The sequence below is a fragment of the Triturus cristatus genome, chromosome 1_1 (genome assembly GCF_964204655.1).
Source record: "Triturus cristatus chromosome 1_1, aTriCri1.1, whole genome shotgun sequence".
Taxonomy (NCBI): Eukaryota; Metazoa; Chordata; class Amphibia; order Caudata; family Salamandridae; genus Triturus; species Triturus cristatus.
In genome coordinates this window covers 469217112-469361290 of record NC_140579.1, presented here as the reverse complement: position 1 = coordinate 469361290, position 144179 = coordinate 469217112, and positions in this window count along the sequence as shown.

The following is a 144179-nucleotide window of genomic DNA, read 5'->3' as shown; positions in this document are numbered from 1 at the left end:
ACATTCAGCATAGCTAATCCTCTTGGCCCTTCTTGTTCTATAGTCCTGAGGTGATTCAGTGTTCCCCCCATATGACAGGTGACTGTACCCACAGATGTGTGTTGAGTGGAGCTGTGGTGAGAGTGTCCAAATGATCTGGACATTGATGTGTGTGAATGTTCCTTGTCATGTGGGTGAGTGTCTATGTGGCGTGTTGCACCACAGCTGCATGGAGGAGGCAACAGCTCTACCCATCTGATGTGAGAAGTGATCCGTGCTGTGTGCCTGACTTGCTGGGCTAGCCCCACGCCTCTGACACCCCCCCAGGCAAGTGGCACATGTGCAGAGTGAGGTTTGTATCGGCTGTTGCCACTGGCAGGTGAATGATCTGTGCCTGTGTGTGTCTGTGTAGTCTGCTGATGTTGGGTCAGTGGCCTGGGGCATGTGACTGCTTGGAGGTGCTGGCCATCAGCTTTGTGTTGCTTGTGATTTACAGTGTGTGCCATGATCAGGGAGTGTGTCGCACCCCTCATGCCATCTGTGCACTTCCAATGCCATGTAGTGCATTGGGCCTTACACAGAGGCCAATGTCCCTATGACAAAGGTGCTATTATTTTGCAGCATACTATGCCCTGTTCAACAAATCAAAGATGTTCTAATGTGTGTCTCTGTGACATGGAGCAGGTGTAGTGATCTATTCTCACTTTGGCATCCTCACAGGTAACCGCCTACGAGAAGGGGAAGATATGGAAGTGGGCCGTCAGGGCCGTGATCTCTGTGGAGGGTCGCAGTCGGCGCCTGGCACAGGTGAGGAAACGCTGGCAGGACATCCGGTGCTGGACCAGGAGGATCACCCGGGTCCCGCTGGGGGACTCACCAGAAGGCAAGAACTGCGGGCTCCGGCGCCTGACCCACCAAATGAAGCGTGTCCTGGCGGTGGTCTTCCCTGACATGGATAGGCGGTTACAGGCAAAGCAGCAGCAGCAAGGGGGTAGGTACATGTGTGTTTGTTGTGTGTCACCAGCTTTGGGAAGTGCTCAGTCGCATGGATACACTGCCAGGGTTAATATGTGCATTGCATTTTCTGTTCCCCAAAGTCATCCACTGCTGTTCTTCCTCCTTTCCCCTCCTTGACATGTGTTCCCTGGTCTGTGTGTAATCACTATTGCACATGGTCATCTAGGCTGGCAGTTAATCCAAGTGCACATTGCTGTCTGCATCATGTGGGGGTGGGGTCGGAGACATGTGTTGTTACCTTGCCTGTGCCCTGTCCTGTTCAGTCATTTGGGGGTCCATATCAGTTGGCACTGATGCTGAGTCTCAACATAGGAGTGTGAGTGTTCAAATGAACAGACTTGCAGCATGCATGACCGATGTTGTGGCCTCAGACATGATGTGCATGAGTGGGAGACATGCATAGTGCCGGGACGGTAGCTCATGTTACAGTCAGATAATTCCAGGACCATGGAGCAGTGTGCCCACTACAGTACCCTAAGACACCCTTGCCTCGGTATAATGTGTGTCATGCAACACTGTGCCCATTCTCAATGTGTTCAGCATAGCTTTGCCTCTGTGGCATTGTTCCCTGGCCTCATTTGTATTTATCTAAAGTGTGCTACATGTGCCCATTGTACAGGCTGACCCCATTTTGCTTCTGCATCCTCACACTGGCCAGTGCCTGTGTGTCTATGTACAATAATCTGTTGAGGTTTTTTGTCACAAATATGTGTTGGCAGCCTCACGAGGTTATGTGGAGTACATTTAGGATTTCCTGATGCACTTTTTATTAAACCCAGATTGAGAGGTGTCACTTCTTGAACTGTTTCAATCACATTGTCTCAGGTATGGGGTGTTTTTGCATGCAAAGACTACATGTCCAAACCTTATGTCTCCTTGCCAGGTCTGACCAGTGTGTGATGATTGTCTGGACAGGCACAGAACGTGCAGTGACCCAGGCATGTTGTGCAGGGTGTCATGTTTGTGTTTTGCAGCATGTGTCACAAGTTAAAAAACATGTTTCCTGCTCATCCATTATTGGCACGGGTGTGTGCTCCAGATGCTATGTGGTTTGGTCTGTGTGTGCTGACATCTGTGTGGACATTCTTCATTCACATCAGGGTGTCTCCTCAGTGCAGGTGCAATTTCAGGGCCATTTGCTAATGCATTGTCCTGTGTCTGGACATGTGTGCCACTCCACATGACAGGTAGTGTGTCAGATGTGTTGCCAACTGTGTCATCATGGTACGGATGGCCATGTGACAGGTGGCATGTTTTAAGTTGTTATTCAAGAAGTCATGTGCCCTGGCACTCACTACACTTGTCAACATGTCCCAATAGTTTATATGCTTCAGTTTGATTTTTGTGAAGGACAATGATGTGCCTGCATGACAGATGTCTCCCAAGGGAGTGCACAAGTACCATTTTTACACTTTTGTGGAACACGCTGGCACAATTAGAACATGGGGACATTTCAGTCCAAAATTTTTCGGAGAATTATACATATCCATGTTCCCACAGTGTGTTAGCATTTGGGTTAATACTTGGTTGTTGCTGATGCCAACTTACCGGTGTCAAGTAATCCTGACCACCGTGTTGCCATGTATATGTACTTCCTGATACCACATTTCTTCTTAACATTGGCTTCTTGGCATTAGGCGGCCAGCTCATACAATGACTGTGTAAATGTAGTTTTGTGTGCACCTCCTTGTGTGACTTCTGATATTCATGCACATGTGTGTTCTGTTCCACAGGTGAGACATTCACACATTCCAAATATGTCAATTTGTGTAAAGTTTTGTGCTTCCCAATGGATCAGATAGTATTACTTGTGCTTTTCTACAGTACTCACAGGTCTATGAGTGTGGGGACCCCTTCAGCATTGGCGTCTGTTATTTGCAATTGGGTGCACCAATACTATTTCGTTCACAGTGACCAGGAGGTGGCATGCCGTCATGGTCTGCCTGTGCTCCACTGTTCACAGACATTAGCTTCTCTGTATAATTGGATATCCAGTTATTTGCTGTGGTGTCCTGATTTTCATTATTTCAGGGGGCATGTTGGGTGAACCAACTGGGGAGTGCAGGGCTTACATATGTGCTGGGTATTCTAGATGTTCCTCATGATGCTTTTCATGATATGCACTGTGACCTATTTAGTTTGGACTCATGTGTCAGATGTACACAGGTGACTGATTATTTCCTGTCTCTTCACCTTGCCCACAGCATCATCGGGGGACATCGAGGGAGACACCTGCACGGACATGGAGGAGGGATCCAGCACCAGTGCCACCACTCCTGGCGAGTCGGCAGCATCAAGTGGCACGGAGGGCGAGGGGAGTGCGGCGGAGGACCTGGGTAGTACCACCACCGACTACGACGCGGACGGGTCCGAGGCTGAACTCCCTGAGGGGGCGGAGGCTGCTCCAACAGCTGGCAGCAGCACTACAACTGTCACCGCCCCCTCCATTCCCATCACCGCCCTCCCAGTTGCTCGGGTCCCTTCTGTCCGTGTTGGGCAACAACGTGTCTCCTTCGTGCCAGGCACCGCACCCCTTGCCCCTGTCTCCCCTGCTGCCCTCACTGCCAAGTCTGTGGACATTCAGCGGCAGTTGCAGGTTGGGCAGACATCGATCCTGACTGTCCTCCATGGCCACACCAGACTGCTGACACAGATGGTGTCGTACATGGAGGGCATGTCATCAGCGATGTCTGACCAACGGATGTTGCTGAGGTCCATGGACTCGTCACTGACGGCAGCAGTGAGTCTCCTGCAGCGCTTCGTTCTCCCACCTACCCCTGCGCCATCCACACTTCCCACTCCCATTCCTGTCCCAAGCACACACACACCTTCCCAGGCAGGCACCACACCAGACACAGGCAGCACACCAACAGGGAAGGGCAAGTGCACACCTCCTGTCACGCACACTCGGGGTGAAGAAGGCACACCCACTGGGTCTAGGGCACACAGGCAGACACGCAGCCACAGTGGGAGTCCGCATGCCTCACTCCCCAGTCCCTCCAATGTCACTCCCCTCGGCTCCCCTGCCCCACAGTCTGAGAAGGAGACCTACTTGGCTGTGCTGGGCCTCAGCCCCACTGTTTCACCTGCGCGTAAACGGGCAAGGCACTCCATGGGTAGGGGAGTTGAGTCCCCCCCCTGTCCACCACCTCCCCCAGTAGCGCTGCAAACCATCCCTCTGACCCCCCCCTCCTTGGGGCCTGTGGTTCCTTCAGGTGCAGGGGAGACGCTGCAAGAGCTTGCGGACGTGTGCAGCGCAATACTGACCTCCACCTTTGGCGCTGCCCCACCCCCTGTGGTGGAGTCGTCCGTCCCTGCACCCCCAACACATGCCCTACCCCCTCCTGTCCCTGCGGTGCCTGGTCCTTCCCCACATGATGCCCCCACCCCAGTCGATCATCTAATGTGCAGGCAAGCTAGGGGAGACGCGTGGCAATGTGTCCCCCCCAGGACTTCGTGTCTGGACTGGCCTATGGCCTTTGTAAATAGTGTCCTTTTCTACTTTTTGTTTTCATGCTGAATAAAGCATTTTGTTTTTACTTTGCACACGATTGCTTTTCAGGTATTGATGTTGGTGCTGATGCTCCATGAGTTGGGGTGGTGATCATGTGTTGGGTATCTGGGAAATGTAGTAGTCTGCTGCTGATGGGGTGGACCCTGGTATCTGCGTGGCATCACACGGTTCTGCAATGATTCTTTGGTCGTGTATACTCTTTGTGTTTTGAGACATTGTCCCAAGGAGTGTTCCTTCCTCTGTGGCACCTGACATCTTCCCTGCAGGGAGTTGCACCATTGTTGTGCTGACCTGTGTCTACATTCCCTTGGTGGCTGATGGATCCCTTCAACTATGTCCATGCCTGCTCAGCAATGTGTCCGGCTGCATCGTCTGTGCCATCCTTGGTAGTCACTGTACTTGTGTATGGAGTATGTTGCCATGCCTCCATGGGGAAATGGTCCCTTTTCCGCACTATGCATGTGTGTACTCCCAGCCTAGCACACATATGGTACTTGTTCTGCAGGGTATTTGGTCACCTGACTGACAATTGTGGGCATTGTATCTGTGGGAAGTCCACCCTATTCTTTCCATGGGAGACAACAACTTGGTGGCTGTACCAGCACCTGTACATTCCTATCAGTCCTGGAATGTGCGTGACAGTGTGTGTTCCCTTTGGCTCTCTTAGTTTAGTGGGTTTCACATAACTATACAGTCTTGTGATATGATATCAGTGTGTGTATTGTGCTGCATCCGCCAGGGGTGGGTATGCATGTGTCATTTGTCATCGCACCCACATGTGGTGTGTCATGCAGTGGGGGAATGACATCCATCCTCATGGGAGTGGGACACTGCTGTCAGTGATGTGTTGATATGGCACTCTCAACATAGTCGCACATTGGGGATGCGTTCATGGACCCATGGAGTTGTGGTCATCTGAGGATGATGCACCCACCCCTCATATGTCTGGGCACTACTGGGAGGTCTCTGCACCCACCCCTCATATGTCTGGGCACTGCTGGGAGTGATTGGCACCCACCCCTCATATGTCTGGGCACTGCTGGGAGTGATTTGTACCCACCCCTCATATGTCTGGCCACTGCTGGGAGTCCTCTGCACCCACCCCTCATATGTCTGAGCACTACTGGGAGGCCTCTGCACCCACCCCTCATATGTCTGGGCACTGCTGGGAGGCCTCTGCACCCACCCCTCATATGTCTGGGCACTGCTGGGAGTGATATGCACCCACCCCTCATATGTCTGGGCACTGCTGGGAGTGATATGCACCCACCCCTCATATGTTTGGGCACTGCTGGGAGTGATATGCACCCACCCGTCATATGTCTGGGCACTGCTGGGAGTTATATGCACCAACCCCTCATATGTCTGGGCACTACTGGGAGGCCTCTGCACCCACCCCTCATATGTCTGGGCACTGCTGGAAGGCATCTGCACCCACCCCGCATATGTCTGGGCACTGCTGGGAGTGATATGCACCCACCCCTCATATGTCTGGGCATTACAGGGAGGCCTCTGCACCCACCTCTCAGATGTCTGGGCACTGCTGGGAGTGATATGCACCCACCCCTCATATGTCTGGGCACTGCTGGGAGGCCTCTGCACCCACCCCTCATATGTCTGGGCACTGCTGGGAGTGATATGCACCCATCCCTCATATGTCTGGGCACTGCTGGGAGTGATATGCACCCACCCCTCATATGTCTGGGCATTAATGGGAGGCCTCTGCACCCACCCCTCATATGTCTGGGCACTGCTGGGAGTGATATGCACCCACCCCTCATATGTTAGGGCACTGCTGGGAGGCCTCTGCACCCACCCCTCATATGTCTGGGCACTGCTGGGAGTGATTGGCACCCACCCCTCATATGTCTGGGCACTGCTGGGAGTGATATGCACCCACCCCTCATATGTCTGGGCACTGCTGGGAGTGATATGCACCCACCCCTCATATGTCTGGGCACTGCTGGGAGTGATATGCACCCACCCCTCATATGTCTGGCCACTGCTGGGAGTCCTCTGCACCCACCCCTCATATGTCTGGGCACTGCTGGGAGGCCTCTGCACCCACCCCTCATATGTCTGGGCACTGCTGGGAGTCCTGGGCACCCACCCCCATGTCTCTGTCCACTGCTGGGAGTCCTCTGCAGCCACCCACCCACCATCCCACCTGCCCCCTTGGTGCAGTACACTGCTGTCCTGTGCATACACACACACCAATATACTGCTTATATGCTGCACCAGGCCCTATGCCAACATTCGTGGCGTGTGTACGCCTTGTATCCATTCTGTACTGGTGCCGTAGGGGTACGGGTGGGACGGACCCTAACCCCGCATTCATAGGGTGTACGGGCCGTACCCACGCTCTGAGGGCGTGGGTACGGCGCATACCCCTCCATCACCACTCCAATGGTGGTACGGTCCGTACCCACGCTCTGAGGGTGTGGGTATGGCGCATACCCCTCCATCACCACTCCAATGGTGGTACGAGCCGTACCCACGCTGTGGGGGCGTGGGTACGGCCCATACCACCATTGTTGTGGTGATGGAGGTGTATGCTCCGTACCCACGCTGTGTGATGGCGTGGTTACGGCCCATACCACCATTGGAGTGGTGATGGAGGTGTACGCGCCGGACCCACGCTCTGAGGGCGTGGGTACGGCACATACCCCTCCATCACCACTCCAATGGTGGTACGGGCCGTACCCACGCCCCTACAGCGTGGGTACGGTCTGTACCACCATTGTCGTGGTGACGGGTACGCGTCCACGTCCACTTCGTGACGGTACGTAGGGAGTGGTGGACACGCCCCCCCCCGAAGTGACCAGAGCCAGGAGGTCATGTATGTACAGGACATATTTACAATTTAACTTGGGTGGGGGTTATGTTTCCTGCCCCTGCCCCCCCCTTTGCCCCTGGATGTTGTTCTGACCTTCTGCGGCATCTGCGTGGGTTTCTGTGCACCAGGTCATAGGCTAGGAGGCCGGGATGACACGTAGGACGGGGTCCATGGCTGTCCGTCGCGTACCGGTGCTCGTTTTTCGCTTCGTCCTCAATTTCCCGGCAGTTTTTGGCTGCCGTAAAAAATGGTCCGTGCGGAGTGACGTAGGCATGAATCGTACTTGCTGGTCCGTAAAACGCTGCCTAACTCCGTCCGAACGTCACGTACGCGATGTCCCGGATCGGAATTGTGGGTATTTTTTCGCCGCACGTTCTTTCGTACGAATCGTATGGAAATGGTATTTCTGTACGATTCGTACTTGCTGGTTTGTAAGGAGAATTTCCCGGATACGAGTCGTACGGTGAAAACGCTCCGTACGACCATTCGTACCCAGGTTTTACAGGATCGGAATCGGCACCAAAGTGTCCGTATGCGACTATGGGTTGTCTTTGGCGACTGGCTTGTAGCATTCCGTTTGGAGGAGGAAGTCCTTGAGTTGCCTTTTGAATTTTATGTAGGAGGGGTTAGTCCTGATTTGGACTGGAAGGGAGTTCCATATTTTCGGCGCATTGCCTGCAAAAGATCGAGATGCGTTTTTTTGTCTTCGAGATTTCGGGTGGATAAGGAGTAGAGTGTTTGTGCTCCTCAGGATTCTTGACTGCCTGGCCTTCTGGAGTTTAGCAGCCAGGTAGGCGGGTTTCCCTGTGTGAAACACTTAGTGCGTGAGGCAAGCGGTTCTGAAGCTGGCACATATTTCGACAGGGAGCAATTTTAGCTCTTTGAGTGAAGGCGAGATGTGATCATATTTCTTTACTCCAGTGACCATTCTGGCTGCTGCATTCAGAGTTGATCTGAGTGGAGCTAGATGGGATTTTGCTGCTCCTGTGAGGGTTGCAATTCCATAGTCCAGTCTTTACACTACCAGGGATTTTGTAGCTTGTTTGAGGTCACTAAGAGGGATGAAGGGATTTATTTTGTTGAATAGTTTAAGGTTGAGGAAGGCGCTTTTTGCGGTGTTTTGATGTGTTTGTTCAGGTCTAGTTTGGGGTCCAGAGTGATTCCCAACGATTTTGCGGAATCAGCTAGAGTGAGGTTATGATTGAGAGCCTTGATGGCTTTGATCCATTCTGTGATTTGGGTGTTCTCATCTTTGTTAGAGACGAGGAGGATTTCCGTCTTGTCCTGATTTAGTTTTAAGGGGTTGCGTGAGAGCCAGTGCTGGACTTCTCATAGAGTGGCGTTCAGTCTCTGGATGTCTTCGATGGAGGAGGTGTCCAGGTAAATTTGGGTTTCGTCTGCATAGAGGTGGAAGGGAATGTTGTTTTTTTTAGTATGGAGGTGAGGAGCTCCATATATATTTTGAAAAGTTGTGGGGAGAGTACTGATCCTTTGGGGACAACCCTACATAAAGGGAGTGGGTCAGACGAGAAGTTCTTGATTTTTATATTTTGGTTGCGGTTCTGTAGGAAAGAGGTGAACCACTGTAGGACTACCTCTTCTGCTCCCGCCCTTTCCTGAAGTGCTTTGATGAGTAGTTTGTTGTCAACCGTGTCGAAGGCTGCCGATAGATCCAAGAGTATGAGTAGGCAGCTTTGGCCTTTGACCAGAGATTTGTGCATATCGTCTATTACATTTAATATCGCTGACTCTGTACTGTATCCTTTTCTGAACCCCGATTGATGAGGATCAAGAAGGTTGGTGCTGTCTAGGTGTTGAGTGAGTTGGATGAGAACACATTTTTCCAGAATTTTCGCTAGGAGAGGGAGGTTAGAGACGGGTCTGAAGTTGTTCAGATCGTTTGTGTCCGAGCCAGGTTTTTTCAGTAGAGGAGTGACTTGGCCGATTTTAAGACAGTCAGGCATGACTCCAGTGCTCAAGGAGCTGTTTATAATCTTAGTCCAGTGAGGGGCTGGGCATAGTTTGAGCTTTTTGGCCAGTTGGGCCGGTAAGGGATCCATGACGTGTGCTGAGGGTTTGGTGTTAGAGATCATTTTGATGACCTCTGCTTCGGAGATGGGGTTGAAGGATTTCCATGAGTTGGGGGGTGTTTAGGTGTGAAATCATCTGACTCAGTGGGTGATTTACTGTCGTGGAGGCTTTTCTGTACGACCAAGGAGAGTTCTATCTTGGAGATTTTGTCATTGAAGAAAATGGCAAAGTTGTCACACAGGTCTATAACTTGTGTCATAGGGGGCTTGGAGGTTTGTTGCTTGATGAGGCTGAATAGTTCCTTGGGTCTGTTCTTAGCTTTGTCAAGGGCGTTGCAAAAGAGGGACATTTTTTCATTTTTTATGTGTTTGTTGTATCTCCCTCTTACTGCTTTGAGTCTAGCTTGTAGGATTGTGGATAAGTTGTTTTGCCACAGTCTTTCTGCCGCTCTTAGTTCTCTTCTTTCTGAGTTTAAGTCTGAATTGAACCATGATCTGGAAGGAATGTTCCTGAATCTTTTTAGTTTCAGGGGGGCTACTTGGTCCATAATGGAGGTCATGTGGAGTTGTACTGAGAAGTGAGTTCAGTTGCTGATAGTTCATCCGTGTGTAAAGGGAGGAGGGAGCTTACCCTTTCCTCCAGTCCTGGGTTTGTCTTGGATTCTTTGGTTTAGGTGGAACAAAATGATATGGTGATCTGACCAGTCCACAGGCAAGGTGTGGTCGATGGAGACTGTGTCTGCATGAGCGATAATGGCGTCGAGGATAGAACCTTTGTTGTGGGCTTCCTCGGTGCGGTGTTGGGTGAGATTGAGGTTGTTTAGAAGATCATTGAGGGTTTTGATTAGCGCAATGTTTTCATCTTTCCAGTTTAAGTTGAGGTCGCCTAGAAGTATGTTGTTTGGGCCATGGAGTGAAGAATGAGTTAATAGGTCGGAGAGGTGCTCTCCGAAGGAGGAGGTGTTTCTTGGCGGATGGTAGAGGAGTTGACAGAGTAGTGAGTTGTTGTCACTCATCTTAATGGTTGTAGTAAGACATTTGAAAGAGTTATATTTGAGGGCGTCAGTTTCCATTACAGAGATACTGTTCTTGTGTATGATTGCTATGCCCCCTCCTCTCTGTTTTTTTCTGTCTTTGTGTAAGATAGCGAAGCCCGGGGGCACAAGCATGTCCATAATTGGGGGAGAGAACTTGTTTAGCCAAGTTTCGGTGATGAAAGTGATGTCAATGTCATCTGTGAGGATGGTTTCTGCCAATTCGGTTGCATATTTGGATGCCGACCTGCAGTTAATGAGCATGCAGTTGGTCTTGGATCTCTCGTTATTGAGATTCTTCATTAAGGGAGCCCTGGGGATATTAGTGAGGAGGGCTGGGGGTCTTAAGGGTCTAGTGGGGGGTCAGTCTCTTCCCATACCAGTGATCACCTGAATCTTGGATCTGGGGGTGACAGTAGTGGTTGTGTCAAATGTGGAGGCAAGATCTATCGCTTCTTTAGTGGACAAGGAGGATCTGGTTCTTATGGGTCTTTGAGCCTGGTTTGGGAGGGGGGTTGTGTTCCAGCTGAGACGTTGGGTCTCATGAGGCCTTAAACAAGATGGAGAATGAAGTTTGGCAGTAGGAGGCAGGCTTGTAAGACAGAGGTCTTGTGGGGGTGGTGGGTTATGGGAGAGGGAGGTGGGTGTTGGTTGGAATGGGCTTGGGAAGCCTCGTCTATGTCGGGGCTCTGATTTGATAGGGGGTGTGAAAGAGTTGAATAATCTCTGGGAGGGGTGAATGGAGTGTCGGATGGTATCTGGAGGGGAGAGGTTGTCTGGCATGGCGGGGGTCATGTGAATTTCCTGTGCAATCGCATGGGGGAGGTCTATAAGGGAATAAGAGGATGGACCGTCGGGAGCTATGAGAAAGTGGAGGGGCATCGCGGAGTGAGGAGAAGAGGGAGTCGAAGGCTTCTAGGTTGTCGTTATTGGCTTGGATCAAGACTGTGCTGTTGGTGTATAAGGTTACAGACGTGTTGCCGTTAACTTTGGGGCGATTAGGGAGTGTGATCGTTAGTTTGCAGCTGTTGGTGGTGTTGGTTATTTTAGATATGTGCAGATGTGTCTTGAGGATGTTTTTCCAATTAGCAGGTCTCATGGTGTAGAAAATGAGGTCAATTTTTATCTGGCCTTTGGAAGAGCAATAGTATGTGTCCGCAATTAGGGTTTCTGGATGTTGTCTGAGAAGCCGGTGTTAAAGGCTTCGTTTTGCTTTAGGGGTGAGGTTAGGGGGAAAATGATGGAGGAGTTCAGGCTGTGTGGCTTTTGTCCTTTGGATAGGGAGGGGCGGGATGGGGTGGTGGTTGCCATACTGTCTCTAATTGGTTGGACAGAGGGGATGCGCTTGTGAGGGGATTAATGTGCGATTCAGCACAGAAATCTGGGGAGAAATGATCTAAACTACCGAGGCAAAACCCGGGTTGGGTGCCTTGAGGACTGTAAGATGATTTTAGTGAATAGTGTGTCTGGCCTCAGTGGTTGGCTAGGGTGTTAGCTATTAGCCCACGTGATTTTAGTGAATATTGTGTCTGACCTCAAGTGGTTGGCTAGGGTGTTAGCTATTAGCCCGTTTGTAGGAGAGATAGGTGTGGTGAGTAGACCAGGGGCTTTTCAGGAACTGTGGCCAAAGCGTCGCCAGGAATAGACAGGCTCCTTTCTGGTGTGGGGAAGACCCGTGAAGTGACCCTGTTCAATGAGCAGTCCTTACTAGCCCAGGTCGATTGATTACAAAAAAAAAGTCTTCTCCAACAGAACCCTGTGGGAAGATAGTTATCCTACACTAGCTATCAGCAGGTATTTTCCAGGTGGGTTAGGAAAAATAACCTCTCTTTCACCTTTTCGGCAGGCAGAAAAATAATGAATAAGTGATTAGTCTTACTTCTCTGCTCACAGTAAGTAATGGCCGGACCAGGGCATTTTATGATGAGTTTGTGAATTAGGGGCGAATGGCCGCCATCTTGGAGACAGGCCAGTTGTGCTTGTGAGGTGGTGTATTCTGTGCCTCCAGACCCTAATATTCGTGTAACTGGGTAGCCGATTCATTGACCGGGACAGCGGTCCAGAAATATGCGGCTGGTGAAGGAGGTTGGGGGAGATAAAGGGACTTGAACTGTCGGTGGGCGTCTGATTAGCTTTTACATTGATGCCATCTTAGGGTCAGGCAAAAGAAAGCGAGTTCCGAGCCTCCCGTCGTTGTAACTGCACGGCCAGATGGGGTTCCTCTTTGCACCTTACCGGTCCTGACGAGCGAACCCTTCAACACTCGATTCTTTGTGTTCTCGCCGCAGCCCGATTCCTCAGGGACTTTTTTTCGATCCGTCTCAAAGGCGTCAGGGAGCATCTGATTCTTCCGTTGTCAGCTGTAGGCATTTGACCATCCGGAGTCCTGCTTGATTGCTGTCCGGAGTTTTTTTTTTTTAAATAATACAGTTACGTCTTCCTTCGGGTCCAAGCGTGGCTGTTTGGGATCATCTTCTGAGGAGTCCGCCGTGGCTGCTTGATCCTCTTCGATGCAGGGGCAGCTTGCTTTCGATTCTTGGCGGAGTATCCACAGTGCGATTCTGGGACACCTGCTTGGGGGTATTTCACCGGTCAGTCATCCTTGCATTTTAGTTGGTCGTCGGTGTAAAGGAGGTCGTAGGCAGGGGGGGCAGCAGGGATTTTCACATTTTTAGTGATCCCTGGATCCCGAAGCTCTTTCTCCAACCCCTGCCCCTGCTGCCCTCTTTAAAACATTTATTTTTTTAATTTTGAACTGATTGGAGTGAGAATAGTAATTTTACCCCTCCGTAATCCAAAACTATCCTTACTGTTGCACTGACTGGAGTGGGAATAGTTAATGTTATCCCTCGACTATCAAAAACCTTTGCTACTGTTGCACTCACTAGAAGGGGAATAGTAATTTTTACCCCTCAGCTATCCAACACTTTTCCTACTGTTGCACTGACTGGATTGGGAAATAAAATATAAGTTTAAAGATGTTTTAATTTATAATAGAATGTTATTTAAATAAAAAACATTTATTGGTATATGAATGTATATATAACTACAGAGGGTGTGTCATCATGTGAACGTGGGGGTGACAGCTTCAACCAATGGGAGTTCTTTACAGTATTTAAAGGTGTCGGTGGAGTAGTGCCGGGATTTCAATGGCATCTGAGGAAGGCGATTACTCACCGAAATGCATCATGCCTGTTGCCCTATTAAAGACTTCCAAGATATTCCCCGTTGTGGCCTCCAACTTCTCTTCAAATCGGAGGGGTTTTGGTTGGATTTTTACATGCTTCCCCGTCGCGTGTTATGGAGTCCCCGTTCCACTAAAGAGGCCGGAGCATTGCTGGGTCAGCTGTTGCAGCGTTTGTTTTTCACCAAGGTATTGGTAGCTTCGGCCTGCCTCGGACTGCAGATTAAGGAAAGGGCTGCTGCCTGGAGCAGCTCGTCACTGTACGAGGAGCTGAGAATCACTGTATCTAGACTCACAGCCCACCCGTCATCTGCATGAGGGGCTGGGACATCAAAGGGGTCTTGAGGAAGTCTGAGGACTACAATTTTAATCCAGGGCCATCCATCTGGACATGTCACACCCTCCCTGGTTAACAGATGTCAATTTGGGCTGGACATATTTTTAGCTTCCCCCGCAACAACCCTCCCGTTATGATGAACTCTGGGAACTGTAGTCTATTACAGCAACTACAGAGGGTGTGTCATCATGTGATCGTGGGGGTGAAAGCTTCAACCAATGGGAGTTCTTTACAGCATTTAAAGGTGTGGGTGGAGAAGTGCTGGGATTTCAATGGCATCTGAGGAAGGCTATTACTCGCCGAAATGCATCATGCCTGTTGCCCTATTAAAGACTTCCAAGATATTCCCCGGTGTGGCCTCCAACTTCTCTTCAAATCGGAGGGGTTTTGTTTGGATATATATATATATATATATACATTCACTGAAAAAACAATAGGTTTCAGGAACGTTATAGTTAGTTGGACATTTCACTCGTACAAAACCATAGAAATTCCGGCGTTATAGTTAGTTCAGCTAACTATAACGTGCGCCCCGCAATGCACTGCTGATGACGTCACATATTACATCATTCATGACATGGTCAGTGACATCACTGATGGCATCACTGATGACATCTCAAATGACATCACTGATGGCATCACTGATGACATCATCCAGTGACTGTGTGTTTCTGTAAAGTTTAATTTTGTTTTTTATATATGCCAAGCTGTATTGAGGAATGAGTGGGTGTATAAGTGTCTGTATGGAGGATTTAGTAGGTACGTGACTGACTGTATAAGTGAGTGATTAAATGTGTCTTACTAAATGCATGGGTTAGTGACTAAACTGTGTGAAAGTCTGTATCAGTCTGTCTGTTGTTGTGTAAGCTGCAGCATGGGTTGGTGAGTAGCTGCATGAGTGTCTATATGGGTTATTGATTGCTTGCCTGAGTATTTGTATGGCTGCCTGAGTGTGTGTGGTTGGGTGGGAGGTGTGTGACTCTGCATAGATGTGTGAGCGGCTGATTCACTGGGTGTATGGGTTCAAGAGTGCATGTGGAAACAGCTGTATGGGTGGGTGAGTGTGTGTATGGGTGTGTTGGTGAGTGAATGGATGTCTTAGTGGCACATGTGCAAGTAACTACATATGTAAAAAGCAGTATATGTGAGTGATGGTGTATATAAATAAATATATGTGAGAGTCAGTAATTGTGAGAGTGGCTGCATGGATGAGTGTGTATTTGTATCAGTGATTCTATAAGAGAGTAATTATGTGTTAGTATCTGTATGAATAAGTGAGGTTGTGTCTGTATAACTGTATAGGTGAGTAAATGGAAGTATGATTGATTCTTTGGATGACTGACTAAATGTGTGAGTAACTCTGGATATTTGGCAGTGTGTGAGTGTCTGTAGAGGTGTATGAGTGCATATGATAGTGTTGTATTGATGAGTGACTGCATGTATGAGTGACTGTATGGGTGCATGAGTGGATGAGTGTGTAGACCTAGGAATCAGTCAGTGTGTATTTAGTAACTGGTATTGATTTGTCTATTTTTTCGAAAATAGTAGTCTGTATTTTAGAGTGGGTGTATCAAAGGTTATATTCAGGTGTGAGGAGGTGCATCAGATTTTCACGTGGATGATGTCATCAGTGATGTCATTTGAGATGTAATCAGTGATGTCATCAGTGATGTCACTGAACATGTCATGAATGATGTAATATGTGACGTCATCAGCAGTGCATTGTGGGGGCGCGAGTTATAGTTAGCTGAACTAACTATAACGCCGGAATTTCTATGGTTTTGTAAGAGTGAAATGTCCAACTAACTATAACGTTCCTGAAACCTAAGGTTTTTTCAGTCAATTTCTATTGTTTTTTAAATGCTAATTTCTAACTATAACGTGCCTGAAACCTATGGTTTTTTCAGTGAATTTCTCTGTTTTTTTAAATACTAATTTCTAACTATAACGTGCATGAAACCTATAGTTTTTCCAGTGAATTTCAAAGGGTTTTAAATGAAAATGTACCTCAATCATATGTTTTTTTATTTGTTTTATATATATATATATATATATATATATATATATATATATATATATATATATATTCACTGAAAAAACCCATAGGTTTCAGGGGTGTTATAGTTAGCTGGACTTTTCACTTGTACAAAACCATTGAAATTCCCCTGTTATAGTTAGTTCAGCTAACTATAACTCGCGCGCCCGCAATGCACTGCTGATGACGTCACATATCACATCACTCATGACATGGTCAGTGACATCACTCATGACATCACTGATGACATCTCAAATGACATCACTGTTGACATCATCCAGTGAATGTGTGTTTTTCTGAAAATTAAATATGTTTTATATATGTATATCTCAAGGTCGATGGAAGAATAAATAGGTATATAAGTGTCTAAATGGATGATTTGTTTTTGAAAAATTGATTGTGTAACTGACTGATTAAGTGTATCATAGTGAATACATGGCTTAGTGAGTAATGTTTAAATATGTAAATATCTGTATCAGTCTCTCACTTTGTGTATAAGTGGCTGCATGGGTTGGTGAGTAGCTACATGGGTGTCTATATAGGTTATTAGTTGTTTTTTTGAGTATCAGTCTGAGTGTCTGCATGGTTTGGTGGGGGGTATTACGTAGTGCATAGGTGCATGAATGAGTGACTCACTCTTTGTATGTGTTGAAGACAGCATGTGTGCAGGAAAGTATGGGTGGATGAGTGTGTGTATGGGTGTGTTAATGAGTGAATGACTGTCTCAATAGTGTCTTTATGAGTAACTACATATGTTTTAAACTAGTATATGTGACTATTGGTGTATATAAGTGAGTATATGTAAGAGTGAGAGATTGAAAGAGTTCCTGTATGAATAAGTATGTGTTTCTATAAGTGATTGTTTAAAAGACTAAGTATGTGTACGTTTCCCTAGAAGTAAGTGTGGTGGTGTGTGTATAACTGTATTTGCAAGTAAATGTATGTTTGATTCTTTATTAGCATGAGTGACTATGTGTGTGAGTAACTCTATGGATGAGTGGCATTGTGTAACAGGATGTATAGGTGTATTTATTTTATTTGATGAGTGAGTACATGTATGAGTGACTGTATAGGACTGTTGGTGAATGAGTGGATGTGTATGTGGATCTTAGAATTACTGAAGAGGTTGTTGTAACTGGTATTGGTATGTCCATTGTTTTGAAAAGTTTAGTCTCTATTTTTGAATGTGTGTATCAAAGGTTATATTAGGGTGAGAGGAGGTCTGCCACTCTATCACAAGGATGATGTCATCAGTGATGTTATCAGTGATGTCATTTGAGATGTCATCAGTGATGTCATGAGTGATGTCACTGACCATGTCATGAGTGATGTAATATGTGACGTCATCAGCAGTGCATTGCGGGCGCGCGAGTTATAGTTAGCTGAACTAACTATAACGGGGGAATTTCAATGGTTTTGTACAAGTGAAAAGTCCAGCTAACTATAACACCCCTGAAACCTATGGTTTTTTCAGTGAATTTCTGAGGTTTTTTAAATGCTAATTCCTAACTATAACGTGCCTGAAACCTATGGTTTTTTCTGTGAATTTCAAAGGTTTTTTAAATGCTAATTTCTAACTATGCCTACAGAGATAGGACATGTGAAGAAAGAAGAAAAAATGCACAGAAAGAAAAAAACAGAAGTGCAGAAAGAAGCAACAGAAGTCCTCAAAGACGAAGAAAAGTGCAGGAAGAAGGATAACGTGCAGAAAGAACAAAAAGAAGAGCAGAAAGAAGCCTTGTTGCAAAATCATCCTGTACCCTCAACTTTTTCAGACGGATACTGGTGGTAACTGAGTCTGACTAACCAGTCCTAGAGCCAGTGCTATGTTAAAAGACACTTAGAATACAGTGAAAACACCTACATACACTAGGGAACATTATGCGTTGGGGTCCCCCTGTGATTAGCATGACCTCCTCTAAGCCCCTAGTATATAGTAGGGCAGGGGGATTAAAACTACCTCGTAAAACATGCCACAGGGAGTTTTTGCACACGTTAACTCAGGCCCCGTCCCCTCCCTTCACCACTGTGTAAACACGCCCTGTGTCCGTTTTTAGTTGGAAGATTAAGTTCATTTCAATCCTGAGGGTCCCTAGGGTCCAACTAGCCCACTAGGTACCTCCAGTAAGTGCCACAGAGCTGCTTTGCAGAGAGGTGTAAAAAGTGGCACGGCCTGGACCACCTCTCTGCAATGCAGCTCAGTGGCGCTTACTGGAAGCACTTGGTGGGCTAGTTAGCCCCCAGGGGCCCTCAGTATTGAAGGAAAATTATATCCCCAATTTAAAACGTGCCTTAGTGCGTGTTTGCATACGTCACCTCAGGCCCCGTCCCCTCCCTTCACCACTGTGTAAACGCGCCCTGTGGCTGTTCTAAGTTGAGAGATTAAGTCCCCTTGAATCCTAAGGGTCCCTAGGGTCAAACTAGACCACTAGGTACCTCCAGTAAGCGCCACAGAGCTGCGTTGCAGAGAAGTGTAAAAAGGGGCTTGGCCTCAGAACACCTGTCTGCAGCGCAGCTCGCTGGCGCATACTGGAGATGCCTGTTGGGCTAGTTGGCCCTCAGGGACCCTCAGTATTGAAGAGGAATTAATTCCCCAACTTACAACTCGCCAGGGGGCGCGTTTGCAGAGTGCTGCAAGGAGGGGGCGTGGCCTCCGGCACAATGCCAGTCTTTTATTTATTTTAATTTTTTAAGAAGGGGGGCTGTGTGGTTCCCCTTCCTATTCTAATTTATTGGCCCTGATGACCACATCCCCCAGGGCCTGTCTCCTAATTATATTTTTTTGACCCCAATCCCCAGGGCCGGCCACTGTTTTTTATTATTTTTAAAAAATATATATTTATAGACACACCTAGGACATGTTGGACAAACCGTATGTACCTATCACCATGACGATTTGCGTGATATTCATTAAAAGGCGACTATGCATACAATGAATCCACGTGGAATGTATTTACACCACTAGTGAAGCTCTGACATGTCTGATGCCCTACCGTGCCTAATCCCGGTAGACACCCTTGTCGTTTATTTATACAAACATGGGTAGCTATTGGCGGGCACATTTAATACACATGCACACCAAGCCATTCAAAGGGGATTCGACAAAAATTCGACCAAAACTATGCAAGAAACCCCCCTCACGGTTAATAAAACACACATCCACTGCCGGATGTGTAATACTTTTTATTTTACTCTCTGGAAAGGGGACGAACATCACTTGAGAGTCACAGCGCGCTCCTGGCAGAGCCCAATGCTGTGTTATAACCACCATTGCCTGCTGAGTGCCACACACCTCTGTGTTGTATTCCACTAGCTAGTGCATATGCTATGACACTCTCTAGCCCATGTGCACTGTAACACCACCCCGTGAATATGTCATGCCACACTTGTCTTATCACGGGTTATATTGCCCCATCTAACGTGCCTTCCTCGATGCCTATGTTATAACGCACAGTGCTATGGCATACATATTACAATCTGGGATCCATATCTTTGTCACAGTGCATATGCAACGTTACACTCCCCAGCACATATTTTATATTACAACTTTAGAGACTAGTTAGGTTACACAACACTGCCCTGTGCATATTACACTCCAAGGCGCATATCGCATAGCACGCGCTAGTGCCTGTGCTATCTCGCGCTCTCCAATGAATCTGTCATTGCGCACAATGTATTGCATATTATATTTCACACCCGGTTCATCTTATATCACACTTTTTGGTGCATAGTTTATACCATACACTATATCTAGTTTTCATTTTCAATCGTGCTCTCAGGACTATGTTCTATATACACTGTGTTCACCTACCCTTTTCACGGGCATTACATTTTGCGATAGGGGGTGGAGGGTCAGGGGGTGTTTCTGCCAAGTGAGCCCGGAGTCACAGTCACAAACGTCCTCTTCTTCCTGAATAAAAGTGAGATTATGCTGCATACTTGTTCATATTTTAAGTAGTTCGCACAGACACACGTTTTAAAAACAATAAAGTTCCTAATACCCGCCTTCTCTGAAGTTAGCTTGCTGCCCCATCCCCCTCCTCTCTATCCTCTGTTGTGTGAATCCATGGACTAGCATCCTCCCTCCTGCCATGCATGGTCTGATGTGCTGCCACTGCCCTCAATTTAGTATGATGTACCAGTCCACTTCTCCTGCCCTCCATTGCCAAATTCTATGCCCCATCATTGACCTCCTGCTTAAACTCTGTGCTTAGTTTCTGCCCCTATTCTCCTTCCCCCTGCCCTCCGATGTCTTTGTGCATGCCCCTGCTCCATCCTTTTTGCCCACCATGTTCCATGGACCTGCCACTCCTATCTACTCTGAGTGTTCTGTTGAGCTGCCACTCCCCTCCCACCTGCCTAGCATTGTAGGATGACTGTAACCTGTCCCTGCCACCTCCACCCTGCCTGTCCACATGCCATGCCCCTATCCTCTTCCTCCTGTCCTACATGGTCCATTGTACTGCCACACCCTTCTGCTCTCCCTGGTCTGTTGTGCTGCAACTGCTCCTCCTGCGTGCCCCGTGCGGTCTGTTGTGAGGCCCCTTCCCCTGAACTTTCTTGTCTGTGCACAGGTCCTGACCCTCCCTTCTATCCTCCATCGTCCTTTGTGCATGCCCCTGCACCCTCCTTCTTGCCCATCATAGCCATTGTGCTGCCACTAACCCTCCCACTTGCCATGCATGGTCTTCTGTGCTGCCATGGCCCCTCCCACCTTCCCTGTGTGGTCAGTTAGCTGCCCCTGAACCCCTCCCACCTTCCCTCCATGGTCTGTGTGTATGCCCTCACAGTCTCACTGTTGCTCTTCATGGTGTGTCTTGCTTCTAGTGCCCATCCTGCCTGACCTCCATGACTATCTTGTTGCTCCTGCCCTGCCCCCTTGCCCTCAGCCCTCTGTTTACATGTGCAGACCCCTACTCCCTCCCTCCTGGCTTGTCTGTTCCATTGTAATGCCCCTGATCCGTCCCTCCTGCCCTTTATGGTCTGTTATGCTGCAGCTTTCTCTCCTGTCTGTCCATTATGGTCAGCTAGCTACCATTGCCTCTTGCCCCTCTCTTCTCTGTTGTCCATGTGCATGGTCCTGTCCCCTCTTGCTTTCTATGGATTGTTGTGCTGCACTCCCGTCCCGCATGCCCTGTGTGGTGTATTGTGCTGCTGCAAACCCTGATGCCTGCCCTGCAGGGTCAGTTTGGTGCACCTCTCCATGTCCCTCCTGTCCTCTGTTATCCAAGTCCATGTCCCTACCCCATTTCCTTCCATGATCCAATGTACCATACTTGCGAACATTTTGAACTTGGTAAGAGGGAGATTTTGAAAAAAAACTGGGGTATTGATTTTCCCCTTTGAGTTACATTGAAAAAGATGAGATTGTAGACAGGAGACAGATCAAATAAAGCCCATTTGAGCTTAAAAACATTGGACGTTTCCTGGCTGAATCGGGTCTGTTGACATGTATGATTGTACCACCATTGCCTCTTCCTTCTGCCCACAATGGTCTATTACATTGCCACAGCCTCTCTTGCAAGTCCTGTATTGTTGATTTGTTGCCCCTGCCCCCCTTTCCACTGCCCTCCATAGTCTGTTGTGCTGCCACGGCCCTTCCTGCCTGCTCAGTGTGGTTAAATTGTTGCCTTTGCACCCTCCTACCTGCCTTCAATTTTCAGAGTCCGTGCCGCTGGCCTCTGCCTCTCAACAGTATCCTAATGAACAACTAGATTGCTAACATTCTATATTTATTACAAAAGTGTGGAACGCCTGACGTCATCTTAATGTAATCAAAACTGTAATACCTAGAGCATTTCCTTTAGAAATTACATATATGAGAGGGTCTTATTGGCATCAAAATTATGGTTAGTGCTCTAAAAGACTAAAATAAGGACATATTTTCTGAGTTTTCAAATAGCGACAAAGCACTTTTAACTTATTTGTTACCTTTATGTTTTTTTATCCAGTTGACCACTTGATTAAATGTTGCACTTAGGGGAGAGGATGTGGTGTTACTTCCAGAACTGCAGACTTTGCAACTGGGGAACCAGGTTGGAGTTTCTGCTTCAGCTCGACATTCTGTGATTCTGGTCAAATCACTTAGTTTCCCCATGTCTACAACCAAAATGAATTTGTTCTTGTGTGATGTAACCAATGCTCATGTAAAGCACTCCAATACCTGACAAGTCTGCACTATATAACACTGCAAAAACACAAAATAATAAGTGTTTTGCACACTTCTGTCATTGGGCTATATTTGGGCTACATCTGGGTGATTTTGGGCTACATTTGGGCTCTTTTGTCTCCGGTGGCCATCTTGGGAGATTTATTTGTTATGAAGTTTCCTAATTTCCTTATGTACTGCAGTCTCCTCAGTAGGAAATGCTTTCAGTTTTTTACTTTGATTCCATCATGAAGGTATTCATATATGTCACACATTTGCCATAAATTCTGAATTTTAGCACTCTAGTTGCTCATTAGATCACTGTAGTAAAACTACTGTACACCATGGAAGTCTGCTCCTGGTATTAAAAGTGCATGTTTCAGCCTGCATGTCAGAATGTTTTAATGAAATAGAAGAGGATTTGAGAAGTAACTCAAAATGTGCCCTCATTTTCTTTCTTCAGCATTAATCATAATTTCTATGGCAAAATGAAGCCCCTCATTGTGTTCCTTTTTAAATTAAATGTTTTAAGTGTTACCAGTTTATTCCAATCAAGATGGCTTCAGGTGTGCCATACTTTTGTCATAATGAAGACAGTAAGCGCTCTAGTTGTTTTTAAGAACACTCTGGGACATTCTGTCATTGGGCTATACTTGGGCTACATCTGGGTGATATTTGGGCTACATTTGGGCTCTTTTGTCTCTGGTGGCCATCTTGGGAGACTTATTTGTTTTGAAGTTTCCTTATTTCCTCATGTACTGCAGTCTCCTCAGTAGGAAATACTTTCAGTTTTTTACTTTGATTCCATCAAGAAGGCATGCAGATGTGTCACACATTTGCCATAAATTCAGAATGTTAGCACTCTTTTTGCTCATTAGATCACTGTAGTAAAGCTACTGCTCACCAGGGAAAACTGCTGCTGGTATTGAAAGTGCATGTTTCAGTCTGCATGTCAGAATTTTTTAATGAAATAGAAGAGGATTTGAGAAGTCACTCAAAATGTGCCCTAATTTTTCTTTCTGCAGCACTAATCATACTTTTTATGGAAAAATGAACCCCCTCATTTTGTTCCTTTTTAAATTAAATGTTTTAAGAGTTACCACTTTAATCCAAGCAAGATGGCTTCAGGTGTGCCATACGTTTATCATAAGTAGGACTGTTAGCGCTCTAGTTGTTCTTTGGAACACTCTGGGAAGCTGCAGTAGAACACAAAGGAATCAACTGACAGTCTCTGCCCTTGTTGGATGTACATGTTTTACTGAGAATGTCAGACTTCAATCTCACATGACTGAGAAAGATAATGTGAATTTACAGAAAATAAGCTCTCAGTTTAGCTTATAGATCACCTTCCAAACCTCTGTGGGAAAAGCATGAGAAAATATTTTTCTCTCAATCATGATATCCCAGCAGAAGGCTTTTTCACATGGTGAAATCACCTTAGAACATACCACAATTCCTAAAATGAGTATGGTACCATCAACAAATGATTTATAATGTAACTAATGTCTTAAAACCTTCTATTAACTGCAATGCTTTTTAATGAGGTACTATCATGTATATTGGTCCCAAGATGGCTGCCAACACTTCTTGGATGAAGTGCTGACAGCCAACCAGATCTCAGGATGAGATGTGTGGTTAGGCTCCGCCCACATATATATATGATTTTACTTTTGATTTTCTCAGGAACTACTGAACAGATTGACACCAGACCTGCAAAAGGCACATCCCTGACCTGAGGACTACCTCTCTGCCAAATTTCAAGTAATTCTGTTCAGCCGTTCGGGCTGTACCTTGGACTAAAGGTCCCTATGGAAAATTGCATGGGGAAAACACGTTTTGGGACCCCCCTTTTTTCTCAGCCCCCGCTTGACGAATCCCCCCCCAGACTTTCAGGGTAGGAGCGGAGCGCCCCACCTATTTTGAAAATTTCACGAGGATTCGTCAACCGGCGCCAAAGTTATTCCAAATAGAATGTTGCGGATTTCCTATGGAAACACGGTCCTTACTATAACTATCTACTGGCGACCGCCAGTAGATAATATATATATATATACATATATATATTTAAAAAAAATGTGAATAATTTTTAGCTAGGAAAACTATATTCATTCTTTTTTTTTATTAACTATTATACAGAAGTTGCGCACCCTTCGCGCACCGTACACGATGGCTGCTCGCATTCCGGTAGCCATTTTGAAAAGTCGCGCTGGGGTCGTGACTTTGGAGTAATTTGTAAAGTATGAAATTTCATTAAATTAATTATGAATAAAAGTTTTCCTTTAAGTGTTTGTATACATTTATTAATACAAGTATTTTTAAAGTATTATTTTTAGTATAATTTCTACTAAAAATGATTCGATTATTATTGGATTTGGAGGTTAGGAGGGATGGCCATTTTGCTCGATCTGTTTTGCAAGATTTTTTGGTCTAGTCAGGTGGACACACTCCTCCCGGTGAGGTACGGCTTGAGGATTCTATTCAAAAGGTGAGGAATCAACAGGCAGAAGTATCCATCAGAAGAGCAAGTTACTTACCTTCAGTAACGCTTTTTCTGGTAGATACAGTATCTGCCTGTGGATTCCTCACTGTCCCACCCACCTCCCCGTTGTCCACCTGTTTCTACCAAAACGATGCTTTTGCTGTTTGGCATGAATGTTTTTAATATGTCTTAATCATGCTTATGTTTTAATAGTGACAAATGCTTTATCTGTTGCTATTTCTTTATGCCTTTATTGGTTATGCATATGTATATTTAGTATACTATGTATACATGTGAAAATGTGTCGCTCCACATGTTTACCTTGGTGGCACGGACAAAATGGGTGCAACTGATGTCAGCATGCCGACGAGGTCCTATTATGGCTCCTATGACGTCATACGGTGTCGCGAGCGGAGCCGTGCTATTATGACATCGCCGTCGACGTGGGAGAGCTAGGAAAGAATAGCTAGGAAAGAATTTCCGCGGAATGCTGGTGCAGGGGATATTCACCTAAGTGTTCAGGCTAGTCCTTTGAGAGCAACTGTTTCTGTTGCCACTCCAGAAACCGAAACCAGTGATCCGAGGGCAGAGGCCCTGCAGATGGCACACGAGGTGGGGAGCCCAGTCGTGTGTACCGGCGGGGCAGCGAAGTGACAAGCACCACTACCCACAGAAAAGGTATCGAGGGCACTGAATAACACAGGATCTTCTCTTTGTATCTGGCAGCAACAACAAGGTTAAAATGCCCTAGTTCCAAAATGTAGAATTAGTGCTACAACGGTCTTCAAGAGGACCTGCGATGGATGCCGCTTCTGCCTTCCGTACACTTGAGGCAGCACATGGGTCACGTGGCACGGACATACTGCGGTGGAACGCACACTCGTTGGCCTCTCATGGCATTGCTCCACACTTCGGGAACAACGCTTTCCATTAGCTGTGTTTTCTGATGACGTGTTGCGCCGGCCCCGTCCAACAGCAGAACCCCTTTAGATTCAAACAGACTCTTCCACTCTCTCACAGGAAATGGAACCAAGCCATGCAGACACTTTCACAATATAACAGCCAGGAATGCACTCTACGGTAAAAAAAACACATTCCTTCCTCCTAAATTATCAAATAAACGACTCACTGAAAACCAGGGGCCAGCTTCGATCGGTAAACAGCCATTACAATGACTTTTTTACTTCACGATACCATTACAACGCACGCATTACCAAGCATGCGTTGTAGATCGCGAAGTCATTACTACTCATTTTTTTAGAATGCATGGTCATTTACCACGCATGCCTTTACAACGAATTTTGTTGTAAAGCTATGTATGGTAAATGACCATGAGTTCTAAAAAAATGTAGACGATCCACGTCATTGTAAAGAAACAGAGGCTGTTTCTTTTCCTCACAACTGCGTGCACCGCCCCTCAGAGACAACATGAAGCAGGAACCATGAGGAGGGAGGAACCAACTGGAGTGAGAGGTAAGGGGGATTTGGCATGGGGTGGTGGTTACTTTTCCAGGGTTTAGAGTAGTGCAGTGGTGTTTGTGCAGTGTATGGGGTCATGCTGGTGGTAGTGTTCTAGGGTTTAGGGCAGTGCAGTGGTGTTTGTGTAGTGTGGGGGGTCGTGCTGGGGTAGGTTTAGGGTTTAGGATAGTGCAATAGTATTTTTTCATAGAGTAGGGGGTCATGCTGGGGGTAGTGTTCTAGGGTTTAGGGCAGTGCAGTGGTGTTTGTGTAGTGTAGGGGGTCGTGCTGGGGTAGTGTTTTAGAGTTTAGGGTAGTGCAGTGGTGTTTGGGTAGTGTAGGGGGTCCTGCTGGGATAGTGTTTTAGGGTTTAGGGTAGTGCAGTGGTGTTGGTGTAGTATAGGGGGTCAGGCTGGGGGCAGTGTTTAGGGTAGTGCAGTGGTGTTTGGGTAGTGGAGGGGGTCGTGCTGAGGGTAGATTTGGGACTTAGGGTAGCGCAGTGGTGTTTGGTAGTGTAGGGGGTCATGCTGGGGGTAGGTTTAGTGTTTAGGGGAGTGCAGTGGTGTTTGGGTATAGGGCAGTGTAGTAGTGTTTGGGCAGTGTAGGGGGTCATGCAGGGGGTGGTGTTTCAGGGTTTAGGGCAGTGGTGTTTGGACAGTGTAGGGGGTCGTGCTGGGGGTGGTGTTTCAGGGTTTAGGGCAGTGCAGTCGTGTTCGGGCAGTGTAGGGGTCGTGCTGGTGTGGTGTTTCAGGGTTAAGGGCAGTGCTGTGGTGTTCGGGCAGTGTAGGTTGGTCAAGCTGGGGGTGGTGTTTCAGGGTTTAGGGCAGTGCTGTGGTGTTCGGGCAGTGTAGGTTGGTCAAGCTGGGGGTGGTGTTTCAGGGTTTAGGGCAGTGCAGTGGTGTTTGGACAGTGTAGGGGGTCATGCGGGGTGGTGTTTTGGGCTTTAGGGCAGTGCAGTGGTGTTTGGGAAAAGTAGGGGTTTGTGCTGGGGGTGATTTTTCAGGGTTTAGCGCAGTGCAGTGGTGTTCAGGTAGTGTAGCGGGTCTTGCTGGGGGTAGTGTTTCAGGGTTTAGGGCAGTGCAGTGGTATTCGGGCAGTGTAGGGGGTCGTGCTGGGGGTGGTTTTTCAGGGTTTAGGGCAGTGCAGTGGTGTTCGGGCAGTGTAGGGGGTGGTGCTGTGGCTAATGTTTCAGGGTTTAGGGCAGCACAGTAGTGTTCGGGCAGTGTAGGGGGTCATGCTGGGGTGGTGTTTCAGGGTTTAGGGCTGTGCAGTGGTGTTCGGGCAGTGTAGGGGGTCATGCTAGGTTAATGTTTTAGGGTTTAGGGAAGTGCAGTGGTGTTCGTGCAGTGTAGGGGGTCATGCTGGGGTAGTGTTTTAGGGTTTAGGGTAGTGCGGTGGTGTTTGTGTAGTGGGCAGCGCATGTGCTGCATTGCTAGGCGAGACCTAAAGAGCATTGCACCAAGATGGCTGCCAACACTTCCTGGATTGATGTGTTGGCAGCCAATTAGAGCCAAGCTCGTGCTTGTGTAGTTGGGTCCCGCCCAGATATATAAAGATTTTTTTTCTTTAATATCTCGAAAACCACTGAACGGATTTACACCATTTAAAAAAAAAGGTCACTTTATGAACCAAGCACTTACTTTTTGCCTAATTTGGTGTAATTCTGTTCAGCAGTTTCAGCTGTAACCGTGTTTAAAGTTTCCTTTGGGAAATGTATTTTTTTACCTCTATTTTTTGAATTTCTCAGGAACTACTGAATGGATTTACACCATTTAAAAAAAGGTCTCTTTCTGAACCAAGGGCTACCTTTTTGCCAAATTTGGTGTAATTCCGTTCAGCATTTCGGGCTGTAGTCTAAAGTTTCCTATGGTAAATAACATGGAGAAAACACGTTTTGGGACCCCCCTTTTTTCTCAGCCTCCACTTGGTGAATCACCCCCCGAAACTTTCAGGATAGGAGCTGACCGGAGTGGGCCACAAGTTTTGATAATTTTGCGAAGATTCGTCAACCGGCGCCAAAGTTATTGGGAAAAGAAAAAACACTTTTCCTGTGGACACTAGGTCCTAACTATAACTATCTACTGGCGAAAGTAGATAATATATATATATGTAAAGCAGCCTGGTTCAGCCGCAGGAGTTACGCACAACCAGCAAGCGCGCCAAACTTCCCGTCAGGAACCACAAGATGAAAAAGCTTGTGAAAGCGGAAAGGGAAAGTGGCTGCCACCGAAGACTGTCTAAGGTATGGTTTCCGAGCAGCTTTGAAAATGAGTTGCTTTGGAGCATGATTGTATGCTGACATTGACTATACTTAAATAAATAATATTGAATAAAACGAAATGCACTACCCACTGGAGGGTTTAAAAACACTACTGCTAAACGAACCACATGTACCAGGATGCCGTATAATGATAACTGCGCCCACTAGAGGGACTGCCCACTAGAGGGACAGAAACTACAAAAGGAGGCAATCGATGTGAGGACTTTAGCAGCATCAAATAGTGCGTAGCTTACCTTTGAGAAAGGTCACCTTGGACCGAAACGCGTCAGGACTGCCACAATCATGGTTAAATAAAAGTATTTGTCAGCCAATCGTGAGAGTGCGACTCCGTTTCTCTACGAGTTGGAGAGTTGGGTATGATATATATATATATATATATATATATATATATATATATATCCAGTTTTGCTGCTCGCTTCGCTCCCCAATCCTCGAGATAACAAAGCAGGCACGGACCACAGTTCTGTGCAGATAATTTTATTTTTTGCTAGTCGGCCATGACGCGTTTCGGTCCCTCCTGGACCTTGATCACATGACAACGCTTCTTGGCTTCAGCCGCCATTTTATAGTAATTCAAAGTGCAAGTGCAAGTGCAAAAAACGCAATAGAGAGCAACGAAATCTTTGTTATATCATAAACAGTAAAAAAATACTTAAATGATACTAAAATGTTTGAACAGTAAAATGTGTTAATATACTTTGTTTTTTCGCTAGACCTAGTGTAAATTATTCTAGAATCAGGCTTTGATATAATAAAAGACAAATGCCTAAAATCACTCAATTTAAAAGCATTTAAAACCACATAAATGAATAATCGCATGAAGGTGCATAAAATTCGAATGTGCTTCAATAGCTCTAAGGAATTTTTTCTTAATGCAACAAAGATATATAATACACATTAATTATACTGGCGTGTCCCATACAGTATTGCCGAATTTCAAACATAATTGCATAAATGCATGATGACTTTGTTGTAAGTTCAATACCTTGTACTTTGCACGAGAGCGTAAACTAGGAAATGTTGCTCAACTATTCATTGATGCTAATCAAAATGGTGCAATGTAACACACGTGTTAGCTATAATGACCAAAGAATGAAGAAATATATATGTATATATGGACCTGTAAAAAATTAATTAAAGTGCTAGTGCATGTAGCCTATTTTAGCTGGTTTTTCTTTTGTTGGTATAGGCAAAATCCAAGGTTTGTACAAAATCCTATAAAAACTTTAAAATCTTTATAAAAATCTTTTTTTCCCAAAAGGATTCGTAAAAGCACCGGGCTTCAAGTTGCAGCAAATAATTGGTCCCATTAAATACCTGTCTATATTCTAGTTTGATTTACTAAAAACCAGGAGAATCATATTGCCTGGATCTGGATTGCTTATTGGCTTTGAGCAGAAATGTAATTCAATGGTCATACTTATTTGATCTGCCTTAACCAGTTAGATGTAGGTGTAAAGGTCCTCGGTGGCATTCAGACCTCCTGGTATCATGCTATCAAGATTTAAAATGTAGCGGGTCTCCAGTTTGCGTAATGCACCTTCTCTGTCCCCTCCTCGTCTGTTTTTAGGTACCATATCAATAAGGTAATAGGATAGGTACTTGGTGTCGCTATTGTGAATTTCCTGAAAATGTCTAGCGACAGGGTAAGAGGGGTCCCTATTGGTGATGGCTCTGAGGTGTTGTAAGATTCTTTTATTTGCCGGGAGTTTCGTGCTGCCTACATATTTAAGGTTGCATGTACATTCTAAAACGTATATTACGTGGTCAGATTTGCAGTGTAGAGCTTGCTTTATTTCCACTTCTTTATCGCTAAATGGCATTTTATACGTTTTCCTGCTTGTTCCATGATTGCATGCTTTGCAGTTTTTGCATGTTGTAAATCCCTTTCTCTGAGAGAGCCAATTACCAGAGTCCTGTACTTCAGGGCTACTGGTTACCAGACTATTGCTAACTGATGGAGCCCTTCTGAAGGTTAAGCCCAATCTTTTAGGCAATAGTGATCCTATTACTGGATCGTCAAGTACTATTGCCCAGTTCCGCTGCACTATGTTTCTAATGGTTTTGTGTTGTAGGTTGTATGTGGTAATAAGTCGCAAGTCATAGATTGAGTCGTTTTTGGGTTTCGTATCTAAAAGTGGCTCTCTTTCTAGTTTCAATGTTTTAGCGATTGCTGAATCGAGGATTTTTTCATTATACCCTCTCGCTAAAAATCTTATTTTGCATTCTGATGGAGCCTTTTGCAGATCAAGAGCACAACTACAAATTCGTTTGATTCTTAGCATTTCCCCGTAGGGAATGCTATTAATCAAATGTCGTGGATGGAAACTTGACCAATGTAATAGTGAATTTCCTGCCGTTGGTTTTCTGAAAAGTTTTGTTTCCAGTCTACCATTCATAACAAACAAATCTACATCTAGGAAATTGATCTTGAATTTGTCTATTGTTGCTGTGAAGCTTAAGTTGATCTCATTGGTGTTTAAACTTTGAGCAAAATCATAAGCATCCTCTGAAAGGCCATCCCAAACTAAAAAAATATCATCAATGTATCTATAAAACAATTTTACATGTTTTTCCACCATCAAGCTGTGTGTCACCCCGAGGACCAGCTCCTCCCACCAGCCCATGTGTAAACATGCATAGCTGGGAGAGAAGCTGGCCCCCATCGCAACACCACGCATCTGCTGGTAGAAAGTTTTATCAAATAGAAAAACATTGTTATTCAAACAAAATTGAGTCAAATCACTTAGCATCATACTATGTGCGGAAAGGCTTGGCTTCCCTTTACTGAGGAAATGTTCTAGTGCTCTTAAACCATCCCTGTGTTTTATACTCGTGTATAGGGATACCACGTCCAAAGTCATAAGCAGATAACTGTCTTGCCATTTGAAATTGCTGATTTTTTGCAAGAAATTGCTGGTATCCCTTATATACGTAGGCAATGCCTGTACCAGTTCCTGCAGAAAAAAATCTATGTATTGACTTGCATTTTCCAATAGACTGTTCTGAGCCGAAATAATAGGTCGACCAGGTGGGTTCTTGGCATCCTTATGAATTTTGGGGATGAAATATATATTAGGTATAGTAGGATTTTCTTTATACATAAATTTGTATTCATCCATGGTTAGTGTTCCCGCACTTTTCCAGGCCAATAATTTTGTATAGAAATCATTTTGTATTGCTTTTAGGGCGCCCCAATTGCTGGTTTTATAGCAGGTTCTGTCATTTAGATGTGATAATGCCTCCTTCATATATTGTGTCCTGCCCCATAAGACAATGTTGCCCCCTTTATCCGCACTTCTTACAATCACATTTTTGTTGCTTTGTATTTTTGTCAGTAGTTGTTTGAGCTTCCTGTCTTTGGGATGCCATTTCAATTTGCTTTGCATGATCTTGTAATTTAATTTTTTAATTTCGTTGATTACTTGATCGTTAAAAATATCGATACTGTCTCTTGGCATTATGGGATTGAACTTTGACTTTCGTTTGAAAGGTGTGTTCTTTCTATGCTCCGGTAATGCTGCAAAAGTCGGGGAACTCGTGATTGATGCCTCTAAAGTTGACAATTGGGTATTGTTTGCTGCTGTTCCCATATTGTACTTGTCATTCTGTAGCTCCATAAGGGTTTCAAGGATAGAATCTTCAGACATTTGCGAAGGTTCATTGGGGATGGATTCTGCCGTATTTATTTGGTTTTTCATTTTTTTAGTTTTTCTGATGCTGATCCGCTTTTTCTTTTGAAGGTTTCGTACTGAGTTCATGATGTTTATTCAGTTTCAGTTTCCTTATAAATCTATAAACATCCATTCTTGTGTTGGCATAATTGAAGTTCGATTCGGGGCAAAAGGAGAGTCCCAAAGATAAGATTTGTTCTTCTGGCGGTTGTCAGTAGGTAGTTATAGTTAGGACCTATTATCCATAGGAAATCCTCAACATTCTATTTAGAATAACTTTGGCGCTGGTTGACGAATCTTTGTGAAATTTTCAAAACTCATGGCCCGCTCCGGTCCGCTCCTATCCTGAAAGTCTCGGGGTGATTCGTCAAGCAGGGGCTGAGAAAAAAGGGGGGTCCCAAAACATGTTTTCCCCATGCAATTTTCCATAGGGACCTTTAGTCGCAGCTAGAGCCCGAACTGCTGAATGGAGTTACACCAAATTTGACAGAAAGGTAGACCTTATTTCAGAGTCGTGCCTTTTGCTTAAATGGTGTAAATTCGTTCAGTAGTTCCTGAGAAAATCAAAAGTAAAATCACATATATATCTGGGCGTTGCCTAACCACACATCTCATCGTGAGATCTGATTGGCTGTCAGCACTTCAACCAAGAAGTATTGGCAGCCATCTTGGGACCAATATACATGATAGCACCTCATTAAAAAGCATTGCAGTTAATAGAAGGTTTTAAGACTTTAGTTACATTATAAATCATTTGTTGATGGTACCATACTCATTTTAGGAATTGTGGTATGTTCTAAGGAGATTTTACCATGTGAAAAAGCCTTCTGCTGGGATATCATGAATCATGTTTGAGAGAAAACTATTTTCTCCTGCTTTTCCCACAGAGGTTTGGAAGGTGATCTATAAGCTAAACTGAGAGCATATTTTCTGTAAATTCAAATTCTCTTTCTCAGTCATGTGAGAATGAAGTCTGACATTCTCAGTAAAACATGTACATCCAACAAGGGCAGAGACTGTCAGTTGATTCCTTTGTGTTCTACTGCAGCTTCCCAGAGTGTTCCAAAGAACAACTAGAGCGCTAACAGTCCTACTTATGACAAACGTATGGCACACCTGAAGCCATCTTGATTGGAATAAAGTGGTAACTCTTAAAACATTTAATTTAAAAAGGAACAAAATGAGGGGGTTCATTTTACCATAGAAAGTTTGATTAGTGCTGCAGAAAGAAAAATTAGGGCACATTTTGAGTGACTTCCCAAATCCTCTTCTATTTCATTAAAAAGTTCTGACATGCAGACTGAAACATGCACTTTCAATACTAGCAGTAGACTTCCCTGGTGAGCAGTAGCTTTACTACAGTGATCTAATGAGCAACTAGAGTGCTAACATTCTGAATTTATGGCAAATGTGTGACACATCTGAATGCCTTCTTGATGGAATCAAAGTAAAACATTGAAAGTATTTCCTACTGAGGAGACAGTAGTAAATGAGGAAATTTGGAAACTTCATAACAAATAAGTCTCCCAAGATGGCCACCAGAGGCAAAAGAGCCCAAATGAAGCACAAATATCACCCAGATATAGCCCAAGTATAGCCCAATGACTGAATGTCCCAGAGTGTTCTACAGAACAACTAGAGCGCTAACAGTCTTACTTATGACAAAAGTATAGCACACCTGAAGCCATCTTGATTGGAATAAAGTGGTAACACTTAAAACATTTAATTTGCAAAGGAACAACATGAGGGGGTTCATTTTGCCATAGAAATTATGATTAGTGCTGCATAAAGAAAAATTAGGGCACATTTTGACTTCTCAAATCCTATTCAATTTCATTAAAAAATTCTGACATGCAGACTGAAACATGCACTTTGAATACCAGCAGCAGACTTCCCTGTTGAGCAGTAGCTTTACTACAGTGATCTAATGAGCAACTAGAGTGCTACCATTCAGAATGTATGGCAAATATGTGACACATCTGAATGCCTTCTTGATGGAACCAAAGTAAACAGGCATTGAAAATGCAATAGGTCTCGCCCTCGTTAAGTTAAAGCAATTCTGTTTGTAATTAGGTGGCTTTTTAGCTTTGCTTTTATTAGTATTTTTCAAACTTTCATGTACATAACATGCATATGCATGCATATATGTATATGTATGAATGCATTTATATTTGTATTTATATAGATATGCAGATTATATATATGTTTATATATGTATACATATTTATATATACAAATACATATATAAATGCATATGCATATATATGCATATATATATGTGCATATGTGTGCATGTAGAGAGAGGTAGAGAGGTAGAGAGTAGAGGATGAGTAGTAGAGAGTGAGTAGTAGAGAGTAGTAGAGTGAGTAGTAGAGAGTGAGAAGTAGAGAGTGAGTAGTAGAGAGTAGTAGAGAGTGAGTAGTAGAGTGAGTAGTAGAGAGTGAGCAGCAGAGAGAGAGTAGTACAGAGTAGTAGAGAGTGAGTAGTAGAGTGAGTAGTAGAGTTTAGTAGAGAGAGAGAGTAGTAGAGAGTACTAGAGAGTGAGTAGTAGAGTGAGTAGTAGAGGGAAGTAGAGAGTGAGTAGTAGAGAGAGAGTAGTAGAGAGTGAGCAGCAGAGAGAGAGTAGTAGAGAATAGTAGAGAGTGAGTAGTAGAGTTTAGTAGAGAGAGAGTAGTAGAGATTGAGTAGTAGAGAGTAGTAGAGAGTGAGTAGTAGAGACTGAGCAGTAGAGTGAGTAGTAGAGTGAGTAGTAGAGAGTAGTAGAGAGTGAGTAGTAGAGAGTAGTAGAGAGTGAGAAATAGTGAGTGAGTAGTAGAGAGAGAGTAGTAGGGAGTAGTAGAGAGTGATGAGTAGAGAGTGAGTTGTAGAGAGTAGTGGAGTAGTAGAGAGTAAGTAGTAGAGAGTAGTAGAGAGTGAGTAGTAGAGTGAGTAGTAGGGAGTAGTAGAGAGTGAGTTGTAGAGTGAGTAGTAGAGAGTACTAGAGAACGAGTAGTAGAGAGCAAGTAGTAGAGAGTGTGTAGTAGAGAGTGAGTAGTAGAGAGTAGTAGAAAGTGAGTAGTAGAGAGAGTAGTAGAGAGTGAGTAGTAGAGAGAATAGTAGAGAGTAGTAGAAAGTGAGTAGTAGAGTGAGTAGTAGAGAATAGTAGAGAGCGAGTAATAGAGAGTGAGTAGTGGAGAGTAGTAGAGTGAGTAATAGAGAGTGAGTAGTAGAGAGAGAGTAGTAGAGAGTAGTAGAGAGTGAGTAGTAGAGTAGTAGAGAGTGAGTGGTAGAGAGTAATAGAGAGTAGTAGAGTGAGTAACAGAGAGTAGTAGAGTAGTAGAGAGTGAGTGGTAGAGAGTGAGTGCTAGAGAGAGTAGTAGAGAGTAGTAGAGTAGTAGAGAGTGAGTAGTAGAGAGTGAGTAGTAGAGAATAGTAGAGAGTGAGTAGTAGGGAGTGAGTAGTGGGGAGTGAGTAGTAAAGTAGTAGAGAGCAAGTAGTAGAGAGTGATTAGTAGAGAGTGAATACTAGAGAGTGAGCAGTAGAAAGTAGTAGAGTGAGTAGTAGAGAGGGAGTAGTAGAGAGAGAGTAGTAGAGAGTGAGTAGTAGAGTAATAGAGAGTGAGTGGCAGAGAGTAGTAGAGAGTAGTAGAGTGAGCAGTAGAGAGTGAGTAGTAGAGAGTGAGTAGTTTAATTTAAATGGAACACAATGAGGGGGTTCATTTTGCCATAGAAATTATGATTAGTGCTGAAAAAAGAAACATTAGGGCACATTTTGAGTGACTTCTCAAGTCCTCTTCTAGTTCCTTCAAAAATTCTGACATGCAGACTGAAACATGCAATTTCAATACCAACAGCAGACTTCCCTGGTGAGCAGTAGTTTTACTACAGTGATCTAATAAGCAACTAGAGTGCTAACATTCTGAATTTATGGCAAATGTGTGACACATCTGAATGCCTTCCTGATGGAATCAAAGTAAAAAACCTGAAAGTATTTCCTACTGAGGAGACTGTCATAAATGAGGAAATTAGGAAACTTCATAACAAATAAGTCTCCCAAGATGGCCACCAGAGATAAAAGAGCCCAAATGTAGCACAAATATCACCCAGATGTAGCCCAAGTATATCCCAATGACAGAATGTCTCGGAGTGTTCTAAAGAACAACTAGAGCGCTAACAGTCTTACTTATGACAAAAGTATGGCACACCTGAAGCCATCTTGATTGGAATAAAGTGGTAACACTTAAAACAAATTAATTTGAAAAGGAACAAAATGGAGGGGTTCATTTTGCCATAGAAATTATGATTAGTGCTGCAGAAAGAAAAATTAGGGCACATTTTGACTTCTCAAATCCTCTTCTATTTCATTAAACAATTCTGACATGCAGACTGAAACATGCACTTTGAATACTAGCAGCAGACTTCCCTGGTGAGCAGTAGCTTTACTACAGTGATCTAATGAGCAACTAGAGTGCTACCATTCAGAATTTATGGCAAATGTGTGACACATCTGAATGCTTTCTTGCTGGAACCAAAGCAAACAAGCATTGAAAATGCAATAGGTCTCGTCCTCGTTTACGTTAAAGCAATTCTGTTTGTAATTAGGTGGCTTTTTAGCTTTGCTTGTATTAATGTTTTTCAAACTTTCATGTACATAACATGCATATGTATGCATATTTGTATATGTATATGTATGCATGCATTTATATTTGTATTTATATAGATATACAGATTATATATGTTTATATATGTATGTATATTACCTACTGGCGGTCGCCAGTAGGTAGATATAGTTAGGACCTATGTTCCATGGGAAATCCGCAACATTCTCTTTGGAATAACGTTGGCGCCGATTGACGAATCTTCGCGAAATTTTTAAAACTTTTGGCCAGCTTCGTTCCGCTCCTATCCTGAAAATTTCACGGTGATTCGTCAAGCGGGGGCCGAGAAAGAAGAGGTATCCCAAAACGCGTTTTCCCCATGCATTTTCCCATAGGACCTTTTGACGCAGCTACAGCCCGAACTGCTGAACGGAATTACACCAAATTTGGCAAAGAGGTAGTCCTCAGTTGAGACTCGTGCCTTATACTTAAATGCTGTAAATCCGTTCAGTAGTTCCAGAGAAAATTAGAGGTAAAAGTACATATATATCTATGCTCCCCATGTGGAAAAGCAATGCCGGCTCCCGAAGAAGGCGGGGAGCCGGCTGGGACCGTGGGGGGAATGGGACCCCCCACGGTCCCCAATGAGGTGGCCAGGCCCCAGGGGATGGGGTCCCCGGGGCCATAAGTGGCCCGGGAGGGGGGTCACGCAGCCCCCCTCCTCAATTATTAAAAAAAAAATTATATATAACAATGCCCGTCCCCGGGGGATGGGGTCCCTGGGGCCTTAAGTGGCCACAGGAGGGGGGCTACGCTGCCCCCCTCCATAAAAATATATTTTTTTAAACAAAAGGGCCATGCCCTTGGGATGGGGTCCCCGAGGCAAATTATGGCCTCGGGAGGGGGGCCACGCGGCCCCCTTCCCGTTTTTTAAAAATAATAAATAAAAATTGGGGGCAGGCCCTGGGGGATGGGGTCCCCAGGGCCAAAAAATAGAAAAAGAAGGGGGGCTACACAGCCCCCCTTCTAAAACAAAGAAGGAAAAAAAAAGACGGGATTGGGCCGGAGGCCATGCCCCCTCCTTACACCACTCACAACTAATTCCCCTTGAATACTGGGGGTCCCTGGGGGCCAACTACCCCACCAGTAACCTCCAGTATGCACCAGGGGGCTTCGTTGCAGAGAGGGGTAATGAGGCCATGCCCCTTTTTACACCTCTCTGCAACGCCACTCTGTGGTGCTTACTGGAGGTACCTGGTGGCCTAGTTGGCCGCCAGGGGACCTCAGGATTCAAGGGGACTTAATCCCCCAACTTAAAACGCACCACGTGGCGTGTTTGCACAGTGGTGAAGGTATGGAGCGGGTCCTGAGGTGATACTGTGCAAACACGCCCTGTGGCGCATTTTAAGTTGGGGAATTCATTCCTCTTCAATCTAGAGGTCCCCTAGGGGCCAACTAGCCCACCAGGTACCTCCAGTAAGCGCCACGGAGCTGCGTTGCAGAGTGTTGTAAAAAGGGGCGTGGCCTCTGAACAGCTCTCTGCAACGCAGCTCCTTGGCGCATACTGGAGGTACCTGGTGAGCTAATTGGCCGCCAGGGGACCTCAGGATTCAAGGGGACTTAATCCCCCAACTTACAACACGCCACAGGGTGCGTTTGCACAGTGGTGAAGGTAGGGGGCGGGGCCTGAGGTGATATGTGTGCAAACACGCCCTGTGGAGCATTTTAAGTTGGGGAATTGATTCCTCTTCAATCCAGAGGTCCCCTAGGGTCCAACTAGCCCAACAGGTACCTCCAGTAAGCGCCACGGAGCAGCGTTGCAGTGTGTTGTAAAAAGGGGCGTGGCCTCTGAACACCTCTCTGAAACGCAGCACCCTGGCGCATACTGGAGGTACCTGGTGGGCTAGTTGGCCCCCATGGGACCGCAGGATTGAAGAGGAATGAATTCCCCAACTTAAAACGCGCCACAGGGCGTGTTTGCACACGTCACCTCAGGCCCCGCCCCCTTCCTTCACCATTGTACAAATATTTCTCTAAAATCAGTCGAACTACGAATTCCGATTTACTCACCTGTTATCAGGAGAGAACCCAGTGCTGCATCTTTTAGCCCAGCACTGACCCTGAAAAGTAATTCTAAGCATACTTACCAGTAACTTGTATTTCCTTCCATAGGAATCCATTGTGTGGTTTTCACTAGAAAAGTTTCGAGTGTCCATTTTTGAAACGTACAAATATTCCTCTAAAATCAGCCGAACTACGAATTCCGATTTACTCACCTGTTATCAGGAGAGAACCCAGGGCTGCATCTTTTAGCCCAGCACTGACCCTGAAAAATAATTCTAAGCGTACTTACCAGTAACTTGTATTTCCTTCCATAGGAATCCATTGTGTGGTTTTCAGCAGAAAAGTTTCTAAGTGTCCATTTTTGAAACATACAAATATTCCTCTAAAATCAGCCGAACTCCGAATTCCGAATAACTCACCTGTTATCAGGAGAGAATCCAGTGCTGCATCTTTTAGACCAGCACTGACCCTGAAAAGTAATTTTAAGCGTACTTAACAGTAACTTGTATTTCCTTCCATAGGAATCCATTGTGTGCTTTCAAGCAGAAAAGTTTCTAAGTGTCTATTTTCACAAACTAAAAATATTCCTAAAAGATCGTCTGTATGACTTAAACACATTCTTTCAACTGTTTACAGGAGATTCACCTGTGCTGGATCCAGGATCCACCACTGAGTAAAAAAAAGTAACGATAACACTACTTACCTGCTAAGTGAATTTTCTGCCATAGGATAACATTGGTGATTCTATGTGAAAGATGTCATCATTGATGTCACTGACCATGTCATGAATGATGTAATATGTGACATCATCAGCAGTGGATTGCGGGCGAGCGAGATGTAGTTAGTACAACTAACTATATCGGAGGAATTTCAATGGTTTTGTTCGAGTGAAATGTCCAGCTAACTATAACACCCCTAAAACCTAGTGTTTTTTCAGTCAATTTCTAAGGTTTTTAAATGCTAATTCCTAACTATATCAGGTCTGAAACCTATTTTCAGTGAATATATATATATATATATATATATATATATATATTCACTGAAAAAACCATAGGTTTCACACATGTTATAGTTAGCTGTACATTTTACTGATAAAAAACCAATGAAATTCTCCCGTTATAATTACTGTAGGCAACTATAACTCACGCGACCGTAATCCTCTGCTGATGCTAATACTGTATTTAGACACTTATTTGCCCATGTCTTCTTCCATTAAATTTTAGCTATACATATATTACAAATATTTTTTTTTCATAAAGACACATATGTCATCAGCAGAGGATTACGGTCGCGTGAGTTATAGTTGCCTACAGTAACTATAACGGGGGAATTTCATTGGTTTTTTATCAGTAAAATGTACAGCTAACTATAACATGTGTGAAACCTATGGTTTTTTCAGTGAATTTGCAAGGTTTTTTAAATGCTAATTCCTAACTATAAAGTGTGTGAAACCTATGGTTTTTTCAGTGAATTTGTACGGTTTTTTAAATGCTAACTTACTTTACGCCATTCGTGGCGTGCGCGCCCAGTTAACGCAGTTCGTTCCGTGCGCGCACGGTGCGCTTCACGCACCGTGCGCGCACTTTACGCAGTTAGTGCCATGCACGCACGGTGGTCACGCGGTGCGCAGCGCGCACCGCGTGCCCACATTATGCGGGATGGGCCATGTACGCACGATGCGCTTCGGGCACCGTGCGCACATGGGGGACATATTATGCGCATCGTTGTGAAATGTTTTGTTTATTATTTTCATTTGTTTGATATGCCATGCACAAATGGTGCCCTTAGGGCACCATTTGCACTTGGGGTGGGGAGAGTGTGGATAATTTTTTTTTTTAAACCAATTTTTACCGTACGCGTACGGTTAGCGTAATCGGCGATTTTTCGAAAAAAAAAAATTTTTTTTTTTTGGCCTTGGGGGTTGTTTGGGGGCCCGTATATCACTGCTGGGTGAATATTATCTCAATAAACTGCCCCTTTACACATTTTTGGGCTTCATTTATGCTGCCCCACTCAGAGTGCGAGAGAGAAAATGGCGGCCGCCGCTTCCTGGTTTCGGCCGATTCAAATGTTTACTAAGATCTAAGAGCCAATCAGAATTGCGCTCGCGCACGTCACCGTACGCGTACGGTAAGCGCACCGTGAGCGCACCGTAAGCTGGCTCAGATATATATATTGATTTAAAGGCTATTTTCTCAGAATCTACTGAACAGATTTACACCAAACCTACAAAAGGCACTTCCTTGACCTGAGGACTACCTCTCTGCCAAATTTCAAGTAATTCTGTTCAGCCGTTCGGGCTGTAGCTGTGTCTAAAGGTCCTATGGAAAAATGCATGGGAAAAACGCGTTTTGGGACCCCCCTTTTATCTCAGCCCCCGCTTGACGAATCCCCCCGAGACTTTCAGGGTAGGAGCGGAGCGTAGCGCCCCACCTATTTTGAAAAATTCGTGAGGATTCGTCGACCGGCGCAAAAGTTATTCAAAATAGAATGTTGCGGATTTCCTATGGAAACGTGGTCCTAACTATAACTACCTACTGGCGACTGCCAGTAGGTAATATATATACACATACATATATATATATAAATGCATATGCATATATATGCATATATATATGTGCATATGCGTGCGTGTAGAGAGAGGTAGAGAGGTAGAGGTGTAGAGGTAGAGAGGTAGAGGTAGAGAGGTAGAGGTAGAGAGGAAGAGAGTAGTAGAGAGAGAGGTAGAGTGAGGTAGAGAGGTAGAGAGTAGAGAGTGAGTAATAGAGAGTAGAGAGTGAGTAGTAGAGAGTAGTAGAGAGAGTAGCAGAGAGTGAGTAGTAGAGAGTAGTAGAGTGAGTAGTAGAGAGTGAGTAGTAGAGAGTGAGTAGTAGAGAGTAGTAGAGAGTGAGTATTAGAGAGTGTGTAGTAGAGAGTGAGTAGTAGAGAGTATTAGAGAGTGAGTAGTACAGTGAGTAGTAGAGAGTAGTAGAGAGTAGTAGAGAGTGAGTAGTAGAGAGTAGTAGAGAGTGAGTAGCGGAGAGAGAGTATTAGAGAGTAGTAGAGAGTGAGTAGTAGAGAGTATTAGAGAGTGAGTAGTACAGTGAGTAGTAGAGAGTAGTAGAGAGTAGCAGAGAGTGAGTAGGAGAGAGTAGTAGAGTGAGTAGTAGAGAACGAGTAGCAGAGAGTGAGTAGTAGAGAGTAGTAGAGAGTGAGTATTAGAGAGTGTGTAGTAGAGAGTGAATAGTAGAGAGTATTAGAGAGTGAGTAGTACAGTGAGTAGTAGAGAGTAGTAGAGAGTGAGTAGTAGAGTGAGTAGTAGAGAGTGAGTAGTAGAGAGTAGTAGAGAGTAGTAGAGAGAGTAGTAGAGAGTGAGTAGTAGAGAGTAGTAGAGAGTGAGTTGTAGAGAGTAGTAGAGAATGAGTAGTAGAGAGAGAGAGTAGTAGAGAGTGAGTAGTAGAGTGAGTAGTAGAGAGTAGTAGAGTAGTAGAGAGTAGTAGAGAGTGAGTAGCAGAGAGAGAGTATTAGAGAGTAGTAGAGAGTGAGTAGTAGAGAGTAGAAGAGAGAGGAGTAGAGAGTGAATAGTAGTGACTAGTAGAGAGTGAGTAGTAGAGTGAGTAGTGGAGAGAGTAGTAGAGAGTGAGTAGTAGATATTAGATATTTAAAAATGACAAATGCCTCCACTTATAAACCCATCAGCCCTAGTCTTGAAATTTACAAAATGAGGGCCAGAGCGGCTGCATTATACGGAGGGGAACTTTGGGGGCACGTCACTAGACCGGGACTGATTAAAGCTGAGAACAACTTCCTGAGACAACTGCTCGCGCTCCCCCAAAGCACACCCCTATTACCGCTGAGGCTCGACTTGGGTATACTTCCCATTCAGGAGGAACTAGCTATCAAACCTCTTAGGTTTTGGAGGAGGATCTGGCTGACCCCCGAGCTTGAGCAGTACAAAACAGAGCTCCAAGAAATACTGAGATTAGGCAGGGCAGCACATATCCCTTGGCTTTCCTACATCAAAGACGAACTTACGAATTTGGGTCTTGCAGATATGTGGGCGAATCCAGCAACAGCTTGTAGTGAGATCTCAGGGAAAACATTCACTGAGCTATACAGATCTCAATGTTCTAACGCATGGCTCCATGATTCAAAGAATGGTACCATGGTAAAAGCATTTATAGAGATCAAATCTGTTTACTCATTCGAAGATTTCTTGGATGTAATTTTCCCTGTTATGGCTAGGAAGCTATACATACAATGGAGGTTTGGTGCACTCCCCCTTGCGTGTTTAACAAGCAAATGGACCCAGACTAGGTCCTCACATTGTCTTGGCTGTGGTATGAATAAAGAGGACGAAAGCCACATTCTCTTTTTCTGTCCTCTCTACAGTAGAGCAAGGCAGAACTGGATTGTACCTATCTGTAGGAACCTTGGATTTAGGAAGTGCTCAGATGCACTAAGGGTTTTTAAGACTGAAACTGCAGGACACATTGTATTTGCTTTAGCTAAGTATCTGCATGCTTTCTGGATTAAAAGGAGTTTTATACTATCAAATATTGCCTAGTAGCCGGGCATATATTTTGCTTGTGTAATCCCAGTTATTGATACAAGGATGTGTCCTAACATTGACTTCCATTCCTGATCTGTATTTGCCCATGTCATTTTAGATGTTGTTTTAATATTGTAATTTTAATGTGTATAATATTTTGTGTACTCTTTTATGGCTGGAATATTGCCGAAATAAAGATTGAAAGAAGATATTAGTAGGGAGTAGTAGAGAGAGAGTAGTAGTGAGTGAGTAGTAGAGAGCAGTATAGAGTGAGTAGTAGAGAGTAGTAGAGAGTGAGCTGTATTGAGTGAGTAGTAGAGAGAGAGTAGTAGAGAGTAGTAGAGAGTGAGTAGTAGAGAGTGAGTAGTAGAGAGTAGTGGAGTAGTAGAGAGTGAGTAGTAGAGAGTGAGTAGTAGAGTGACTACTAGAGAGTAGTAGAGAGCAAGTAGCAGAGAGCAAGTAATAGAGAGTGTGTAGTAGAGAGTGAGTAGTAGAGAGAGTAGTAGAGAGTGAGAAGTAGAGAGAGTAAGAGAGAGTAGTAGAGTAGTAGAGAGTGAGTAGTAGAGTGAGTAGTAGAGAGTAGTTGAGAGCGAGTAGTAGAGAGTGAGTAGTGGAGAGTGAGCAGTAGAGAGTAGTAGAGAGTGAGTAGTAGAGAGAGTAGTAGAGAGAGAGTAGTAGAGAGTAGTAGAGTGAGTAGTAGAGAATAGTAGAGAGTGAGTAGTAGAGAGAGTAGTAGAGCATAGTAGAGTAGTAGAGAGTGAGTAGTAGAGAGAGTAGTAGAGAGTAGTAGAGAGTAGTAGAGTAGTAGAGTAGTAGAGAGTGTGTAGTAGAGAGTGAGTAGTAGAGAGTAGTAAAGAGCGAGTAGTAGAGAGTGAGTAGTGGAGAGTGAGTAGTAGAGAGTAGTAGAGAGTGAGAAGTAGAGAGTGAGTAGTAGAGAGTGAATAGTTAAGAGTGAGTAGTAGAGAGATAGTAGTAGAGAGTGACTAATAGAGAGTAGGAGAGTGAGTAGTAGAGAGTGTGTAGTAGAGAGAGAGTAGTAGAGAGTGAGTAGTAGAGAGTGAGTGGTAGTGAGTAGTAGAGAGTAGTGGAGTGAGTAGTAGAGAGTGAGTAGTAGAGAGTGAATAGTACAGAGTAGTAGTAGAAAGTAGTAGAGAGAGAGTAGTAGAGAGTAGTAGAGAGTGAGTAGTAAAGAGTGAGCAGTAGAGAGTAGTAGCAAGTGAGTAGTAGCGAGTGAGTAGTAGAGAGTGAGTAGTAGAGAGTAGTAGAGTAGTAGAGAGTGAGTAGTAGAGAGAGAGTAGTAGAGAGTGAGTAGTAATGTAGTAGAGAGTGAGTGGTAGAGAGTAGTAGAGAGCAGTAGAGTGAGTAGTAGAGAGTAGTAGAGAGTGAGTAGTAGAGAGTAGTAGAGAGTGAGTAGTAGGGAGAGAGTAGTAGAGAGGGGTAGAGAGTGAGTAGTAGAGTAGTAGAGAGTAGTCAGTCAGTGTCAGGCAGTGTCAGTCAGTGTCAGTCAGTGTCAGTCAGTCAGTGTCATTGTCATTCAATCAGTGTCAGTCAGTGTCAGTCAGTCAGTGTCAGTCAATCAGTGTCAGTCAGTCAGTCAGTCAGTCAATGTCAGTCAATCAGTGTCAGTCATCGTCAGTTTCAGCCAATCAGTGTCAGTCAGTGTCACTGTCAGTCAATCAGTGTCAGTCAGTGTGATTCAGTCAGAGTCAGCTAGAGCAGCTCTGCTGGCCTAGTTCTCTGGCTCTACAACAGCTCTGCTGACCTGGTTCTCTCCCTCTAAAGCAGCTCTGCTGACCTGGTTTCTCTGGCTCTACAGCAGGTCTGCTCACCTGGTTCTCTGGCTCTAGAGTAGCTCTGCTGACCTAGTTCTTAGGCTAAAGAGCAGCTCTTCTGATCTGTTTCTCTGGCTCTAAATCAGCTCTGCTTACCTGGTTCTCTGGCTCTAAAGCATCTCTGTTGACCTGGTTCTCTGCCTCTAGAGCAGCTCTGCTGACCTGGTTCTCTGGCTCTACAACAGCTCTGCTGACCTGGTTCTCTGGCTCTAAAGCAGCTCTGCTGACATGGTTCTCTGGCTCTAGAGCAGCTCTGCTGACCTGGTTCTCTCCCTCTAGAGCAGCTCTGCTGACTTGGTTCTCTCCCTCTAAAGCAGCTCTACTGACCTGGTTTCTCTGGCTCTACAGCAGCTCTGCTGACCTGGTTCTCTGGCTCTACAGCAGCTCTGCTGACCTGGTTCTTAGGCTCTAGAGCAGCTCTGCTGACCTGGTTCTCTGGCTCTAAAGCAGCTCTGCTGACCTGGTTCTCTGGCTCTAAAGCATCTCTGCTGACCTGGTTCTCTGCCTCTAGAGCAGCTCTGTTGACCCGGTTCTCTGGCTCAAAAGCAGCTCTGCTGACCTGGTTCTCTGACTCTAGAGCAGCTCTGCTGACCCGGTTCTTAGGCTCTAGAGCAGCTCTGCTGACCTGGTTCTCTGGCTCTAAAGCAGCTCTGCTGACCTGGATCTATGGCTCTAAAGCAGCTCTGCTGACCTGGTTATCTGGCTCTAGAGCAGCTCTGCTGACCAGGTTCTCTGGATCTAAAGCAGTTCTGCTGTCCTGGTTCTCTCCCTCTAAAGCAGCTCTGCTGACCTGGTTTCTCTGGCTCTAGAGCAGCTCTGCTGACCTGGTTCTCTGGCTCTAAAGCAGATCTGCTAACCTGGTTCTCTCCCTCTAAAGCAGCTCTGCTGACCTGGTTCTCTGCCTTTAGAGCAGCTCTGCTGACCTGGTTCTCTGGCTCTAAAGCAGTTCTACTGACCTGGTTCTCTGGCTCTAAAGCAGTTGTACTGACCTGGTTCTCTGCCTCTAGAGCAACTCTGCTTACCTGGTTCTATGGCTCTCAAGCAGCTCTGCTGACCTGGTTCTCTGGCTCTAGAGCAGCTCTGCTGACCTGGTTCTCTGGCTCTAAAGCAGTTCTGCTGTCCTGGTTCTCTCCCTCTAAAGCAGCTCTGCTGACCTGGTTTCTCTGGCTCTAGAGCAGCTCTGCTGACCTGGTTCTCTGGCTCTAAAGCAGCTCTGCTGACCTGGTTCTCTCCCTCTAAAGCAGCTCTGCTGACCTGGTTCTCTGCCTCTAGAGCAGCTCTGCTGACCTGGTACTCTGGCTCTAAAGCAGCTCTGCTGACCTGGTTCTCTCCCTCTAAAGCAGCTCTGCTGACCTGGTTTCTCTGGCTCTAGAGCAGCTCTGCTGACCTGGTTCTCCGGTTCTAAAGCAGCTCTGCTGACCTGGTACTCTGGCTCTAAAGCAGTTCTGCTGACCTGGTTCTCTCCCTCTAAAGCAGCTCTGCTGACCTGGTTCTCTGGCTCTAGAGCAGCTCTGTTGACCTTGTTCTCTGGCTCTAAAGCAGATCTGCTGACCTGGTTCTCTCCCTCTAAAGCAGCTCTGCTGACCTGGTTCTCTGCCTTTAGAGCGGCTCTGCTGACCTGTTTCTCTGGCTCTAAAGCAGCTCTGCTGACCTGGTTCTCTGGCTCTAAAGCAGTTCTACTGACCTGGTGCTCTGCCTCTAGAGCAACTCTGCTTACCTGGTTCTATGGCTCTAAAGCAGCTCTGCTGACATGGTTCTCTGGCTCTAGAGCAGCTCTGCTGACCTGGTTCTCTGGATCTAAAGCAGTTCTGCTGTCCTGGTTATCTCCCTCTAAAGCAGCTCTGCTGACCTGGTTTCTCTGGCTCTAGAGCAGCTCTGCTGACCTGGTTCTCTGGCTCTAAAGCAGCTCTGCTGACCTGGTTCTCGCCCTCTAAAGCAGCTCTGCTGACCTGGTTCTCTGCCTCTAGAGCAGCTCTGCTGACCTGGTACTCTGGCTCTAAAGCAGCTCTGCTGACCTGGTTCTCTCCCTCTAAAGCAGCTCTGCTGACCTGGTTTCTCTGGCTCTAGAGCAGCTCTGCTGACCTGGTTCTCTGGCTCTAAAGCAGCTCTGCTGACCTGGTTCTCTCCCTCTAAAGCAGCTCTGCTGACCTGGTTCTCTGCCTCTACAGCAGCTCTGCTGACCTGGTACTCTGGCTCTAAAGCATCACTGCTGACCTGGTTCTCTGGCTCTAGAGCAGCTCTGTTGACCTTGTTCTCTGGTTCTAAAGCAGTTCTGCTGACCTGGTTCTCTCCCTCTAAAGCAGCTCTGCTGACCTGGTTTCTCTGGCTCTACAGCAGCTCGCTGACCTGGTTCTTGGCCTGCAAAGCAACTCTGCTGACCTGGGTCTCCCTCTAATCGTCGGCTCTCGGTGCCGTCGTCCTGACGTACTTCCTCTCCCGCTTCATGCTTCCAGTAAAAGGGGCCGGGTTCAGGATATTCGGTTTCTTCCTCCGGCAGGCCCTTCCAGTAATGCCGACGTTATTCGGGCTGGGGAAACATAAAGGACCATGTACGGTGAGTTTTTTCCCCTTCCTGTACTCTTAATGGGTCTCGCGCGTAGATGGCCCCGCGACACATCCCCTCCCCAGGCTCCCCCCATTTGGGGAGAGGCAATACTCTAGACAGGAAATCCGCATTCCTATTAGCGGAACCCTTCCTATGTCTTACTTCAAAGACATATGGTTGAAGAGACAAAGAGCCTTTGTTTCTGCTCATCCATTGGAGCGGGGCATGATCAGTATATAGTATAAAAGGAGAGCCATCAAGATAGTACTTGAGTTTTTACTGCTAAACATTCCTTTTCTATGGTGGGGTACTTCTCTTCTCGGGGAAACAGCCTTCTACTGATAAAGGGCAGCGGGTGTTCTACTCCAGAGGATGATTCTTGGTACAGCACAGCTCCTATCCCTACATCTGATGCATCTGTGTGTAGTATGAATGGCTTACCAAAGTCAGTAGATGCTAGCACAGGACTAGTGGTGATGGCGTCTTTTAGACGAGTAAAGGCATGTACCATTTCCTCTGTGGATTGAGCTAGAGTTTGTGTTTTTACGTTTTTACGTAAGGCATCTGTGAGTGGAGCCGCTATTTCAGAATACTGTGGGATGAATCATCGGTAATATCCAAGGAGTCCCAGGAAGGCCCTGACTTCTCTTTTTGTTCTGGGAAACGGGGTGTCCCTAATGGCCTTCACTTTTTCTTTCTGTGGGGCTATCATCCCCTCCCCGAGGACGTATCCGAGATAGTTAACGGAATGGACCCCCACCCGAGATTTTTTGGAGTTGATGTGAAGACCGGCATCCCAGAACTACAGAACTTCCCTAAGGTCTTTCAGATGCTCTTCGCACGTTGGACTGAATACCACGATGTCATCCAAGTATGCAGATGAAAAGGTCTAGTGGTCCCAGAGCACCGCATTCATTAGTCGCTGGAATGTTGCCGGTGCCCCATGTAGTCCACAGGGAAGAACATTGAATTCATACAGTCCGTCTGGGGTTGCAAAGGCCGTTTTTTCTTTGTCGCTTTCTTGGAGTGGAACCTGCCAATACCCTTTTGTGAGATCAAAGGTGGTAATGTACTTTGAGGTTCCTATGTTCTCTATCAACTCATCAATTCCGGGTATAGGGTATGAATCGAACTTAGAGATGGAATTGAGGCTTCTAAAGTCCATACAAAAGCGTATGGTTCCATCAGGCTTTGGAACCAACACGATCGGAGAGGCCCACTTGCTGTTAGAAGGTCGGATGACTCCCATTTCTAGCATATTCTTGATCTCTTGTCTAACGGCTTCCCTCCGGGCAGCCGGGATACGATAGGGTTTTTGTTTTACTCTTTTTCCTGGGAGTGTTGGTATTGTATGGTATATGAGTGAGGTCTTTCCTGGATTGTCAGAGAAGAGCTCTGAGAAGGATTGTAGTAGCTCGTCCAGTGTTTGTCTCTCGGAGCGAACCAAATTGCCCACTTATAGGTAACTGGTTCAAGGTACACGAGGTATTGTTATTGGGGAGGGGCACTACCACATTGGCAGACCGAGGAGGAGGCCCTAACCATTTCTTTAATAGGTTGATATGGAACGTCTGGACTCGTGACGGTCGTAACTGTACTTTATAACTAGTTTACCCCACGGTGGCGACCACTCTATAGGGTCCCACCCACTCGGCTTTAAGTTTACCTGTAGCGGAAGGTAATAAGACCAGAACCCAGTCGCCTACTGATAAAGCCCTCCATCTCTTCCCTTTATCGTACTGGTATTTCTGTTTTTGTTGTTTCTGTTCTAGATGGGAATATGCGAGATCTCTGAGCTTTCCTAGTCTGGTTTTTAGAGTAGAAGTGTACTCCAGAAAGCCCCTTGCTTCATCTGCTTCTTCTTTTTCCCAAGCCTCTTTTGTCATTACTAAGAGAGACCTGGGTTGTCTTCCATAGAGCATTTCGAATGATGAACATCCCAGGCTGCTCTGTACCTGTCCCCTGATCACGTATAACGCTAGATGTAGGAGGCGATCCCATTCGGAACCCTCACTGCTTAACATTTTCTTTAGCATTTGCTTTAGATTTCCGTTATACCGTTCCACCATACCATCTGTCTGGGGATGGTATACCGAGGTTCTGATGTGCTTTATGTTAAGGGTTTTAAAGACCTCTTTCATAAGGTGCGAAGTAAATGGAGTACCCTGGTCTGTTAGGATTTCCCGTGGGCATCCGACCCTGGAAAATAATTCAACCAATTTCTCCGCGATATTAGTGGTGGTGGGGGTTCTTAGGGGGAAGGCCTCCGGGTATCTTGTGGCATAATCCACGAGAACTAGTGCATAGAAATGACCTCTTCGTGTTTTGGGAAGTGGGCCGATTAGATCCATGCCTCATGGTACACCCACTCATTCTTCAACAGGCCTTTCCCTATATAGATTAACCATATTAATATTGTTCAGAAACACATACTCAATGGATGATGTCATGTCATCAGTGATGTCATTTGAGATGTCATCAGTGATGTCATGAGTGATGTCACTGACCATGTCATGAGTGATGTAATATGTGATGTCATCAGCAGTGGATTGCGGGCGCGCGAGTTATAGTTAGCTGAACTAACTATAACAGGGGAATTTCATTGTTTTTTTACGAGTGAAATGTCCAGCTAACTATAACATGTGTGAAACCTATGGTTTTTTCAGTGAATTTGCAAGGTTTTTTAAATGCTAATTCCTAACTATAACGTGTGTGAAACCTATGGTTTTTTCAGTGAATTTGCAAGGTTTTTTAAATGCTAATTCCTAACTATAACGTGTGTGAAACCTATGGTTTTTTTAGTGAATTAGCAAGGTTTTTTAAATGCTAATTCCTAACTATAACGTGTGTGAAACCTACGGTTTTTTAAGTGAATTTGCAAGGTTTTTTAAATGCTAATTTATGAATGTATTATTATATTTTTTAAATATTTATTTTACAATAAGCCACCTATATATATAGTTATAGATTAACTTTATCCTGTAATATGGAATAGCTCATTTTTAATTTGGATAGAGTTGAACAGCATAGTTAATATCTTCTATAAACTTATAAACACTTTTAATTTATTTATTTATTTATTTTTTAAGTGTTGTTGACCGTGTGCGCATGGTGCGCGCACGGTGCACGTGTGCGTACGTGCTCCGTGTGCACATGCGTACGTGCTCCACGTGCGCATGCGTAAGTCGTGCGTGCTCCGTACGCGCGTGCTCCGTATGCGCATGCGCACGTGCTCCGTACGCGCTTGTGTGCGTGCTCCGTGCGCGCATGCGTGCGTGCTCCGTGCGCGTACGCGCATGCACACGTGCTCCGTACGCACACGGTGCGCGCACGGCAAGTCATGTGATTTAGAAACAACACTTTTCATTGGTTTATAGTAGTTTCAGGTCATGTGATTAAGAAACAACACTTTTCATTGGTTTATAGTAGTTTCAGTTCCAGAAACTTCCAACACCACACCCACTCCCCTCATTATTACTTCTGATTCCCTGGGAGAAGGAGCTGAGCAGCTTTTCCAGTACTCCAGTACTTGAGAATGGCAGAGCAGCAGTCATCTTCTGGGAGTGAGCAGGAGACCCTTGTGCCACAGAGACAGAGGAAACAGAAAAACTCTTTTATATCGCAATTTTTCACTTTTCCAGAGGGGCAGAAGAAGGTGAATGCTCCAAAAGTCACCTGCACTATTTGTAATGGTGTCTTATCAAGAGGAGATCCTAAAAAGAAATACTCTTTTAGTATATTCACTATGATCAGGCACGTTAGAGATGTGCATCCTGTGGCTTATGCTTGAGCTGCTAGAGAAAACCCTCCAGCAGCTCAGCCGAGCACATCCGCAGCAGCTCAGCCGAGCACATCATCGGCAGCTCAGCCGAGCACTTCATCTGCGGTGGCAGCTTCACCTGCTTCTGGATATACACCCTCTGTTTAAGAGGGTGCATATACGGTGCAATGCGTGCAATGCTCTTCTCTCTTATGGGGACACCATCATTCCCCTAATAGAGAGCAAGATACAGCAGCACACGTGCGACACCCTATAATTTTTGTCATTTTTTTGTTCCTCTGTTCCTCAATTAACACAACGGCTCTTTTTAGAGCCACCTAACATCTAAACACTTAAATTTGATTTTTAATTCTATTTTTTTTTATGATTTTTTTTTCCGCCATGCGTGCACCGTGCACGCACCTCGCGATGGTGCGCGCACGGTGCGCGCACTGTGCGCGCACCCCAGGATTTTTAAAAAAAAAATATAATGTTTTTTTCACCCTTCATGGTCCTTCAGGGACCCCCTGACAAAAGCTAGGGGGTCAGGAACTCTGTACCCTGCCCCCTTTTCACGTTCTCCACCTTTCTTTTTCACTGTCACACACAAAATTGTGGACAACACTTCCTGATTTCGACCGATTCGAATGTTGACTGACATGTAACCACCAATCAGAATTACGCTCTCGCACGGCACCGTGCGCGCACAGTGCGCGCCTATAGATATGTATGTACTTTTAACTGCAATTTTCTCAGGAACTACTGAACAGATTGACACCATATATGCAAAAGGCACATTCCTGACCTGAGGACTACCTCTTTGCCAAATTTCAAGTAATTCTGTTCAGCCGTTCGGGCTGTACCTTCGACTAAAGGTCCTATGGGAAAATGCATGGGGAAAAAACGTTTTGGGACCCCCCTTTTCTCTCAGCCCCTGCTTGACGAATCACCCCAAGACTTCCAGGGTAGGAGCTGAGCGGAGCGCCCCATTAGTTTTGAAAATTTCGCGAGGATCCGTCAACCGGCGCCAAAGTTATTCAAAATAGAATTTTCAGATTTCCTATGGAAACACGGTCCTAACTATAACTATCTACTGGCGACCGCCAGTAGATTATATATATATATATATATATATATATATATATATATATATATATATATTTATATGTGTGTATGTATATATATATATATTCACTGAAAAAACCATAGGTTTTACAGACGTTAGAGTTAGGAATTAGCATTTAAAAAACCTAAGAAATTCACTGAAAAAACCATAGGTTTCAGGGACGTAATAGTTAGCTGGACATTTGAGTCATAAAAAACCAGAGAAATTCGCCGGTTATAGTTAGTTGAGCTAACTATAACTCGCGCGCCCGCAATGCACTGGTAATGACGTCTGGGCACTGCTGGGAGGACTCTGCACACACCCCTCCTGTGTCTGGGCACTGCTGGGAGTGATAGGCACCCACCCCTCCTATGTCTGGGCACTGCTGGGAGGACTCTGCACCCACCCCTCCTGTCTCTGGGCACTGCTGGGAGGACTCTGCACACACCCCTCCTGTGTCTGGGCACTGCTGGGAGGACTCTGCACACACCACTCTTGTGTCTGGGCACTGCTGGGAGGACTCTGCACACACCCCTACTGCGTCTGGGCACTGCTGGGAGGACTCTGCTCACACCACTCTTGTGACTGGGCACTGCTGGGACAACTCTACACCCACCCCTCCTGTGTCTGGGCACTGCTGGGAGTGATAGGCACCCACCCCTCCTACATCTGGGCACTGCTGGGAGGACTCTGCACACACCCCTCCTGTGTCTGGGCACTGCTGGGAGGACTCTGCACACACCCCTCCTGTGTCTGGGCACTGCTGGGAGGACTCTGCACACACCACTCTTGTGACTGGGCACTGCTGGGAGGACTCTGCACACACCCCTCCTGCGTCTGGGCACTGCTGGGAGGACTCTGCACACACCCCTCCTGCGTCTGGGCACTGCTGGGAGGACTCTGCACACACCCCTCCTATGTCTGGGCACTGCTGGGAGGACTCTGCACACACCCCTCCTGTGTCTGGGCACTGCTGGGAGTGATAGGCACCCACCCCTCCTATGTCTGGGCACTGCTGGGAGGACTCTGCACCCACCCCTCCTGTCTCTGGGCACTGCTGGGAGGACTCTGCACACACCCCTCCTGTGTCTGGGTACTGCTGGGAGTGATAGGCACCCACCCCTCCTATGTCTGGGCACTGCTGGGAGGACTCTGCACCCACCCCTCCTGTCTCTGGGCACTGCTGGGAGGACTCTGCACACACCCCTCCTGTGTCTGGGCACTGCTGGGAGGACTCTGCACACACCACTCCTATGTCTGGGCACTGCTGGGAGTACTCTGCACACACCCCTCCTGTGTCTGGGCACTGCTGGGAGGACTCTGCACACACCCCTCCTGCGTCTGGGCACTGCTGGGAGGACTCTGCACACACCCCTCCTATGTCTGGGCACTGCTGGGAGGACTCTGCACACACCCCTCCTGTGTCTGGGCACTGCTGGGAGTGATAGGCACCCACCCCTCCTATGTCTGGGCACTGCTGGGAGGACTCTGCACCCACCCCTCCTGTCTCTGGGCACTGCTGGGAGGACTCTGCACACACCCCTCCTGTGTCTGGGCACTGCAGGGAGGACTCGGCACACACCACTCTTGCGACTGGGCACTGCTGGGAGGACTCTGCACACACCCCTCCTGCGTCTGGGCACTGCTGGGAGGACTCTGCTCACACCACTCTTGTGACTGGGCACTGCTGGGTGGACTCTACACCCACCCCTCCTGTGTCTGGGCACTGCTGGGAGGACCCTGCACACACCCCTCCTGCGTCTGAGCACTGCTGGGAGGACTCTGCACACACCCCTCCTATGTCTGGGCACTGCTGGGAGGACTCTGCACATACCCCTCCTGTGTCTGGGCACTGCTGGGAGGACTCTGCACACATCCCTCCTGTGTCTGGGCACTGCTGGGAGTGATAGGCACCCACCCCTCCTATGTCTGGGCACTGCTGGGAGGACTCTGCACACACCCCTCCTGTGTCTGGGCACTGCTGGGAGTGATAGGCACCCACCCCTCCTATGTCTGTGCACTGCTGGGAGGACTCTGCACACACCCCTCCTGCGTCTGGGCACTGCTGGGAGGACTCTACACCCACCCCTCCTGTCTCTGGGCACTGCTGGGAGGACTCTGCACACACCACTCTTGTGACTGGGCACTGCTGGGAGGACTCTACACCCACCCCTCCTGTGTCTGGGCACTGCTGGGAGGACTCTGCACACACCCCTCCTATTTCAGGATATGTACGCTTAGAACATACACGGGTGTGGGTTCGCTCCATGCATACGAGGTGGGGGTAGGGTCCGTACATACACGGTTGGGGTGGGGGTACGCTCCATACGTACGCGGGTGAGGGTAGGGGTCGTACTTACACTGTTGGGGTGGGGGGTACGCTCCATACGTACGCGGGTGTGGGTAGGGGTTGTACTTACACTGTTGGGGTGGGGGGTACGCTCCATACGTATGCGGGTGAGGGTACGGGTCGTCGGGTCGTACTTACACTGTTGGGGTTGGGGGTACGCTCCATATGTACGCGTGTGAGGGTACGGGTCGTACATACACGGTTGGGGTGGGGGTACGGTCCGTACATACACTGTTGGGGTGGGGGTACGCTCCATACGTATGCGGGTGAGGGTAGGGGTCATACTTACACTGTTGGGGTGGGGGGTACGCTCCATATGTACGCGGGTGATGGTACGGGTCGTACTTACACTGTTGGGGTGGGGGGTACGCTCCATACGTACGCGGGTGAGGGTACGGGTCGTCGGGTCGTACTTACACTGTTGGGGTTGGGGGTACGCTCCATACGTACGTGTGTGAGGGTACGGTCCGAACATACACTGTTTGGGGTGGGGGTACGCTCCATACGTACGCGGGTGAGGGTAGGGGTCGTACTTACACTGTTGGGGTGGGGTGTACGCTCCATACGCACGCGGGTGTGGGTAGGGGTCGTACTTACACTGTTGGGGTGGGGGGTACACTCCATACGTACGCTGGTGAGGGTACGGGTCGTACTTACACTGTTGGGGTGGGGGTACGCTCCATACGTACGCAGGTGAGGGTACGGGTCATACATACATGGTTGTGGTGGGGGTACGCTCCATACGTACGCGGGTGAGGGTAGGGGTCGTACTTACACTGTTGGGGTTGGGGGTACGCTCCATACATACGCGGGTGTGGGTAGGGGTCATACTTACACTGTTGGGGTGGGGGGTACGCCTCATACGTACGCGGGTGAGGGTACGGGTCGTACTTACACTGTTGGGGTGGGGGTATGCTCCATACGTACGCGGGTGAGGTTACGGGTCGTCGGGTCGTACTTACACTGTTGGGGTTGGGGGTACGCTCCATACGTACGCGTGTGAGGGTACGGTCCGTACATACACTGTTGGGGTGGGGGTACGCTCCATACGTACGCGGGTGAGGGTAGGGGTCATACTTACACTGTTGGGGTGGGGGGTACGCTCCATACGTACGCGGGTGAGGGTACGGGTCGTACTTACACTGTTGGGGTTGGGGGTATGCTCCATACGTACGCGGGTGCGGGTAGGGGTCGTACTTACACTGTTGGGGTGGGGGGTACGCTCCATACATACGCGGGTGAGGGTACGGGTCTTACTTACACTGTTGGGGTGGGGGTACGCTCCATACGTACGCAGGTGAGGGTACGGGTCATACATACACGGTTGGGGTGGGGGTACGCTCCATACATACGCGGGTGAGGGTAGGGGTCATACTTACACTGTTGGGGTTGGGGGTACGCTCCATACGTACGCGGGTGTGGGTAGGGGTCGTACTTACACTGTTGGGGTGGGGGGTACGCCTCATACGTACACGGGTGAGGGTACGGGTCATACATATCCGTCCCCACGCTATGTGATGCTTGTGCGGCCCATACCCAGGCCTTTGCCACGTGGGTACAGCCGTGCCGCCATTGTTGGGATGACGTAGGTGTGGGCGTGGTACGACTCGTACCCACGCTCTTAAGGCGTGGGTACGGGATGTACCTGTATTGTTGTGTTGTCGGTTCGCGTCGTCAAGCACGTCCGTTGTGGCGGACGCTGGCTTTGCTGGACACGCCCCCACCCCCTCGTAGTGACCAGGGCCTGGGTGTCAGGTATGTCCAGGGCATGTGTGCTGTGTGACTTTGGTGGGGGTTTGGTGGCCTGCCCCTGGGCCTTCCCCCCCCCCTTTCCCTTTTCCCTTTGTTGTTCTGACCTTCTGCGGCGTCTGTGTCGGTACCTGTAGAGGAGGTCGACTGCTATGAGGGCCGGGATGACACGTAGGTTCGGGTCCATGTCTGTCCGTCGCGTGCAGGTACTCCTTGTTCGCGTCGTCCTGATTTCCCAGCAGTTTTTGGCTGCCGTAAAATATTCACCGTGCGGGATGACGTCGGTGTGAATCGTGATTCCTGGTTCGTGAATGGCAGGCTGCGTGCGTCCCGACGTCACGTCGGCGCTTTCCCGGATTACATTTGTATGTTTATTTTCGTCGGTCGGCCTTTTGTACGATTCGTACGGAAATGGTATTTCCGTGCGAATCGTAATTCCATGTTTGTATATTTTTTCGACCGGGTACGCGTCGGACGGAGAATATGCTCCGTCCGACGGTTCGTACCTGGTTTTTACCGGATCGTGATCGGCACCATTATATATAAGATGTCAAACAGGATGGACAGAGTGCAATTACATACAAGTGACATACAAGTGACATTCAAATCAAGACTACCTAAAAAGTTACCAAACTCATATATGCTGTTTCCAGACCTGAAGTTCTAAGGAGAATCTAAGAGAAGAAAATGTGGTATTGTGTTGAAATATATAGGGATGTGTTTCTGAGACATTATTCAGCATGTTGGGGGTATTGTCTACAGCAAGCTGTTAGAAATGCAGGACTTTTTTTAACTACGGGAAAGGAATTTATAAATATTTGAGGACTACATTGTGTTACTACAGATAAAAAGTAAATGGAGGCACTATAATACCAGTAGCCTTACATTGCATGTGAAAAGTCTCTTCACCACGAAAAAAAAGTTCTCTTTCATTCTGAATCAATAAACACAGGTTGTATAAACTGGACATATAATCCAAAATCTTTTGACATGTATTAGTTATTATTCAATTTAACGTAAAATTACCATCATATCTGGAATCACAATATTGTTAACAGTAACAATATCTTTTGCATAGTAATACAGTCATAACTGAGATCATAATTTGTGTTTAACATATACAAAACAATAATATGTTATAATGCACATGTTATAAAGCACATTGCTGCAAATAACAATATTCAAAAAATCGTTGATGGATGAGCATTGCAAGCTTATTAATTAGCCCGATGCATTTTGGGACTCACAGGTCCCTTCTTCAGGGGCGAAATTCTGTGGATGAGAGGATAAGCGTGGTTACTTATGTGATTGTGCTGCTGTAGTTGGTATTAGTATTGACCAATAGATATGGTGGGGTCCATGTCCAAAGAATGTGTAACATGCTAGTAGCCCTCGAAGGTGACAAAATCGAATATGAGTGAAGGGAGTGGCACGCCCGTGTTGGTCACCGTGAAAGTGGCTGTATAAGAAAGGAAAAATATGCAAAGGTAATGTGAAAATGAGTAAAGAATAAAGGAAAGAAGGAAGGAAAATGCTGGTAATGTTGAACAAGAAAAAAGAAGAGCAAACGAAGAAGAGAACCGACTGAATATGGCTAACCAATACCTTGTGAATAAAGGAATCTGCTCAAAGCAATACTGGAATCAACCTGTGGGAGTAGAGCATGAATGATAAATCTAGTGTCCATTATGTGAACAATCCTATTGTGATAGTAAATGGAAATACGGGTGAAGTACTCACCGGGAATGCCGGTGGCAGTACGCTGTCTGTGGCTGAAAAAGTTTGTGCCAAGTTGAATGGTACGCTGGAGCAATGTTTAGTATCGAATCTATCACACGAGAGAAAAAATACTTGAGTGAGCGTTAACACGGAACAGTGCACACTACAACCAGGTGACCCACCTGTATAGTTTATAGTCTAAGAACATTCTAAACATAATTTGGCCTAAGAGGGATGATGTTTACAAAAGGATATTAAAAAAGGATGCCTGCTTCATAATTGTTGGACATTTTGTTCCAGATATGATAATATCAGAAACAATTTTAATATATAGGGGTCGATTAGGATGCTGTGCGGATCGCCACCGCCCAGCCGGCGGGGCGATCTGCACGCCATCACAACACCCCCGCCATATTACTATGGTGGGGGGTACCGCGGCGGATGGACTTTCCATCTGCCGCTTTTCTAACGGTCGGATTGCCGGCCGGCGCGGAAAGGCCCACAATATGTACCCCCCTTCATTGCCACGCACCGTGTGCTGCCTGTCACGTTGTGCATGTCAATGCACATCATGCAAATTCAACATTGTGGCGGGTGCTGCTTACAGCACTGCCCGCCACAATGTTGAAGATGCAGGATGCGACCAGCAGGGTGGCGGTCGCATCCTAATTGGCCTAGCCGGACCGTCGCACCTCTGGCGGGTGGTCCCGTTTTCCATTACGGTGTCCGCCCATCATCGTAATGGGTCCCATAGTTATTTTCCATTAAGGTAGTGAGCTATCAGCAAGCCAGAATTAAAAAACTTGTAGTGAGTGCTGTGAACAGTATGACAAAGTTGTAATGAACTAATCTGCACATTTGTTTTTTTTTTGCAATCTATTGATTATTTTTTCCCACTGTTTCAAGATGAGTCTTCATACAAAGCACTGTTGAAAGTGAACAAGTGTGAAAGCTGAAAACATGAAAAAACAGGAAAACATTTGTCTATGTTGAATTCAAGTTTTGCTTAAAATATATGTTATGTTATTTGATTGCCTAATGTTTGAAATGAAATTCTAATAAAAAAAAAATCACAGTGGTTAGGAGCTCGAGATATATTATGTTTGCCAAATCACTAATCTAGTAATAGATTAATTGTATTACCACTCATGTACTCATACCATCTCCCAGGCACAATAGTTGCACTAGTGCAGTCATCCAGCCACATCCTAAGCAGTCATCCAATCTCTCAGGTACTGCACTTGAATTCTGCTAATCTCCCAGCCTGTAATCATGGACTCGCCAATCACACAGGCAGTACCCATGCACTCATGCAATCACCCAGGCACTATACATACTCACACCCAATCACGCAGACAGTATCCATGCTTTCACCCAATCACCCAGACCCTATCTCTGTACTCACCCAGTCATCAAGCCACTACCCTTGCACTCATCCAATGACCCAGATGCTACTCTTGCACTCATCTAGTCATATATGTGCTATTCGCACACTCATACAATCAACCAGGCACTACCCATGCTCTAATCCAATTACCCAAGTAGTACCCATGCACTCATCCATTTGCTCAGACAGTATCTATGCACTCACACAATCACCAATTCACTATCCATGCATTCATCCAATCACCCAGACACTACCCTTGCACTCATTCATTCACTGAGGCACTACCCATGCACTCATGTACTCTCCCAGGCACTACTCATACACTCATCCCATCACCAATGCAGTACCCATGCACTCATCTATTTACTCACACACTACCCATGCACAGATCCCTTTACTTTGACACTACCCATGCACTCATCCATTCCCTCAGGCATGACTGTTGCACCAGTGTATTCACCCAGGCACCACACTGCTACTCATCTGTTCACCCAGGTACTACCCATGCACTCATCTATTCACCCAGAAACTACCCATACACTCATCCAATCACTCAGGCACTACCCATGCACTCACCAATTCACCCAGGCACTAACCATGCAGTGATTTGTTAACCTAGGCATTATCCGTGCACTCATCCATTCACTCTGGCACTACCCTTGCACTCATCCATTCACTGAGGCACTACCCATGCACTTCTTCATTCACCCAGGCACTACCCTTCTACTCATCCATTCACTCAGGCCCTACCCCTGTACTCATGCATTCACTGAGGCACTACACTTGCACACATCTATTCACTCAGCCACTACCCATGCACTCATCTATTCACTGAGGCACTACCCATGAACTTATCCAATCCCATGGCACTATCTATGCACTCACCTGTTAGACCCGGCCTCGTAGCATGGTCATCCCTGTTCCCGCACCACATAACCTGACCCATGCACCTCACGCAGCCCCCGAGCACACGGCCTAGCCGATCCTTCCCACCAGAACACACACACACACCCGACCCGAACTTCCCCGTCCGTGGCCTTCCTCCTTTCGGCCACACCGGGCCCGCGTGCCCACTTCATGCACCATGATGGCCGCCCGGCCCCAGCGCGACCCTGGCCTAGAGGCGCCACTCCGGCTGGGGGACATCGCGCTCCCATTGGGATGAGAGAGGGAGGAGCAGTTTCCATCACACCTCTGAGCTCCCCTGGGAAGATGGGATTCGATCGGCCCTCCGGCCTCCCCAAGGGCTGGCTCCACGCCTGCTGGGTGTCTGGGACTCCTCCCGACCCGGCCCTGAAAGGATCAAAAGACAATGGCAGGAAACCCCGACAAGCGACCCCCAGGTGACAAGACCCCTGCCTGCACAGACTCCGGACATCAAAGAGGAGTCGTCCTATAAGAAGGGGTGCTCTGGGACTATCCGGCAGATTCGCCTTTGGAAACACCTGAGCCCTGCTGAGTGACTCGCGGCTCCCTGAAGATCGTAAGACCTCCGAACTTGTGCTTGAGCCCTGCTGAGTGACTCGCGGCTCCCTGAAGATCGTAAGACCTCCGAACTTGTGCTTGAGCCCTGCTGAGTGACTCGCGGCTCCCTGAAGATCGAAAGACCTCCGAACCTGTGCTTGAGCCCGGCTGAGTGACTCGCGGCTCCCCGAAAAGATCGTAAGACCTCCGACTTGTGCTTGAGCCCTGCTGAGTGACTCGCGGCTCCCACAGACTCTCTTGGTCCCGCCGGACCCCGACGATGACCAGCGTATCCCCCAGCTCAAGGATTGTGAGCTGTGCGCCGGGTACGCCCCTGCATTTGATCCATATCCCCAAAGACTGTCCCGCTACCTCCTACCCCCCCCGAGACTCTGTGAGCCCGTGCTCTACTTGTATATATTTGCCTTGCTGATCATAAAGATCCTACGACTCCGATCTGATAAAGATTTGTTCTTAAGAACTCCCGGTGTGGTGTCTCTTTGTCGTGTGGTGCCGAGTGTACGATCCTAGATACGAGATCCCTCCCCTGAGGAGTCTCCCGCCAGTGCCCGGCTACGATACCTGGAGGGTTGACCTCAGGCTAGTCAGTGCCCCCTCCGGGCCCCTCTGAGGTCGCCTTCTAACATCACCCAATTGACCAGGCACTGTCCTTGCACTAATGCAATTACCGAGGTACAACCGTTGCACTGATCCATTTAATCATGCACCATCCATGCACTCATCCATTCACCCAGGTACTAACCATGGACATATTGAATCACCCAGGCACTGTACTTCTATTTATTCATTCACCGAGGCACTGCCTCTGTGCTCATCTATTAACCCAGCCACTATCCATGCTCTCATCCAATCACCCAGGCCCTATCCATACACACATTCATTCAGCCAGACATTATCCATACACTCATCCATTCACTCAGGCAAAACTCATTCACTCCTTAATTCACTTAGCCACTATCCATGCACTCAACCATTCACCCAGGTACTACCCATACAATTATTCATTCACCCAGCCATTATCTATGCACTTATCCATGCATCCAGGCACTACTTTTGCACTCACCCATTTACTCAGGCAGTACACATGTGACAAGTTCAAAAATGCTATGTTTCCTCTCCCTACTGATTTGCTTACATACCCATTCAACATAGCAGAAAGATAGGTCATCTAACCTCTACATCATCAGCTTTTTTGCTCATTCTGTGCCCCCACTCACCACTAATCTGCACCTGTTGGCTGCTTGTGCCTACTACAGTCATTTCCATGTCTTTTTTCCACTCCTAAAGCATATGCCACCAGATGAGCCGAGCTGCCTCCCTTTCAATACTCCAGAACACACTAATCATTTTCAAAGCGGAACCTACTCTGTCACACAAATACCTGGTTAGGAGAGGACACTGTCCGTGAGAAAAAAAACTCAAAATTCTTATTAATATCAGAATTAATTGAGCTCTATTCTAGCTTTACAAAGCCTTCAACAAAGTCATTCCTCTCAAATCTTAAAAGTTGCCAAACCATTGATCAAGACACATTTTACGCAATCAAAGTGTTGAAGAAGAAATAAAAACAGTAAACAATGTAACACCAATGAAAGTAATAGGAAATCATCAGGGCATCTATACATCTTCCATCAAGAAGACAAAAACGACATCAAACAAACCAGATCTACAGCACCAAGCAACCTTGCAAAGAACTTCAGGGGATCCTCAATGAATTATATACAATCTGGAGTACATCATGACAAAAATCCTCCTGTCTCGAGATTTTTATAACACTATTGTTGACCACCTTGTTGCTAAACAAATAAGCTAGATGACTTTCGCAGGAGCGAGACCGACTCAGAATACAAATAAAGAATACAGATTCCTGTTTTGACACACTCTGTTTTTCCACACTGATATAATTTAAAAAACCCTCGTGGTAGAAATTTCTTGATTATTGGATATGAAAGCCACAGCTGCAAATTGGGCATTAGTTTATATAATAATGATAAGGTTATTGTTCAATCATTGGATATTAACCTTCATATTTTCAAACTTTGAATCCTTTTAACAATTGCTTCCATAACTTAGACACAACCTTTACTGTCTCATCCATGACATCCTGCCACAGCTATCAACAAATATATATTTGCTCTTGTTCACTGTCTCAAATTCATCAACATAAATTTTGATTCCCATCTCCACTTTTTCAGATAACCTAAAACACTCAATCATGCTGCTAACTGAGCACGCCAATTTTTTTTAGCATACCACAGCTAACTTCCACGGAACATTGTACCTCGATACTCTAGGAGGCTATCAGTAGCCACTCCACACTTGATAGTGAGACTCAACGGGAGGCAAATATCACTCCATAACCAACCACTGATAACCCATTTGCACATAAAGCAACTTGCACTCCCAGAGCTCTCAGATGGACTTGCAATTGAGAGACTTTGCTTGACCACAGATATACTTAAGTACAAGTATGTGATTTCTAATTTGTGAGTTCAAAAGTGAGTTTATTAGGAGAGTTTAAAATAGAAATACATAGTATAATGAAGCAAAAAATAGTTAAATAAATAGGAGTAAAGCATTAAACGAAATAGTTGGGTGTAAATATCAGATTACATGGCTTGAAGGGGAAAATAGAAAGGAGAATTAAATTAGTATAATCAAAGAGGTGTTACATTTCATACAAAGAGTACACTAATGGTGTTAATATAAGCAAACTAGTACATTACCAGAGTAAGAAAAGTCAAGGAGGTTGTGAAAGTTCTTGTTGTATCGGGGTTTGGGAAAAAGAGCGTCTAGCCTTAGCGTCTACATACATAGTGACAGGTGACCATAAGTTCAATGCTTCATAGCAATATGAGTAGAGTGTACGAAAGCCGTATCCAATCCACGGTTTTGACAAACGGCATACCACCAGGCTTGGAAAGATAGTTTAGTGAAGTCCTTCCAATTTTAGGTAATTTACTGGAAGGCAACTGCTAACAATAGATCTATAATCTTTACATTAGAATTGCAATTATTCCAAGCAGGAGATAAACTTCCCAAAAATATGTGAGTATTGGAGAAGAGGATATTGGAACCAAAGATTGAGTTAATTTGTGACCAAACACTTTTCCAGAAATCCTGCACATGAAGACGCGTAAAAAGTAAGATTTAAGTCAGCGAGTGTCGAGGTACATGTCCAACAGGTGTCAGGGAGGTCAGAATGCCTCTTATTTAAAACTGCCGGACATAACAAAAGTCTATTATATATCAAAAAGAGTGTTTGCGTGATGTTTGCTGCCCTGGAGGACTTCCTCATTTTAGTCCATATTTTGTTCCATAAGAGGATTGGCCAGTAAACCTCTAAGTCCCGTTCCCAAAATACCTCTATTTTACTTTTGTCTCTAGCAGTATGTTACATACGTAAATGAGTATAAATAATAGAGGGTCTGGGACAGATGCAAAGAAGAGTGTATAATCTGTTAACAGAAAAGGATGCAGGATGATTGGGAGTTAGGAACTGAGCATGCACAGCGTAAAGGGCCTGTGTCAGGAAAATATATTTACATTGAAAGGAGGGGGTGTCAAAAAGTCGACTAACTTGTGAGAAAAGCATGACCTCATCTTGTACAAAAAGCTGATGTACCCAAATTAAACCTTTATGTCTCCAAGATTTCCAATATAAGGGTTTACCACGGAACAATATCATATTGTTATGCCATATTGTGGAGTAAAGAAAAGAGCCTGAATCTCTAGGATTGGTGACATTCTGGATTCTAAAATTTTGCATGTATGTTTAAGGATAGGGGTAGATATGGATTGTGGTTTGCGAGTGAAAGATAAATATTCTTGAAATGAGAAGGGAGATAAATAAGAACCTTCAAGTTCAACCCACGAAGGACCATCCAAAAAAGACTCAAAGAGCCCTAAGGGCATGAATGTGTGCCACATGGCACTTCAAAAAAAGCAAAAAAGTGCTTTTTTAAAGGAAATCGCTAATTACCACCAACTTGAAGTTGGTGGTAATTAGCGATTCCTTAAGGCTAAAGTGCACTTACTTTTGTGCAACTTACATTGCTTTTAAGGAATCGCAATTCCCGATTCCTTAAATGCAAGAGCAAAATAAGGAATCACAATTTTGCGATTCCTTATTTTGCTAGTAGGTTTAAACTCACCTACATAGCTCGCAGCCAAATAGCGATCGGTAACACTGGAATTCTGCTAATTTCAGCGTTACCGATCGCTATTTGGCCACCTACATCTGGCCCTCAGTCAGCAAATGAATTCACACACTCAAGAACTGAACTCTAGGCCATTTGTTTTGTAGAAAAATGTATACTGTCGTTTTATTTTTAGAACCAAGCAAGCCTGGAACAGTTAAGCATAAAATACTTTACATTAATAAGTTACTGAATGTAGAACAGTTTGAAAATGCAATAGGAATTGTACTTTGTTTTATTTACAGGGGATGCCGCAGGTTGCAATACTTACCAAATACAGCACATTGAAATGAATAGGCTTTTTCAGTAAATTACAGGTAAGTTACTTTTTGCGTTACTTTTCTAACTCAGTGCTAGATACCAAGATTCAGCACTGGGACATTTAATGCAAACAGGTAAGTAAATAGGTTTTGGTTATTCATGCGATTTTTAAAGAATATTTTTAGTGATTGCAAAACTCCACACTTAGAAACTTTTTGGAAGAAAATTGTCAATGTTATCCTATAGAAGAAAAACAGGTTATCGGTTCACAAGTAAGTTATCGACTGTGGGAGTTAAGGCTCTGGGTTAGACTCAGTGGTCCTCCCATCGGGTGCAGGGGTACCTTTTGGGGTCGGATCTTCTTACCAGCTTTGGGTCGGGGTCAGGGGGGTCCTTCTGGATTTAGCCTGCAGGCGTCGGCTGGAGGCTTGAGGTAGGTCAGGGGTCGCTGGATGTCTGCTCAGAATCACCAGGGTGACCTCCTCGTGCTGTTTCTCACTCAAGCTTGGGACGGGTTCGGCGGGTGCAGAGTGGGCTGGATTCAAGGTCTACGGCTGCTGCCAGAGGTTGCAGTTGAACAAATCTAGTGTTCATGGGAGAAGCAGTCTTTGGAAGTGAAGGCAGGCAGGTCCTCCAGGGTTTTTGAGGTTGCTGGCTGCAGGACACACCGGGATTTTGCAGGAGCAGGTTCGAGGGGAGACAGGCCTGTAGGGCTGTGGCCAAGTCAGTGGGCGTCTTCCTCTTGTTAGCTGGCTGCACGGCTGTTCGGTCCTTATTCTTCTTTTCTTCTTGTCGCTTCTGGATCTAGGGAAGTAAGGTTCAGGGTTCCCCCTTAATACTAGATTTAGGGGCGGTACAGGTAGGTAAAGGGCAGGGACCAATGGGTCCCTTCCCTGGTGTGGGTACACCCCCTATCATGCCACCCTCCAGTGGGAGGGAGGCAGGAGCCTGTCCCTGGTTGGCTAGGTCATCTCATCCTCTAGATGATGGGGACTCAGAGTTGTGCTTCACCTCGTCTCCCCACCTGAGGGGTGGAGTTGCCAAAGGCGGGCACACCTCTTTCCCTTACTTGGTTTTCCCGCTGGTTCTCCCGCCCAAAGTGGGGGGTAGAACCAGTGGGGACCAGTTGCTGAAAGCAGCAAATGGTCTGGAGAGGCTCACAATGACGGCATCCCTTTGCAGCTTCCCCCTTGTGAACCCTGCCCATCCTAGGGGAGGAGGCTTGGCACCTCTTCCCAGGATGTGCATTGTTTCAGGCCTCCGAGAGCAGCAGGCTCTCGACCCCGGGGTCCAGAAACATGTCTGTTGGTGGCAGCCTAAGCAGCCACTCAGTCGCGTCACCAGAGGTTGGTTAAGTTTCAGGGGGCATCTCTAGGATGCCCTCTGTTGTGCATTTTACATTCAATCCCACACTGGCATCAGTGTGGGTTTAATGTGCTGAGAAGTTTGATACCAAGTCTTCAGTGTAGCCATTATGATGTTGTGCAGTTCGTAATGACAAACTCCCAGCACCATATACTTTTAATGGCAGCACTGCACTTACAATGCCCAAGATTTGGCACTGTAGGGGTACAGGGCTCATGCACCTGTACCCTCACCACTGGTATAGTGCACCCTGCCAGAGGGGTGACTAATCTATGCCAGGGCAGTGGTTTGTGGGAATGGCACTCAGAGATGTGTGCCATGTCGACTCTTCACTTTGTTGTGCACCAAGACACACAGCCTGCAAAGGCAGTGTGCGTGTGTCAGGGTACAGGACCTCTAAGGGTGGCACAATATGTGCTGCAGCCCTTAGAAACCTTCTCTGGTCACAGTGCCCTGGGTACCTGTGGTACCATTTACCAGGGGCTGACATGTGGCCAGAAATGCCAATTGGGTTTAGGCTTCAATGCAATTTTAGGGAAGGAACATAAGCCCTGGGTACCTGATTAGCAGGAGCCCAGGGCACACTCAGTCAAAGAACATCAGCAATTCAGGAAAAAGTGGGGCATACCATGCAAGAAACAGGGCACTTTCTCACAATATCCGATTCTAAGAAGATAAGTTCTAATTGAGTGTCAAAGGAGTGCTGGGTGTCTGAATGGAACTGAGAAATGTGAAGTTCTGAGTGGTAATTCTCTGATGTGTTTAATGACTTCTACAAAATAAGAAATTCATTCAAATTCTAGGAATCTTTAAAGTTCAATGTTTGTTGCTCATCCATAATAGACTCAAGATTTAGCTTATTATGTTTAACTTTCAAATAATTTGCTAATATTTTACCAGCTTTGTTCTGGCCACCGTAGAACATTGTACTAGACTTTAATAAATAAAGTAGGACATTGTCAGTTGATTCCTTATTAAATTGAAACATGGCATTAAGAAGTTCAGATAAACAACCTTTCGATTCAAAGGAATAGTAGGAATGCTCCAAATCTTTATCTTAGCTAGAAGGTCTTTGTTTTTTTTTGCATGAGATAGAACGTTTTTTTTTTTTAAACAAAGCCAATAATGAAATACCGAGCAGCTGTTTTAAATGCATCCCTAACAACATAGAAAGGAAGGGATTAAAGGAAAAATATTCATTGAAAAAGGAGACTTAAGAAAAGGTAAACTTCCTATCTACAAGAAGTGCATTGTTAACATGCCATCTTCTAGGTGTATTTGGTTTTTGTAAAATATCCAATTGAATAGAGATGGGAGCATAATCGGATATTAGAATGGAGCCAATATCTGCTGCTCTTAAGGACTGGGAAACAATATGACATATGAAAAAATATTCTATTCGAGACTTGGTCTGGTGAGCCGGAGAATCATAGGTATATTCTTTAGTAGTGGGATTGCATAGTTTCCAAGCATCAATAAGCTCATAATGTTGAATAGGTCGAACAAAACATTTCTGTGATTAATGTGAGGTGAAGGAGACCAATGGGCTGCGATCTATGAATGGATCGACAACTTGGTTGCAATCACCTGCAAGGATAAATTTGTCATCAATGCAATGTGCAATTTGTTGAGCAAGGGACGTCCAAAAGGAGGGGTCTCCAACAGTGGGAGCGTAAATATCAAGCAAAGAAATCGGAGCATTCCCAATCAATAAGTAAGCGTATAACCATCTTCCCTTATCATCGGAGATCTGAGAAAGCATTTTGACAGAAAGTGATTTATGACAAAGTGTCAAGCCCCCATTTTGCTTGCCATCACCTGGTGGGAAAAAGGCCTCCTCTACCCAAAACCCTTTTCAATTTTAAGGATTCATTTGTCGGAAGATGAGACTCCCGTATAAGAGCTACATCAGCCTCAAGTTTAGACAAATGTGTTAAAACCTGTTGTCTCTTTATGGGAGAATTCAAACCTCTGACAATCCAAGAGACTCTCTTCATAGACATGACAATAACACAGATAAGAAAAGAAGACCATGAACCAGACAAACCATTGAGAAGCAAAAGACAAACCATATATCAACCCAACCATACAAGAAAATAAGAAAACAGTACCTGAGAAATAAGAAAACTGAATGCAAATAAAAATATGCAACATTAAATATAGAAAAGGGAAAGTAGTAGAACCAAAAGAATGGGGGAAACGGCGACAGAGAAGGAAAGAAAAAGAAGAAGAAACAGATGCGAGGGTAAGAAAGGCAAAACATATCAAAATGTTCCATATAATGGTGGGGGGTGAAACCACATAGAACAGATGACACGCCCAACCTCAACGGAACGGAGGGCGAGGGGGGACCGCATCACATAGGACTAGGATACATGGTGGTCACAGACATCAACATTCCTCCAAAAAAGGAAAAAACACAATTGTTAGAATAAAGAATCGCAACAGGATGTTAGAATAAAATATAACTGATAGCGTAGACCAAGAGATCATTATCAAACCTGCAGACAAGTGTGGTGCCATAGTAAACATGGATCGCAAGGATTATCACGATGAGTGTTCACGACAACCACAAGATGCAAAACACTATACTAAACTGCTTAAAGATCCCACGGCGAAATTACAGAGGTCCATCCGAAACATGGCAGAAAAGGGCAAGGAGGAATACTGAATAACCAAGAGCGAGGGTGATTTTCTTCAATTCTCAAATCCCAAAATACCATATTTTTATGTTCTCCCCAAGATCCACAAACCTACGAGACCTCCGCTAGGGAGACCTATAGTGTCAAGCTTATGGTCAGTACTAGATCCCTTATCGCAGTTGGTGGACTGGTTCTTACGCCCTCTTGTAACCAAAATGCTATCCTATCTGCAGGACACGAAACAGGTGCTGAAGGTTGTGGCCGACATCCCCTTCGACACAGGAGTAAACATATTGGTCTCATTTGACGTTGAATCGTTCTATACAAACATCCCTCAGGATGATACCTTGTCGGCGATCAAGACACTACTAGATCAAAGAACGGAGGGAGACATGACACCAACCTCCTTTATCATGGACTGCGCAACTTTGGCCATTACCAATAATTTGTTTCAATACCAGGAGACTCTTTTTTGGCAAACATCGGGGAGTTCCATGGGAAGCACTTTTGGGCCAGCATGGCTAATCGCTACATGCATGAATTTGAATACAGATATACCTACCCTCCAGATAATTCATACGATAAGAGCTTAAGAACATGGAAGAGATATATAGATGATATCATAGTCATCTGGGAAGGTAATTTGGATTCACTTCTAAATTTCTCTGGATGGCTTAACACAAGAGCTGTTAACCTGAGATTCACCTTTGAACACGGCAAAACATCACTACCTTTTCTAAATCTCCTACTTTACCCCAAAGACGGAGGATTGTGTTCCGGTTCTGCAAGAAACCTATGGCACGGAACTCACTCCTTTGTTCCAATAGTTTTCACCCTCATGCTCTGAGGAACAATTTACCAGTGAGCCAATTTCTTAGGATCAGGAGAAACCACACAGAACTAGAGAAATTCAAAGATCATGCCACTATACTGAGCAACTCTCTATCACAGAGAGCCTACCCTACAAATGTAATTAAAAGAGCAGTCAAAAGAGCGAGGAATAACAACAGAGATGCTCTGCTCAAAATTTACATCAAACCCTCGCAAGGGATACTAGTATGCGTGACCACCTACAGCCCCCTCATGGACACTGTGGAAAAAGTAGTAAACAAGAACTGGCACATTCTCAACATAGGAAATAGATCTCTACCAAAACCTCTGCATGCATTCAAATGAAGCAAGAATATCAGGGACATGATTGTCCATACAAGAGCACGGGCGGTGATACCGAAAACAGCATCTGCTGCACAGTGGTCTTTGCCTCCTGTTATGGGACATTTCCCTTGTGGTTTGTGCGCGGTCTGCCCATACACTACGGCTACACATGTAATTGACCTTGGACTCAGGACACTTTGGAAGTTATAGAACCAAAAATTGGGTTACTATTCCTATAAGGACACAATTACTGTCCACAAAGCCAAAGAATAGGGGAGAACAAAGGGGTCTAGGTTCTGACCTCACAGATAGAGACAATCACAGATATTGTCTCTTGTTGCCGTCACACACATACCGAGGGATGTCATGCTTCATCATTGGGTGTTGCTCCTTGTCAGGCTGGCGCTGCAATACCCTATGGGTCCCTCGAAGTGTCACTTTGGCCGAGGTCCTTGAATTATGCCGTATCATGAGTGACGGTGTGAGGCTTCCCAGTGAAAGGGAGGGTTCGTGGGAGGGTGAGTATGTGACTGAATAAAACTGGCTAGGGGATACCCTAAAGGCTATTTAATATGTTGGTTTCTCTGACAGACTAAAAGAACCCGTAGGTTATATTTTACTGGCTATGTAACAGTGTACCCTAGTAATGCTCAGGTCGACATGTTTCACACCCTTCAGTGGTCAGAACAAACCCCCTCGCTTCATGAGGTCCAAAAAGGTAACTGTGAAAAGTGAAAGGCAAATAAGTAAGTAAAGAACCCTATATTGAAAGTAGAGCGGTTCCCTTTGTGAAAACTACAGGGTGGCGTCAGCTCCAATGATGGCTGATCTTCTTGCAACCTAGATGAGTGAAGAGAAGATAAAAAACACAGATGATATACAGACAAACATGAAAACATAATTACTGTCTGGTTCTCAATGGTGAGATGATTGATGGCATCTCAACCCAATCATGTACTCTCTTTCAGGGCAGGAGAGAGGTGCTGTCGGTGCCTTGGTATATCCCTATACTACAAGAGACTGGAAATTGACCCCACCGAGACCTTATTCACCCGTATCAAGGTGGCAGTTAATGAGGCAGTGACACAGGGATGGCTCTCTACACACAAATCAGCCTTTCTCATCAATACTTCTCCCAAGATACCTTACTTCTATCTGGTACCTAAGATACACAGGGATATTCTTCCACCAACAGTACGCCGCATCGTCTCGGGGATTGGCTCCTTTCTGGAACCCTTGAACCAATACAGTGATTTCTTCCTGCGCCCCTTGGTCCAGATGACACCTTCCTACCTGAAGGACAAGAGGGACGTCCTTAACTTGATTGTGGAAATCAACACAGACAACACTGAAGAAATCAATTTCTTGATGACTCTGGACGTGGAAGCACTTTACACAAACATTCCACAAGATGCCACAATCTCAGTAGTGGAAAAACTACTACAGACAACAGAGAACCCCACTAACACACCTATGGAGTTCATATTGGAATGCATAACTCTCACTCTGAAGAACAACTACTTCATGTACAAAATCACTCTATATCATCAAATACGAGGTACTTCCATGGGAATTACCTTTGTGCCGAGCCTGGCAGGCCTATACATTGCACACTTTGAATCCCAGTACATCTTCACTGACTCCAATCCCTTCCAGGAGAATATCCTGACATGGAAATGTTACATCGACAACATCATCATCTTCTGGAAGGGTACTGAAGAAAGTTGCCAGGGATTTAATGACTGGATCAATAACCTGAATCCATACTTACACTTTACGAAATCTCAGTCCAGCAATAAACTTCCATTTCTAGATCTCCTGATCTCCCTCGAACAAGGATGCCTACACACCAAAACATACAAAAAGGAAACTGACTGCGATAGTCTCCTCCCTTTTGACAGTCACCACCCTAAGACCCTACGGGAAAATCTCCCACATGGCCAATTTCTGAGGATCTGGAGAAACGGCAGCACCCTGACTGACTATGACTCACAAGCAGAAGCTCTTACCACCACCCTGGAGAATAGGAATTATCTTACTAATATTGTGAGAAAAGCCAGGAAGAGAACACGCAATAACAACTGTGAAGGCCTACTGGAAAATAGAGTACGTGAAGAGGAAGACGTGATGACTTGCATGGCCACGTTCACCTCCCTTTCCAACCAGATAAAAAGCATCATATTACGGAATTGGAAGATCCCGAACATGGACTCTTTGAACATCACACGACCTAGGTATGCCTTCAGGAGGACAACTAACATTAGGGACCAATTGATTCACATGCGACCACATCCCCACAAGAAACCAGGTGACAACATCCTCTGGAACCTGCCGCAAGTAACTGGCCACTATACCCTTAGAACCTGTAATGCTTGTACATCCACCAAACACACCAAGACACTGCAACTAGGGGAGTTCACATGGGAGCAAAAAAAACACACGACTGTAACACCAAAAATTGTGTTTATCTTATCTCATGCTCATGTGGACTCCTCTACGTAGGGAGAACCACTAGGCCAGTCAAAATCAGGATTGGCGAACACAAGAGCACAATACTATGTGGACACATCTCCACCAGAATGTGCAACCACTTTATTGAAAAGAAACACGCTGCTGATGATATTAAGTGGACTATCTTAGAATCCAATCCGACTTGGAGCAAAATAACCCTACTGAGACGCTAACAACTTTGGGTACACTGCGATCAGACCCACAAGAGGAGACTAAATAAGGATATTCCGTGGATAGAACTATGAGGACTTTGTCAGTGTGACACCCTGTATACAATATCTCCTGAGCAACACACAAATCTTTGCCCAGCCAACACACCAGGACTTGCCATTCCTTAAATATTTTAACAGCCTATCGACCAAGGTTTTATCCATTTCATTCCGGCTGTGCGACGGCACATTCCCTCTGCTAGTTATTCCATGGCAGCCTTTGATGCTGCCCATCAGATCATCACACTCTCAGATCATCACACACTCAGTTTCTGTATTTTAATAAGATCACTCCCAGTGCTGGCCCCACCCTGCACCTAGACCTCTGATATATCCTTTGAGTTATTAGTACAGATTCCCTCCAATGAGTAAATGGGACCACACAATAATAATTACCATTACAAGATGGCGCACGCACGTAAAATTGACAAGACACACCCACCGGAAGCCAGGCACCCGGACATCAGGCACCCAGCTATATAATGGGGACCGGCGGACAAGCCAACCAATATGCAAGCACGCATGCGAGGGCAGGTGATACAGCAGAGTGCATCCATCTGAAACCGTGAGTAGCTACCGGGCGATCCTGCCTGAACTGCCACTTTAGCAGTGGCTTTCTGCTTTAATACTATTTGTTCATGTTTTCGCTCCTCCACTGTGAACCACAGCCCGTTATAGTGAAGACGAAAATGCGATAGAGCAATTTTTTATTTACCAATACGTAAGAGTGCATGGAATGTCAAGGTTGAGGCAACTGTCAATTCCTCGCACTGACAACCTGTTATGGGGGCTATACCGACTGCCGTGTGATGTAAATAAGTGTGAACTGCACTTTGTAGCTCTTGTGCTGATCCACTTTAGTGAACGTGTGCACTGAATGTATAAAACTGGTGCCTTTACTTTACACCCTATCAAGCCGCCCACAGCACCTCTCTCCTGTCCTGCAAGAGAGTACATGATTGGATTGAGATGCCATCAATCATCTCACCATTGAGAACTATACAGTAAATAAATGTTCATGTTTGTCTGTGTTTTTTATCTTCACTTTACTCCTCTAGGTTGCAATAAGAGCGGCCATCATTTGAGCTGACACCACCCTGTAGTTTTCACAAGGGGAACCACTCTATTTTTAATGAAGGGTTCTTTATATACTTATTTGCCTTTCACTTTTCAAAATTACCTTTTTGCTCCTGATGAAGCGCCGGGCATCGTTCTAACCACTGAAGGGCGCGAAACATGTCAACCTGAGCGTTACTGGGGTACATCATTACCTAGCCAGTAACACATAACCTACAGGTTTTTTAGTCTGTCAGGGGAACCAACATATTAAATAGTCTTTAGGGTAGCCCCTAGGCAATTTTAGTCAGTCAGTCACTCACCCTCACACAAACCCTCCCTTTCACTGGGAAGCCTCACACCCTCACTCATCATACAGCATAATTAAAAGATCTCCGCCAAAGTGATCCTTCGAGGGACCCATAGGGCAATGCAGTGCCAGCCCAGCGAGGGGCAAAGCCCAATGATGAAGCATGACATGCCTCTGGATGTGTGAAGGCAACAAGAGACAATATCTGTCATTGGCTCTATCTGTGAGGTCAGAACCTAGACACCTTTGTTCTCCCCTATTCTTTGTGGAAAGTAATGGTTTCCTTATAGGAACAGTAACCCGATTTTTGGTTCTATACTACTACATGGAGCACAGGTACTGGACCTTAATTAGCTCCTAGTCCCCCCCTCCTTTTTGATTTACACACATTGGAAGTTAAACACACATACCGATTGATTGCAACACAGAGGGGTTATCTACCAACTGCATTGTCCTTGAAATTTAAAGTATGTATGGATAACAACACGAAAAGTGAAAACAAAGATTACTGAGCACAGGAGTGTTATAAGATGCCAGAAACTGAATACCAAACTAACCAGACACTTTGCAGACCAGTACCACACAGCCAACGACATCTTCTGGGTAGTATTATACAAGCACCAGCATATACCACAATGGGGCCCTTGGAAACTGTGCTCTTTCATAGAGAACAACTTTTGGTGTTTAGGCTGAAGAGTGATAGACTAGGGCCTAATGATGACATTCCATGGACCAATTTAGCTAGATGATTATACTTCTCACTAATTAGTGTAAACATACAACATGGAGTTATACACTCAGTGGGTGACCTACAGCACAAAACACCCACCCTACCCATCCACAGTAATGTAGGTGATGACAGGAGAGGAGATTACCACCCTCCGGACCTCATATTATAAATAGGCGCCCCATCTCTGCGAGTGAGGCCATCCTTGTTTTACAGACCCTTACACACAGTGGCAGATTTTCCACATGCGACTCAATTTGAGCAACCAGGCAGCCATTTCATGCGTACACCGCCTCTATACACAAATACTACAAAAATCTATCAATACATAGCCACAATCAATATTTCTTCTTGATATTCTTCGTAAACTGGACCACATACCCTAGATATCTAAGTACTCGAATTATGCCCATTTGGACATTACATGGGTAACAAGATATTTATACAAGATACACACCCCCTTCAACACAAACACAAGCATGTAATTTCAATTTAACACCGCCCCTTTGGTTTCCGGGCACGGGACTACATATCCCAGACATTGTAGCAGATTAGCTCGCGTGACGCAAGCACAACAAATACGGCGCCCCAGCTGCCTGGATTTTCACTCTCGCCGGGACGTCCATTGGCTGTGTGCCGCGTTTAGAAAGGTAAGCGTTACCAGTTCGTTGTATATGTTACTTATTGTAACATTGGCTATGCTTTACCTGTATGCCTTTCTCTATGTTTCATTCCTCTTACCCTTCCAGAATACCTGCGTGTATTCTCTATTCTACCCTAATGTTCTAAGAGAATCAGTTCGTAGTTTGGTCAGCAGGCTTTGTGTCTTTCCTAGCTGTGCTCTGCAATAAACTACTTATACTCACCCATTGAAGTGTCAAGAATCATCTTCAACAATTTGGCGACGACGTGGGATAGCTGCTGACCAGATTGCTGTGAGCGCTGAATTCCACTTCAATTTCAACCTCAGCTAGAAGACGACACTTCGCCAAACGAATCCACCGACTTCGATATGGAGCAACTTCTAGGGCCGCGGAGGAGCCAGTCCAGAAGAAGTTGAGTAAAGAAAGAAACGGGGTAGAATTTGTCCGAAAACGCTGAAAACGGATGAAAAAAGGTCTCGCTGACATCCCTCAACACAACCGTGAGTCTAACGCTACCTGCGCATGTACCCCTTACACGTCTCTACCTCCGAGCACGTTTCCAGGTTTACTATGACGCGTCAGTAAGCAACACTTTCCTGTTGTTATCTGCAGCCTCACATTATTGGATTGCTAGCAACGTCAGCAAGCCACTGAACGTTGCGTTCCATGCCTCTGATTCATCGCAACGCAGTGTGTCACGACGCAAGCGGCCATCTTAGGATAATTCCTCGCAGTTGCCGCACAACGATAACTGTTTGCTGCTGTCAGTTTTGGCTTCTTTATCGGACAGAGAGCATCTAATTCTCGTTCTGTTGTTCATCATTTGGTAAACATTCAGTTTTGATAGGATATAAATATACATTATTTTCCTTTCAGCTATCATTGTTTATCATCTAATTCATCTAAGTTTATTAGTATAATCAACTGTCATGGCACAACAAATAACTGTCACTCTTCCACCACCATTTTTGAATGAGCCTGGGACTCCCTCTGTACCGTGGGAAGATTGGATCATCATTTTTGATAACTATTTGGATGCTTTAGATGGGCAGGAATTTTCAGGGAAACGGAAAAAAGCGTTACTTCTCAGTACTTTAGGAAAGGAGGGACAACGCATTTTCAGATTCCTTCCTCAGGCTTTACAAGCCAATGGGCAACCCATGCCTGATGAATACAAGGAAGCTATTTGTAGATTAGAAGTATGATTTTCAAAGGAGGAAAATTTAGTGATGAATAGGTATAAATTCTACAATCATCGTCAACGGAATGAAGAATCTATTGATGATTTTGTTGCTCGACTTAGAGAACAATCAGTAAAGTGTAAATTTGGGCCTATGAATGACGAACTTATTAAGGATCAGTTAATAGTTCAATGCAATAATAAAAAGATTCAAGAAAGGATATGGGCCGTAAAAAAATCCTACATTGAAATTAGCCATTGATCTTGCCAAGGTAATTGAGGAATCAGACTCTTGTATGAAAGAAATACAAAAGAAAAACAGCACTCAACAAGAAGTGTCTGAAGTATCTGACAAAAATCCTGGTAACGATAGTGATCCAGGCGTTGATGAATCAGTTGCCGCCGTAAAGAATAAAATTAGAACGAGCAACAAAAAAAACTCTCTTTCAAAGTCTACAAACAAATTTTGTTCACGATGTGGCAGTAATGGACACACCTCAGACTCTAGGTTTTGTTTTACCTCGAACAAAGAATGCTTAAAATGTGGCCGACTCGGTCATTTCTCGAAAATGTGGAAAACAAAAAGTCGTCCTAAAGTTGCAGTCATTCAAGATTCAATGAGAGAAACTAAAAAAGAGGAAGATAGATTATTAGCCATTGATGACATAGACGTTGTTTCTGACGATGACAAGAGACAAAAAAGACCAAAAGCTCTTTTCATAATTGACAGTAGGGAAGTGCCTTTAATGGTAGATACTGGTTCAAGATACACTATTATTCCACAAACCTTATTGGATAGTCAATGGGGAACATTAAACCTCTACACAAAAGTAACATATCTCCAACTGGGTATCAGGGTGACAATATTGACATTTTAGGTTATTTTTAATCTAATAGTCGCTTTAAAAACAGATCCATCAATGGTAAGATCTATGTCTCTGTTGATGACCCTCCTATACTAGGATGGGTTCATCAATATGATCTACATATTATCATTAATCCCAGAGCAACCTCTCAAGTCATGGTTGTGGGTGACTATTCTCTAGATGACATATTACAAGAAACTAAGTCTGTATAAAATGATGAGTTAGGTGAATTAAAATGTTATTCACACTTTATCCAAATGAAAAAAATAGTCTTCCCATTCAACACAAAGTTAGAAGAATTCCTTTATCTGTTAGGGATGATGTTAAATCTTTGTTGAATGAAATGTTACAAAGTGGGGTAATTGAGCCTGTTGAAGCATCCTCATGGGTGACGACATGGGATAGCTGCTGACCAGATTGCTGTGAACGCTGATTTCCACTTCAATTTCAGCCTCAGCTAGAAGACGACACTTCGCCAAATGAATCCACTGACTTTGATATCAAGCAACTTCGAGGGCCGCAGAGGAGCCAGTCCAGAAGAAGTTGAGTAAAGAAAGAAACCCCTACACTACCCAAACACCACTGCACTACACTAAACCCAAAACCACTACCTCCAGCACTACCCCCATACTACACAAACAATACTGCACTACCCTAAACCCTAAAACACTACCCCAGCACAACCCCCTACACTACACAAACACCACTGTACTACCATAAACCGTAAAACACTACCCCAGCACAACCCCCTACACTACACAAACACCACTGCATAACCCTAAACCCTAAATCACTACCCCCAGCGCGACTCCCTACACTACCCAAACACCACTGCACTACCCTAAACCCTAAATCTACCCCCAGCACGACCCCCTACACTACCCAAACACCACTGCACTACCCTAAACCCTAAAACACTATCCCTAGCACGACCCCCTACACTACACAAACACCACTGCACTACCCTAAACCCTAAACCACTACTCCCAGCATGACCCCCTACACTACCCAAACACCACTGCACTACCCTAATCCCTAAAACACTACCCCAGCATGACCCCCTACACTGCCCATACACCACTGCACTACCCTAAAACACTGCCCCCTACACTACTGCACTACCCTAAACTCTAAAACACTACCCCAGCACGACCCCCTATACTACCCAAACACCAATGCACTACCCTAAACTTTAAAGCACTACCCCCAGCACGACCCCCTACACTACCCAAACACCACTGCACTACCCTAAACCCTAGAAAAGAAACCCCCACCCCATGCCCAATTCCCCTTACCTCCCACTCCTCGTGGTTCCTCTCTCCTCGTGGTTCCTGTTTCACATCGTCTCTGAGGGGCAGTGCACATCGTTGTGTGGAAACGGAACAGCCTCTGTTTCTTTACAACAACGTGGATCATCTACATGTTTTTTAGAACGCATGGTCATTTACCATACATACCTTTATAACAAAATTTGTTGTAAAGGCATGCGTGGTAAATGACCATGCGTTCTAAAACAATGCTTAGTAATGACTTCGCGATGTACAACGCATGCGTGGTAATGCATGCGTTGTAATGGTATCGCGAAGTAAAAAAGTCATTGTAACAGCTGTTTACCGATTGAAACTGGCCCCTGTTCTTCAGTAAGTCGTTTTTTTGACAAATTAGGAGGAAGGAATGTGGTTATTTTACCGAAAAGTGCATTCCCGGCTGTTGTATTGTGAAAGTATCCGCGTGGCCTGGTTTCACTTCCGGTGAGAGAGTGGAAGAGTCTGGATCTGAAGGAGTTCTGTTGTTGTACGGGGCCGGTGCAACACGTCATCAGAAAACACAGCTAATGGAAAGTGTCCTCCCTTAAGTGTGGAGCAGTGCCATGAGATGTCAACGAGTATATGTCCCACCGCAGTATGACCGTACCGCGTGACCCATGTACCGCCTCCAGGGTACGGGAGGCAGAAGCGGCATCGCAGGTCATCTTGAAGACCATTGTTGCACTAATTCTACATTTTGGTACTGGGGCATTTTAACCTTGTTGTTCCTACCAGATACAAAGAGAAGATCCTGTGTTATTCAGTGCCCTCGTTACCTTTTTTGTCGGTTGTGGTGCTTGTCACTTCGCTGCTCCACCGGTGCACATGACTGGGAACCCCACCTAGTGTGCCACCTGCAGGGCCTCTGCCCTCGGATCACTGGTTTCAGTTTCTGGAGTGGCAACATAAACAGTTGCTCCCAAAGGACTAGCCTGAACACTTAGGCGAATATCCCCTGCGCCAGCATTCCACGGGAATTCTTTCCTAGCACTCCCAAGTCAATGAGGACATCATGATAGCACGGCTCCGCTGGCGACACCGTATGACGTCATCGGGTCCATAAGACGACCTCGTCGGCTTGCTGATGTCAGTTCCACCCATTGTTTCCATGCCACCGAGGCAAACAGGCGGACCGGACATTTTCACATGTATACATAGTATGCTAAATATATATATATTCACTGAAAAAACCATAGGTTTCAGGGGTGTTATAGTTAGCTGGACTTTTCACTTGTACAAAACCATTGAAATTCCCCCGTTATAGTTAGTTCAGCTAACTATAACTCGCACGCCCGCAATGCACTGCTGATGACGTGACATATTACATCACTCATGACATGGTCAGTGACATCACTCATGACATCACTGATGACATCTCAAATGACATCACTGATGACATCACTGATGACATCATCCAGTGAATGTGTGTGTTTCTGAAAATTAAATATGTTTTATATATGTATATCTCAAGGTCGATGGAAGAATAAATGGGTATATAAGTGTCTAAATGGATGATTTGTTTTTGAAAAATTGATTGTGTAACTGACTGATTAAGTGTTTTATAGTGAATACATGGCTTAGTGAGTAATGTTTAAATATGTAAATATCTGTATCAGTCTCTCACTTTGTGTATAAGTGGCTGCATGGGTTGGTGAGTAGCTACATGGGTGTTTATATAGGTTATTAGTTGGTTTTATGAGTATCAGTCTGAGTGTCTGCATGGTTCGGTGGGGGTATTACGTAGTGCATAGGTGCATGAATGAATGACTCACTCTTTGTATGTGTTGAAGACAGCATGTGTGCAGGACTCTATGGGTGGATGAGTGAGTGTATGGGTGTGTTAGTGAGTGAATGACTGTCTCAATAGTGTCTTTATGAGTAACTACATATGTTTTAAACTAGTATATGTGACTATTGGTGTATATAAGCGAGTATATGTGACAGTGAGAGATTGAAAGAGTTCCTATATGAATAAGTATGTGTTTCTATAAGTGATTGTTTAAAAGACTAAGTATGTGTAAGTTTCCGTAAAAGTAAGTGTGGTGGTGTGTGTATAACTGTATATGCAAGTAAATGTATGTTTGATTCTTTATTAGCATGAGTGACTATGTGTGTGAGTACCTCTATGGATGAGTGGCATTGTGTAACAGGATGTATAGGTGTATGAGTACATATGATGAGTGAGTACATGTATGAGTGACTGTATAGGACTGTTGGTGAATGAGTGGATGTGTATGTGGATCTTAGAATTACTGTATAGGTTGTTGTAACTGGTATTGGTATGTCCATTGTTTTTAAAATTTTAATTTCTATTTTTGAATGTGTGTATCAAAGGTTATATTAGGGGAAGAGGAGGTCTGCCACTCTATCACAAGGATGATGTCATCAGTGATGTCATCAGTGATGTCATTTGAGATGTCATCAGTGATGTCATGAGTGATGTCACTGACCATGTCATGAGTGATGTAATATGTGACGTCATCAGCAGTGCATTGCGGGCGCGCGAGTTATAGTTAGCTGAACTAACTATAACGGGGGAATTTCAATGGTTTTGTACAAGTGAAAAGTCCAGCTAACTATAACACCCCTGAAACCTATGGTTTTTTCAGTGAATTTCTGAGGTTTTTTAAATGCTAATTCCTAACTATAACGTGCCTGAAACCTATGTTTTTTTCTGTGAATTTCAAAGGTTTTTTAAATGCTAATTTCTAACTATGCCTACAGAGATAGGACATGTGAAGAAAGAAGAAAAAATGCACAGAAAGAAACAAAAGAAGTGCAGAAAGAAGCAACAGAAGTCCTCAAATACGAAGATAAGTGCAGGAAGAAGGATAACGTGCAGAAAGAACAAAAAGAAGAGCAGAAAGAAGCCTTGTTGCAAAATCATCCTGTACCCTCAACTTTTTCAGACGGATACTGGTGGTAACTGAGTCTGACTAACCAGTCCTAGAGCCAGTGCTATGTTAAAAGACACTTAGAATACAGTGAAAACACCTACATACACTAGGGAACATTATGCGTTGGGGTCCCCCTGTGATTAGCATGACCTCCTCTGTAAGCCCCTAGTGTATAATAGGGCATGGGGATTAAAACTACCTCTTAAAACAGGCCACAGGGCGTTTTTGCACACGTTAACTCAGGCCTCGTCCCCTCCCTTCACCACTGTGTAAACACGCCCTGTGTCCATTTTTAGTTGGGAGATTAAGTTCATTTGAATCCTGAGGGTCCCTAGGGTCCAACTATCCCACTAGGTACCTCCAGTAAGTGCCACAGAGCTGCGTTGCAGAGAGGTGTAAAAAGTGGCACGGCCTGGACCACCTCTCTGCAATGCAGCTCAGTGGCGCTTACTGGAAGCACTTGGTGGGCTAGTTAGCCCCCAGGGGCCCTCAGTATTGAAGGGAAATTATATCCCCAATTTAAAACGTGCCATAGTGCGTGTTTGCACACGTCACCTCAGGCCCCGTCCCCTCCCTTCACCACTGTGTAAACGCGCCCTGTGGCTGTTCTAAGTTGAGAGATTAAGTCCCCCTGAATCCTAAGGGTCCCTAGGGTCAAACTAGACCACTAGGTACCTCCAGTAAGCGCCACAGAGCTGCGTTGCAGAGAGGTGTAAAAAGGGGCTTGGCCTCAGAACACCTGGCTGCAGCGCAGCTCCCTGGCGCATACTGGAGATGCCTGTTGGGGGCGCGTTTGCAGAGTGCTGCACGGAGGGGGCATGGCCTCCGGCACGATGCCAGTCTTTTATTTATTTTAGTTTTTTAAGAAGGGGGGCTGTTTGGTTCCCCTTCTTATTCTAATTTATTGGCCCTGATGACCCCATCCCCCAGGGCCAGTCTCCTAATTATATTTTTTTGACCCCAATCCCCAGGGCCGGCCACTGTTTTTTATTATTTTAAAAAAATATATATTTATAGACACACCTAGGACATGCTGGACAAACCGTACGTACCTATCACCATGACGATTTGCGTGATATTCATTAAAAGGCGACTATGCATGCAATGAATCCACGTGGAATGTATTTACACCACTAGTGAAGCTCTGACATGTCTGATGCCCTACCGTGCCTAATCCTGGTAGACACCCTTGTCGTTTATTTATACAAACATGGGTAGCTATTGACGGGCACATTTAATACACATGCACACCAAGCCATTCAAAGGGGATTCGACAAAAATTCGACCAAAACTATGCAAGAAACCCCCCTCACGGTTAATAAAACACACATCCACTGCCGGATGTGTAATACTTTTTATTTTACTCTCTGGAAAGGGAACGAACATCACTTGAGAGTCACAGCGTGCTCCTGACAGAGCCCAATGCTGTGTTACACCCACCATTGCCTGCCGAGTGCCACACACCTCTGTGTTGTATTCCACTAGCTAGTGCATATGCTATGACACTCTCTAGGCCATGTGCACTGTAACACCACCCCGTGAATATGTCATGCCACACTTGTCTTCGCACGGGTTATATTGCCCCATCTAACGTGCCTTTCTCGATGCCTATGTTATAACGCACAGTGCTATGCCATACATATTACAATCTGGGATCCATATCTTTGTCACAGTGCATATGCAACGTTACACTCCCCAGCACATATTTTATATTACAACTTTAGAGACTAGTTAGGTTACACAACACTGCCCTGTGCATATTACACTCCAAGGCGCATATCGCATAGCACGCGCTAGTGCCTGTGCTATCTCGCGCTCTCCCATGAATCTGTCATTGCGCACAATGTATTGCATATTATATTTCACGCCCGGTTCATCTTATATCACACTTTTTGGTGCATAGTTTATACCATACACTATATCTAGTTTTCATTTTCAATCGTGCTCTCAGGACTATGTTCTATATAACACTGTGATCACCTACCCTTTTCACGGGCATTACATTTTGCGATAGGGGGTGGAGGGTCAGGGGGTGTTTCTGCCAAGTGAGCCCGGAGTCACAGTCACAAACGTCCTCTTCTTCCTGAATAAAAGTGAGATTATGCTGCATACTTGTTCATATTTTAAGTAGTTCGCACAGACACAATGTTTTAAAAACAATAAAGTTCCTAATACCCGCCTTCTCTGAACAGTTAGCTTGCTGCCCCATCCCCTTCCTCCCTATCCTCTGTTGTGTGAATCCATGGACTAGCCTCCTCCCTCCTGCCATGCATGGTCTGATGTGCTGCCACTGCCCTCAATTTAGTATGATGTACCAGTCCACTCCTCCTGCCCTCCATTGCCCAATTCTATGCCCCATCATTGACCTCCTGCTTAAACTCTGTGCTTAGCTTGCTGCCCCTATTCTCCTTCCCCCTGCCCTCCGATGTCTTTGTGCATGCCCCTGCTCCATCCTTTTTGCCCACCATGTCCCATGGACCTGCCACTCCTATCTACTCTGAGTGTTCTTTTGAGCTGCCACTCCCCTCCCACCTGCCTAGCATTGTCAGATGACTGTAACCTGTCCCTGCCACCTCCACCCTGCCTGTCCACATGCCATGCCCCTATCCTCTTCCTCCTGTCCTACATGGTCCATTGTACTGCCACACCCTTCTGCCCTCCCTGGTCTGTTGTGCTGCAACTGCTCCTCCTGCCTGCCCCGTGTGGTCTGTTGTGAGGTCCCTTCCCCTGAACTTTCTTGTCTGTGCACAGGTCCTGACCCTTCCTTCTATCCTCCATCGTCCTTTGTGCATGCCCCTCCACCCTCCTTCTTGCCCATCATAGCCATTGTGCTGCCACTAACCCTCCCACTTGCCATGCATGGTCTTCTGTGCTGCCATGGCCCCTCCCACCTTCCCTGTGTGGTCAGTTAGCTGCCCCTGACCCCCTCCCACCTTCCCTCCATGGTCTGTGTGTATGCCATCACAGTCTCACTGTTGCTCTTCATGGTGTGTCTTGCTTCTAGTGCCCATCCTGCCTGACCTCCATGGCTATCTTGCTGCTCCTGCCCTGCCCCCTTGCCCCCAGCCCTACTCCCTCCCTCCTGGCTTGTCTGTTCCATTGTAATGCCCCTGATCCGTCCCTCCTGCCCTTTATGGTCTGTTATACTGCAGCTTTCTCTCCTGTCTGTCCATTATGGTCAGCTAGCTACCATTGCCTCTTGCCCCTCTGTTCTCTGTTGTCCATGTGCATGGTCCTGTCCCCTCCCTCTTGCTTTCTATGGATTGTTGTGCTGCACTCCCGTCCTGCATGCCCTGTGTGGTGTATTGTGCTGCTGCAAACCCTGATGCCTGCCCTGCAGGGTCAGTTTGGTGCACCTCTCCATGTCCCTCCTGTCCTCTGTTATCCAAGTCCATGTCCCTATCCCATTTCCTTCCATGATCCAATGTACCATACTTGCGAACATTTTGAACTTGGTAAGAGGGAGATTTTGAAAAAAAACTGGGATATTGATTTTCCCCTTTGAGTTACATTGAAAAAGAGGATATTGTAGACAGGAGACAGATCAAATAAAGCCCATTTGAGCTTAAAAACATTGGACGTTTCCTGGCTGAATCGGGTCTGTTGGCATGTATGGTTGTACTACCATTGCCTCTTCCTTCTGCCCACAATGGTCTATTACATTGCCACAGCCTTGAAGGAGGGTAGATTTTGTATCACAGGGGGCCCCTGGCCCGTTCTGTCCACACCTGAAGTATGAGACCCTTGTCCTTGCCCTGCCAGCTGCATTTGTAGGCCGTATTAAATTGACCAGCGGGTCCTGTGTTGCTATATAATTATCCTGAGACATCCTTACCACTCAGCCACCATAAAACCCCTGTGTAGGCCCTTCTGTTCAATATGTAGGCCTCTTTGTTAAATTGACCATAGCTCTGCAATTTTAGTGTATAGCAGTCTGAAGGCAGGTCTGCGAGGCCTTCTGATCCAAACTAGTAGCCCCCACCCTACCCGAGTGCTCCGTGCTCGGTATCAAAGTTCAACATCCCCCTGAAGCTGTCGACATACAGTAGGCTGCATCCTGGACTGGTACTTGCTTCCTGGGCAGGTTTCCCGCTTTTAAGGAAGTGGCAACCGCAGAGCGTCAAGTTAGGAGAACTGAGGAGATTTTATACATGAATATATTGAATTCCCATACAATACCCATTATTTTCTGCTTGCTCTATGGAACTTACGATAAGCGATTGGCCTGAGAGACTGACCTTTTCACCCAGTCCATTGTCAGCATTAAGTGGGTAAATGACGAAATGTCTGGTAAAATCTGCAGACGAAGCTTTTGGGTAGCATACGTAGGTAGATGTAGCGTGCAAAGGAGCCCACAAAATGATATAAAAAGGGAGCACCCACAGATATCGACGGACTACCTCGCCGTCTGTATGTAGGTTAACAGGCAGTGCAGGTTTTCCCCAAGAGCTGGGAGCTCTTGTCTTCCTTTGCTTAAAATGTCTTGCTCTGCTTTGCTTGAAGTATCTTATTCTATTTTACCTATATGAAATGTCATGTTATGTTTAACCATTGTTCTCTTTACTTTTGCATTTAAAAGATTTTGTATTGTAATTGCAGGAATGCTTGCTCTAAGAGTAAACGTGAGTGTTCCTAGGTAACATTTTCCTTGGTGTAACTTGTTTCTCATGATGCATTTATAGATGTGTTTTCTCTCTCTCTCTGTCAGTACATTAATTGAGATACAGAGAATATTATGACAGCTGTATGATTATCTGGATTCTGTATTTTGTACTTTATGTCTCTATTCTGCGGTTTCTTTGAAGTTGCATCTTCTCATTAAACTGCCATTGTATTCTGCCTCCAATTCCATGTCTCATATGTCTGTTTTCTTCATTTTTGGAGCAAGCGTTCCTAGGCACCCCGGCTCAAATTAAGGTGCCCCTTTTGTCCCTGACTCACTCTCCTGCTCAGTTCTGTGGTGGCTCCCGGGGATCTGGGGACCGCCCCTAGCTTCCTTGACCCGTAATAGATCTTCCCTCCAACAGCCTCTCTTGCAAGTCCTGTATTGTTGGTTTGTTGCCCCTGCCCCCCTTTCCACTGCCCTCCATAGTCTGTTGTGCTTCCACGGCCCTTCCTGCCTGCTCAGTGTGGTTAAATTGTTGCCTTTGCACCCTCCTACCTGCCTTCAATTTTCAGAGTCCGTGCCCCTGGCCTCTGCCTCTCAACAGTATCCTAATGAACAACTAGATTGCTAACATTCTATATTTATTACAAAAGTGTGGAACGCCTGACATCATCTTGATGTAATCAAAACTGTAATACCTAGAGCATTTCCTTTACAAATTACATATATGAGAGGGTCTTATTGGCATCAAAATTATGGTTAGTGCTCTAAAAGACTAAAATAAGGACATATTTTCTGAGTTTTCAAATAGCGACAAAGCACTTTTAAATTATTTGTTATCTTTATGTTTTTTTATCCAGTTGACCACTTGATTAAATGTTGCACTTAGGGGAGAGGATGTGGTGTTACTTCCAGAACTGCAGACTTTGCAACTGGGGAACCAGGTTGAAGTTTCTGCTTCAGCTCGACATTCTGTGATTCTGGTCAAATCACTTAGTCTCCCCATGTCTACAACCAAAATGAATTTGTTCTTGTGTGATGTAACCAATGCTCATGTAAAGCACTCCAATACCTGACAAGTCTGCACTATATAACACTGCAAAAACACAAAATAATAAGTGTTTTGCACACTTCTGTCATTGGGCTATATTTGGGCTACATCTGGGTGATTTTGGGCTACATTTGGGCTCTTTTGTCTCCGGTGGCCATCTTGGGAGATTTATTTGTTATGAAGTTTCCTAATTTCCTCATGTACTGCAGTCTCCTCAGTAGGAAATGCTTTCAGTTTTTTACTTTGATTCCATCATGAAGGTATTCAGATATGTCACACATTTGCCATAAATTCTGAATGTTAGCACTCTAGTTGCTCATTAGATCACTGTAGTAAAACTACTGCACCATGGAAGTCTGCTCCTGGTATTAAAAGTGCATGTTTCAGTCTGCATGTCAGAATTTTTTAATGAAATAGAAGAGGATTTGAGAAGTCACTCAAAATGTGCCCTCATTTTCTTTCTTCAGCATTAATCATAATTTCTATGGCAAAATGAACCTCCTCATTGTGTTCCTTTTTAAATTAAATGTTTTAAGTGTTACCAGTTTATTCCAATCAAGATGGCTTCAGGTGTGCCTTACATTTGTCATAATGAAGATAGTAAGCGCTCTAGTTGTTTTTAAGAACATTCTGGGACATTCTGTCATTGGGCTATACTTGGGCTACATCTGGGTGATATTTGGGCTACATTTGGGCTCTTTTGTCTCTGGTGGCCATCTTGGGAGACTTCTTTGTTATGAAGTTTCCTAATTTCCTCATTTTCTGCAGTCTCCTCAGTAGGAAATACTTTCAGTTTTTTACTTTGATTCCATCAAGAAGGCATTCAGATGTGTCACACATTTGCCATAAATTCAGAATGTTAGCACTCTTTTTGCTCATTAGATCACTGTAGTAAAGCTACTGCTCACCAGGGAAAACTGCTGCTGGTATTGAAAGTGCATGTTTCAGTCTGCATGTCAGAATTTTTTAATGAAATAGAAGAGGATTTGAGAAGTCACTCAAAATGTGCCCTAATTTTTCTTTCTGCAGCACTAATCATACTTTTTATGGAAAAATGAACCCCCTCATTTTGTTCCTTTTTAAATTAAATGTTTTAAGAGTTACCACTTTAATCCAAGCAAGATGGCTTAAGGTGTGCCATACGTTTATCATAAGTAGGACTGTTAGCGCTCTAGTAGTTCTTTGGAACACTCTGGGAAGCTGCAGTAGAACACAAAGGAATCAACTGACAGTCTCTGCCCTTGTTGGATGTACATGTTTTACTGAGAATGTCAGACTTCATTCTCACATGACTGAGAAAGATAATGTGAATTTACAGAAAATAAGCTCTCAGTTTAGCCTATAGATCACCTTCCAAACCTCTGTGGTAAAAGCATGAGAAAATATTTTTCTCTCAATCATGATATCCCAGCAGAAGGCTTTTTCACATGGTGAAATCACCTTAGAACATACCACAATTCCTAAAATGAGTATGGTACCATCAACAAATGATTTATAATGTAACTAAAGTCTTAAAACCTTCTATTAACTGCAATGCTTTTTAATGAGGTGCTATCATGTATATTGGTCCCAAGATGGCTGCCAACACTTCTTGGATGAAGTGCTGACAGCCAATCAGATCTCAGGATGAGATGTGTGGTTAGGCTCCGCCCACATATATATATGCTTTTAAATGCTATTTTCTCAGGAAATACTGAACAGATTTACACCAGACCTGCAAAAGACACTTCCTTGACCTTATGGCTACCTCTCTGCCAAATTTCAAGTAATTCTGTTCAGCCGTTCGGGCTGTAGCTGTGTCTAAAGGTCCTATGGAAAAATGCATGGGGAAAACGCGTTTTGGGACCCCCCTTTTTTCTCGGCCCCTGCTTGACGAATCCCCCCGAGACTTTCAGGGTAGGAGCAGAGCGGAGCGCCCCACCTATTTTGAAAATTTCGCGAGGATTCGTCGACCGGCGCCAAAGTTATTCCAAATAGAATGTTGCGGATTTCCTATGGAAACAGGGTCCTAACTATATCTACCTACTGGCGACTGCCAGTAGGTAATATATATATATATATATATATATATATATATATATATATATATATATATATATGATCAAGGCTGCATGTCTGGCGGCCGAAACGCTTCATTTGGACACTTGGGTGCCGATTCCGATCCTGGAAAAACCGGGTACGAACCGTCGGTCGGAGCGTTTTCTCCGTCCGACTCGTACCCGGGAAAAAAACCCTACAAACTTGCAAGTACGATTCGTACGGAAACACCATTTCCGTACGAGTCGGAAAAAACACCGACTGACTGAAAAATACATATGAATGAGATCCGGACGTGATGTCCGGACGGAGGTAGGCTTGTTTTAACGTACCAGCAAGTACGATTCGTACCCACAGCAGTCCGGACGGCAATATTTTTACGGCACCCAAAAAGTGCCAGAAAAGCTAAGTACGCCGCGATGCCAGCGGAATAGGGTGCCCGGTACGCGCCGTACCCTCCCCAGCCCCCATATGTACGCGCCGTACCCCCCCCAGCCCCCGTATGTACGCCCCGAACACCCCCCCAGCCCCCGTATGTACGCGCCGAACACCCCCCCAGCCCCGTATGTACGCGCTGAACCCCCAGCCCCCCCCGTGGAAGTACATGCCGAACCCCCACCCGTGTATGTACGGACCGTACCCCCACCCATGTATGTACGGACCGTACCCCCACCTGTGTATGTACGGACCGTACCCCCAGCCCCCCGTGTAAGTACGGACCGTACCCCCACCCGTGTATGTACGGAGCGGACCCCGGGGGTCCGCTCCGTACATACACGGGTGGGGGTACGGTCTGTACTTACACGGGGGGCTGGGGGTATGGTCCGTACATACATGGGTGGGGGTATGGTCCGTACTTACATGGGGGGGCTGGGGGTACAGTCCGTACAGACATGGGGGCTGGGGGTACAGTCCGTACATACACGGGGGCTGGGGGTATGGTCCGTACATACACGGGGGGCTGGGGGTACGGTCCGTACAGACACGGGGGGCTGGGGGTACGGTCCATACATACACGGGGGGCTGGGGGTACGGTCCGTACTTACACGGGTGGGGGTTTGGCGCGTACTTCCGCGGGGGTGCTGGGGGTTCGGCGCGTACATACGGGGGCTGGGGGGGTTCGGCGCGTATGCGGGCACATGTCTCCATGGTTGCTATGGGAGTTCAGTCCGTACAGTGTTTTTTCCATGCAGTTGTAACATCGGACGCCCGGTACGGATCGTACTTGCGCGCTCGGACTTGAGTTTTCACGTTTGTTCGTAAAATCGTCCGGGGACGTGTCGGAAACTTTTTCTGGCCCGAGGATGTGTGGGGGAATTTTCCCAATACGATTCGTATGGACTTTTTCCCATACGAATCGTACTTGCCAGTTTGTACGGTACTTGTACGATTCGTACGGAAAAAAATCCGGATACGATTCGTACGGGGACATTTTTCCAGGATCGGAATCGGCCCCCAATGCTTGAATAAATAATCATTTAACTCTCAACTTTGCATTTGGAGTCTGTTTCCTGGTGTTGCGCCTTTCTTTGGATGGTGGTACCCCTGGGGTCCTGCTGTGGAATATATATATATTATATATTATCTACTGGCGGTTGCCAGTAGATAGTTATAGTTAGGACCGTGTTTCCATAGGAAATCGGAAAATTCTATTTTGAATAACTTTGGCGCCGGTTGACGAATCCTCGCGAAATTTTCAAAACTAATGGGGCGCTCCGCTCAGCTCCTACCCTGGAAGTCTCGGGGTGATTCGTCAAGCGGGGGCTGAGAAAAAAGGGGGGTCCCAAAACGCGTTTTCCCCATGCATTTTCCCTTAGTACCTTTAGTCGAAGGTACAGCCCGAACGGCTGAACAGAATTACTTGAAATTTGGCAAAGAGGTAGTCCTCAGGTCAGGCATATGCCTTTTGCATATATGGTGTCAATCTGTTCAGTAGTTCCTGAGAAAATTGCAGCTAAAAGCACATAAATATCTATAGCCGCGCACCATGCGTGCACGGTACGCGCACGGTGCCGTGCGCGAGCTTAATTCTGATTGGTGGATTCATGTCAGTCAACATTTGAATCGGTCGAAATCAGAAAGTGTCGACTGCCATTTTGTGTGTGACAGTGAAAAAGAAAGATGGAGAACGTGAAAAGGGGGCAGGGTACAGAGTTCCTGACCCCCTAGCTTTTGTCAGGGGGTCCCTGAAGGACCATGAAGGATGAAAAAAACATTTATTTTTTTTTAAATTGTGAGGTGCGCGCACGGTGCGCGCACGGCAGAATCATAAAAAAATAGAATTAAAAATCAAATGTAAGTGTTTAGATGTTAGGTGGCTCTAAAATGAGCTGTTGTGTTAATTGAGGGACAGAGGAAAAAAAAGACATGGCAAAAATTATAGGGTGCCGCACGTGTGCTGCTGTATCTTGCTCTCTATTAGCGGAATGCTGGTGTCCGCATAAGAGAGAAGAGCATTGCACGCATTGCACCGTATATGCACCCTCTTAAACAGAGGGTGTATATCCAGAGGAACCGAACCAGGTGAAGCTGCCGCCGCAGATGAAGTGCTCGGCTGAGCTGCCGATGATGTGCTCGGCTGAGCTGCTGCGGATGTGCTCGGCTGAGCTGCTGGAGGGTTTTCTCTAGCAGCTCGAGCATACGCCACAGGATGTACATCTCTAACGTGCCTGATCATAGTGAATATACTAAAAGAGTATTTCTTTTTAGGATCTCCTCGTGATAAGACACGATCACAAAGAGTGCAGGTGACTTTTGGAGCATTCACCTTCTTCTGCCCCTGTGGAAATGTAAAAAATTGCCATATAAAAGAGTCTTTCTGTTTCCTCTGTCTCTGTCTCACAAGGGTCTCCTGCTCACTCCCAGAAGATGACTGCTGCTCTGCCATTCTCAAGTACTGGAGTACTGGAAAAGCTGCTCAGCTCCTTCTCCCAGGGAATCAGAAGTAATAATGAGGGGAGTGGGTGTGGTGTTGGAAGTTTCTGGAACTGAAACCAATGAAAAGTGTTGTTTCTAAATCACATGACTTGCCGTGCGCGCACGGTGCGCGCACGGAGCGCGCACGCATGCGCGTACGGAGCACGTGCGCATACGCGTACGCGCACGGACACACACGCATGCGTGTACAGAGCACGCACGCATGCGCATACTGAGCACGCGCGCATGCGTGTACGGAGCACGCAAGTACGGTGCACGCACGACGTACACATGCGCACGTGGAGCACGTACACATGCGCACACGGATTACGTACGCATGTGTGCACCATGCGCGCACGGACAAAAACCCTTAAAAAAAAAAGAAAAATGTTTATAAGTTTATAGAAGATATTAACTATGTTGTTCAACTCTATCCAAATAATAAAAAAAATGAGCCATTCCATATTACAGGATAAAGTTAATCTATAACTATATATATAGGTAGCTTATTGTAAAATAAATATTTTAAAAATATAAAAATACATTCATAAATTAACATTTAAAAAACCTTGCAAATTCACTTAAAAAACCATAGGTTTCACACACGTTATAGTTAGGAATTAGCATTTAAATGGTTTGTAATGGTTTTGTATGGTTTTGAGAAATTTTGAGTCGGTGTATCAAAGGTTATATTAGGGTGTGAGAAGATGTGGTAATTTATCACATGGATGACGTCATCAGTGATGTCATCAGTGATGTCATTTGAGATGTCATCAGTGATGTCATGAGTGATGTCACTGACCATGTTATGAGTAATGTAATATGTGACGTCATCAGCAGTGGATTGCGGGCGTGCGAGTTATAGTTAGCTGAACTAACTATAGGGGGAACTTCATTGGTTTTTTACGAGTGAAATGTCCAGCTAACTATAACCTGTCTGAAACCTATGGTTTTTTCAGTGAATATATATATATATATATATATATATATATATATATTCACTGAAAAAACCATGGGTTTCACACACGTTATAGTTAGGACTTAGCATTTAAAAAACCTTAGAAATTCAGTGAAAAAAACATAGGTTTCACACACGTTATAGTTAGGAATTAGGATTTAAAAAACCTTAGAAATTCAGTGAAAAAATCCATAGGTTTCACACATGTTATAGTTAGCTGGACATTTTACTCGTAAAAAACCATTGAAATTGCCACGTTATAGTTAGTTCAGCTAACTATAACTCGCGCGCCCGCAATGCACTGCTGATGACGTCACATATTACATCACTCATGACATGGTCAGTGACATCACTCATGACATCACTGATGACATCTCAAATGACATCACTGATGACATCATCCAGTGAATGTGTGTTTTTCTGAAAATTAAATATGTTTTATTTATGTATATGTCAAGGTCGATGGAAGAATAAATGGGTATATAAGTGTCTAAATGGATGATTTGTTTTTGAAAAATTGATTGTGTAGCTGACTGATTAAGTGTATCATAGTGAATACATGGCTTAGTGAGTAATGTTTAAATATGGAAATATCTGTATCAGTCTCTCACTTTGTGTATATGTGGCTGCATGGGTTGGTGAGTAGCTACATGGGTGTCTATATGGGTTATTAGTTGGTTTTTTGAGTATCAGTCTGAGTGTCTTCATGGTTCGGTGGCGGGTATTACGTAGTGCATAGGTGCATGAATGAGTGGCTCACTCTTTGTATATGTTGAAGACAGCATGTGTGCAGGACTGTATGGGTGGATGAGTGTGTGTATGGGTGTGTTAGTGAGTGAATGACTGTCTCAATAGTGTCTTTATGAGTAACTACATATGTTTTAAACTAGTATATGTGACTATTGGTGTAAATAAGTGAGTATATGTGAGAGTGAGACATTGGAAGAGTTCCTGTATGAATAAGTATGTGTTTCTATAAGTGATTGTTTAAAAGACTAAGTATGTGTAAGTTTCCGTAGAAGTAAGTGTGGTGGTGTGTGAATAACTGTATATGCAAGTAAATGTATGTTTTATTCTTTATTAGCATGGGTGACTATGTGTGTGAGTAGCTCTATGGATAAGTGGCATTGTGTAACAGGATGTATAGGTGTATGAGTACATATGATAAGTGAGTACATGTATGAGTGACTGTATTGAACTGTTGGTGAATGAATGGATGTGTATGTGGATCTTAGAATTACTGAAGAGGTTGTTGTAACTGTTATTGGTATGTCCATTCTTTTGTAAATTTTAGTCTCTATTTTTGTATGTGTGTATCAAAGGTTATATTAGGGTGAGAGGAGGTCTACCACTCTATCACAAGGATGATGTCATCAGTGATGTCATTTGAGATGTCATCAGTGATGTCATGAGTGATGTCACTGACCATGTCATGAGTGATGTAATATGTGACGTCATCAGCAGTGCATTGCGGGCGCGCGAGTTATAGTTAGCTGAACTAACTATAACGTGGCAATTTCAATGGTTTTTTACGAGTAAAATGTCCAGCTAACTATAACATGTGTGAAACCTATGGTTTTTTTCACTGAATTTCTAAGGTTTTTTAAATCCTAATTCCTAACTATAACGTGTGTGAAACCTATGGTTTTTTCACTGAATTTCTAAGGTTTTTTAAATGCTAAGTCCTAACTATAACGTGTGTGAAACCCATGGTTTTTTCAGTGAATTTGCAAGGTTTTTTAAATGCTAATTTTTTTTTTTCTTCTATTTTTTCTAACATATTTTTATTTTAATTTTCTTACCTTTTATAAAGACTATGATTAAATTTTTAAAATTCTTTAATATGTTTTTTTTAATATATTTTTTAAAATAAACATGTAAAATTTATTTGCAGTACTTTTTTTCTATTTTTTTTATTATTTTTTTAGTACGCGTACCGTAAGCTCACGGTAAGCGTACGGTTTACGCTATGTCCGTAATTTATCCACGCTGCTTGCGTATAGTTACGCAATTTGCGTAGCCGCGCGTACTCCGCGTGGGACGCGTACGCGTGTGCGCTACACGCGCACGTTACGCGGAAATGTCGGGTAGTGTCTGTTATGCGCATGCGCGCAAGCGCGTGTCTTTTTTACGCGCATGCGTACTTTTTGCCATAAGCGCACCGTAAGCGCACCGTAAGCTTACGGTAGGTCATGTGATCATGAAACACAACTTTTGATTGGTTGAAACTACTTTCAGTTCTAGAACTCTCCTACACCACACCCATTCCCCTCATTTCTGCTTGTGATCCCTTAGGAGAAGGAGCTGGTTTGTCTTTGGGATACGATGGCAGAACAGCAGAGCTCTTCTGAGAGTGAGGCTAGCACTAGCAGCACTGTCTTGAGGCAGAGATCGAGGAAACAAAAGCCCTCTTATGTATGGGATTATTTTACTTTTCCTGAAGGCCAGCAAAAGGTGAATGCACCCTTAGTAACTTGCAGGCTGTGTCAGCGTGTACTTTCTAGAGGTAATCCTGACAGGAAGTATTCCTTTGGGAATCACACCATGAAGAGACACCTCAAGGATGTACACAAAAGGACACATGGTCATCTTTTTGGAGGTAACTCTTCAGAAAGACAAGCAAGTACATCCACAGCAGCTCAGCCTGGACCATCATCTGCAGAGCTGACTCCTTCTTTTGCAGGTCAGGTGAGCCCTTCATCTGTGGGGGGAGAATCTCCTTTTGCTGGCCCTCTGGAAATGAACCCTCGATTTCGAAGGGTTGATATTCGATGCGCCTTTTGTCAAGATCTAATTTGCCATAGGGAGACCAGTGTTTCCCTAGTGAACAACTAAATAGATCAGCACATTTGTCGCTTTGAATAATTTTCCCATGCTTTCTTTCCTCTGTCCCTGCATGAACACAACGGTTCTTTTAAGAGCCAACCTTATCTTTCATCTTTTTTTTACATATGTTTTTAAAAACTTTTTTTTTTTTTTTTACCGTACGCGTACGGTGCGCGTACTTTTTTTTTATTTTTAAAAAAAAACACTAAAAATCAATTATCACATTACAAGGTCCTTGAGAGACTACAATTATTATTATTGACTTACCATACTCACTCAAAAAAATATTTATTCATTTGTTTTTTTTAAAAATAGCTTTAAAAATGGTTCTAGTTTTCGAAAATTTTCTATATGAATCTGAAAAAAAAGAAAAAAGTATTAATATTTTTAAAACATTTTATAATACAGTACACATATTTACATTTTTTTCCCAAAAATATTTTTGCCTTATTTTTGCTGTTTTCAGAATATATTGCATTTCACTATAAATTGTGAAAGCAATTGCATTCATCATTTTACAGCGGGCAAAAAAAAATAACAATCACAAAGATTGTAATAAAAAAGCCCAGAATCTCTTTTTACTTAAACTTAACATTATAGAAATGCATAATATTCTAAAAAAATATCATCTAATACCAATAGTTATTTCTTTAAAATACCGTCTGATATGTTTGTTTCAGAAGTATAATCACAATATTATATCTCAAATAACTCCACAATACATCTGATTCCATTTCCTTTAGGCCAAATAGTAATTTTAAAATTTTTTTTGGAATAAATTTCCAACAGTAATCAAATAAAATTCTAAAGTTTAATTTGTCCAGATCTCACCGATTCTCTGTTACATTTTGGTTCACGAAAATTTTTGGAATAATTTATTAAGTCCACAATAGAATTGGTTACTTTTCCGCATGGCCAAATAGTAATTTTTTAAATCATTTTTGAAAAAAATTCCAATGGCAGTCCAATAACATTCCAAAATTTAAATTGTGCAGATGTTACCGATTATCTCTAAATTATTGGTTTTTCAAAGTTTCATTAAAAATTAAAAAAGTCCACATTACAATTGGTTATCTTTCCATTAGGCCAAATGATAATTTAAAAAATCTTTTTTCTACAAAATTGCAATGGTAATCCAGTAAAATGGTAAAATTATTTTGTCCAGATCTTGCCAAATCTGTCTAAAATTTAGGTTTCAGGAAGATTAGATAGGAATTTGCTAAATCAAAAGGCAAACGTTGTTTGAAAATCAATTGGGAATCATTACACAGTGTCCAACCTTTTTCACATTTAAGATAAACTGTGTAATGTCCAGAAGTAACAGTAGGTCCATCATGGAAAATTATTGCAACAGTTACAAAAGTTTTTCCTGAAATTGATAATTGCTGTCCTGTAAACTTCTTTATTAAAGTATCCAATTTTGAACCATCAGCTCTACATCGTTGCATCATTAAAATTACATACTGTCCGTATTCCTTTAAAATTAATGTTGAAAACATGTCAGATTTACACTCACCACATTTCATGCTATGATTAGCATCTTTAACTAATTTTGCAAAAGTAACTGTTTTACTTTCTGGCAATGTCAAATAAATAAACCTTTCATTATCAACATTAGAACCACATATATTATAACAATTATCACAACTATGTTCCCATTTATAAGAGAGACCAAAAAAAATGTCAATGGGAACTCCTTCTTCTTCCACTACCTGAAGAAAATACATCAAAAATTCCTGTACGTCTTGCTGTACATTTTGAGAAAACTGTGTTCGTCCTGAACATACATCTAAAAGTTTTCTAATTTCAGTAGCACTTTCTATTTGAGTTTTATCTTTACTCAGCTTTTGAAAAAGGAGACTCAGCTCTGAACAGAATCTTTTTCCCTGATTTACTATTATCTGCTCTTGCAAACTTTCCAGATAAAATGCAACATTCAGCACTACATTTGCGTAGCAGTTGACACCAGAGCTATTTTCAAAATGACATCCTACAACCTGTTCTTCATTTTCCTTTTTCTTTTTGCTTGCAATTACATCACTCCTCTTTTTTTTCCTCTTCTCTACATCTTCATTACAGATATTGTCATTTTTTCTTTTACGAGAAACTACACGTTTCTCTAACACAGGATACTGACCTAAATGAGGAGCATAGCTTCTTCTTAATCTATTATACTCCTTTACACAGTTTGTATCAGCACTAACTTTTGAGTCATCAAACTCTATCATGAATAAACCTGATAATGTTTTCACTCGTGACAAAGCAACATATGCCATACCTTCTTTGAACACAGTTGAACCAATGTTCACAAATGCACAATCTACAGTCAATCCTTGAGACTTGTGAATAGTTACAGCATATGCTAGAGAAAACGGAAACTGCTTCCTACGTACATATAAGTCTTTCACAAGCATGAAACGAACTGTACAACGACAAATATCTTTAACTTCTTCTATCTGATCAAATTTTATTTTTAAACATTCAATTCCTTCTTTTTTCTGATAATTAATAAAACCCACAACTCTTCCCATAGCTCCATTAACTAAACCTTTTTCAACATCCAAATTTCTTCTTAAAAATACTCTACAGTTCATGCAAACATATAGATTTTTTTCTAATCCAGCTGTTTTGGAGATGTTCTTCTCTAGTGAGTCCAATTTATTTTTCATTTTGCCTGTTACTGTGACAGTAATTCTTCCATCCTCAATTTTGTCCACTGCTTCCAATTTCCTGATCTCTTCCTTTTCCAATTTCAAAAGCTCCTCATTGAATATTGAGCATTCACGTAGAGTTGGCATTAAGCAGATGACACTTTTGTTTTCTGCAATGTTCTTGTATATCTTCTCTGCAACTATTTCTTCCTTTGGAAATAAATTATGTAGCAGCCGACTCTGTAATGCTTTTTTGCCAACTTCTGTGAGTAGTCCAATTCTGATATCCTTCAGAATACTTCCATATTCTTCATCGCTTGCTTGCCTCATATTAGTAGTAAGTTCCTTGTACTCAAAGAAGGACCAAATATTTGTATTTCCGATGCTTCCCAATGACTTCTTTGTGTCTTCATGTGTGACAGTATTAAATACTGGTTGTCCTTTAACTGGAGTAAGTTGCAAAAGATCTCCAAAAACTATGACGTGTTTTCCACCAAATAACATGTCATAGTCTGTCTTCAAAATTTGCTGCATTCTTAAATGCACAAAGGCAAGCATTAAGTTTGATACCATGCTCACCTCATCAATAATGAGAACTTGCATCTTCTTCAATACTCTTGAAACTTCCAAGGATGCTTCTCCAGTTAGCTTGTTGAATTGTATTTTGTTCTCATGCTCCACTGGTAACATTAGCAAACGATGTAAAGTGATTCCTTTTATGTTATATGCTGCTAACCCAGTTGGAGCAGTAACCACACAAGACAAAGTAGAATCCGTTTTTTGCTTTAGGTAGCTTCTGATGACTTTTATTAGGAAACTTTTTCCAGTTCCAGCTTGTCCGCTTACATACATCCTGATTGGATGAAATGATGTGCATGAGCACTCTTTTTTTTCATGTAGAAATCCGTGATCAATTTTGTTTTTGATCTCTTCATAAATTTGTTGCTGCTCTTGATTCAGTTGTCTTTCCAAATTTTCTAAGTCTATAAATTCTTCTTGAGCTTGATTCATAGCCGTTTCCACTTCATTCATGGCTATTGATGCTTCATTTTCAACGATTGGTTGTCCTAGGGGATCTTGACTGAGTGTTCTTGAACTTTGGCTGTCCTGAGAACTGTCTCTAGCTATTTCTGCTGCAATTGTAGTTTCCTGTTCAATTTCTTCATTTAACATTTGCAGATAAGTTGAGAATGTACTGCATTGTATGCTGTCTTTGCAAGCATTAAAAGAATCTTCATAGCTTTGAAATTCTCCCAGTAGTTCATCCTCTGTACGCCATGGTTTAAACAACTGTAAAAGAGCCAAGTAGTAAAATTCCTTCTTGTCAGTAGTGTCACAACTCAGCTTCCGGTGATTTATCAAACTTCCTTTTGTTTGCTTCACCAAACATCCTTCTTCACCAACGACTTTATATTTTCCATTGTTGATGTCTTCTGCAGCTTTCCGTGAATAAATGTAGTTCTGCAACACTTCATAGAGACACATGTTCTCCAGATGATGACTTCTCTTGGGATAATAAGTGTCCAACATGTTTGATTTCAAAATATCTGTACTTTCTGGGTCATTCTCGGCCAAATATTCAATTTCTCCTACAGATTTCAGTACCCGATTTCTCATTGCTGCAAGGCCTAAACTTGCCCAAATTATTCTTCTTGACTTCGAGTAGAGACTTGCAGAAGATAACCTATCTGAACATTCGTAGGATCCAATTTCTCGATGCGATAACATCTTCAAACTGAAACTGTACAGCTTCTTACTGACAGTCTTCTCGTGAGAAATCTCTTCCCACATTTCCTTCAATTCTGTTTTTTCTGATTTCGTAATGTAAGACGTTACATATCGAGCAACAGCAATGGAATTGTCAGCAACATACTGTATATCCATGTTAGCGTTCCACATGGATAAAATGACTGGGTTGTAGTCATTTATATTTTTGGATTCTTCTTTTCTTTTTAGGTTGTAGGTATTCTTAGGTGATTTTCTTGTGATAGTATGTCTCACAGCTGACATAAAACTGTTTACTCTTCCATTTGAAAGAACAGGTCTAGGAAATCCAAATCGACATTTAGTGTAGTATTTTTCTTTGCTCTTGTATTTCCGTCGACAGTATTTTCCACACCGATGACTTTGGAAACGTAAAACTTGCTCCTTTAACTTGTTCTCTTCTGTGCTTTTTGGTATAGCACATGTTGCATATTCTTCAATGTAAGATAACACTGCTTCATCAGTATCTGTTCCAAACTTTGGGGCATCCTTGATCCACAACAGCATATGAATATGAGGAGCACCTCTTGCCTGGTACTCTTTTCTCCAAAAGAAATCCACTACTTCTCCAAGAGGTGGATTTTTTTTATTGCAGATGAAGGACATCATAGCCTCAAATCTATGATTGAAATATCTGCAAACATTAACCGGATCCAATGAGCACAGTTCTCCTGCTGTCTTGTATTCGATGTTTTTAATGTTTGAATTGGCCTCTCGTAGAAAATCCAGTAAATCATCCCAAGCGTACTCGGCACAGCTTAGGGTAAGGAACCATGTTGGTGTTCCTAAATTCCGTAACATGCATTTTAGTTCACCATGGCGTCGGTACCAATATTCATTTGTCCCACGCTGACAAGCCATCAGATTGATCAGTTGTGTTTCCAAATGATCATCTCGGTGCTGCACTTTCTCCATAAAATCCTTAGCAGACACATTTTGTAAATGTACTCCACTTTTTAAAATGTGATTTACTGCATAAGACAGTGCAGACAAGTCGCTTTCAAGTAAAAGATGGAACAAATAAGGAATACTTTGTCGAAATCTGGGATCTTCAGCATATAGTCTTGTAGTCCGATACTCAGAAGCTGGAATCTGTTCTGGACGTTCATCGTATCGTCCTCCTTTTCCTTTAGGAAACAGCTGGGGAAAACATCGAGCTTCCAAGCTCTCCTCCCATACACTCACGGGAGTTCCTTTTGCTTTCTTCATCTGAAAGAGATCAATATTGTCTCCCATAACTTCTTTTGAATGAAGAGGATGTATGCTAAAATGTTCATAAATTTCTTCTTCCTTTGACTTGTTGTACTGCTCGATTTTCCCGGCCCTATTGTGTTGATGGGTGATTAGGGTGACTTCAGTCTATTACCATTCAAGCCTAAGGGTTAGAGTAGTGAATGAAGTCTATTTACTAGGCACTTCGACATGATCCTGTGTTCTTCCCCATAGATTAGGGCTTGCACACATATCCTAGGGGTTAGATTCGTTAGTCTTAGGGATAACCTGCCCTGTAGTGAGGGTATTTCATGGAGCCGTGTTGAATTCAGGCCTGGTAGGCCTCAAACGGGGGAGACTCCATCTTTCTTTCTGCTCCAGCAGCTTGAGATGTTTCTAGGTTACAGGGGATGTTTTAGTTATGAGGTGTTATTCGCTTGGAGAGAACCGGTTCAGACCGGCCCTTATCGAAGGATTGTATTTTTCTTCATGCCGAAGACGCTACATCAGGCCGGCCGGCTGGGAAAGTGTCCTTGGCACGGGGAGGTACAAGAATTTGGTGGGCGGCAGGTTACGGGCTGGAATTTTCCATGAGAAAATGCACCTCTATATTAGTGAAAGCCTGAGGCAGATACTGGCACTTATTCTTTCAATCCATAGGCGGCACCTAGCCGTTAGCAGAAAAGCTACTACTTATTCCAGGGAAGACAGATGACAAACTTGAGGGCGGAGAAAGACCAAGAGACAGATACTCTTCTAGCAGAATTGCCAGAGAGGAGAGAGTAGCCGACGAGGAAGAGGTCCCAGTGACTCGGAGAAGGGAGCTACGGAGGTGTGATCTCCAGGCGAGCCGAGGCACAGACGAGAAGGGGACCTAGATGACCATTGAGTGCAGGCTACACACGACTAAGGTGATGTCGACCCCTTTCTTATTAGAGTGTACAACCTAATCTTTCACTTTTTCTTTACAGGTTATGTGTTACATTATGTGCTTGCGTATATGATATGTATATATATAATAAAGTCAGTTTGTAATAAATCAACATGTGCTGCGTGTTCTTGTATAAGAGGGTAGCCTATTCTTCTAGTCAGCTGCAACTCGACATGAACAGATGTTAACCCTGATCCGGTAAGTGGTAGCTGAATAAGGGAGAAAGGAGCCCCTCGAACCAGAGAACAGGTTGTGCTCAAACTGGCAGTTCTTGTGTGATCTGATACACTGATTCCCTTGTCGTATGTTATAGTGATCATAGGATGAACTCGTGAAGGCTGCCGTCTGGGTAGGAAGTCCTGGGTCCGTTTGGGACCGCGAGGCTAAGGCTGCCGTCTGGGTAGGAAGTCCTGGGTCCGTTAGGGACCGCGAGGCTGAGGCTGCCGTCTGGGTAGGAAGTCCTGGGTCCGTTTGGGACCGCGAGGCTAAGGCTACCGTCTGGGTAGGAAGTCCTGGGTCCGTTTGGGACCGCGAGGCTAAGGCTACCGTCTGGGTAGGAAGTCCTGGGTTCGTTTGGGACCGCGAGGCTAAGGCTACCGCCTGGGTAGGAAGTCCTGGGTCCGTTTGGGACCGCGAGGCTGAGGCTGCCGTCTGGGTAGGAAGTCCTGGGTCCGTTTGGGACCGCGAGGCTAAGGCTACCGTCTGGGTAGGAAGTCCTGGGTCCGTTTGGGACCGCGAGGCTAAGGCTGCCGTCTGGGTAGGAAGTTCTGGGTCCGTTTGGGACCGCGAGGCTAAGGCTGCCGTCTGGGTAGGAAGTCCTGGGTCCGTCTTGGATCGCTAGGCCGCCACTTGTATTATAAGAGGTCTTGATATATATATATATATATATATATATATATATATATATATAGTAGGAATTCCCTGTCCTTAGGTGGTATATATATATGTGGTTACTTATTGTGAATAGGCCCTAGGGAGGGAGTGACGTTCTGGCTGGGTTAGAAAGGCTCTGTTGAGCGGGTTCTATCTGATCCGACAACCCAAGCAGAACATTTGGCGTCACGAACCGTTTTCGAAACCTGTGTGCGTCGTGTTGTCTCGTGTTTGCTTTCGGCGTGTGCGTGGTTTTCTTTGTATATTATTTGTGGTATAATTGTGTGTATAGTTTTTCTTTTTCTTTCCTTTCTTCTTTCTTTTCCACAATGTTTTCTAAAAAGTCAAAATCTACTTTTAAGTTGCCCATTGATATTCCCGGATGGGATTCAACGCCTTATGAAGCCTTAGCCCGGGAGTGGGCTGATTCTACTGGTTTGAGTGAGAATTGGAATTCTTCTTTGGAGCTGGCGGAGCCGGCTAATGTGATTACTTGTTTACAGAAGGCACCCATCTCGAAGGGTGAGGAGATTCCCATTTTAGGGCGCAGAGGTTGGATTGTCCTGTCTGCGTACAGAATTCTGCATGAGAGGTTGTTGAAGCTACAGATCTCTTTTAAGGATGTGGAAGCGCACTTTGTTGAGATTCAGAATTCTCATACTTTATTGCGGTGTCAAAATAAGTTGCTTACTGACAAACTTGAGACTTATCAGACTATTGCCGAGAGGGCGGCTGTGCGAATTGCCCGTTATAAATACAAACATCGGCGCGGCCGGGTTTCGACGTGAAAGGTGCGCCTGGTCGTGGCGAATGCCGGACTGGATTGGAATCCTGATGAATGGGATGGTAATATCTGGAACTCGAGCGATTCTTGTTCCTCGGGTGAGGAATCTATTAAATGTGAGTCCTCCCGCTCCCGCCATGATTGTAAGCCTGCTTCTCGCACCCCTGATGGTGCACCCCGTGATTGCGCTCGTCCTTCGAGCGGGGTTGATGCTTCTTCCGCTGATTGTTCCTCTACGTGTACTGGTCGAGCTCCTTGTGATGCTCTCCCCGCGGTCTCGGTGCATCCAGTTTTTCGGCGGAAATTGCAGCAGTCTCCTGCTGCTCCGCAGGGTATTTCTTTAGACTCTTTAGAGGACTTTACCCAACAGGAAATTAGTGATATTTTGCAGCGATTTCGGCAGCGAGCTGGTGAGACATTACTCACATGGATGGTGCGCCTTTATGAACTGGGCGCTGCTGGCATTATGTTGGATAATGGTGATTGTTTGAAGTTTTGTTCCTTGAGCTCGGATTCTACTGTACAGGATCATTTTCGTAACTATAATGGTGGTGGTCAAATTTCTTTACTTCAATTGGCGACTGAGGGTTGTAATATAAAGTACCCTACTGAGTCTGATTGGCCTGTAAATGACAAACAGTGGTATACTTTGCGCGACGCTGCACAACGTCTCAAAGAAGAGGTGATGAAAACGGCGATTTTTCTAGGTACTGCTGACAGGTTGCTTGATGGTTCATTGACATCTTCTGTGCGGAATCGTATTATTCGTTCTTCCCCTGTTGCTTATAAGCAGGTCATGATGACTTTATTGATTAATCAAACTGGTAACGTGTTATCTACAGTACTGGAATCGGTACGCCAACTCGGTGAGTTAGGCGAGTGGTTTAAACCTGAACGTCAGTCCCGGCCTGACACTCGTACTCCTGGTGACAATAAGCTTACTAGACGTGATATCTTTTCTGGTCTTTTGGCTGATGGTGTGCGGAGGGAGGACATTGACGGTGAGACAACTGCTCGTTTGTGGGAGTTGTTTCGCAAACGTGGCTTGGATCGGAAGGAGGGTGCCCGGCGTGTTCGGATGTCTGAGTGTGATCGCGGTGGTTCTGACGGTAGCGGTGATGATGACCGCCGTGGGCGCTCTGTTCGTCGTGATGACCGACGTTATGTACGTGATATGTCCCCCCGTCGAGAGAGAGACAGAGAGAGAGAAGAGGAAAGGGAGAGGGGAAAAAATGATTATATTTACAACAGACGTAGAGATGATAGGGATCAATCCCCTGAGTTGAGGAGGAGAGAGGATCGTCATAATCTGGCCGATCGAAACCAGCACTGTACTGCTGCTGACACGAATCCATTTCGTACTGGGAATGGATATGAACAGGAGGCACCTATACCTAAGAAACGTGAGAGTCTTTATCCTGATTTATCCTGGTACACAGAATGCGGTAAACATGACTAGGAAATAGGTCAAGCTCCAGTACACAGATGGGCTCACAGAGATAATAGACCCTATGTAGATATTGAAATTTATTGGAGACATCGTAATATCCAAAGGGCCCGAGCATTGGTAGATACAGGAGCGGAGGCCACTCTTATTCATGGTAAATCAAAGAAGTTTAAAGGTCAGCCTTTTACAATTACCGGATTAGGTGGAAAGGAAACTCCCGCAATTCAAACATTACTTGAAATGAGAATAGGTAGAATCCCTAGAAAAGAATACTCTGTACTAGTGGTGCCTCTCTTGGAATTCATAATTGGAATAGATATTTTGAAAGGAATGACTTTGCATTTAGATGATGGATGTTACCAATTTGGAACTACGCATTATATATCGTCCAGGCCTATACGGGTTGGTCGTTTACGAATGCCCCCCATAACAGTTCCTCAGGCGACAAAAGTGGTTTGTCAGAAGCAGTATCGTATTCCGGGTGGTCATGAGGAGATTAGTACCACTATTCAGGAGTTGGTGGATGCAGGTGTTATAGCCCCAGTTACTTCTGCTTGGAATAATCCTGTTTGGCCTGTACGTAAGAGTGATAATTCTTGGCGTATGACTGTTGATTATCGAGAATTGAACAAACACACACCCTCTTTGACTGTTGCAGTACTGGATGTTATTACTCTAATTGAAAGAATCCAAAAACATCCGGGTACATGGTATGCGTCAATTGATATTGCTAATGCTTTCTTTTCGATCCCGATTGCCCCTGAGTGTCAGGAACAGTTCAGTTTTACGTGGAATGGGCGTCAAATGACGTTTAGGAGTCTTCCTCAGGGCTATGTGCATAGCCCTACTATATGTCACCGGCTGGTGGCAGAGCATTTGGCTGACGTACCAGTTCATCCACAGGTTCAGATGTGTCATTATATTGATGATGTTTTGATCCAAGGCGAAACACAAGAGGAAGTTCAGACCCAATTGGACAGAGTCATTGAGTGCCTGCGTGAGAAAGGTTGGGAAATCAATCCGGATAAACTACAAGGCCCGTCCCAGGCTGTGAAATTTTTGGGTATTAATTGGCATGAAGGGCACCGTGAAGTGATCCCTCAGGTTAAACAGAAGATTCTTGATTTTGCAGTTCCAAGGAATAGGAAGGAAGCCCAAAGCTTCATTGGTTTATTTGGTTTTTGGCGTCAGCATATTCCTCATTTGAGTCAAATATTGGCCCCCTTGTACCGTGTCACCCGTAAAAAGAATGCGTTTGATTGGGATACACCACAGCAAGATGCGTTCGACCTATCAAAAGAGGCAATTCAACATGCTTTGGATTTATGGCCCGTACGTGATGGGGAGGTAGATTTAAATGTGTCTGTACAGGGCCTTTATGCGAATTGGAGCTTGTGGCAGAAGCAAGGCAGAAGTAGAGTGTCGTTAGGTTTCTGGACCAAAAAGTTACCTGATGCTAGTGAGCGTTATACACCCTTTGAGAAACATTTACTTGCATGTTATTGGGCTCTGGTGGATACCGAGCAATTGACTTTGGGACATGATATAGTTTTGCGACCTGAGATTCCTATTATGCAGTGGGTTATGAGTTCGCCAAAAACTCACCGCATTGGACACGCTCAGGAGGCGAGTGTGATTAAATGGAAATGGTATATACAAGACAGGGCACGTGTGGGACAGAAAGGAGTTGCATCTTTGCATGAGCAGGTGGCGCGAGCGCCATCGACTGAGACTGAGAGTGTATGTTCCGTACCTTTAGTACAGGAGTCTCCTGTCAAGTGGGGTAGACCCTTTGATGATTTGTCCGTAGAGGACAGGAACCATGTCTGGTTTACGGATGGTTCAGCAAGGTTCATAGGGCCGAAACGGCACTGGAAAGCGGTGTCCTATAATCCGGTCACGCAGAAACTGCTGAGCACAACTGGTGAAGGTAAGAGCAGCCAATTCGCTGAATTGTATGCTGTTTATCAAGTCCTGAAACAAGAATTACCCGGCACATGTCATATTTTCACTGACTCTTGGTCTACTGCCAATGGATTGGCAGTTTGGTTACCGACTTGGCATTCTCATAATTGGGAATTGCATTCAAAACAGTTGTGGGGAAGAGAGTTATGGCAAGAGATTTGGGAGATGCTCCCACAGAGTACTGTTACAATCTTCCATGTGGATGCTCACACCCCTATAGATTCTCTTGACAAATTTTTTCATAACATTGCAGATGAGAAATCTAAAATTGCTGAGGCAGTGGTGGACAGGCAAGATTCTGATATGGCGGGATTGGCGAAATGGGCCCACCAGAAGGCAGGACATTTTGGAGAGAAAGCCACTTGCAGGTGGGCTGCTGATCGAGGAATTTATATTCCCTTGGATTTGATCAAGAATGTTATTTTACATTGTCCCATTTGTCAGCATATCAGACAGCGCAAAGTGCCCCAAATTGTTAAAGGTCATTTACATCGCGGGAAACTGCCCGCTCAAATTTGGCAAATTGATTACATTGGTCCACTTCCCATGAGCAGGAATTGTCAATATGTTTGCACAATTGTTGATACATACAGTGGCTTGTTGGTAGCCCTTCCCTGTAAGCAAGCTACCCAATTGAATACCATTAAAACGTTGGAATTGGTTATCATGTATTATGGTGTGCCATTCCAAATTCAATCTGATAATGCATCCCATTTTCGTGGAAGATTGGTACAGGAATTCTGTGTGGAAAACAATATTGACTGGGTGTTCCATGTCCCGTACTATCCACAGGCCTCAGGTCTTGTGGAGAGAATGAATGGTCTGCTGAAGGGGCAGCTGCGTAAACTAACTGATGACAAATATAAGAATTGGCGAGACTTTTTGTCTCAAGCACTATTAATTTTGAATAATCGCCCTTTTCTAAATGCTGAATCTCCACTTATGCGTTTGTTCCCTCCGAATGTTAATGCTCAGCCAAATGAAATCAGAGAGACTGTGATGTACTGGGAGATTACTCCCGGAGCTTTGGCTCCATGTAGAGCGACCCCAGGGTCGGCAGGTTTAGACTTGCATGCCATGGATGACACCGTTCTAAAAGGTAAAGATCGGGTCATCATCGCGACCGGTGTTGGTGTTCATATACCACCCGGGAATTTTGGATTAATCGCCCCTAGATCGGGGCTGGCCGTAAAAGGCATTCAGGTACTTGGAGGGGTCATTGACAGCGATTATCAGGGAGAGATTAAGGTGCTCCTGCTAAATAGCAGTGAGGCTGATTTGCTGATCCATCGAACTGACCCAGTGGCTCAATTACTGATAATGCCTGTCTTCAGTGGTGGGATGGTAAAAGGCACTGCCCCAACTTTGCTAACTGTACGAGGCCAGAAAGGTTTTGGCTCCACAGATAACCCTGGGGCCAGGGTTTGGGTGCAGTCGCCTAAGACTCCCCCTGAACAGGCAGAGGTCATCGCCACCGGTCATGATAATACCATTTTAGTTATGAGACCAGGGAAAGATAGCTGGGAAGCAGTCCCGGCTGACAAATGTTACTTACGAGAATGATTAATGCCTGCATTTGATTCTCTTTCAGATCATTCTTTGGACTGTTGCTGCAGGATGTGTCGTCGCAGGACTATTTTCGGGTTGGTTCGACGAGGGAGGAGGACTCCCGTCAACCCCGGATGAGCTACGCGCCCGAGTGTCGCGTTCCTTTGCTGCGTGGGATTCGTCATCGAACTTTTGGACACTACTGGCGAAAAGGGTGACCGATGCCCCTCACTTTTGTTTGACGCCGATGAGATCCGTACATGATATCCTAGCGACCTGTCTGGTTGCTGTCCCTGCTTCACTGGAAACCCTAACTAATATTTTCAACATTTCGAAGGCTCGCCCCAATGTTCTTCTGGGCGATTTTGCCACCCACACGTATTGCCCCTTATGTACGGAACTTCCGGACAGGATACCCCCCATCCAATCCCAAATAGTTACCTATAATATCACACAAGGTGATATATGCTTTTTTCTTACATGTAATCCTAGTGCAATCTCTGAATGTCTACAGCTGAAATTGAAAGGTGCTACTTCCTTCACCTTTCATGAGCGAACTTTGTGCTTTCAAAGGACACCGAAAACATGTGCTTCGGTTATGAACAATATGACTTGCAAGAGTTTGGTAGTTACCCCTAGTCATTATCGCACGATGTTGCTACCTGCCGGATGGCTTTTCTCATGTGGTAATACTTCTTGGCCATATGTCCCCGCGAATATTTCCGGTGGACCCTGTGCTATTACAAGACTCAGTTTACTAATGTTCTCGTCACATCCGAATGCCAATTCTCGTGTGATTCGAGATACAGTGATGTTACAGGAGGATTGTGACTCATCTTTGCATTTGTATTCCAAGTCTGAATACCTTAGCTTGGCTATTTCAATTATTGGTGTTCCTGCTTTGGCGGTTTATAATGCTAAATCTATTGAGAAAATGGCCTGCTGGATGGTAAAATCTATTAATCATACTTCTACAGTCCTATCTGATATGCTGTTAGACGCCCAGGGTGAACGTAGAGCCATCTTGCAAAATAGAGCGGCCATTGATTATCTTTTGCTTAAACATGGACATGACTGCTCTGACTTTGAGGGTCTTTGTTGTTTTAACTTGTCTGATCATACACAATCTATTCGTGCCCACATTGACAGGTTACATGATTTGACAGAGGAAGTGAGAAAACACATTGACCAGGGCTGGTTTGACTGGCTCTTTAATTGGTTACCTGACCTGTATCTATTACGTCGAATATTAGGAGGTATTCTACTTACCATCGCTGTTTTGATCTCTATTTGTTGTTTTATTCAGTGTATCCCTTCACTACTTCAATTCTGCACACTTGGTACTAGACATAGGTCAGTTAGTTTTGTTTCATATTATTCCTCTACGGATGTTAGTTCGGTTTAATGAATGTATAATGGACTGAAGTCAAGGGTGAAATGTACTGCTCGATTTTCCCGGCCCTATTGTGTTGATGGGTGATTAGGGTGACTTCAGTCTATTACCATTCAAGCCTAAGGGTTAGAGTAGTGAATGAAGTCTATTTACTAGGCACTTCGACATGATCCTGTGTTCTTCCCCATAGATTAGGGCTTGCACACATATCCTAGGGGTTAGATTCGTTAGTCTTAGGGATAACCTGCCCTGTAGTGAGGGTATTTCATGGAGCCGTGTTGAATTCAGGCCTGGTAGGCCTCAAACGGGGGAGACTCCATCTTTCTTTCTGCTCCAGCAGCTTGAGATGTTTCTAGGTTACAGGGGATGTTTTAGTTATGAGGTGTTATTCGCTTGGAGAGAACCGGTTCAGACCGGCCCTTATCGAAGGATTTTATTTTTCTTCATGCCGAAGACGCTACATCAGGCCAGCCGGCTGGGAAAGTGTCCTTGGCACGGGGAGGTACAAGAATTTGGTGGGCGGCAGGTTACGGGCTGGAATTTTCCATGAGAAAATGCACCTCTATATTAGTGAAAGCCTGAGGCAGATACTGGCACTTATTCTTTCAATCCATAGGCGGCACCTAGCCGTTAGCAGAAAAGCTACTACTTATTCCAGGGAAGACAGATGACAAACTTGAGGGCGGAGAAAGACCAAGAGACAGATACTCTTCTAGCAGAATTGCCAGAGAGGAGAGAGTAGCCGACGAGGAAGAGGTCCCAGTGACTCGGAGAAGGGAGCTACGGAGGTGTGATCTCCAGGCGAGCCGAGGCACAGACGAGAAGGGGACCTAGATGACCATTGAGTGCAGGCTACACACGACTAAGGTGATGTCGACCCCTTTCTTATTAGAGTGTACAACCTAATCTTTCACTTTTTCTTTACAGGTTATGTGTTACATTATGTGCTTGCGTATATGATATGTATATATATAATAAAGTCAGTTTGTAATAAATCAACATGTGCTGCGTGTTCTTGTATAAGAGGGTAGCCTATTCTTCTAGTCAGCTGCAACTCGACATGAACAGATGTTAACCCTGATCCGGTAAGTGGTAGCTGAATAAGGGAGAAAGGAGCCCCTCGAACCAGAGAACAGGTTGTGCTCAAACTGGCAGTTCTTGTGTGATCTGATACACTGATTCCCTTGTCGTATGTTATAGTGATCATAGGATGAACTCGTGAAGGCTGCCGTCTGGGTAGGAAGTCCTGGGTCCGTTTGGGACCGCGAGGCTAAGGCTGCCGTCTGGGTAGGAAGTCCTGGGTCCGTTTGGGACCGCGAGGCTGAGGCTGCCGTCTGGGTAGGAAGTCCTGGGTCCGTTTGGGACCGCGAGGCTAAGGCTACCGTCTGGGTAGGAAGTCCTGGGTCCGTTTGGGACCGCGAGGCTAAGGCTACCGTCTGGGTAGGAAGTCCTGGGTTCGTTTGGGACCGCGAGGCTAAGGCTACCGCCTGGGTAGGAAGTCCTGGGTCCGTTTGGGACCGCGAGGCTGAGGCTGCCGTCTGGGTAGGAAGTCCTGGGTCCGTTTGGGACCGCGAGGCTAAGGCTACCGTCTGGGTAGGAAGTCCTGGGTCCGTTTGGGACCGCGAGGCTAAGGCTGCCGTCTGGGTAGGAAGTTCTGGGTCCGTTTGGGACCGCGAGGCTAAGGCTGCCGTCTGGGTAGGAAGTCCTGGGTCCGTCTTGGATCGCGAGGCCGCCACTTGTATTACAAGAGGTCTTGATATATATATATATATATATATATATATATATATATATATAGTAGGAATTCCCTGTCCTTAGGTGGTATATATATATGTGGTTACTTATTGTGAATAGGCCCTAGGGAGGGGGTGACGTTCTGGCTGGGTTAGAAAGGCTCTGTTGAGCGGGTTCTATCTGATCCGACAACCCAAGCAGAACACTTGTCCACTTTTTCAATTTGTCCAGTTGGTGTTTCTGTGTCTTCTTGTAAATCTTCTTCTTCTTCTTCTTCTTCTTCTATATAAATTGATTCATACCATTTGTTATTCCTTTTCAAATACAAATTTGCTTTTTGTACTTTCCGTACATCTACCAGCTCCTGCCAAATCTTCTTATTCTTTGTAGGTACACCATTAACCAGAATAATTAATGGTTCAGTTTCCAAAGTATCCGCATCAATAGTTTCCATATTTTTTTTCAAATCCAAGGGCAAATACACCACTCTACCTTTTAAACCTCTCAGTAAATCTGAAGGAGGTAATTTACCAGTTTTGGGCTCCATACGTACTATGGTCTGGAACGGATGAACACATTGAATGAGTATAGACTCATATGTATTTAATTCAGAAAGTTCAGCAGGAATAGCATCCAATTCTAAATTATTATGTACAGCTCTGGTCGGCATTCTATTTTCCTCTAACTTGTTGTAACAGTATTTACAAATACGCTGATCTTCACCCAATTCAAAACAATTTTCTAGAAATATATATGTGGCAAAATCCTTCCACTTATAATTATCTTCATTTTCACTCTTTCTGTAGAGATCAACATTCCTAGTTTGTTTTCTATAATGAGTTCTGCGGCAACAAATACAAGTAAAATTTGGTCTTTCATTAGAGACTATTGCAAATTTTGTTATGTGATCATTAAATGTGTTACTTACAGAGGGTTCTACATTCTCTTCCACTTCTTCCTCATTTACTGTGTCCTTCTCTGCACTGTTTTGTTCAGGACCAAAGTAACAAAACTGAATTTCATCAACAACCTTCTCTACATCTGATACCGTTCCTCGGAACAGAGCCCTATTCAATTCATTTAACTTTATTGCTGGACTTTTGGCAAAATACAACCGTCTCACAAACTTTCTCATTTCAGTATGATGAACAGCCAGCATCCTAAAATGATGGAAAACACTATTGCACACTTTTCTAGATAGACAAGCCAGAGAATGACCCTGCAAACCAGTATTCTCTCTCACTCTGCATGGATCCAGACTTTGAAGCACCTTAATCTTCTGTTTTATACTTTTTTTACTATATTCTCTTAGAAACTCTCGAAATTTGTCAATAGATTCCTGACGCACAGTGCAAATACTACTACAATTCCAAGTGTACACTGGGGCTTTAGGACGTCTCCCCATTGCCTCATCTGCCATCACTTGTACCTCATCTCTTGGAACCATTATCTCCTTCTCCATTATGCAACCATTTTTTACTTCGTATGAACGACCTCTGGTGTCAACTGCATGCAGCAAACTATTACTTTGAAAATAGCTCTCTTCATTAAAAAAAGGTTCACTACTTGAACTATGCATCCACTTTCCTAAAAACACTTTACAAAAGTTTGTTCTGTTCACTACTCTTTTCCTTTTGCTATGTGATTTCAGTACATTAACCATTTTGTCTAATGTACGCATCCTATTCAAAATTAATATGAATAGTTTCCTTTTTAATTCTAATGCCTTTGCTGCAATGGCTTCAATTTCTTTTTTTCTCTTATAAAACTTTGCCTTTTGCTTATATTTCTTCACATCCTTTATCAAATTGGACATAACTCTTCTCTGAAACATTTTTCTACGTATCTCTTTAAACGCTGTTTTTCTGTTTAAGTTTAACTTTTTAGTTGCAGAAGGTATATTTGCATTAACTAAATTCTCAATTTTTTCTTGTCCTTTTTGTTTGAAATCATTCTTTCCTGTACAGACATTTTGTACATTTTTCCTTTTTTTGAATATATTCCTTAGAAAATCTTTTTTTTGCTTACCAGAAGATTTTTTCTTCCTCCCAACATCAGCATCTTCTACTAACTTTGATCCTCTAGTTGTCTTCAAATATAGTTTTTTTTTTTAGCGTTTTTTGAACTCTGGATTTTGTAGGCATCTTACATTTTGTTCACTGCTCTTCAGCAATACCTGAAAAAAACTAAAAAAAAAATTCCTTTATTTTATTTAAATATATTACTACATTTCTTTTCACAATACTCACAAAACGAAATTTCTTTGCCAATTTGAATGCACACTTCCTGTTTTTTTTTTTGGGCAAGTGAAAATCACTTTTACAAACTGACACATTATGAAACCACTTTTCAGATTTTTTAAAAAGCCCATGTCCAGACTGCTACACTCCAGCAAGGGCAACCAGCCTTAGTGATGCTGAATGTTTTTGCATTACAGACTGAAACCTGAAAACCCCACTCGCTTGTAAATACTGTGCATGATTATACATGGCAAGCAGATGGGTGTGTGCTAAGAGTCTGCTTCTTCCCCCAAAAAATCGCTCCCCCTTTCCATCTAATGCAACTGTGAAATCACCAGAAAAAAACGCAATAAATCTCTGCCTATAATTCCTCTTTGCACACAGAGTCATGTTTTCACATTAGTCCCAAAACGAAATTTCTTTGCCAATTTGAATGCACACTTACTGCTCTTTTTTTTGGCAAGTTAAAATCACTTTTACAGACTGACACATTATGAATCCACTTTTTTGATTTTCTTAAATGCACATGTCCAAACTTCTTTTTCAGACCACCACCATGTGTAACCTGGGTGGCTGCCTACACTCCAGCAAGGGCAACCAGCCTTAGTGATGCTGAATGTATTTGCATTACAGACTGAAACCTGAAAACCCCACTCGCTTGTAAATACTGTGCATGATTATACATGGCAAGCACATGGGTGTGTGCTAAGAGTCTGCTTCTTCCCCCAAAAAATCGCTCCCCCTTTTTCCTACTAATGCAACTGTGAAATCACCAGAAAAAAACGCAATAAATCTCTGCCTATAATTCCTCTTTGCACACAGAGTCATGTTTTCACATTAGTCCCAAAACGAAATTTCTTTGCCAATTTGAAAGCACACTTACTGCTCTTTTTTTTTGGGCAAGTAAAAATCACTTTTACAGACTGACACATTATGAAACCACTTTTTTGATTTTCTTAAATGCACATGTCCAAACTTCTTTTTCAGACCACCACCATGTGTAACCTGGGTGGCTGCCTACACTCCAGCAAGGGCAACCAGCCTTAGTGATGCTGAATGTATTTGCATTACAGACTGAAACCTGAAAACCCCACTCGCTTGTAAATACTGTGCATGATTATACATGGCAAGCACATGGGTGTGTGCTAAGAGTCTGCTTCTTCCCCCAAAAAATCGCTCCCCCTTTCCATCTAATGCAACTGTGAAATCACCAGAGCAAAACGCAATAAATCTCTGCCTATAATTCCTCTTTGCACACAGAGTCATGTTTTCACATTAGTCCCAAAACGAAATTTCTTTGCCAATTTGAAACCACACTTACTGCTCTTTTTTTTTGGCAAGTGAAAATCACTTTTACAGACTGACACATTATGAAACCACTTTTTGGATTTTCTTAAATGCACATGTCCAAACTGCTTTTTCAGACCACCACCATGTGTAACCTGGGTGGCTGCCTACACTCCAGCAAGGGCAACCAGCCTTAGTGATGCTGAATGTATTTGCATTACAGACTGAAACCTGAAAACCCCACTCGCTTGTAAATACTGTGCATGATTATACATGGCAAGCACATGGGTGTGTGCTAAGAGTCTGCTTCTTCCCCCAAAAAATCGCTCCCCCTTTCCATCTAATGCAACTGTGAAATCACCAGAGCAAAACGCAATAAATCTCTGCCTATAATTCCTCTTTGCACACAGAGTCATGTTTTCACATTAGTCCCAAAACGAAATTTCTTTGCCAATTTGAAACCACACTTACTGCTCTTTTTTTTTGGCAAGTGAAAATCACTTTTACAGACTGACACATTATGAAACCACTTTTTGGATTTTCTTAAATGCACATGTCCAAACTGCTTTTTCAGACCACCACCATGTGTAACCTGGGTGGCTGCCTACACTCCAGCAAGGGCAACCAGCCTTAGTGATGCTGAATGTATTTGCATTACAGACTGAAACCTGAAAACCCCACTCGCTTGTAAATACTGTGCATGATTATACATGGCAAGCACATGGGTGTGTGCTAAGAGTCTGCTTCTTCCCCCCAAAAATCGCTCCCCCTTTCCATCTAATGCAACAGTGAAATCACCAGAGCAAAACGCAATAAATCTCTGCCTATAATTCCTCTTTGCACAGAGTCATGTTTTCACATTAGGCACAAAACGAAATTTCTTTGCCAATTTGATAGCACACTTACTGCTCTTTTTTTTTGGCAAGTGAAAATCACTTTTACAGACTGACACATTATGAAACCACTTTTTTGATTTTCTGAAATGCACATGTCCAAACTTCTTTTTCAGACTACCACCATGTGTAACCTGGGTGGCTGCCTACACTCCAGCAAGGGCAACCAGCCTTAGTGATGCTGAATGTATTTGCATTACAGACTGAAACCTGAAAACCCCACTCGCTTGTAAATACTGTGCATGATTATACATGGCAAGCACATGGGTGTGTGCTAAGAGTCTGCTTCTTCCCCCAAAAAATCGCTCCCCCTTTTTCCTACTAATGCAACTGTGAAATCACCAGAAAAAAACGCAATAAATCTCTGCCTATAATTCCTCTTTGCACACAGAGTCATGTTTTCACATTAGTCCCAAAACGAAATTTCTTTGCCAATTTGAAAGCACACTTACTGCTCTTTTTTTTTGGGCAAGTGAAAATCACTTTTACAGACTGACACATTATGAAACCACTTTTTTGATTTTCTTAAATGCACATGTCCAAACTTCTTTTTCAGACCACCACCATGTGTAACCTGGGTGGCTGCCTACACTCCAGCAAGGGCAACCAGCCTTAGTGATGCTGAATGTATTTGCATTACAGGCTGAAACCTAAAAACCCCACTGGCTTGTAAATACTGTGCATGATTATACATGGCAAGCAGATGGGTGTGTGCTAAGAGTCTGCTTCTTCCCCCAAAAAATCGCTCCCCCTTTTTCCTACTAATGCAACTGTGAAATCACCAGAAAAAAACGCAATAAATCTCTGCCTATAATTCCTCTTTGCACACAGAGTCATGTTTTCACATTAGTCACAAAACGAAATTTCTTTGCCAATTTGAAAGCACACTTACTGCTCTTTTTTTTTGGCAAGTGAAAATCACTTTTACAGACTGACACATTATGAAACCACTTTTTTGATTTTCTTAAATGCACATGTCCAAACTGCTTTTTCAGACCACCACCATGTGTAACCTGGGTGGCTGCCTACATTCCAGCAAGGGCAACCAGCCTTAGTGATGCTGAATGTATTTGCATTACTGAGTCCAACCTCAAACCCTTAAACTATTCTTTTTTTTCCAGTACACCTTAATTTATTGTGAAAACATAGTCCATATTATTTTACATGTTCCTCACATTTAAATTTCTCCCAAAACAGAAAATGATAAACGCAACTTCAACAAAAAGAATTTCCATTTCTATTATTCATTTCTTAAGTTACCACATACATCCCCTCTCAAACTCATAACTCACCTTTAAAATTAGTTAGTTGTGAAAGAAATGTGGCACTCAAACAGCAGATTATCAGAGCCAGGATCTCTGTTGTGTTCACCTCTCTCCTCTCAGCAGAACCAGATAATGGCAAACTTTCCCTCTATTTTTCCACACATATACATGTAAGTTTCAAATCTCAGTGCTTCCCCCTTTTTTCAAATGTAATCACACATTTCTATTGGTTGAAAACCAACCCTTTTCCAAAAGTACCCTGCCCCCAACTTGACTTCTGCCTAGTACCCTTCCCCCAACTTGACTTCTGCCTGCTACCATAGCAACAGCTCATGGAACACTGCTGTGTGGAGTTAGGTCAGAAGTTCGCCACACAATGTTTCAATTCCACAGAGCAAGAGTGCTTGACTTTTCAAACCTAACAGCAAATCCATAGTACTGTTCTTTGGTAACACATTTTTCTGTACCAATACAAAACATGCTTCTATTAATTTACACATACAGCCTAGTTTTTATTCTAGAATGGTATGAAACATCCAATCAGTTCTTTTTGTTTTGAAAAAAATATGTATGCCTCCATTTCCAAACTGTCTTTCTTTTCATATTGCCATTCTACTGAAAGACACCTCCTGAGTGCATCCAGTTCTCCTTTGAAGATGTTCACAGTGTGGATTGTAGGGCACAGCTATGTCTTCTGGAGTGAAAAGTTTGCAGAGAAAACAGATATGGTGAGAGACCTTGCTTTGCCAAATGTAGACATTAAATGGATTGGTCAGAGAGGGTTAAAGTGGCACCAGTTGATGCCATTGGTGAAATCCTTCATGCAAATCCAACACCCTGACCTCATAATAGTGCACTGTGGTGGCAATGACCTAGGCACTTTGACTGGGGTAGGTCTGGAAATGCTTATGAAGGACACCTTTGCACAACTGTTTTCACTTTTCCCTAAAACTGCCTTTGTGTTTTCCAACATTTGCCAAAGGCAAAAATGGAACTGGTCCAATCATTTCTGTCCGCAGATTGACAAAGCAAGAAAGCACGTCAACAAATCTGTTTCTGCTTTCCTCCGTGACTATGGTATGGGTGCCATTTACCACAACAACTTGCGTTATGACATGCAAGACATTTATAGAGGAGATGGTGTGCACTTCAATGATGAAGGGAACAGAGTCTTCCTTTTGAACCTTAGACTCTGCATCGGTACTTACTTGTAAGTACCACTTAAAAAAATGACTTCATAAACACAACAGCTCTTTTTAGAGCTCCCTAATATCTAAACTCTTAATTCTGCATTTCATTTATTTATTTATTTATTTTTTACCGTACGCTTACCGTACGCGTACCCCGTGATTTTTTAAAAAATCAATAAATGTTTTTTTTGTACTTTTCTGTCCTTCTTTGACCCCCTTACAAATGTTAGGGGGTCTGTAACTCTCCTCATTGCCCCCTTTTCTTGTTTTCACTCTTTTTTTTCAGAGTGAAATACACAAAATGGCGGCCGCCGCTTCCTGGTTTCGGCCGATTCGAATGTTTACTAAGATCTAAGAGCCAATCAGAATCGCGCTCGCGCACGCCACCGTACGCTTACCGTAAGCGTACGGTAAGCGTACCGTAAGCGGGCTCAGATATATATATTGATTTAAAGGCTATTTTCTCAGAATCTACTGAACAGATTTACACCAAACCTACAAAAGGCACTTCCTTGACCTAGGGACTACCTCTCTGCCAAATTTCGAGTAATTCTGTTCAGCCGTTCGGGCTGTAGCTCGTTCTAAAGGTCCTATGGAAAAATGCATGGGGAAAACGCGTTTTGGGACCCCCCTTTTATCTCAGCCCCGCTTGACGAATCCCCCCGAGACTTTCAGGGTAGGAGCGGAGCGTAGCGCCCCACCTATTTTGAGAAATACGCGAGGATTCGTCAACCGGCGCCAAAGTTATTCAAAATAGAATGTTGCGGATTTCCTATGGAAAAGGGGTCCTAACTATAACTACCTACTGGCGACCGCCAGTAGGTAATATATATATATATATTACCTACTGGCGGTCGCCAGTCGGTAGTTATAGTTAGGACCTAGTTACCATAGGAAAATGGCAACATTCTATTCCCAATAATTTTGGCGCCGATTGACGAATCTCGCGAAATTTTCAAAACTAATTCCTTTGTTAGATCAGCTTCTATGTAGAAAGTTTGGGGGTGATTCGTGAAGGGGAGCCGAGAAAAAAGGAGGGTCCCAAAATATGTTTGTTCAATGTTAATTTCCATAGGAAACTTTAGACAAGGCTACAGGTCGAACGGGTGAACGGAATTACCCCAAATTTGGAAGTGAGAAGGGTCTTGGTCTAGAAAGCACGCTTTTGTTTATTTGGTGTAAATCCGTTCACTAGTTTTTGAGAAGTATCGAAATTTACAGATATCGATATTTGGGAATTCTGCCATCTGATTGGCTGAGGCATTAAAAGCACGAGCTTGCTGGTGATTGGCTGCTAGCGGTGCGAGCGGTTGCAACTAGGAAGTGTTGGCTGCCATTTTGTGATTCCGTTGAACCGAGTAAGAAGAAAAAAGAGGGAAAAAAGTGGAAAAGAGGAGGGTAGGAGCGCTGTGAGGTTTGTACGGTGGGTAGGGTATGCTATAGAGGGAGTGTGAAGCAAATTATTTTTCCCTACTGGTGTGAAAGTGCTGTTTTGCCCACTGTGAGATGGTGCTGAGGTGAGGTGCCGGTACACTCTGGGATGAAACCGTGCAACTAAACTGTGAGCTGAGTGCTATAAAGTGATGTGCTCTGGGCGCTGTAGCATAGTGGGTGCTGTAGCATATCTGTGCAGGTGCTGTTAATAAGCGTTTAGAGTATAGCGGGAGTGGGAAGCAAAGTACTTAGTGGTATCGGTATGAAGACTCGGGGATGAAACTGTGAGTGTAAGTCGTGAGTTTATTGCTGTGAAGTGATGTGCTGTGGGTGCTGTAGGATACTGGCCTCAGTAGCATACCTGTGTAAGTAGTGTTAGTGTGCGTTTATTCTATACAGGGAGTGTGAAACAAACTACTCATCCCTATTGGTCTGAAGAGTCTAATGTAGTGTTTTAGGAAGCAGGAATAAAAGAATAATCGTGACGAATATAATGCAGAATGTTGCAATGCCAGAGAAGGAAAATGGTAAAATGAGTTGTGTCTAAGAAAGTGTTTGTGTGTAATAAAGGGATGGAGTTTGAAAATGATATAGAAAGTGTCTTTATTTAAGTGCCATAATTGGATCCACTGGTGCAAGAGCTAGGGTATCCAGCATATGCAAAGTTGAACCACTTCTGCTGTATTCAAACATAAGCTCCGGCATTGGTGAATTGTATATTACATGTTTCAGTTGCATGTGAAATAAACAATAGCTATTACACTTGAATGACTCTACATTCTATAAAGAAAATAAAGGTAGGATACGATTACCACATGTATCGTTTAAGAAAATAAAGAAATAAAAAAGAAATTGAAAAATGTAGTCATCAAACTTTTTATGCACCTTCGCAGTGCTTTTTTGTAACAGAAAATTAACAACAGAAGAATAGTTAACAATCTGTTGCACAGTAGATTCAATGTGGTGCATGTCAGAATTGGTACTAGTTCTAACCACATTGGAACTTTGAGGATGAATACAAACATTTCACTTCTGAGAAGCACATTCGGTATTGTCTTCAGCTGTTTCAAAAAAACATTCTTGTGTAGAGAGTTAAGGCATCACCCAGGGAATCAGAAGTAATAATGAGGGGAGTGGGTGTGGTGTCCCACCCCCGTATGTACGGTCCGCACCGTACATACGGGGGTGGGAGTACGCTCCGTACATACGGGGGGCTGGGGGTACGCTCCATACATACGGGGGCTGGGGGTACGCTCCGTACATACGGGGGGCTGGGGGTACGCTCCGTACATACAGGGGTGGGGGTACGGCGCGTCCATCCGCAGGGGGGCTGGGGGTCCGGCGTGTACTTATGGGGGGGCTAGGGGGGTGTTCGGCGCGTACCGGGCCCCCTTTTCCTGACGCTTCGCGGCATACTTCGCTTTTCCGGCACTTTTTGGGTGCCGTAAAAATATTGCCGTCCGGGGTGCTGTCGGTATGAATCGTACTTGCTGGTACGTAAAAAGCTGCCAAACTCTGTCCGGACGTCACGTCTGCGGTGTCCCGGATCACATTTGTATGTATTTTTCTGTCGGTCGGTCTTTTTTCCGATTCGTACGGAAATGGTGTTTCCGTACGAATCGTACTTGCAAGTTTGTAGGGTTTTTTTCCCGGGTACGAGTCGGACGGAGAAAACGCTCCGACCGACAGTTTGTACCCAGTTTTTCCAGGATCGGAATCGGCCCCAAAATGTTACAGTTCTATGTGACCTACAGGATAGCTATTAGACATGAATAAATACATTGCATAATCTAAATAAAGGTTGTTTATGATTACCACACTGTGCCAACCATTTCCTAAATAAAATCGTTGTTAGACCTGGCACCTTGGCATGGGTCTCCCTTCCATTTTTTTGCTGTTGCCTCATCTGTTTTTTCTGGTGTTAGTTGCTCAGGGCACTGTGCCACTGCTGTCCAGTGCAAGTGCTCCCTATTGTAAATTGATGTATGAATTTGTGATTTCATGATTGGTTGTTTAGGTTTACCTGTCAGACTCTAGTACTGTGCACCAGGAGTGCCCAGGGCTTGTAAATCCAAATGCTGCTGGTGGGCTTGCAGCACTGGTTGTGCCACCCACAGAAGCAGCCTGTAAAAGTGTGTCTAAGGTCTGCCATTGCAGAGCCTGTGTGCAGTCTGGTACTGTCATGCTAACTGGACAAGTGCACCCACTTGCCAGTCCCTAAACCTTCCCTTTTCTTCATATCAGACACCCCTATGGTAGGCCCGTGGGCAGGGTGCATTGTAAGGATAAGGTAGGACATGCCCTGGTGTGTGTGGCATGTTCTAATAGTGAATTACAGCCATTTTTGTTTTTCAGTATTGCAAGGCTACCTATTCTCCATAGGCCAGAATGGGCAGTTTGATTATTACATTTTATAATCCTAACTGACTCAGGGAACATGGTGGAAATTCGAATTTAGTATGCCTGAACTCAGAATGATAAAATACATCTTTTATTGAAGTTGGTTTTAATATTCTGTGTTTGAAAATACCACTTTTAGAAAGTAGGAATTTTCTTGTCTAACCATTCAAACCTGCCTCTGCTAGGCTGTGTATTCCTTGTCTGGAGTTTGAGTGACAGGGCTGGGGAATTCCAGGAAACAGGGTGAGGTAGACCAGTGGTGAATAGAGAGATCTGCATCTAGATGGGAGGGAGGAGTTGTACCTGGGACCTGAATAGGGCTGTGCCTTCCCTCCACAATGCTGGCTCTACCCCCTGTGGTCCATCTGATGCCTCTGCCCTGCACTCTGAAAGGAAAGAAGGAGTCAGGTACTCCAGGACTGACCAGAACTGGCTTGAACAAGGCAAAGGCCCCTCTGCCCTCAGAGGACAAAGGATTTGGGGTATAAGTATTGGGACCCTGATCCCAAGAATTTAGATCACTTTGGGAAACAAGAAGAAAACTCAGCTGAGGAGAGGAACCAAGAAGAAGCTGAGGAGAAATAATCCCTGAAACTGGGGGATTGGCCTGCAGTTGTTGCCTTACTGCCAAAGGGAGGAAAGAGGAACTGTGAGTGTACTTTTGCTCAACTTGTGAAGGATCTCCAAGGGCTTGGAAAACAGCTTGCCTCCTGCTGAAGTCTCAGGAACAACAGACTTCAACCCCCAGCTCCCCAGAGTTCTTTGGAAGTGCCTGCTGCTGTTTGGGGCCTTCTGAGGGACTGCGTGTCGCAAGGAGCTGGAAGCGCAACTCAAGAAGGAGAAGCGTGTCGCCGTCGGAGCGGTTGTCGTTGCATCGCATAAAGGGTGTCGCCGCTGCAGTTGTCGCATCGAGCGGAAGCGTCTCGCATCTTCAAAGAAGTGTCCAGCAACGCCGAAGAAGCGTGTCGCCATCGCAGTCATCGGAGCTGACGCATTGCACTGCATCGAGGAAGAAGCGTGTCGCCATCGCAGCCGCTGCCGTCGCAGCTGGGATGACGCCACTGTATCAGACGCATTGCACCGCGTCAAGTAAAGCAAATTGCGTAAAGGGTGTCACCGCTGCAGTTGTCGCATCGAGCGGAAGCGTCTCTCAACGTCGGAGAAGAGTGTCGCCTCCAAAGCCGCTGGTGTCGCTGCTGCAGCTGACGCATCGAATCGAGTCTTCTCGCAACATCGGAGAAGCATGCCGCATCTGGAAGATCTTCACGTCTTTATTTCTTTGCACCAAACTTTCATTGCATCAACATTGTTGCAACACTTTCGTTGCCCTACGTGTCGCATCTACAGGTAAATTGACTTAAAGTGTGGCATTTAAGAACGAAAGAGAACTAAGCTAAATTCTACCATTTTAAAATAAAAGTATTGTGGATTTTTGTCGTTTATGGTCTTGTGGTAAATCTATATGAAGAATACTTATTTTTTTATATAAAACTTGTGTGATGTCCATTTGTAGTGTTGTCACTTGATTACTGTATGTGTTCACAAATGCTTTACACACTGCCTCTGAGATAAGCCTGTCTGCTCATGCCAAGCTACCAAGGGGGTGAGCAGGGGTTATTTTAGGAGTGTACCCCATTACCCTGACTAGAGGTGAGGGTCCCTATTTGTCACAAGTGCATACCTGTGCCAACTAGAGACCCCACAAGTCTAACATTGGTGGTCAGCGGTGAGGATTCTGGACTTGCATTTGTGACTCATGTACAGTGATTGGTGAACACTACTAGTGAGTGCAGATCAAAACGCAACCACATACTTTTGCTAGATTTCTTTTTAGGACTTCATATTTTTGAGTACTGCCCAGCTTAGCCATGGTGGAGAAAGCAGCATCCATAGCATTTGTTGATTATGATTGGGAAGAGGAGAAACTGGAATGCTACAATGTCAAGCAGCTGAAGTACTTCTGCAAGAAATGTAATGTTTCCACTACTGGGTTCAAAAATAAGCCAGAGTTCTACAAGGCGCTGAGGGCCTGGGTAGAAGCAAGGAATGCCACTGATGAGGATAATGCAGAGGAGCAACTGGAAGGGCCAGTGGGCGCAAGAGGAAGGAGAATCCTTCCCCTGCCGGTAGCAGTGTTTCTGTTAAGAGTCTGTCTCCAGAGGAGTTGGCAGATAGAAAAGAGTGTAGGATGCACAAAATGGAGCTGACCAAGCTCAAGTTAAGTGGGCAGTTAGAATTTGAAATGCAAACTAGAAAGTTAGCCCTAGAAGAGAAGAAAATGCAGTATGAACATGAAAAGGTTTTGAGGGAGTTGGAGTTGAAAGCCAAAAGCTTAGATATTACTCCCTCTGGTGGCAGCACACCGTCAATGCCTGTGGAATCTAGAGTGTATATCCTTAAAGATGTGGTGAAGGAATTTTTTTAAATGATGATATTGGGCAGTGGTTCAAGGTCTATGAGGTCGCCATGTCTTCCCACCGGGTCCCTGAGAACGATTGGGGAGCGGGGTTGTGGGGGCGGTTCCTTAGTGAGGGGCGGGACACACTGCTAGACTTGCCTTCTGATGTCTATAATTCCCATCCCCACTTGAAAGATGCAATAATGTTCAGATATGGTTTAACTCCTGAAATGTACAGACAGAGGTTCAGGGGTTGTACAAAGATAGCAAACAGTACCTATGTTGAATATGTCCCTTTTTTCTGCAGAGCATTGGATGGTTGGGTGAAGAGTAGCAAAGTTGATGATTTTCAGGGACTTCTTGATTTAATTGCATGGGAGCACTTGTCAAGTAACTGTTTTTCTGAGCTACGCCAGCACCTGATTGATAGTAGGCTGACTAATCCTAGGAAGCTTGCTGAAGAGATGGACCGCTGGGTCAGTACCAGGGTCCACAAGAGTCACGTGGGAGACTCAGCCAAGAGTGGGCAGGGTCCCCAGCAGAAGAGTGGGGGGGACAAGGGTAAACAGAGGGAGTTCCATAGGAGGCCCCAAAGTAGTCCCCAAGGGAATCAAGAGAAAGGTTCTCAGTCTCCCCCCCAGAAACCGTCAGGGGCCCCGAAAGGTCCACCTGTTCAAAGAGGGTCCCCTAAATGCTACAAATGTGGAGACCTGGGTCATTTTGCCAATGATCCCAAGTGTCGCCTGTTTGGAAAACCAGCACCCCCTGGTGCAGCCCCCCGGGTAGATGGCTATTGTAGCCCTGGGTGAGGAGATGGGTGCCCAAGGTGGGTGGGGTCCTGCAGAGATGTCCCTTGTTTCATTAGGAGATTGTGAGGTGGTCCCCAGGACCCAGCTGCCTGATAACACTAAAAAATACAGGCAGTGGGTGACCATCAATGGTCATAGAGTGGAGGCTCTTAGAGATACAGGAGCCAGTGTGACAGCTGTCAAGTGTCACCTGGTGTCTCAAGAGCAGGTTGTCCCTGATGCATTCTATCCAGTTGTTGCTGCTGACAACACAGAGAGTCACTGCAAGGTGGCTCAGGTTCTCTTTGAGTGGGGGGGGGGGGATCTCTGTTACTCTTCAGGTAGCTGTGAGGCCCTCCATGCCTGTTGACTGTTTGTTAGGGAACAATCTGGAGAGCTCCCCTTGGGCGAAGGTGGAGCGGACGGCTCATTTAGAAATGTTGGGTTTGCCTGACTAGGCGTGTGTGACCACCCGGTCCACGGTAGCGAGTAAAGGTGCTCAAGAGGACCTGGAGCCTGAGAGGGAGGCCCAGGTACCTGCCGTCAAGAGTAGAGGCAGGGGGTGTGGGAAACTGGCCCCCAAAAATCCCACGGTCCAGGAGGGAGCAGACCCTGAGGGGGATGCCCTGGAGCCTACAGGGGAAAAGGTAGCCAAACTGGGGGACCTGCCAGAGCTGACCCATTGGCAGCAAGAAGGAGGACCCTCCAGGGAGGAATTCTGCAAGGAGCAGAAAGAATGCCCTTCTCTTGTGGGCCTGCGGCAACAGGCTGTAGACCAGGCAGCATGTGATCAGTCTGGGTCACATTGGATTTACTGGGAGAATGACCTCCTGTACACAGAGCCTAAGGTTGCTGAGCCTGGTCAGCCCGTGTGCTGGTGGTACCCCAGTGCTTCAAAGCCTTCCTACTGGGGCTGGCTCATGATGTTCCATTAGCAGGACATTTGGGGCAGGACAAGACCTTTGAGAGCGTTGTCACCCACTTTTATTGGCCCCAAATGCGCAGGAGTTCACACACTCTCTGCAGGACATGTCAGACTTGCCAGGCAAGTGGAAAGAGTGGAAGGAAGTGCAAGGCTCCTCTCCAGCCATTCCCTGTGGTCAGCACCCCCTTTGAACGGGTAGGTATTGACATTGTGGGGCCACTGGACCCCAAGACAGCCATGGGCAACAGGTTCATCCTGGTCTTGGTGGACCATGCCACCTGGTACCCAGAAGCCATACCTCTGAGGACAGTGACGGCCCCAGTGGTGGGACGAGCACTGATGGGAATTTTCTCCAGAATGGGATTCCCTCGCGAGGTGGTGTCTGACCGAGGTACTAACTTCATTTCCAAGTATATGAAGTCCCTGTGGCCGGAGTGTGGGGTAACCTACAAGTTTACCACTCCTTACCACCCCCAAGGAAATGGGTTGGTTGAAAGGTTCAACAGAACCCTGAAGGGCATGATTATGGGTCTTGAGGAACCCATGAGGTGTAAGTGGGACATCCTCTTACCATGCCTACTCTTTGCCTACTGTGAGGTGCCACAGAAATCTCTAGGGTTCAGCCCCTTTGAGCTTCTCTATGGACACCCAGTGAGAGGACCTCTAAGTTTGGTTAAAGAAGGCTGGGAGCAATCTCCCAGGAAACCTCCCCAGGATGTATATAGCTACATGCTGGACTTTAAGAACCAAACTCGGCGTTTCAGGCAACTCACTGAGGCGAATCTGGAAGCCAGCCAGGAAGAGATGAAGCGGTGGTACGACCAGAATGCCCCTCTGATAGAGCTTCAGCCTGGTCAGAAATTGTGGGTCATGGCCCCAGTGGAGCCCTGCGTGCTCCAGGATAAGTGGACCGGACCATTTGAGGTTGTGGAGCACAAAAGTCCAGTTACCTACTTGGTGGACTTGTGGTCTCCCAGGAACCCCTCAAGGGTCCTGCATGTCAACCACCTGAAGCCCCACTTGGAGAGGTCCCAAGTGGGCATGTTCTTAGCGACATGTGGTGGAAGGGAGGAGGAGACCGAGCCTCTTCCAGACCTCCTGTCGGCGACAGAGCAAGATGGGTCAGTGGATGATGTCAACCTCTCTTCCACCCTGACCCCTGAGCAAAAGAATGACTGCCGCCAGTTGCTGGGACAGTTTCCTGATCTGTTCTCCCTGGTTCCCGGTGTCACTGATTGGTGCGTCCATGATGTGGACACTGGGGATAGTACACCTGTGAGGCACAAATCCTACCGGGTGACTGACAGGATGAGAGCTTGCACCAAGGAGAAGGTCTCCAACATGTTTGATTTAGGGGTGATGAGTCCTACAGCAGACCCTTGGGCCAGCCCAGTGGTCTTGGTCCCAAAGGCTGTCGCATCGGGTGCCACACCAGAACTCCGGTTCTGTGTGGTCTACCGAGTGCTCAATTCAGTCACCAGGACTGACGCGCACCCCATCCCTAGAGCTGATGAGCTCATAGATCGGTTAGGGGCTGCACGGTACCTCAGCACGTTTGACTCAACGTCTGGTACTGGCAGATCGCCTTGACCGATGTGGCAAAGGAGAGTTCAGCATTCTCCACACCAGATGGGCACTACCAGTTTCAGGTTATGCCCTTTGGGATGAAGAATGCCCCTGCCACCTTTCAGAGGTTGGTCAACCAGGTGTTGGCTGGACTGGACTCGTTCAGCGCCGCCTACCTGGATGACATCGCTGTGTTCAGCACCAGTTGGGAGAACATCTGTGAAGTGTTGATGGCGCTGCGGAGGGCAGGCCTCATGATCAAGATGAGTAAGTGCCAGATCGGGCAGGGTTCCGTGGTGTACTTGGGACACCAAGTGGGGAGCGGCCAGGTGGCGCCCCTGCAGCCCAAGATTGAATCCATTCTGGCTTGGGAGCCACCCAAAACCCAGACAGAGGTGAGAGCCTTTTTAGGACTTACGGGTTACTATAGGAGGTTTGTCAAGGGGTATGGCAACATTGTTGCCCCCTTGACAGCACTGACTTCCAGGAAGCAGCCAAAGAGAGTGATTTGGACTAACACCTGTCAGAAAGCTTTTGAGGCCCTAAAAACTGCTATGTGCACGGCACCCGTGCTCTTGGCATCCAACTTGTCCAGAGAGTTCATAGTACAAACCGACGCTTCAGAGCATGGTGTGGGGGCTGTTCTGGCACAGATGAATGAGGACCTAGATCAACCCGTAGCCTTGATCAGTAGGAGGTTACTTCCACGGGAACAGAGGTGGAGTGCTATTGAGCGTGAGGCATTTGCTGTGGTCTGGGCACTGAAGATCCAAAGATGTTGAGGTGGTCCATTTCCCTACAGTGGATGGATTTCACGGTGGAACATCGCCCTGGTACAGAACACGCCAATGCTGTTGGTCTGTCCAGATTTTTCCGCCTTAGTGATGAGAACTCCCAGGAGGTAGGGTAGTTCTCCCCACATTTCAGCTGGAGGGGACATGTGTTAGACCTGGCACCTTGGCGTGGGTCTCTCTTCCATTGTTTTGCTGTTGCCTCATCTGTTTTTTCTGGTGTTAGATGCTCAGGGCACTGTGCCACTGCTGTCCAGTGCCACAGTGCAAGTGCTCCCTATTGTAAATTGATGTATGAATTTGTGATTCCATGATTGGTTGTTTTGGTTTACCTGTCAGACCCTAGTACCGTGCACTAGGAGTGCCAAGGGCTTGTAAAGCCAAATTCTGCTGGTGGGCTTGCAGCACTGGTTGTGCCACCCACAGAAGCAGCCTGTAAAAGTGTGTCTAAGGTCTGCCATTGCAGAGCCTGCGTGCAGTCTGGTACTGTCATGCTGACTGGGCAAGTGCACTCACTTGCCAGTCCCTAAACCTTCCCTTTTCTTCATATCAGACACCCCTATGGTAGGCCCAAGGGCAGGGTGCATTGTAAGGAGAAGGTAGGACATGCCCTGGTGTGTGTGGCATGTTCTAATAATGAATTACAGCCATTTTTGTTTTTCAGTATTGCAGTATTGCAAGGCTACCTGTTCTCCATAGGCCAGAATGGGCAGTTTGATTATTACATTTTATAATCCTAACTGAATCAGGGATCATGGTAGAAATTCGAAATTAGTATGCCTGAACTCAGAATGATAAAATACATCTTTTAGTGAAGTTGGTTTTAATATTCTGTGTTTGAAAATATCACTTTTAGAAAGTAGGTATTTTCTTGTCTAACCATTCAAACCTGCCTCTGCTAGGCTGTGTATTCCTTGTCTGGAGTGTGAGTGACAGGGCTGGGGAATTCCAGGAGACAGGGTGAGGTAGCCCAGTGGTGAATAGAGAGATCTGCATCTAGATGGGAGGGAGGAGTTGCACCTGGGACCTGAATAGGGCTGTGCCTTCCCTCCACAATGCTGGCTCCACCCCCTGTGGTGCCTCTGATGTCTCTGCCCTGCACTCCTAAAGGAAAGAAGGAGTCAGGTAAACAAAGTGCTCTAGGACTGACCAGAACTGGTTTGAACAAGGCAAAGGCCCCTCTGCCCTCAGAGGACAAAGGATGTTGGGCTATAAGTATTGGTACCCTGATCCCAAGAATTAGGATCACTTTGGGAAACAAGAAGAAAACTCTGCTGAGGAGAGGAACCACGAAGAAGCTGAGGAGAAACTGTCCCTGAAACTGGGGGATTGGCCTGCAGTGGTTGCCTTACTGCCAAAGGGAGGAAAAAGGAACTGTGTGTGTACTTTTGCTCAACTTGTGAAGGCTCTCCAAGGGCTTGGTAAAGAGCTTGCCTCCTGCTGAAGTCTCAGGAACAACAGACTTCAACCTCCAGCTCCCCAGAGTTATTTGGAAGTGCCTGCTTCTGTTTGGGGCCTTCTGAGGGACTGCGTGTCGCAAGGAGCTGGAAGCACGGCTCAAGAAGGAGAAGCATGCCGCCGTCAGAGCTGTTGTCGTTGCATCGCGTAAAGGGTGTTGCCGCTGCAGTTGTCACATCGAGCGGAAGCGTCTCGCATCTTCGAAGAAGTGTTTTGCAACGCCGAAGAAGCGAGTCGCCATCGCAGTCATCGTAGCTGACGCATTGCACCGCATCAAGAGAAGAGTCTCGCATCGAGGAAGAAGCGTGTTGCCGTCGCAGCCACTGCCGTCGCATCTGGGATGACACCGCTGTAGCTGACGCATTGCACCACATCATGGAAAGCACCTCGCATCCACGGAGCAACGTGCTGCTGTCAGAGCTGTTGTTGTCGCATCGCGTAAAGGGTGTCGCTGCTACAGTTGTCGCATCGAGCCGAAGTGTCTCGCAATGTCGGAGAAGAGTGTCGCCGCCAAAGCCGCTGTCGACGCATCGCGTAAAAGGGGTGTCGCCACTGCAGCTGACGCATCGAATCGAGTGTTCTCGCAACTTCGGAGAAGCGTGCTGCATCTGGAAGATCTTCACGTCTTTATTTCTTTGCACCAAACTTTCATCGCATCAACATCGTTGCAACACTTTCGCTGCCCTGCGTGTCGCATCTACAGGTACATTGACTTAAAGTGTTGCATTTAAGAACTAAAGAGAACTAAGCTAGATTCTACCATCTTAAAGTAACAGTATTGTGGATTTTTGTCGTTTATGGTCTTGTGGTAAATCTATATAAAGAATACTTCTTTTTTTATATAAAACCTGTGTGGTGTCCATCTGTAGTGTTGTCACATGATTACTGTATGTGTTCACATATGCTGTACACACTGCCCACACTGCCTCTGAGATAAGCCTGTCTGCTCGTCCCAAGCTACCAAGGGGGTGAGCATGGGTCATTTTAGGAGTGTACCCCTTTACCCTGACTAGAGGCGAGGGTCCTTATTTGTCACAAGTGCATACCTCTGCGATCTAGAGACCCCCAAATCTAACAGTCGTCTTTTTACATTTTTATCGTGAGGTTCTGAGCAGATGCTGAATTTGAGTAAAATTGTGTGAAAGGGCTTTGTGAATAACAGCCAGGAAGAGAGGTGTGTGCACAAAGAATAGACGTGGCTTCTAAATGGGTGTCGGGTTTAGGTTAATTTTGGAAGTACATAGCGTATTTGCATAGGCCATACATCACCGATTCCTGGTTAGACTGGAGACATAAGGGGGAATAATGAGGATAGAGATCAAATGTCTGAGTATACTTAGAAAGTTATTATGTCAAAGTGGTAGGATTGAAGTGTATTATAAAAACTTTAAAGGAAAAAGTAAAAAAAGATGGAAAAAAATCCATTCAAGAATAATGCGAGTTTCTTACAAGTCTTGGAGATTCCAATCCAGATGTTCTTCAGCTGCTTGAGATGTGTAATGCTCCAAGAGGCTATTGTTGCCATCGTGTGGGAAATGCGAAGCGATCCAATTCATATCCTCGAAGGGACAGTAATGTTCCTTGAATGTTGGAGTGGTAATTTGAATAGGCAGGCAATCTGCGATGTTGTGAAAGGTCGCACGTTGCAGGAGATCTTTCGCGGCTGCGCAGAAATCCCATTGCGCTGCGATTCCTTTTTGCATTGCATTCACCATTGCTCTGCTGCCAGTAAATCACGTTCATGGTTTTCAAGATACTCCATTACCTGCTGGATATCTGGAGAGATTGTTGAGATGTTGGCAAGGCATACATCCATTCGCCAGTCGAATGGGCAAGTTTTGCAATCAAACGATGGTTGTACGCATATTGCATAAGTGTAGATAAATGTTATGTTGTAGCTAGCTCCGATAATAGATGGAGGCAGGCAGCCGAAAAGTTTTTCTGTTTTTTTACGGTATTGATGTAGCTTGGCATAGAGGCGTATTCTGTCGGACATAGTTGTTACCATAGAGAGCGTAGCCATTTCTAGAAGTAGAATTAGTAGTAGGATGGTCGCAAAGAGGGTGAGAATTATGGGCAGTGTTCCTGTTATTCCAGAGATGATCGAAAGAATGTCTGAATGTAGTCTGGTATTATAAGAAGAACAGTTTGAAAGCGTATTAGAAGGAGCTGTAGGAGACCGTGTTAAAAAAGTGTGCCAGACCTTGAGTGTAACATGTGTTGAAAATTGTGTAACAATTCACAAAGTGTAATTGGCGGTTCGTATTTAAAAAGGAGTGTATTTTATTTGAAGTTCGTGGTATCTGTAGTCGATACATTTATTTTGCAAAAGTGAGGGAGACTTCTGTTTTGAACAAAGGTGCTTTTAGTTTGGTTTGTTTCTTGAAATGTGTTTTCAAACTAGGAATTGAAGGCCAAGTTGAAGTTTGGGAGTTAGTTTGTGTGGGTGGAAATAGATATTGCTACAGGAAGTTACTGTGTTTGAAATAGTAATGACATGCGGTATGCCAGCTCATATTCTGTAGGAGTGTATGTTCTTGAGAAGCAGATAACTGTCGTTAGAAAGCTGTGTGAATGTTGATGTGATTGTGGGATTTGGCGTCCTTTTAAGAAAGGACGCAAGATTGGTGGCTGTAAGCTTAGAAGCGCTGTGTAGTTGGACATTCTTGGATAGTAATTAATGACTGCCATTGTGGTCGCACTATTCACCTGTGAGAAAAACTTTTGTATGCTCTTTAAGACAGCGATATGTAAATGGAATAAGCCACTGCTTGTGAATAAACACTATATACTGTGGGAACCGTGGCTAGCCATGTATACAAACTAAACATGGCATGGCACCTCTGCCTCACTATGCAGAATGCGGGGAGAGATGAGAGCAAAGTATGTGCGAAGATGGCAAGTAATTCTCGATTATAAAAGTATGCAATGCAAAGTCTTGAGGGGATGTGCCGGACAGACTTGAGTATGCAGAGCACAGAGATGTACATGTCAACATACACTGATGGTCTATTGAGTGAAGTGGACAGTGAACGCAACCATGATAGTACAGTCAGTAGGGAAGATTACGGAATGGTAGCGCATATGTGCCTCCCCCCCCCCGCCAAATGTTTAGGGAAGTGAGCTGGCTCTCCGTACATAAGGTTAGCGTAAGGGTATGAATAAAAGACACGTTTCTTTGGGTGTGGTTCTCTTCCGGATTGGCGAACGTATCTGACAGGTCTGTTCAGCTTACACCGCCACAAGGTTGACGCTGTGAGCGAAGGTGGCTGCAGGAATAATGCTCTCAGCCTGCTGGTGCTCAGAAACCGTCATGGCCGTTGTGACGCATATATGCCCCACAGTTCACCTTTCAACACTGCTGTATGTGAAAGAGGGCCGACCACGTGCCGGTGGAAGGTTCTGAGCCGAGGTCTGCGAGCTCGGAAGGCTCCTGAGATTAACGCTGGCTACCACGACACAGGCACACAGAGCCCAGCCTGAGGCCCAGGAGCATGGAGTGCTCTGTATAATAGTAGCACAGTAGTCCGACAGGTACCGACAGTGGAACGGTGTTTTGATACCATATTGGACGATGTTAGAACTGTATCCGAGAGTGGAGATGAAGGTGCTCCCTTCGACCAGCTGCAGCCAACTCTGGGTCCCAACAGTGGAACAGTGTCTTCATCCCATAATGGATGATGTCCGATAATACCTGCTGCTTGTTTTTCACAGAACTCCCTCCATTGAGGTGCATCACACTCTGTGCTTCCTTAGCTAACTGCTGTACATGATTATTGGGCTTTGTTGACTGTAGTTGCTGGACTATAGCGCGGTACAGCAGGTCCGAACAATGAAACGGGGTCTTGACTATATGATTGGGGATGTCAGAAGTTAAAGTCTGTGATGATTTCGGTGTACCCCCTCCGATCAGGTGCAACCAACTCTAGGTCCGAACAGTGGAACGGTGTCTTGATCCCACAATGGACGATGTTAGAACTGGATCTGCGAGTGGAGATGGAGGTACTCCCTTTGACCAGCTGCAACCAACTCTGGGTCCCAACAGTGGAACGGTGTCTTGATGCCATAATGGATGATGTTAGAACTGCATCTGAGAGTGGAGATGAAGGTACTCCCTTTGACCAGGTGGAACCAACTCTAGGTTGCAACAGTGGAATATTGTCTTGATTCCACAATGGAAGATGTCCGGTATTACATTCTGCTTAATTTTTACAGAACTCCTTCCGTTGAGGTGGATTAGACTCTGTGCTTCTGTAGTTAACTGCTGCACATGATTATTAGGCATGGTTTATTGCAATTGCTGGAGTACACAGCGGTACAGCATGTTCGAACAGTGAAACGAGGACTTAATTCTATGATTGAGGATGTCAGAAGTTAAAGTGTGTGATGATTTTTGTGTATAGCTTCTGATGAGGCGCAACCAACTCTAGGTACAGTGGAATGGTGTCTTGATCACACAATGGACGATGTCCGATATTACCTGTTGCTGGTTTTTCAGAGAACTCCGTCTGTAGAGGTGCATCAGATTCTGTGCTTCTGTAGTTAAGTGCTGCACATGGTTATTGGGCTTAGTTGACTGGTATTGCTGGAATACACCGCAGTAGAGCAGGTCCAAACAGTGAAATGGGTTCTTAATTGTATGATTGAGAATGTTAGAAGTTACAGTTTGTGATGATTTCTGTGTACCCCCTCCGATGAAGTGCAAGCAACTCTAGGTCCCAACAGTGGAATGGTGTGTTGATCCCACAATGGATTATGTTAGAACTGTATCTGAGAGTGGAGATGGATGTATTCCCTTCTACCAGCTGCAACCAACTCTAGGTTCCAAAAGTAGAACGGTGTGTTGACTCCACAATGGACGATATTAGAACTGCATTTGAGAGTGGAAATGAAGGTACTCTCTTCGATCAGGTTCATCCAACTTTAAGTCCCAACTGTGGAACGGTGTCTTGATATCACAATGGATGATATCCGATATGACCTGCTGCTTGCTTTTTTCAGAAGTTCGTGTGTTGAGGTGCATCATAGTCTGTGATTCCACAGCTAACTGCTGCACATGATTATTGGGCTTGGTTGACAGTAGTCGGTGGAGTATACTGTGGTACAGCAGGTGCAAACAGTGAAATGGGGTCTTGATTCTATGATTGAGGAGGTCATAAGTTAAAGTCTGTGATGATTTTTGTGTACCCCCTCTGATCAGGTGCAACCAACTCTGTGCTTCCCAACCCAACGGTATGTGGCTGTAAGTTGTGAATGACCACTGGATTTGGTGTTGACTGCAGTTCGCAAGGTTCACAATTTAGATTGCGTGGTGATTGTTTAATTACAGAATCCAGTAGTTAAGTAATTAGAACGTCTATTGAAACATACACAATATTGTTCTAGAATACTTGCTTCAAGAAGTTTTTTTTATATCAGTTATAGGTTTAGTGAAATGACCAAATTTATCTTGGAAGTCCAAAGGAACAGTGAATAGTGTAGACTGTGGAGAGATGAAATCCCAATTCGAATTGTTTTGATTTATTCATTGTAGAGTTCTCTGTAATTTATGTTGTTTTATTTTGTAAAGAGGGAGTGAGAAAAAGTATTGATGTTTTTGTGTGCGAGTACTGCTTTTAATTAACAATGCAGACAGTAGTGTTCACAATTCAGATTGAGTTGCTATTGTAGATGATGCAGTCCTGTAAGAGAAGAGATTGCTGTAGTGTGCTCTGTCTGCACTACTCATACGCATCATTGCAGGCTCCGCACATGTTTTCTTTGCTTTGTGTATTGCAAACTGTAGAGCTCAAGTCAATGCTACGTGACTGTGGGCCCTTGCTGAATGCTCTCTCTGGCCTATACTGCAGACTTCAGTGTTCACATTTGACATTGAGTCGGTATTGTAGATGATGAAGTCCTGTAGGAAAAGACATTGCTCCAGTGAGCTCTGTCTGCACTACTCATAGGCATCATTGCGGGCTCTGCACACGTTTTTTAAGCTTTGTGTATTGCAAACTGTAGAGCTCAAGTCAATGCTACGTGACTGTGGGCCCTTGCTGAATGCTCTCTCTGGCCTATACTGCAGACTTCAGTGTTCACATTTGACATTGAGTCGGTATTGTAGATGATGAAGTCCTGTAGGAAAAGACATTGCTCCAGTGAGCTCTGTCTGCACTACTCATAGGCATCATTGCGGGCTCTGCACACGTTTTTTAAGCTTTGTGTATTGCAAACTGTAGAGCTCAAGTCAATGCCACGTGGCTGTGGGCCCTTGCTGCATGCTCTCTCTGGCCTGTACTGCAGACTTCAGTGTCCACATTTGAGATTGAGTCGGTATTATAGATGATGCAGTCCTGTAGGAAAAGACATTGCTCCAGTGCGCTCTTTCTGCACCACTGATATGCATCATTGCAGGATCTGCACACATTTTTTTTTCTGCACACATTTTTTTTTCTTTCTTCGTGTATTGCAAACTGTAGAGCTCAAGTGAATGCCAGGTGGCTGTGGGCTCTTGCTGACTGCTCTCTCTGGCCTACACTGCAGACAGCAGTGTTCACAATTCAGATGGAATCGCTATTGTAGATTAGGTAGTTCTGTAGGAAAAGACATTGCTCCAGTGTGCTCTGTCTGCAGCACTCATACACATCATTGTAGGCTCTGTACACGTATTTTTTGCTTCGCATATTGCAATCTGTAGAGGTCAAGTCAATGCCACGTGGCTGTGGGCCCTTGTGACCGCTCACTCTGGCCTACACTGCAGACAGCAGTATTCACAATTGAGATTGAGTAGTTATTGTAGATGAGGTAGTCCTGTAGGAAAAGACATTGCTCCAGTGTGTACTGTCTGCACCATGCATATGTATCATTGCAGGCTTTGCACACTCTTTTTTTGTTGCTTCCCTGACGACAAACTGGGTAGGCGAAGTCACTTTACGTATCTGTGGGTCCTTTGTGACCGCTCTCTATGGCCTACACTGCAGACAACAGTGTTCATAATTCAGATTGAGTCGGTATTGTAGATGATGCAGTGTTGATGGCAATAGGTATTGCTCCTAGTACGGTATGTCTACAGCAAGCATTATCGGTGGCTGTGCACATTCTGAATGCTTTTGATGTGGTCATGTGAGTGCACTAGAACTGATGGAGCGTTTATGATATAATCTTTTTGTGTATTATTTCAAATCTATTGATTGTGTGTTGTTCTTTTACGGTGGAATTATTCCTGTATTATTTCACATCTACTGTCCCTAACTTACCGCAGCATAAATTATTGATTCTTTTAATATTGAATCTTTGTGTGTGATCCAATGATTACTGTTGTAGTTGATGCTAGCAGCAACCATTGTCTGAAGGCTGGTTTAGACTTACCGCACACACATCCAGCACAGACGTCACTGGATATGTCACCATGGTAATAAAAAGGATTCGAGCGTACGTGCCCGTATCCACTTCCACTATCTATCTGTGTCTGTGTGTTCATTATCTATGCATGATACTGTCTCTGGGCCGTACTATATTACGTTGTGTTGTGGACAGCGTATGCAACCATGTTACCTGTGGTATTGGAGAAAATTACGGTAATGTAACTTTTAGGTGTATGGGTATCATAGGTGGAAGGCTACTTTACATAGCATGAATATTGATGAAAATGATGGTAGCATGTTGTGTGTAGTGTAAGATATGTGTATATTGCAAAACGTTTTGAACAAATCTCTCTAAGCAGAAGAGGTGTGTCTCATGAAATGCAGTACAGATATTGACTAAAATGGGTGGCGTTTTTGAACTGTTACAATGGGAAATGTTATGAGCTAATGAAATGCTTTTTTTATGGTTACATGGCAATCACGCAGCCAGTGCGCAATGAGACCACACCTGATGTGATTTTGAGAAAATATATTTATTATAATATAAGTTTATTAGAGTTAGAAATATATAACTGTTTAAAATATTTCTAATTATTGCTTGCTCTCATATACACTTTAAAGTTTTTTAGATATAGTTTTGAGACAAAAAAAATGAGGGAATGGCGTATGCGGCACGACATCGTACGTCTGTGACATAACACAGGATGTGGCAGTGTGCACTTATCGCATACGCAACACGCAGTGTGCGCAACCCTATACGTACATGACGTAACGCGTGGATTTGAGATGTCATCAGTGATGTCATGAGTAATGTCACTGACCATGTCATGAGTGATGTAATATGTGATGTCATCAGCAGTGCATTGCAGGCGCGCAAGTTATAGTTAGCTCAACTAACTATAACAGGCGAATTTTTCAGATTTTATATGAGTCAAATGTCCAACTAACTATAACGTCACTGAAACCTATGGTTTTTTTCAGTGAATTTCTAAGGTTTTTTAAATGCTAATTCCTAACTATAAAGTCTGTAAAACCTATGTTTTTTTCAGTGAATATATATATATATATATATTACCAACTGGCAGTCGCCAGTAGGTAGTTATAGTTAGGACCTATTTTCCATAGGAAATCCGCAACATTCTATTTGGAATAACATTGGCGTCGATTGATGAATCTTTGCGAAAGTTTCCAAACTTTTGGCCAGGTCCGGTCTGCTCCTATCCTGAAAATTTCACGGTGATTCGTCAAGCGGGGCCGAGAAAAAAAGGGGATACCAAAACACATTTTCCCCATGCATTTTCCCATAGGACCTGTTGATGCAGCTACAGCCCGAAGTGCTGAACGGAATTATACCAAATTTGGCAAAGAGGTAGTCCTCAGTTCAGACTCGTGCCTTTTGCTTAAATGGTGTAAATCTGTTCAGTAGTTCCTGAGAAAATCAAAAGTAAAATCACATATATATCTGGGCTGAGCCTAACCACACATCTCATCGTGAGATCTGATTGGCTGTCAGCACTTCATCCAAGAAGTGTTGGCAGCCATCTTGGGATAGCACCTCATTAAAAAGCATTGCAGTTAATAGAAGGTTTTAAGACTTTAGTTACATTATAAATCATTTGTTGATGGTACCATACTCATTTTAGGAATTGTGGTGTGTTCTAAGGTGATTTTACCATGTGAAAAAGCCTTCTGCTGTGATATCATGAATCATGTTTGAGAGAAAACTATTTTCTCATACTTTTCCCACAGAGGTTTAGAAGGTGATCTATAAGCTAAACTGAGAGCATATTTTCTGTAAATTCACATTATCTTTCTCAGTCATGTGAGAATGAAGTCTGACATTCTCAGTAAAATATGTACATCCAACAAGGGCAGAGACTGTCAGTTGATTCCTTTGTGTTCTACTGCAGCTTCCCAGAGTGTTCTAAAGAACAACTAGAGCGCTAACAGTCCTACTTATGACAAACGTATGGCACACCTGAAGCCATCTTGGTCGGAATAAAGTGGTAACTCTTAAAACATTTAATTTAAAAAGGAACAAAATGAGGGGGTTCATTTTGCCATAGAAAGTATGATTAGTGCTGCAGAAAGAAAAATTTGGGCACATTTTGAGTAACTTCTCAAATCCTCTTCTATTTCATTAAAAAATTCTGACATGCAGACTGAAACATGCACTTTCAATACCAGCAGCAGACTTCCCTGGTGAGCAGTAGCTTTACTACAGTGATCTAATAAGCAACTAGAGTGCTAACATTCAGAATTTATGGCAAATGTGTGACACATCTGAATGCCTTCTTGATGGAACCAAAATAAAAAACTGAAAGTATTCCCACTGAGGAGACTGCAGTAAATTAGGAAATTAGGAAACTTCATAACAAATAAATCTCCCAATATGGCCACCAGAGACAAAAGAGCCCAAATGTAGCCCAAATATCACCCAGATGTAGCCCAAGTATAGCCCAATGACAGAATGTCCCAGAGTGTTTTTAAGAACAACTAGAGCGCTTACTGTCTTACTTATGACAAAAGTATGGCACACCTGAAGCCATCTTGATTGGAATAAACTGGTAACACTTAAAACATTTAATTTTAAAAGGAACACAATGAGGGGGTTCATTTTTCCATAGAAATTATGATTAGTGCTGAAGAAAGAAAAATTAGGGCACATTTTGAGTGACTTCTCAAATCCTCTTCTATTTCATTAAAAAATTCTGATATGCAGACTGAAACATGCACTTTTAATACCAGCAGCAGACTTCCGTGGTGAGCAGTAGCTTTACTACAGTGATCTAATGAGCAACTAGAGTGCTAACATTCAGAATTTATGGCAAATGTGTGACATATCTGAATACCTTCTTGATGGAATCAAAGTAAAAAACTGAAAGCATTTCCTACTGAGGAGTCTGCAGTAAATGAGGAAATTAGGAAACTTCATAACAAATAAATCTCCCAAGATGGCCACCAGAGACAAAAGAGCCCAAATGCAGCACAAATATAACCCAGATGTAGCCCACATGTAGCCCAATGACAGAAGTGTGCAAAACACTTATTTGTTGTGTATTTGCAATTTTATATAGTGCAGACTTGTCAGGTATTGGAGTGCTTTACATGAGCATTGGTTACATCACACAAGATCAAGTTCATTTTGGTTGTAGACATGGGGAGATTAAGTGATTTGACCAGAATCACAGAATGTTGAGCTGAAGCAGAAACTCCAACCTGGTTCCCCAGTTGCAAAGTCTGCAGCTCTGGAAGTAACACTACATCCTCTCCCATAGGTGCAACATTTAATCAAGTGGTCAACTGGATAAAAAAACATAAAGATTACAAATAATTTAAAAGTTCTTTGTCGCTATTTGAAAACTCAGAAAATATGTCCTCATTTTAGTTTTTTAGAGCACTAACAATTATTTTGATGCAAATAAGACCCTCTCATATATGTAATTTCTAAAGGAAATACTCTAGGTATTACAGTTTTGATTACATCAAGATGACGTCAGACGTTCCACACTTCTGTAATAAATATAGAATGTTAGCAATCTAGTTGTTCATTGGGATACTGTTGAGAGGCAGAGGCCAGGGTCACGGACTCTGAAAATTGAAGGCAGGTAGGAGAGTGCAGAGGCAACAATTTGACAACACTGGGCAGGCAGGAAGGGCAGTGGCAGCACAACAGACTATGGAGGGCAGTGGAAAGGGGGGCAGGGGCAACAAACCAACAATACAGAACTGGCAAGAGAGGCTGTGGCAATATAATAGACCATTGTGGGCAGAAGGAAGAGGCAGTGGTAGTACAACCATACATGCCAACAGACCCGTTTCAGCCAGGAAACGTCCAATGTTTTTAAGCTCAAATGGGCTTTATTTGATCTGTCTCCTGTCTACAATCTCTTCTTTTTCAATGTAACTCAAAGGGGAAAATCAATACCCCAGTTTTTTCAAAATCTCCCTCTTACCAAGTTCAAAATGTTCGCACGTATCGTACATTGGATCATGGTAGGCAGGAGGAATTGGGGTAGGGACATGGACTCGGATAACAGAGGACAGGAGGGACATGGAGAGGTGCACCAAACTGACCCTACAGGGCAGGCATCAGGGTTTGCAGCAGCACAATACACCACACAGCGCATGCGGGACTGGAGTGCAGCACAACAATCCATAGAAAGCAATAGGGAGGGGACAGGACCATGCACATGGACAACAGAGAACAGAGGGGAAAGAGGCAATGGTAGCTAGCTGACCATAATGGACAGACAGGAGAGAAAGCTGCAGCATAACAGACCATAAAGGGCAGAAGGGACGGATTACAATGGAACAGACAAGCCAGGAGGGAGGGAATAGGGGTCTGCACATGGAAACAGAGGGCTGGGGGCAAGGGGGCAGGGCAGGAGCAGCAAGATGACCATGGAGGTCAGGCAGGATGGGCACTAGAAACAAGACACACCATGGAGAGCAACAATGAGACTATGATGGCATACACACAGACCATGGAGGGAAGGTGGGAGGGGGTCAGGGGCAGCTAGCTGACCACACAGGGAAGGTGGGAGGGGCCATGGCAGCACAGAAGACCATGCATGGCAAGCGGGAGGGTTAGTGGCAGCACAATGGCTATGATGGGCAAGAAGGAGGGTGCAGGGGCATGCATAAAGGACCATGGAGGATTGAAGGGAGGGTCAGGACCTGGGCACAGACAAGAGAGTTCAGGGGAAGGGGCCTCACAACAGACCGCGTGGGGCAGGCAGGAGGAACAGTTGCAGCACAACAGACCAGGGAGGGCAGAAGGGTGTGGCAGTAAAATGAACCATGGAAGACAGGAGGAAGGGGATAGGGGCATGGCATGTGGACAGGCAGGGTGGAGGTGGCAGGGACAGGTTACAGTCATCTGGCAATGCTAGGCAGGTGGGAGGGGAGTGGCAGCTCAACAGAACACTCAGAGTAGATAGGAGTGGCAGGTACATGGAACATGGTGGGCAAAAAGGATGGAGCAGGGGCATGCACAAAGACATCGGAGGGCAGGGGGAAGGAGAATAGAGGCAGCAAGCTAAGCACATAGGCTAAGCAGGA